The sequence below is a fragment of the Coregonus clupeaformis genome, chromosome 10, assembly GCF_020615455.1.
Source record: "Coregonus clupeaformis isolate EN_2021a chromosome 10, ASM2061545v1, whole genome shotgun sequence".
Lineage (NCBI taxonomy): Eukaryota > Metazoa > Chordata > Actinopteri > Salmoniformes > Salmonidae > Coregonus > Coregonus clupeaformis.
The window spans coordinates 50,781,955-50,891,344 of NC_059201.1; the positions used below are offsets into that span (position 1 = coordinate 50,781,955).

At 43.2% G+C, this 109,390-nt stretch overlaps 1 protein-coding gene and 1 non-coding gene across 4 annotated transcripts; one reads left to right on the plus strand and one right to left on the minus strand.

Moving 5' to 3' along the window:
* Positions 1 to 5,591: 5,591 nt before the first annotated feature.
* Positions 5,592 to 5,663, plus strand: trnaq-uug. The gene has a single exon. It is a non-coding gene; the product is annotated as a tRNA-Gln (tRNA).
* A 1,625-nt stretch (positions 5,664 to 7,288) lies between these two features.
* LOC121575538 (tensin-2-like) lies at positions 7,289 to 89,990 on the minus strand. 3 transcript variants are annotated; one of them, XM_041888700.2, is made up of 26 exons: positions 89,214 to 89,990; positions 71,586 to 71,664; positions 71,468 to 71,505; positions 43,963 to 44,012; positions 35,009 to 35,192; positions 32,068 to 32,118; positions 31,780 to 31,902; positions 31,592 to 31,656; positions 31,393 to 31,476; positions 31,114 to 31,229; positions 30,194 to 30,254; positions 29,868 to 29,943; positions 29,393 to 29,522; positions 23,673 to 23,738; positions 23,436 to 23,552; positions 21,788 to 23,266; positions 21,510 to 21,675; positions 18,084 to 19,198; positions 17,731 to 17,865; positions 17,296 to 17,388; positions 16,920 to 16,997; positions 16,587 to 16,664; positions 15,881 to 16,049; positions 11,840 to 11,908; positions 11,221 to 11,247; positions 7,289 to 9,466 (listed from the first exon to the last, which is right to left on the minus strand). In XM_041888700.2, exons 1-26 carry the CDS (start codon positions 89,322 to 89,324, stop codon positions 9,319 to 9,321), a joined length of 4,908 nt encoding a protein of 1,635 aa, XP_041744634.2. In that variant the 5' UTR covers positions 89,325 to 89,990; the 3' UTR covers positions 7,289 to 9,318. The 3 variants fall into 3 exon arrangements, with proteins under 3 accessions (XP_041744634.2, XP_045079012.1, XP_045079013.1); XM_045223077.1 differs by lacking the exon at positions 11,221 to 11,247; XM_045223078.1 differs by lacking the exons at positions 71,468 to 71,505; positions 71,586 to 71,664; positions 89,214 to 89,990 and adding an exon at positions 65,948 to 66,210.
* Between the last annotated feature and the right edge of the window lie 19,400 nt (positions 89,991 to 109,390).

Genomic DNA, 109,390 nt, shown 5'->3' on the forward strand with positions numbered 1-109,390 from the left:
TTACGGCCCCATACAATTTGTTGAGTGACAGGTGGTGTTGGCTTGTGGTGGGATGTAGACAGCAGTGATAATTACGGATGAGAACTACCTTGGTAGATAAAAAGGTCTACAGCTTACCATGAGGTATTTTATGTCAGGTGAGCAAAAGCTTGATATTTCCTTCTCACTGGAAGTAGCGCACCAGTTGTTGTTTCCAAAGAGGCACACCCCTCCCCCCTTTGGACTTGTCCGAAGCCGCCATCCGATCGTGATGCTGCATGGAGAAACCACTGAGTTGTATATCCATAGATTCAGTCAGCTAAGACTCTGTAAAGCATAGAATATTGCAGCTTTCAAGTCTCTTTGTTAGGAGACTCCCGAACGAAGCTCATCCATCTTATTCTCAAGTGACTGGACATTTGTCAATAAAACGGAGGGGAGTGCCAGTCAATTTTCTCTCCGTCACCAGGATGCCAGCCCGTCTTCTGCATCTACGACTATGGCGCGCTTAGGTATCCCAAACAATGGGGTAGGATCCGGTGTAAGTTTGTACTTCAGTAAGATCACAGGATGGACCACCGCCAGGTAGCGCTCCACACAGATACAGGACTGGAATACGGGTCAGTGTAGATGAGACGGGAAGAAAACGTAGTCATGTATCGAAGAACATGTCCCAGGACATATTGGTCCAGATAGTACAAGGCCGCTCAGAGACACTAGAGGATTTCAGACACGGACAGGTTGAGAGCGGAGAAGTCCTGAGGCCACCAGACCTTCCCCTCCGGTCACTATCAGCCACAGGAAATATACATTGTTTGGGACGCTTAGAATGATGTTGGCTACTGCAGGCACAAGGTAGAGCAAAGTGATTTCTGCAAAAGCAGGATCCAAAGGGACGGGTGAAAGCAGTAGTGAAGTTATTTGCAGTGGAAGTATTAATTTCCTTGATACCGTATGTCAGTGGTTTCAGTGGATATGATATGTCAGTGGTTTCAAAGAGACAAAATAAAAATAATAGTCAGGAACTTCCGTTGTAGAGGGAGCAGTTTGGGTACCGGATAACCAAAACCTAAAAATAAAATGTTTAGTTCATTTCCCAAAGTTACTGCATCAGACTGGAATTTACATCAACCCTTCATACCATACAAAAGAGACCATAATGTTTGAAATCCAAAAATTAGAAATGTCTCAAATACAAAGTTTTCAGTCTAAAAGAACACTTCATTACATCTGTGATGGTTGCTAACAATTGTTACAATTGTCTAACTTATAAAAAGCCATACCTTGGTTGAAGGAGTTCTGTTTGCATTCATGGGGTGGATGTTGTGTGTGAGTCTGAAGAATCAGTGCTTGATAAATCTAAACCTCTGCAAAATTTGTTTACGGAACAAACAAACACAGCCCATCATCTGGAGCACGGTATGCAAATGTAGAGGAAAATCAGCACTAATTGTTCCATCCCGGTTAAAGGCAGCGGATTATTTTGATCTTGGAAGGAACACGACAGTGTATAGGAGTGCATCACGAATAAGACGGCTTATTTTAACATTGAAAGAGGAGACAACATGGCTGTTCCCAGAGATCTCTCCATCTTCCCGCTCAAAGGGTAGCAGTATTATTACACAGGCCATCCACCAACGAGGACCGTCAATTAAGATGTTATTAACCAATAAGGAGGATGCATTATGTGATCGTGCACTGAACAAGTGCATGCACCTTTAAACAGATGCAACTTGTGCATAAAAACATTTTGCTGTCTATTCTGTCATTCAGAACACTCATGACCACTCTCATCAGTGCATTATGACATTTTACATTCTGTACACACTCAGGTTGTACATTGTCTAGCTCAGGACTCTCCAACCCTGTTCCTGGAGAGCTACCATCCTGTAGGTTTTCGCTCCAACCCTAATCTAGCGCACCTGATTCTAATAATTAGCTGACTGTATACAAAGGTGTTTAGCAGACAACTTTTTTCTGCTCACTGCATAGTCAGTTGCGTGAAAAAGGCTTGATTTATATCTCTTGCGATGCAATGCAACTGAGTTGCAGGCAATTTTTTGGGAGCGACATAAGGAGCAACCCAGATGCAACTTTGTTGCAAGCAACTGAAACTGCATCCAGATTGTTTCGTGTGACATCATCTTAAGGGCTGCTTCAATGTAGTCTTAAGTTCCTCCACAGACTTAAATTTGAGGAAAGTCTCTCTATTCCTGCTTTTATTACTTTTGATATTTATATTGCAGTAAAATGTATATGTTTCAGCAAAATGTGGTTGTAGTCATAGATTTATTACCGGTATGTCTTACAAGAGTGGGCTTTGCTTCTACCTTATAATCCTGTGCAGCTTCATCTATGGGACAGAACTTGTGGTTTGCTTGTTTTTGGTAAAAAGTTTGACACAACTCACAGGCTGTTTATCATTCGGGCAGTACAGTTTGAGATTTTCTCTGTGTAAAATGCAGAGCACCTCAGACCCTGCTGAAGCTCTCTGACTCCTCTCCTGTGAGAAAGCCTCATACAGGTTCTTTAAAATCAGATTACAAGGAGGTTGTCCTGTTGAAGACATTCTCCTACAAATGGGACTGTCCAGAATTCATTGAGACAGGCTTTACAGAAGCTATGGCTACACGACAGGAAGACAGGATCCATGAAGATGTCACAGCACACAGGACAGGATAAATCATTTTCTTGGAGAGAATGTTTGGATGACAAAATAATCCCTGTCACGGTCTTCTGTAAAGGCTACTTGAGTTTACTTTAGTCAGATGTGCTTTCAAATCTCATCATTGATGCCGTTTACTCCTGCTCTTCGGAGTTGATTTCATGTAGTCGTATAAAGTTGGAGTACGTTTGAGTCCTTTATCGTATTTTATGTCGAACATAGCAGGTAGATTACACCTGTAGCTGATACAAGATTAATGTTACAGTGTGAGCCGATGGACTTTACCCAGGACAGTTGTCACATTAGTCACAGTCACATGAATTGTTAAGTATTTTACAGTGCATTCGGAAAGTATTCAGACCCCTTGACTTTTTCCACATTTTGTTACGTTTCAGCCTTATTCTAAAATTTATTAAATCTTTTTTTCCCCCTCATCAATCTACACATAATACCCCATAATGACAAAGCAAAAACAGGTTTTTGCAAATTTATAATTTCTAAAAAAACTGAAACATCACGTTTACATAAGTATTCAGACCCTTTACTCAGTACTTTGTTGAATCACTTTTGGCAGCGATTACAGCCTTGAGTCTTCTTGGGTATGACACTACAAGCTTGGCACACCTGTATTTGGGGAGTTTCTCCCATTCTTCTCTGCAGATCCTCTCAAGCTCTGTCAGGTTGGATGGGGAGTGTCGCTGCACAGCTATTTTCAGGTCTCTCCAGAGATGTTCAATCGGGTTCATCCGGGCTCTAGCTGGGCCACTCAAGGACATTCAAAGACTTGTCCTGAAGCCACTCCTGCGTGTGCTTACGGTCGTTGTCCTATTGGAAGGTGAACCTTCGCCCCAGTCTGAGGTCATGAGCGCTCTGGAGCAGGTTTTCATCAAGGATCTCTCTGTACTTTGCTTCGTTCATCTTTCCCTCGATCCTGACTAGTTTCCCAGTCCCTGCCACTGAAAAACATCCCCACAGCATGGTGCTGCCACCACCATGCTTCACCGTAGGGATGGTGCCATGTTTACTCCAGACGTGACGCTTGGCATTCAGGCCAAAGAGTTCAATCTTGGTTTCATCAGTACAGAGAATCTTGTTTCTCATGGTCTGAGAGTCTTTAGGTGCCTTTTGCAAAACTCCAAGCGGGCTGTCATGTGCCTTTTATTGAGGAGTGGCTTCCGTCTGGCCACTCCAGCATAAAGGCCTGATTGGTGGAGTGCTGCAGAGATGGTTGTCCTTCTGGAAGGTTCTCCCATCTCCACAGAGGAACTCTGGAGCTCTGTCAGAGTGACCAACAGGTTCTTGGTCACCTCCCTGATCAAGGCCCTTCCCCCCCGATTGCTCAGTTTGGCCTGGCGGCCAGCTCTAGGAAGAGTCTTGGTGGTTCCAAACTTCTTCAATTTAAGAATGATGGAGGCCACTGCGTTCTTGGGGACCTTCAATGCTGCAGACATTTTTTGGTACCCTTCCCCAGATCTGTGCCTCGACACAATCCTGTCTTGGAGCTCTACGGACAATTCCTTCAACCTCATGGCTTGGTTTTTGCTCTGACATGCACTGTCAACTGTGGGACCTTCTTAGACAGGTGTGTGCCTTTCCAAATCATGTCCAATCAATTGAATTTACCCCAGGTGGACTCCAATCAAGTTGTAGAAACATCTCAAGGATGATTAATGGAAACAGGATGCATCTGAGCTCAATTTCGAGTCTCATAGCGAAGGGTCTGAATAATTATGTAAATAAGATCGTTTTTATAATTTTTTTAATTTGCAAGAATTTCTAAAAACCTGTTTTTGCTTTGTCAGTATGGGTTATTGTGTATAGATTGATGAGGATTAAAAAAAAATCAATTTTAGAGTAAGGCTGTAACGTAACAAAATGTGTAAAAAGTCAAGGGGTCTGAATACTTTCCGAATGCACTGTATGTCTTGATGACTTATCACTGGCCATAACCCTCCCCCAACTCTCTCTCTCTCTCTTACACACACACTTAAAGCATTAAAGCACACATATTATGGGACTTTCCAGTCAGAACATACTTTTCTGTCAATGTGAAAAGATGCAATTAACAAGTCTTTGTTTCTCACAATTCCCAGCTTTAACAAATCCATTCATACTGCCCATATAAAACAGAAGTATAGTTTGTGGGCCTAATTATACCCAAATATGTATTATTTACAGAATATTCCTCTCTGGTTGAGCATTATATTACTTGTGACCTAGGCCTGACCCTGGCTTGTGACTCTCTAGCCCCCTCTACAGGCTGTATACAACTTCAGCCGCAATATTATAGCCAGGGCCAAGAAAGCAATGCCATCATGTACATGCAGCAAAACCACACTTGCAGCAGAGCTAGCTAGCTAGCTAAGCTAATAGAACGAAAAGGACGGCGATTAGAACGTTATGCCTGCTATGTCATGTAGAAACCGAGATAGATTATTCTTCTGCATTTAGGAACCTTCTTGTGGGATTGCCTTTTTGGGTTAAATTTAGCTAACTAGCCAACAGCCAGCATTACTATGCTAGCGTTAGCTGGCTAGCTAGCTAGTAGCTAGCTAGTGACTTTTGCTTGTTAGGACAAATATCAACACCCTCAGCTCGCTGTTGAAAATAGAAGCGAGGACGACAAATAAATATCTATTATCGGTGTTAGTATTTGTAAGCAAGCTACGTAGGAAAAAACAACGAAGGGAAAAGCTAGCTGCCATGCTGCTCTGTTCAGCTAAGCTAGCTAATTAATTAGCGTGTTTGGTAGCTAGCAATGTCTCTTTCTTTTAGCTAGCATTTCGGCTTGCATGTTATTGCAATTCCACGTTGTAAATGTCGGTTGTCAAAGTTGCTACTGAATTGTATTACCGAAGCACGAGTAACTAGCCACATCTTTTAAGGGGTGTAATCGGCACGCGCTTGTACTGGATAAGAACTCTGGTTTTGCCTATTTCTTTTAAGTGGTCCTATGGTGTAATGGTTAGCACTCTGGACTTTGAATCCAGCGATCCGAGTTCAAATCTCGGTAGGACCTCGTCCTTTTGATTTAAAATATCCTTAGAATTTACAAATTGCCCATATTATTGACAGTAAAATTATCGGTAGTTATATCTCAGATATGCATAAATCAGCATGGATAAATGTGGATTTGTAGTCTCCTGTCAAAAGGTGAAATACAACAGGTGGTGAGGGCCTATCACCATAGATCAGGGTTCCCCAACTGGCCTGAGTGTGGTTTTATTTGGCCCCCCAAGTTTCCTGAGCAAAAAAACCTCCACATTTATTTTAATTGTTGGTCTGTAAAACACCAGGAAATCAGCTCCAATTGATTTTAATTTAAGAAATTTGTTCCCAAGTATTCCCACGCATAATAGAGAGACACGTGGTCGTATATAAACGTAAGCAAGGTTTGAAATGATTATATTTTAGTCAAACATATCTGTTTGGGCTTCTTGTGGTCAATTTGTAGTCTCTAAATTATTTGTAATTATGTTCCAGCCCCCGTCCATCCGCTCAAGAAAAAATAGGCCTGCGGCTGAATCTAGTTGATGATCCCTGCCATAGATACAGTGCCTTCAGAAAGTATTCATACCCATTTTAGTCATTTAGCAGACGCTCTGATCCAGAGCGACTTACAGTTAGTGAGTGCATACCCCTTGATTTATTCCACATTTTGTTGTGTTACAGCCTGGATTAAATTGATATTTTTTAAACACAATACCCCATCTACACACAATATCTCATAGTGATTAAAGTAAAAAAAAACACACATGTTTTAAGAAATCTTAGCAAATTTATTGAAAATGAAATACAGAAATATCTAATTTATGTAAATATTTTACACCCCTAGTCAATACATGTTAGAATCACCTTTGGCAGCGATTACAGCTGTGAGTCTATAAGAACTTTGCACATCTGGATTGTACAATATTTGCACATTATTATTCTTTTGTAATTCTTCAAGCTGTCAAGTTGATTGTTGATCATTGCTTGACAGCCATTTTCAAGTCTTGCCATACATTTTCAAGCTGATTTAAGTCAAAACTGTAACTAGGACACTCGGGAACATTCAATGTCATTTTGGTAAGCAATTCCAGTGTATATTTGGCCTTGTTTTAGGTTATTGTCCTGCTGAAAGGTTAATTTGTCTCTGTGTCTGTTGGAAAGCAGACTGAACCAGGTTTTCCTCTAGGATCTCGTCTGTGCTTAGCTCTATTCCGTAGTTTTATTATCCTAAAAAACTCCCTAGTATTGATACACCATCCAATAGGTGTCCTTCTTTGCAAGGCATTGGAAAACCTCTCTGGTCTTTGTGGTTGAATCTGTGTATGAAATTCATTGCTTGACTGAGGGGCCTTATAGATAATTGTATGTGTGGGGTACAGAGATGAGGTGTTCATTCAAAAATAATGTTAAACACTATTATTGCACACAGAGTGAGTCCATGCAACTTATTACGTGACCTGTTAAGCAAATATGTACTCCTGAACTTATTTAGGCTTTCCATAACAAAGGGGTTGAATACTAATTGACAAGACATTTCAGCTTTTCTTTTCATTTTTTTATAGATTTTGTAAAAATTCTGAAAAACTTAATTCCACTTTGACATTATGGGGTTTGTGTGTAGGCCAGTGACAAAAACATCTCAATTTAATCCATTTGAAATTCAGGCTGTAGCAACAAAATGTTGAAAAATTCCAGGGGTGTGAATACTTTCTGAAGGCACTGTAAATGGTCTACCACCACTAAACATAGGTGTATTATGCCTGGCATGTTTTTACTGGTTCTAAAGGCCTATTAGAATTAGGATGGATCCAATAAAATCCCTTGGAAATATCACAACATTTTTGGGAGGTAATTGCAATTAAGGCAGACAGAACACATTTTTCCCCAACCCTTTATTTACTAAATGTTCTGTTAAAAATATAAATGTTTTTATTACACTGCTTTGTTATAAACTTTTTCAGAGACTGAAAATATATTATTTCTGTCATAAACGCCATATGAAAAATACAAACAATAAGTAATTAATCTAAATACTGCACTGTTTTTGTCATATAAAACACTCAATAACAACAAAACAGCACAAAAGAGTATACAAGAATCAAGCCTCAATAATACAGTATTCCTTTACAAAACAAAATATGAGTGCTTGGTTGTCTTTGGCTTCAGTGGAATTTATGGCTATACAGCATGTTTGGTTTAATACAAAGCAAATTGCAGGCCCTGGAAATTGGAAAAAAAAGGAATTCGTACTCCTAAAGTGTTGATGGAAACCTTTTTTCTAATCTACTGTGATCTGACAATATAACCCAATAAAAATGAGATCATAAAACTCCTATTTTTTTTGCCCAAAGATAATCTCCAGTTCAATCTTTTCTGTCATGGTTTTCATTTATCTTGCTGTAGCCCATCCTTTGAAGGATGTTGAGCTATGACTCATTTTAAGTTACAGGGTTCACTCTCAGGTTGATTTCATTTACATACAGTATGAAATATATTTTGATATCATATGAAAAATACGTTTTAGGGGGAAAAACACGATTATTTTCTGATTCTCAATGCAAGACCCATATCACTTGGGACATGGTGAGCTACGCTCACAGTTATTAATTGGTACATTGAAGTGCATAACGTACATAAACATTGTGTAGGAAAGTTCTTATATGGTTTGGAAAATATGCTTTGGGATATTGTGTGTAAATTTAAACTGATTTCAAACGTCACAGTTCATCGTATCAATATAGCATTTAATCAACTCTTCAAATAGCTCTCCATGGGATCACTTGCTTTTACTCTCTTTGGCATGTCAGCCCAATGTAACCACCTCAGTACTGGCATGATAGAAAAAACAAAAAAAAGACCATGGTCATGTTCATTAGGGCACGCAAGGGAAAACATTTAAAAAAGGTTTCGCAACAGAAAATGAGCAAGTCCAGGTTATCCTTTGTTTCAGTACGTTTCGTACATAATGAACACGACCCAGGATATGCTGCCATTCCAGTTTAACTGTAAATGCAATAAAATGACTCCCAATCCGATTCCATTTCTGACATTCCATTACACTCACACATACATTTACTGTATAACCACCTTCTGTGCTGTTTTGTCCAACTCGTCAAAGAGGTTGACTATACAGAAATTGGGTAACATAATACTGACCAATAAAAAGTGATTTTCCATATCTGCTTGTGTGCAAACTGGGTAGTCATTGACATTGTATAGGCTTTTTATAAGGCTTGCCTATTTACAATTACACATACATAGTAATAAACAATATGATTAAATGAAAGGTGATGGCAAACAGTAACTGAATGGACAAAAAATATATAATAGAAATCTCACCCAGCAGAGGTGGTGTTAATTGACTCACTCAACCGTAGAGGAAAAGCTTAACGCTATCACCTCAAAATATGTTCTCTAACCTTTCTAATGTACCGTCCAGATGGACATAATTCCTGTTCAATCCGGTTCCTCTCTTGGATCAGCGGACAGCTATCTTCAAACATGCACACACACACACAAACCAATTTGCAGACCCACACCCACCACTTTGTACACACAAACACACCGACCAATTTGCAGACACACATACCCACCAATTATCGCCCACCCAAACCCACCAATTTTCACATTGTGACCCACACACTGTTATCCCCTGTTGTGGCCCTTGCTCTGGGGACCCTAGCTCATCTGCGTTGCTGCTGGGGCCCCAGCATGACCTTGTTGATAAAGTTGACGATGGCCACAGCTGGCTGCTCCGGGTCCATCTCAGCAAACAGGTGACACACGTTCTCCGATGTGCTGCCCGTCCGCCTGGCCACAAAACCAAACACCCTACAGGAGAGAGGGATGATGGGGGGGGGGGGGGTGAGAGGAGGTGATGAAGGGGACCAGCAAAAGGATGGAGTGGGAGATTAGATTAACAGACGGGTGAATCAAAGAGAATAGGTTTTGTGGTTGTTGTTTTTAGATCTATGAATGTAGAAAATAGTTCATTTTTCAGTGCGCTCAGTGTGTTCTTCTAATGAGAATCACAGATACAGTGCCTTGCAAAAGTATTCATCCCCCTTGGCGTTTTTCCTATTTTGTTGCATTACAACCTGTAATTTAAATGGATTTTTATTTGGATTTCATGTAATGGACATACACAAAATAGTCCAAATTGGTGAAGTGAAATGAAAAAAATTACTTGTTTAAAAAAATTACACAAAATAAATAACGGAAAAGTGGTGCGTGCATATGTATTCACCCCCTTTGCTATGAAGCCCCTAAATAAGATCTGGTGCAACCAATTACCTCCAGAAGTCACATAATTAGTTAAATAAAGTTGACATGTGTGCAATCTAAGTGTCACATGATCTCAGTATATATATATATACACCTGTTCTGAAAGGCCCCAGAGTCTGCAACACCACTAAGCAAGGGGCACCACCAAGCAAGCGGCACCATGAAGACCAAGGAGCTCTCCAAACAGGTCAGGGACAAAGTTGTGGAGAAGTACAGATCAGGGTTGGGTTATAAAAAAAATAAACATCCCACGGAGCACCATTAAATCCATTATAAAAAAATTGAAAGAATATGGCACCACAGCAAACCTGCCAAGAGAGGGCCGCCCACCAAAACTCACAGACCAGGCAAGAAGGGCATTAATCAGAGAGGCAACAAAGAGACCAAAGATAACCCTGAAGGAGCTGCAAAGCTCCACAGCAGAGATTGGAGTATCTGTCCATAGGACAACTTTAAGCCATACACTCCACAGAGCTGGGCTTTACGGAAGAGTGGCCAGAAAAAAAGCCATTGCTTAAAGAAAAAAATAAGCAAACACGTTTGGTCTTCACCAAAAGGCATGTGGGAGACTCCCAAAACATATGGAAGAAGGTACTCTGGTCAGATGAGACTAAAATTGAGCTTTTTGGCCATCAAGGAAAACGCTATGTCTGGCGCAAACCCAACACCTCCCATCACCCCGAGAACACCATCATCGGCAGGGACTGGGAAACCGGTCAGAATTCAAGGAATGATGGATGGCGCTAAATACAGGGAAATTCTTGAGGGAAACCTGTTTCAGTCTTCCAGAGATTTGAGACTGGGACAGAGGTTCACCTTCCAGCAGGACAATGACCCTAAGCATACTGCTAAAGCAACACTTGAGTGGTTTAAGGGGCTCTACAAAGTATTGACTTTGGGGGGGTGAATAGTTAAGCATGCTCAAGTTCTGTTTTTTTTGGTCTTATTTCTTGTTTGTTGTTTGTTTCACAAGAAAAAATATTTTGCATCTTCAAAGTGGTAGGCATGTTGTGTAAATCAAATGATACAACCCACCCCCCAAAAAATCTATTTTAATTCCAGGTTGTAAGGCAACAAAATAGGAAAATGCCAAGGGGGGTGAATACTTTCGCAAGCCACTGTATGAGAAGAAACATCACTTGACTTATATTAACTTATCTTTTAAGGATCATTAAATGTAAGAATCAATTTGATAAAAGTAATATTTTATAAAAGAGGAGTACAGTATGATAAATTGCCATGCACACACATAATGCTATCCACACACACAGACACAAGCAGAGACACACACAAGCACTTACTTGCTTGACTTATCAGAATTAGTCCACCTGAAGCAGACAGACAGGCAGACAGACAGGGACATAAAGACAAGGCTTAGAGAATCACATGAAGGATGAGACAGATAGAGCTTCTCAAATAGACCAAGAAGAGCAGTCATACAGTCACAGCTGTTGTACTATAGTTGCACACTACACAAAGAGGTTTATACTGTACCAGTATTTAGAAACATTCAACCTTCTAGCTGTAACAGTGTTCAGCCATAATAGTGCAATACAGGGTTAATACAGTTATTAACCCTACCACATTTAGCCACAACAGGGCTGGGATCAATTCGATTTGAAATAACATTGAACGAGATGAATTGACCCCAACCCTAAACCACAATGCAATATATGTGTACCAAATGAAGCAGTGTTTAGCAATGACAAAACACAAGGTCAACATCACTACATAGCTAAAGACCCTTATGGTCTGTATTTGCTCAACACATTATTTTTCACTGTTCATTCGGTGGTATTCACATAGAAACACGGTCTATGTGACAGTGGTTGCATATTGACATAAAGCCAGAGTGTCAGAACCTATCGTTCCATGTGTTGTCTAAAGGTTACTCTAACGTTTGCCTGACGTTGGGCCCACCTCTGGTCCTGAGGATCCACGCTGCTGAAGGTCACACTGTTGATGGGGTAGTGTCTCCTGAAAAAGAGTCTGAGGAAAAGATAGGAGAGGATGAAAGGTGGGTAAAAAGAGACGGGGAAAAAACTGTCAGAGGATGATAGTGTGTATACCTAAACAAAAAGATAGCTCTACTGAGGTTTAAGTTCCATTAAAAATAAAGAATATAAGAATTTGGTTAGTTATGAGAATAGGTGCCTCAATGATAAACATAAGTTATTCTGTAGACTCAAAGAATGATGAAATTTCATGTAAAAGTATATTGATACTGTATATTTAAAATCTCTTCAAATAGTTTTAAACTTTTACAAAGTTGGATAAGATTTGAAACACTGGAATCAAGACATCTATCTACATATGATAGCCATAGGACCTGGAATGGCGCTGGAGGGAATAGCGACCGTTTTACAGGCTCCTGACCAATTGTGCTATTTTGTGTATTTATTTTGTGCTGATCTGAACCTTTTTTTGTACATAATGTTTCCACCATCAAAACCACAAACCGATGCTGGCACTAAGACCGCACTCAATGAGCTGTATAGGGCCAGAAGCAAAGAAGAAAATGCTCACCCAGAGGTGGCGCTCCTCACAATCAAATGCCGACCGTATTATCTCCCAAGATAATTTTCTTCGGTTATAGCCACGGCCTTGTATATCCCCCCTCAAGCCGATACCCTGACGGCCCTCAAAGAACTTCACTGGACTTTATGCAAACTGGAAACCACATATCCTGAGGCTGCATTTATTGTAGCCGGGGATTTTAACAAACCAAATTTGAGGACTAGGCTGCCGAAGTTCATCAACATATTGACTGTTGTACTTGCGCTGCCAAAATCCTCGACCATTGCTATTCGAACTTCCGGGATGGTTATAAGGCCCTCCCCCGCCCTTCTTTCGGCAAATCTGACCAAGACTCCATTTTGCTCCTCCCTTCCTATAGGCAGTATATACCCGTGCTAAGGACTATTCAACGCTGTTCTGACCAATCGGAATCCACGCTTCAAGATTGTTTTGATCACACGGACTGGGATATGTTCCGGGTAGCTTCCGAAAATAATTTAGACGAATACACTGAAACGGTGACTGAGTTTATCAGGAAGTGTATAGGTGATGTTGTGCCCACTGTGACTTTTAAAACCTACCCTAACCAGAAACCGTGGATAGATGGCAGCATTCGCGCCAATCTGAAAGCGCGAACCACCACATTCAACCATGGCAAGGTGACTGGGAATATGGCAGAATACAAACAGTGTAGCTACTCACTCCGCAAGGCAATTAAACTGGCAAAACATCAGTATAGAGACAAAGTGGAGTCGCAATTCAACGGCTCAGACACGAGACGTATGTGGCAGGGTCTACAGACAATCACGGACTACAAAAGGAAAACCAGCCACGTCGCCGACACCGACGTCTCGCTTCCAGACAAGCTAAACATCTCTTTGTTCGCTTTGAGGATAACACAGTGCCACTGACGAGGCCCACTACCAAGGACTGTGGCCTCTCCTTCTCCGTGGCCGACGTGATTAAGACATTTAAGCATGTTAACCCCCGCAAGGCTGCCGGCCCAGACGGCGTCCCTAGCCGCGTCCTCAGAGCATGGGCAGACCAGCTGGCTGGTGTGTTTATGGACATATTCAATCTCTCCCTTTCCCAGTCTGCTGTTCCCACATGCTTCAAGATGGCCACCATTGTTCCTGTAGCCAAGAAAGCAAAGGTAACTGAACTAAATGACTATCGCCTTGTAGCACTCACCTCTGTCATCATGAAGTGCTTTGAGAGACTAGTCAAGGATCATATCACCTCTACCTTACCTGTCACCCTAGACCCACTTCAATTGGACTGGTTCACCTTCCAGCAGGACAATGACCCTAAGCATACTGCTAAAGCAACACTCGAGTGGTTTAAGGGGAAACATTTAAATGTCTTGGAATGGCCTAGTCAGAGCCCAGACCTCAATCCAATTGAGAATCTGTGGTATGACTTAAAGATTGCTGTACACCAGCGGAACCCATCCAACTTGAAGGAGCTGGAGCAGTTTTGCCTTGAAGAATGGGCAATAATCGCAGTGGCTAGATGTGCCAAGCTTATAGAGACATACCCCAAGAGACTTGCAGCTGTAATTGCTGCAAAAGGTGGCTCTACAAAGTATTGACTTTGGGGGGGTGAATAATTATCATTTCAGTAATTTAGCAGACACTCTTTTCCAGAGTGACTTACAGTTAGTGAGTGCATAAATTTTTTCATACTGGGCCCCCGTGGGAATCGAACCCACAACCCTGGCGTTGCAAGCGCCATGCTCTACCAACTGAGCTACACGGGACCACAATTAAGCACGCTCAAGTTCTGTTTTTTTGTCTTATTTCTTGTTTGTTTCGCAAAAAATATTTTGCATCTTCAAAGTGGTAGGCATGTTGTGTACATCAAATGATACAAACCCCCCAAAAAATCCATTTGAATTCCAGGTTGTAAGGCAACAAAATAGGAAAAATGCCAAGGGGGGTAAATACTTTCGCAAGCCACTGTATACACTATATTTACAAAAGTATGTGGACACCCCTTCAAATTAGTGGATTCGGCTATTTCAGCAACTCCAGTTGCTGTCAGGTGTATAAAATCGAGCACACAGCCATGCAATCTCCATAGACAAACATTGGCAGTAGAATAGCCTTACTGAAGAGCTCAGTGACTTTCAATGTGGTACCGTCATAGGATGCCACCTTTCCAACAAGTCAGTTAATCATATTTCTGCCCTGTTAGAGCTGCCCCGGTCAACGGTAAGTGCTGTTATTTTGAAGTGGAAATGTCTAGGAGCAACAACAACTCAGGTGCGAAGTGGTAGGCCACACAAGCTCATAGAACGGGACCGCCGAGTGTTGAAGCGCATAGCACGTAAAAATCGTCTGTCCTCGGTTGCAACACTCACTACCGAGTTCCAAACTGCCTCTGGAAATAACGTCAGCACAAGAACTGTTCTTCGGGAGCTTCATGAAATGGGTTTCCATGGCCGAGCAGCCACACACAAGCCTAAGATCACCATGCGCAATTCCAAGCATCGGCTGGAGTGGTGTAAAGCTCCCTGCCATTGGACTCTGGAGCAGTGGACACGCGTTCTCTGGCGTGATGAATCAAGCTTCACCATCTGGCAGTCGAACGGACGAATCTGGGTTTGGCGGATGCCAGGAGAACACTACCTGCCAGAATGCATAGTGCCAACTGTAAAGTTTGGTGGAGGAGGAATAATGGTCTGGGGCTGTTTTTCATGGTTCGTATTAGGCTCCTTAGTTCTAGTGAAGGGAGAACGCTACAGCGTACAGTGACATTCTAGATGATTCTGTGCTTCCAACTTTGTGGCAACAGTTTTGGGAAGGCCCTTTCCTGTTTCAGCATGACAGGTCCATACAGAAATGGTTTGTCGAGTTCGGTGTGGAAGAACTTGACTGTCCTGACCTCAACACCTTTGGGATGAATTGGAATGCCGCCTGCGAGCCAGGCCCAATTACCCAATATCATTGCCCAACCTCACTAATGCTGTTGTGGGTGAATGGAAGCAAGTCCCCGCAGCAATGTTCTAACATCTAGTGAAAAGCCTTCCCAGAAGAGTGGAGGCTGTTATAGCAGCAAAGAGGGGACCAACTCCATATTAATGCCCATGATTGTGGAATGAGATGTTTGACGAGCAAGTGTCCACATACTTCTGGTCATGTAGTGTATGTACATATCTACCTCAATTACTTCGTACCCCTGCACATGGACTCGGTACTGGTACACCGTGTATATAGCAAAGTTAGCGTTACTCATTGTGCATTTATTCCTTGTGTTATTCTTTTACTATTTTTCTATTATTTCAACAACAGGAAATCTCTGCATTGCTGGGTAAGTAAGCATTTCACTGTTATTCTACACTTTTTGTTTAGAAAGCATGTGACAAATAAAAGGTTATTTGATTTTGGATCTAAAACAGACTAGGTTAGGTGTAGGCCTAATCCTAACCCAGGTAGTACACACCTTCTCTGGCTGTCAGTCAGCGTGATGCCCTGAGTGGATACTTTGAAGTGGACCACAGAGGCGGTGGGCCGAGGACTCTGGGACAGAGTGCACCTGGTCGCCTTGGAGACAGCCTGAGGCCCCGTCAGTGACTCTGTCTCCACAGAGTTCAAGTAGAGTACATTACAGGCTGGAGGGAGGGAGGGATGGAGAGAGAGAGGGAGGGAGGGAGGGAGGGAGGGATGGAGAGAGAGAGGGAGGGATGGAGAGAGAGAGGGAGGGAGGGAGGGAGGGAGGGAGGGAGGGAGGGAGGGAGGGAGGGAGGGAGGGAGGGAGGGAGGGATGGAGAGAGAGAGGGAGGGATAGAGAGAAAGAGAGGGGGATCGAGAGAGAGATGGAGTGAGGGAGAGGTGGTCAGGGAGGGAGGGACGGAGGGAGGGAGATTTGGAATGATGGATTTCCATGGATTAACATGAGCAGTATTTAGAGATGGAATTGGGTCATGTCACACCTACACAAGGCAAACCTAACTTGAGATGATCTTGCCGAGCTTCATGCAATGATAGACAGTGAGTGTGGATTGATGTAAATGGGGTGACTATATTTGCTAAATCATGCTAGCATTCCACGATGTTTTCCTATCTCTCTGTGGTGATTCAGGTACCACTACTGGCCAAAGCCTGCATTGCAGCTGTATTTGACATTTCAAGTTTGAACTCTCTCTTACCTGCGCCCTGTTTGAGGAGGTCCGCTGCAGTACTGGTGTTGCTGGCACTATGAATCTCCTGCAGCTCTCCAACCAGATCTGGAACACAGTGACAACGTTAGGACAACATCTTCCCATGACTCACCTTTAAACCATGCAAACACTGTGTATATACACAACACAAACACACAACACACTCCCAATACACACTTCACATGCACCCCATACACTCTTTCTAATGTAAATATACATTGTATATTATGTAGTGCACATATATAGCCTATGCGCTATTGATACACACGTAGTATCTGCCGCATATTGTTCGATAAAAAGTAATGTATTTGAGGGATTTACCTTTCTCTGGGATGCACAGGGCACATGGCAGGGAGATGGGAGTGATGGAGTGCTGGTACACCAAGGCAGTTAAACTTCCTAAAACACAGACGCATATCAGATCAGCACAGGTGAAGGAGAGGAGGCGAGGAAGGGAAGTCACCATTTTCACACTACTGAGTCGAGTATAGTTGTACAGCGCTGGCCTGGTTACGCATCCACCATAGTTGCTGGAATTGTGCTGTGAAGACAATGTCAACTGAAAAATATCTGAGCCAGCACAGTAGGTCTACGGTTTGGGTCTGCGGTGTACGATAGCGTGAAAAGGGTATTAGAGCGATGATAGACGTAAATGTGAGGCCAACAGCGACATCTGCAGGATGGAAATAGGACTCACCGAAATAGGACTCGTTCTGACAGCCCTTTATCTTGACCCCCCGCGAGCCCGTCTCTATGAGGAAATGTCTGACCAGCTGCTCCTGAGAATCCACTGAGACGGACAGAGAAAAGGAGAGAGGAAGGGAGAGAGAGAGAGAGAGAACGAGAAGAGGGAGAGAAGAGAGAGAGGTAGACCTCAATGAATGCTAGCTAGTTGTAGTTGCCATAGTATCAACAACAACTACGCTGGTCATAGTAGTGAACTGTTCATAAATAGTGCACAACAGGCATTGCCAAATAAGAACGCTCACCCTTTCTTTAGCTTAATCTTCCAACAAAAATGAAATTATGATAAAGCAAAACAGTACAAAGTTAGTAAACTGTTACATGAACCAAAACCATGGCCTTTGCCTTTTGGGAGCATAACTATTAATTGAATTGAATCTGTCGTTACCTTTACTACAAGCGTTGTTGACGTTGTTTGAAGGATGGCTGGCCACCTTGAGGGCCAGGCCGTAGGCCCCTTGGAAGGAGCTACTGTCCCGGATCAGGAAGGACCCCGGCTCCTTGTCCTTCAACACAGCGATGGCTACATGGAGGGAGAAGAAACACGTATCATGGAAGAAATGAGTTACTAAGACTTTCATTTAGAAAATATACACTACAACAGTGTTTCTCAACTCAAGATAATATAGTACCAGATGTTTGCATATAAACAAAGTTGCAGTTGACACTAGATCATATGTGGGGGACTATCCACATAAAGTGAGAACCCTTCAAAATCTCAGTAGAGGCCTGCACCCTTACCTTGGTCTCTTGAGATGCTAGGCTTGTACCAGAACTTGGAGCTGTCCTGGACAAACTTGGCATTGACCTTACTGCTCTCCACCACCTCCTCTCTGACACCAGGGGGCGCCAGTCCTTGTCTGATAGACGGGACCTGGAGGAGGCTGGACTGGGGAGAGAGACCCATAGGTCCTATGGCACCCAGGGAGGCCCTGAGAAGAGACTGGGAGCCGTACCCGTTGGGGGACCCTGGCATTGAGGACAGGTGCCTCTTTTCGGGGAGTGGGGGCTGGGTGGCGGGGATGGTGACGGCGCTGTAGCCTGAGTAGGGGACGTGGGGCACGTTGAGTAGAGGGTAGTAATAGGACGCCAGGGGAAAGGTGGGGGTGTTGTACCCATCTGGGACAGGCGACGGGGGTTTGTGGTCGCTGTCACTCACAGGGGTCAGTCTTCGCCCAGCTGGGTCCGTGTCCAATGGAGAGAGCTGAGGGGAGGGGCATCGCTCTGGGGAGCCAATGTAAAGGTGCAGAGAGGTAGGGGCGGAGCTGGGGCTGGAACAAGGGGTCAGGGATGTGCCACTGCCTTTTTCTGACTGGGGGGAGTCACTGGGAAGGGCGGTGCCATTGAGTTGCACTTGGACTGGGACGAATGAATGCCTTGGGTTCGGGACAGAGGCGGCCGGAGTGGACATCTCAGTTCCGCTAGACCCCTCTGTTACACTCTCTACGGCCTTCAATTCTCCATCTTCAGCTGTAGTTGGAGGTGGATGCACACTTACACTTACAGTGTGCACTTGGGTTGAGCCAGTAGGGTTTACGCGTTCATTCGGCATCTGTACGGTCTCTTCAGAAGAAGAGATGTCATCTTGGTTTTGTGTCTCCGCCAACTTTGGTGGTGTCGTGGAGTGTCCATTCGGCAGAGTCCATTCGGTTTCTGGCGTGCTACTGTTGCTGTTGGTGTTAGGCTCCCGCATGGTGGAGTGGGAGGGTGAGGCTTCAGACACTGGGGCCCCACTGAATGACTCTATCTGCTGGGGCCCTTGACTTGGCTCCTGGGGCTCCTGGGGGCCTGCTGGAGGACTCCAGGTGGAACCCTCGGTGGGGTCACACATCTTGTCTTCATCTGGCTTCTTCTCACTAGAGCAGATACATTAGAATGTTAGTTTCTACTCAGTGTACCAAAGACAACATAGAAGAGGTAGGTGATGACACAGTAGAGGGAACTGCCAACAATACAGGGAAACATAGTATTTGTAAATACAAAAATGTGTTTTGTGATACAGTGGCTTGCGAAAGTATTCACCCCCCTTGTCATTTTTCCTATTTTGTTGCCTTACAACCTGGAATTAAAATGGATTTTGGGGGGGGGGTTGTATCATTTGATTTACACAACATGCCTACCACTTTGAAGATGCAAAATATGTTCTATTGTGAAACAAACAAGAAATAAGACAAAAAAACAGAACTTGAGCGTGCATAACTATTCACCCCCCAAAAGTCATTATTTTGTAGAGCCACCTTTTGCAGCAATTACAGCTGCAAGTCTCTTGGGGTATGTCTCTATAAGCTTGGCACATCTAGCCACTGGGATGTTTGCCCATTCTTCAAGGCAAAACAGCAATCTTAAAGTCATACCACAGATTCTCAATTGGATTGAGGTCTGGGCTTTGACTAGGCCATTCCAAGACATTTAAATGTTTCCCCTTAAACCACTCGAGTGTTGCTTTAGCAGTGTGTTTAGGGTCATTGTCCTGCTGGAAGGTGAACCTCCGTCCCAGTCTCAAATCTCTGGAAGACTGAAACAGGTTTCCCTCAAGAATTTCCCTGTATTTAGCGCCATCCATCATTCCTTCAATTCTGACCAGTTTCCCAGTCCCTGCCGATGAAAAACATCCCCACAGCATGATGCTGCCACCACCATGCTCACTGTGGGGATGGTGTTTTCAGGGTGATGAGAGGTGTTGGGTTTGCGCCAGACATAACGTTTTCCTTAATGGCCAAAAAGCTCAATTTTAGTCTCATCTGACCAGAGTACCTTCTTCCATATGTTTGGGGAGTCTCCCACATGCCTTTGGTGAACAAAGCTTATTTTTTTCTTTAAGCAATGGCTTTTTTCTGGCCACTCTTCCGTAAAGCCCAGCTCTGTGAAGAATAAGGCTTAAAGTGGTCCTATGGACAGATACTCCAATCTCCGCTGTGGAGCTTTGCAGCTCCTTCAGGGTTATCCTTGGTCTCTTTGTTGTCTCTCTGATTAATGCCCTCCTTGCCTGGTCCGTGAGTTTTGGTGGGTGGCCGTCTCTTGGCAGGTTTGTTGTGGTGCCATATTCTTTCCAATTTTTAATAACGGATTTGAATGGTGCTCCGTGGGATGTTCAAAGTTTCTGATATTTTTGTATAACCCAACCCTGACCTGTTTGGAGTGCTCCTTGGTCTTCATGGTGCCGCTTGCTTGATGGTGCCCCTTGCTTAGTAGTGTTGCAGACTCTGGGGCCTTTCAGAACAGGTGTATATATACTGAGATCATGTGACAGATCATGTGACACTTAGATTGCACACAGGTGGACTTTATTTAACTAATTATGTGAGTTCTGAAGGTAATTGGTTTCACCAGATCTTATTTAGGGGCTTCATAGCAAAGGGGGTGAATACATATGCACGCACCACTTTTCCGTTATATATTTATCAGTTATTTTCTTTAGACAGCTGAAGCAAGCACACACATTTTCTTCAGGAAATGTACCTATTGTAGTTACATTTTTTACATTTGAGTCATTTAGCAGACGCTCTTATCCAGAGCGACTTACAGTTAGTGAGTGCATACATTTTTCATACTGCCCCCCCGTGGGAATCGAACCCACAACCCTGGCATTGCAAGCACCATGCTCTACCAACTGAGCTACAGGAGGCCTGTAGTTTAGTCATTCATCTTAGCTTAGATGTAAGTGTTCACTGCAGGCTGACTAGCATCTATTAACCCTCCCGTTGTCCTAGGGTCAAAATGACCCGCCACTGTGTTGAACCAACTTTATTTATTTTTTATATTTTTGGGATCATTTGTGAGAAGGAGGCAGTGAGACTTTAAAGAAAGTATCACTGCCTCCTTCTCACAAATGATCCAAAAAATATAAAAATTAAATAAAGTTGGTTCAACACAGTGGCGGGTCATTTTGACCCTAGGACAACGGGAGGGTTAAGTTGCAATGTCGAACAAATTAAATGCCCAAATCATCTTAAAGTATCTACAAAACATGTTTTTTTAAAGACTATATGTAAAATAAAATGTTTTGGTTGTTGATTTTTTGAGAAATGTGAAGCGGGGCATCCGTTATACAGTAAATCAAATGTGTATGGCCTTTGTAGGGAAAATGCAAAACTGACCCAAAATCAGCAACTAGAGGCAACTTCACCCAACACCTGGACACATAACAGGAGACTGAGGGTTACCCACCTGTCTTCACTGTGTGCAGGGCTGCTGGTGATAGCTGTGTAGTCTGGATCAGAGTCTGATAAGGGGGTGGGGCAAGCGGGCTGTCCATCAACCTCTGCTTGCCCCAATGACCCCTGGGAAGAAGAGTCCTCCATACCCACACTGTTCTGCACCACCTCTAACACACCTAGAGAGAGATAGAGAAAGAGAGAGGGAGAGTAAGAGAAAGAAGGTCCAGTTACATCTGATCCATCTAGTGTAAACATGTGCATAATACAGTACGAGATTGCGTCACTTACCATTGTGCCCATCAGTCTGTTGCTGCCGGTCGGTGAGTGGTTCAGAGGGGGAGGCACCAGTGTTTGGGCCACCAGGGGGCAGGGGCGAGGCAGACACGGACTGGTACCCCGAGGCGTACCCCCGGCTCCCGTGGCTCTCTGAGGGGGAGGCCTGCTGGTAGGGCTCGCAGGGGCAGGAGTGTAGGGGGGGTTGAGGGGTGTGGTACCCACTGCTACCACGGGGGTTGTCCAGGAGGGGGTGGGGGCTGGGGTACCCAGGCAGGTTAGGGCCCAGCAGGAAAACAGAAGGGTCGTGACCTTGATCCAGAGGGGACTGATAGCCTCTATAGGACGACATCCCTCCCACTGACCGCTGCCAAAACTCTGCCTTTCGCTCCGCATCCCACAGATTCTCCGCCTTCCAAAGTTGAGGAGGCCACTCTCTCCCCCGCCTCAGCCCCGCCTCCCTGTCCCATAGCTCAGAGTCCCGCCCTCGAGCCCAGTGTGGGCTCTCTGGTTGGTCCGGGCGCAGCGGGTGGAAGGCTCTGGCTGAAGCCGATTGGTGCTCTCGCCTGCAGGTGCAGTCCTGACATGGGCAGCCACCAGGAGGAGGAGCCGCCGGGCTGTAAAACATCTCCCTATATGGACTGGAGGGCAGCGATTGGTGGGAGAGACGAGGGGAAAGGGGGGCGTGGGCGGGGTAATGAAAGAGCTGACACTCCTCCCTGCCACAGAAGACCCTATTGGAGGCCGGGAGGGTGTGGGTGTGTGGGTGGACGTTTTCAGGGGCAAGGTAGGGGTAGCAGGGACGATGGAGACAGGGTAAAGGGGGCGGAGGGTGTTCCCACGGCAACTCGGGCAGGGGATGGGCGCTATGGCGATGGCACAAGTTCAGGTGGGGCGAGAGAGGGCGAGGAGACGCGGGCAGCTGGGAGGGTAAGGCGGGTAGCGTTCGGCTCTTTGGATTCCCCTTGGTTCTGTTACAGCGGTCCATATAATGTCCATTTGCAAGGCATGGCTCCCTCTCTCTCGCCCTCTCCCAACCCGGTGCCTCCCCACACCTCTGACATCTTGGACCATGGCCCGCTTGAATGCAACATGACCGCTGCTCCCGCTTCGACCCTCCGTCCGGCACAGACTCTCCGTCATCCAAAATGGCCGTCTCCCTGTCCCTCTCCCTCTGCCTCACCCTTTCCCTTCCTCCGCCCTCCCCCTCTACCCTCCTCAGAAGACCATCCATCTCTTCCTTCTCTTTCTCCAGACGGGACAGGGGGCGAGGAGGGGGGTCCTCCAGGTGTTCTGAGGGGGTGGAGGAGTGCCCCGAGTCGGAGCTGAGGGACAGGGGCTGGGTTTGAGGCTGGGCCTGGGGCTTGGCTGTGGGGCTGCTTGGGGGGCATCCATTGGGAGAGGCCCCAGAGGCACCGACACATGCTGGGCCCCGACGCTTCTTCACCTGGGCGTACAGGCTGCCATCCAGGGGGCCCCGCGTATGGGAGATGTCTGACAATTAGAGAGGGATACAGGGTTAGCTGTGAGTGTGTGTGTGTTCTCTCTGAGGTGTCCTGGTGGTATAGGTTTGTGTGTGTGTGTGTATGTGCATGCATGATATAGTGTGTATGGGTGTCTGTTTGTCTGTAAGTGTGTGTGTGCGCGTGTGTTTCACCCTTACCCTCAATGCTATCCTGGTGGTGAAGGTTGAAGTTCTCATAGGAGTCCCAGCGCACCACAGGGTCTGAAGTGTTGTAGTCCACTGTAACAGAGGGGTCGCTCTTACGGTACTCTCGCCCTGTGAAGAGAGAGAAGTAAGATATAACACACACTTCTGGACTGCACAGACGTATACACAGGCATACAGTATACAAACAATAACAAGTATGTTGCGTGCACACATGCATACAAACAGTACCTTTCATTTTCTCTGGGCCGTAGGAGAAGATAAACTCCACTGTAGCATCTGGAGGGAACCGGTCATCTACAGAGAGATAAACTAAACATCACAGAAAATTCTCTCTCTCTCTCTCTCTCTCTCTCTCTCTCTCTCTCTCTCTCTCTCTCTCTCTCTCTCTCTCTCTCTCTCTCTCTCTCTCTCTCTCTCTCTCTCTCTCTCTCTCTCTCTCTCTCTCTCTCTCTCTCTCTCTCTCTCTCTCTCTCTCTCTCTCTCTCTCTCTCTCTCTCTCTCTCTCTCTCTCTCTCTCTCTCTCTCTCTCTCTCTCTCTCTCTCTCTCTCTCTCAAAAAAATAACAGTAAACATTACACTCACAAAAGATTCAAAATACTTTTCAAATGTCATTATGTGCAAATGGTTAAAGTACAAAAGGGAAAATAAATAAACATATATATAAGTTGTATTTACAATGGTGTTTGTTCTTCACTGGTTGCCCTTTTCTTGTGGCAACAGGTCACAAATCTTGTTGCTGTGATGGCACACTGTGGTATTTCACCCGATAGATATGGGAGTTTATCAAAATTGGGTTTGTTTTCTAATTCTTTGTGGGTCTGTGTAATCTGAGGGAAATATGTGTCTCTAATATGGTCATACATTTGGCAGGAGGTTAGGAAGTGCAGCTCAGTTTCCACCTCATTTTGTGGGCAGAGTGCACATAGCCTGTCTTCTCTTGAGAGCCAGGTCTGCCTACGGCGGCCTTTCTCAATAGCAAGGAAAGGGAAAGGGGCATACCTAGTCAGTTGTACAACTGAATGTATTCAACTGAAATGTGTCTTCCTCATTTAACCCAACCCCTCTGAATCAGAGAGGTGCGGGGGGCTACCTTAATTGACATCCACGTCATCGGCGCCCGGGGAAAGGCTATGCTCACTGAGTCTGTACATAGTCAAAGCTTTCCTTATGTTTGGGTCAGTCACAGTGGTCAGGTATTCTGCCACTGTGTACTCTCTGTTTAGGGCCAAATAGCTCTGTTTTTTTGTTAATTCTTTCCAATGTGTCAAGTAATTATATTTTTGTTTTCTCATGATTTGGTTAGGTCTAATTGCTGTCCTGGGGTCTGTGGGGTCTGTTTGTGTTTGTGAACAGAGCCCTAGGACCAGCTTGCTTAGGGGACTCTTCTCCAAGCTCATCTCTCTGTAGGTGATGGCTTTGTTATGGAAGGTTTGGGAATCGCTTCCTTTTCGGTGGTTGTAGAAATTAACGGCTCTTTTCTGGATTTTGATAATTAGCGGGTTTTGCAGAATTCTGCATGCAAAGTCTCAATTTGGTGTTTGTCCCATTTTGTGACTTCTTAGATGGTGAGCGGAACCCAGACCTCACAACCATAAAGGGCAATGGGTTCTATAACTGATTCAATTATTTTTTTGCCAGATCCTAATTGGTATGTCAAATTTTATGTTCCTTTTGATGGCACAGAAGGCACTTCTTGCCTTGTCTCTCAGATCGTTCACAGCTTTGTGGAAGTTACCTGTGGCGCTGATGTTTAGGCCGAGGTATGTATAGTTTTTTGTGTGCTCTAGGGCAACGGTGTCTAGATGGAATTTGTATTTGTGGTCTTGGCAACTGGAAGGAACACCATAATTTTTTTGTCTTACTGAGATTTACTGTCAGGGCCCAGGTCTCACAGAATCTGTGCAGAAGATCTAGGTGCTGCTGTAGGCCCTCCTTGGTTGGGGACAGATGCACCAGATCATCAGCAAACAGTAGACATTTGACTTCAGATTCTAGTAGGGTGAGGCCGGGTGCTGTAGACTGTTCTAGTGCCCTCGCCAATTCGTTGATATATATGTTGAAGAGGGTGGGGCTTAAGCTGCATCCCTGTCTCACCCCAAGGCCCTGTGGAAAGAAATGTGTGTTTTTTGCCAATTTTAACCGCACACTTGTTGTTTGTGTACATGGATTTTATAATATTGTATGCTTTTACCCCAACACCACTATCCTTCAATTTGTATAGCAAAATGTGGGTCATGCCAAATTGAGTCAAAAGCTTTTTTGAAATCAACAAAGAATGAGAAGACTTTGCCTTTGTTTTGGTTTGTTTGTTTGATCAATTAGGGTGTGCAGGGTGAGTACGTGGTCTGTCGTACGGTAAAATGCCAATTTGACATTTGGAAATGTACGAGTCTGCTGTTAATGATAATGCAGAGGATTTTCCCAAGGTTGCTGTTGACGCATATCCCACGGTAGTTATTGGGGTCAAATATATCCCCACTTTTGTGGATTGGGGTGATCAGTCCTTGGTTCCAAATATTGGGGAAGATGCCAGAGCTAAGGATGATGTTAAAGAGTTTAAGTATAGCCAATTGGAATTTGTGGTCTGTATATTTTATCATTTAATTTAGGATACCATCAACACCACAGGCCTTTTTGGATTGGAGGGTTTGTATTTTGTCCTGTAGTTAATTCAATGTAATTGGAGAATACAGTGGGTTCTGGTAGTCTTTAATAGTTGATTCTAAGATTTGTATTTGATCATGTACATGTTTTTGCTGTTTGTTCTTTGATAAGAGCCAAAAAGATTGGAGAAGTGGTTTATCCATACATCTCCGTTTTGGACAGATAACTCTTTGTGTTGTTGTTTGTTTAGTGTTTTCCAATTTTCCCATAAGTGGTTAGAGTCTATGGATTCTTCAATTACATTGAGCTGATTTCTGATGTGCTGTTCCTTCTTTTTCCATAGTGTATTTCTGTTTTGTTTTAGTGATTCACCATTGTGAAGGCATAGGCTCAGGTTTTCTGGGTCTCTGTTTTTGGTTGGATAGGTTTCTTAATTTCTTTCTTAGGTTCTTACATTCTTCATCAAACCATTGTTGTTAATTTTCTTAGGTTTTCTGCTTGACATTTTTAGATTTGATAGGAAAGCTGAGAGGTCAAAAATACTGTTTAGGTTTTCTACTGCCAAGTTTACACCTTCACTATTACAGTGAAACGTTTTGTCCAGGAAGTTGTCTAAAAAGGGATTGAATTTGTTGTTGCCTAATTGTTTTTTGGTAGGTTTCCACACTACTTTCCTTCCATCTATAGCATTTCTTAATATTATTCAGTTCCTTTGGCTTTGATGCCTCATGACTGAGTATTGCTCTGTTCAAGTAGACTGTGATTTTGCTGTGATCTGATAGGGGTGACAGTGGGCTGACTGTGAACGCCCCTTGAGACTCTGGGTTGAGGTCAGTGAGAAAGTAGTCTACAGTACTACTGCCAAGAGATGAGCTATAGGTGTACCTACCATAGGAGTCCCATCGAAGCCTACCATTGACTATGTACATACCCAGCTTGCGACAGAGCTGCAGGAGTTGTGACCCGTTTTTGTTGTCGTAGTTGTGCCTAGAGGGGCATATGGAGGAGGGAATGCTGTCACTTCCAGGTAGGTGTTTGTCCCCGTGTGCTGAGGGTGTCAGATTCTTGTCCAGTTCTGGCATTTAGGTTGCCACAGATTAGTACATGTCCCTGGGCATGGAAATGATTGATTTCCCCCTCCAGGATGGAGAAGCTGTCTTCATTAAAGTATGGGGATTCTAGTGGGGGGATGTACAGTTGAACCATTTCAAGGAAACAGATTCTGGCAGAACGCAGATGTTTTAGTTTAGTTTTTTAGAACAAGTCATTTTATTTGTTTCAAGATATATATATATTCTTTGTTGCCGTATGTACTCTTGAATTATATTTAAAATATGGTAACTTGAAAACAAAACAAATCTGTAATAGCAGCTCAAGCCATTCTATTTTGATTTGAAACATTCTATTTCACTGCCATGGCAATTTTGATTCAAACAATACTAATTGCATTTGAATATGATGATATCACAATCAAGCATATCAAATGTTTTAGAATTGAGAATGTTTGGTTGGTAGGGGACAATGTTTGTTTGGAATTCAGTTTTGGTGGCAACAGCCCCAAGCCTAGACGTGAGACTTGTAGGGCCCTATACAATCTATTATTATTTCAGTTTTTCCCAGTTTTCACTCTTAAAATCTCACTTTTTTAATATAAAATGTTAATGTTTAGCAATGTTACTGTATGAAAAGCCTTTCCATCTCTACCAGAAGGTTATCATTAGCATCATCGCTAACGGCTACACAAATTGTAGACATACGCGCACACACACACAGACAGGAGCATTCCTGGATTCTGTAATTCCGCAACGCAGATTTTATAGGACCCTAGACTTGTCTCTGCTATCGAAGATCATATAAAATGTGCCGAATTCAGCATCTTCCTTGGACACCATCCTTGGTGCGGTCCCTTTGGACAGAGTGGACAGAGGAGGAGGATGACGATGTCATATACATGGGGACGATTCACCCGCCTGCTGCCTCAGATGTTGAGGAAGTCTCAGCCCTACAGACATTCAGTCTCACTTCTAGCCCCAGCCGAGTCCAGTCCAGTCAGTCTCTGCTGCAGGGGAGGGAGACTGGTGTACAACTCAGCCCGTGTTCACCAGCTCTGTAAGTGCCTCCATCTACCTCGCCCTTGCTCTATTCTGTACCAGTGCAGGCAGCCGCCACCAGTCTCCCAGAGTTTTACATGGAACAGGACTTCTGGTACACATTCATGTCCACATACTCCAGTACAACATGCTCCAGTACAACATCCAGTGCTTTTACGAGTGCTTTTGACAGCTTCAAGCCTTCTACTACAGAGAGCTGATGCAGAGGGCTGACTTTGAGAGAGACGCCCACATGCACCCAGTGACACAGAAGAGACAGGCCTGGTCTGACTCTGTGGACACTGAGGACGAAGAAGTAGTGGAACCTCCACAGCAGAGGCAACATGGGAGCTCTGACGTGCAGTGGCTCTTTTCTGATGAGGAGATGGAGGCCATACCAGGGGTGTTGGAGTTGGCAGTGAAGATGGGCTTCCTCTTTGCATCTGAGGTATTAGTTAGGCTATTGGTAGGTGTACGTTTGCTAATACATTGTTTATTTGTACATCAATATACTATTTGAAAAGATTTGTTAAATAATGTCATCATTTTGTTTCTTGTATTTTCGGAGTCAGATATCTGTGTATGTGAGTGAGCGTGCGTGCGAGCCAGTGAGAGTGTGTGCTTGAGCGTCTGTCTGACTGCTTCAAATAATAAGCGATTGCACTTCATCCTGAAACACAATCATTCCCTTCTCCCTCCTCCCCTCTCCCTCCTTCCTAAACTCCCCGACGTTCCCCTCTATTTTCTTTACTTTTATTTTATTTAAATCTTATTTTACCACGTAAGTTGACTGAGAACACATTCTCATTTACAGCAACGGCCTGGGGAATAGTTACAGGGGAGATGAGGGGGGATGAATGAGCCAATTGGAAGCTGGGGATGATTAGGTGACTATGATGGTATGAGGGCCAGATTGGGAATTTAACCAGGACACCGGGGTTAACATCCCTACTCTTACGATAAGTGCCATGGGATCTTTAGTGACCACAGAGAGTCAGGACACCCGTTTAACGTCCCATCAGAAAGACGGCACCCTACACAGGGCAATGTCCCCAATCACTGCTCTGGGGCATTGGGCTATTTTTTTAGACCAGAGGAAAGAGTGCCTCCTACTGGCCACCCAACACCACTCCCAGAAGCATCTGGTCTTCCATCCAGGGACTGACCAGGACCAACCCTGCTTACCTTCAGAGGAAAGCCAGCAGTGGGATTCTGGGTGGTATACTGCTGGCCAATCAGACCCCTGGTACCTACCTGCACAGGCCAAGTCCAGCTCTCCTTTGCCGAACCACAGCTGAGCTCCATGGACCGTACAGGTGTGGAACTGCAGCCTGAACACCGCCTCCCTCTCTGAGCCATGTGGCCGCCGGTGGTAGCATTTCACCTGGGGAGAGAGACAAGAAAGAGAGAAAGAGAAACACAGAGAGAGATTATGTGGCCACACTATTATTTACACAAGCACTGTGTTTGAGACTTAGGATAACTAATAGGGGCCATGTTAGATGCAAAAGCTCCAAGACAATTACATTCTAGTTCAAATTACAATGTTATTGTCATGGAATATTTGGTGGCAACATGGAGGATAATTTGCCTGAATGTGGATCCATGGCTGGAGCTTTACAGATATGAGCTGTTGAAAGGGTCAAAGAGAAAAGGAGAGGGGACTGGTAGATAAAGATGGAGAGGAGTGATGACTAGTTCCTGTGTGTCCATTTTGTTTAACACTCACCATGACGTCCCCCTTCAGCAGTAGCGCCGGCTCAAGTGTCACACACAGCTTTCTCGCCCTGGAGCCCTGGGGGTCGCTACACAGAGACAGACGTAAACATAGTCAAAACACATTCGAACATCTGTAAAACACACCTCAACATAAAACACAGGCAAACAATGTTCAGTTGGAATAAACACACACCAGCACACATGTAAACACAGGCGGTAGCACATATAAACAAAATCCCAACAAAGGTACCCAAGTACCTACCGTGTCTGAAGGTGGAAAGGGAACAGAGTGAAAAATGTACTGATCATATAGTATTAACAACATAATTAACTCACTAAATGCCTGATGTGTAGACCAGCTGTAGAGACTGGTAGATCTTCAGGAAAGGATAATAACCTGCACAGAAAGCGAGTGAGTGTAGGAATGAAGGAGTGGAGAGACAGCAGGGGGAGAAAGATGGTGTTGATGTGAGGTCATTAAAGAAGAAGAGGAGGCAATATATCCCCCCAAAGTTGTTTGAAGTGAAAGAAATTCTAGATGCAAATTCAAAAAAATACTCATATTAATACTCCTAAAGGCGTCCACATGCTTCCAAGCCGAAACAGTTCGGAATACTTAGTGCATATATTATGACGACACAACATTTTGTGAGGTTTTTGTTTGTTCTGGACTTTTTTCAGCTGTTCGGGCACACAAAAAGTTTTCTCAAGGCAAGCCGAAGTCGGTAGCCGAAGTCTACGCCCCTTCTTCGGTTATTTGTTTAACAGTAGGGATTCTTCAATAAAGTCTTTGATGTCATTCAATGAGAGACGACTTGTTCTCATGCATATTTTTTAATTGAGAAATACTGCACCCAACATCTTAGATCACCTCGGCAAAAAGGTCAAAATTAATGACAGATTAATTCTGAGTATTTTGAGGAAGTGTATACTGGCTACGGCGTCTCAAAATGGACAAACAGTACTATTGCCGCTTCTTTCTCGTTTTTCAAGCGAAGGTCTTTTAAGGAAGTATGAAAGCACACTCGTTCGGTTCACACCGAGCTCGGCTAGGCGCCAACTGAACTGAAGAATGCTGACGCCTTAACAGTACTAAACTAACAAGTTCCAACTCATTTGATAGCCACACATGGACCTCCTCATTTGCATCTTAAAAAGAAGAGGAAGGCATTGTGGTAAGTTATCTTTTCAAGTTGAAACAACTCCGATTTGACAGTACTGCATCACATTGTACAGGAGGACAGTGGGACACTGACCTCCTCCTGCTGCCTGGAAGTTCGGCAGGCTGGGGATGAGGACCTGGTGCAGGAACAGAGGACTGCTATTCATCCTGATCGACCCCGACAGCAGACCACCAAAGTAGTAGATATACCTGGGGAAGAGAAGAAAGAGAGGTGGGAGAAAGATTGGGGCGTTTAGAATTAGGAGGGATGTGCAGACTCAAATAGGTGACAACCTAGCTACAATATACAAGGAGGAGAAAAGTTGGAAAGATGGAGGGAAAGTGGCAAGACATAAAAGAGAGATGCTCTTGCCTGTTTTGAGAGGGCTGTAGCGAGGAGGAAACTTTATCTTCACAGAACTTCCTCATGGCCAGAGTGTTCAGGGCCTGGTCCACCCTGCACACACACAAACACAGTATCAATAACTCTCTGTACAAGTGTACCCACGTACGGCGTCAATAAGACTTTGACAGTACGTACACATTCACGCACACACACAGTCATCACATACCCTGCAGATATCTTGCTGTAGTGCATGTAGGCAGCCACAATGACCCCCGTCTTCCCCTTGTTTCCCTGTGATAGAGAAAAGGAAAGAAAAAGAGAGAGAGACATGTAGGCTAACTGGACATATTTGAACAGAACAAACAACACAATACAAACAATGCAACAACACAACAGTAGAGCATCTCCCCTGACCTTGCAGTGCAGGACTACCACGTTGCCGGGGTCAGAGGTGAGCCAGGTCTCCATGGCCTTACACATGGCACAGATCTTGTCCAGGGGAGGGGCATGCAGGTCTGGCCAACCAAAGTCTTCAACCTGAGTTTGGCACACACAGTGAAGTTATCCATCTCTGGATAAACCTTCTATGGGAAGCAGTCCATCGGAACCAGAATTTGAGAGCACTGTACTAGTAGCACTCTGGAGTGCGGTCCTCACACACTCAATTACAGGTATATTGCATCACTATGGTGGTCATCCTACCTTGGGGTGGAGTCTGGTGATGTCATGACGCTTCTCAGACAGGTTTAAGAGCTGGGAGAGGCAGACATTGAGACAAAGAGAAGAGGAAATCAACAATGTCATACCCAGTAACCACACAACAACCACACAACGTTGTCTCAACATTGACTACAAATTGTCTGACATAATATGCACAAAACGTTACATTGAAGTGCTGGGTGGAGCAAAACAATTACCTTCTGTTACAAAAGAACAATATACTGATTGTATTGCTTCTTTATAACACCACACAGTAACATAGTTAATATACCCAACCGGGCCCTAAGAATGAGCAATCGTCACTTGCTAACTAAACTCGGCAAAAAAAGAAACGTCCCTTTTTCAGGACCCTGTCTTTCAAAGATAATTCATAAAAATCCAAATAACTTCACAGATCTTAATTGTAAAGGGTTTAAACACTGTTTCCCATGCTTGTTCAATTAACCATATACAATTAATGAACATGCAGCTGTGGAACGGTCGTTAAGACACTAACAGCTTACAGATGGTAGGCAATTAAGGTCAAAGTTATGAAAACCTAGGACACTAAAGAGGCCTTTCTACTGACTCTGAAAAACACCAAAAGAAAGATGCCCAGGGTCCCTGCTCATCTGCGTGAATGTGCCTTAGGCATGCTGCAAGAAGGCATGAGGACTGCAGATGTGGCCAGGGCAATAAATTGCAATGTCCGTACTGTGAGACGCTTAAGACAGCGCTACAGGGAGACAGGACGGACAGCTGATCATCCTCGCAGTGGCAGATCACGTGTAACAACACCTGCCAGGATCAGTACATCCGAACATCACACCTGCGGCACAGGTACAGGATGGCAACAACAACTGCCCGAGTTACACCAGGAACGCACAATCCCTCCATCAGTGCTCAGACTGTCCGCAATAGGCTGAGAGAGGCTGGACTGAGGGCTTGTAGGCCTGTTGTAAGGCAGGTCCTCACCAGACATCACCGGCAACAACGTCGCCTATGGGCACAAACCCACCGTCGCTGGACCAGACAGGACTGGCAAAAAGTGCTCTTCACTGATGAGTCGCAGTTTTGTCTCACCAGGGGCAATGGTCGGATTCGCATTTATCATCGAAGGAATGAGCGTTACACCGAGGCCTGTACTCTGGAGCGGGATCGATTTGGAGGTGGAGGGTCTGTCATGGTCTGGGGCGGTGTGTCACAGCATCATCGGACTGAGCTTGTTGTCATTGCAGGCAATCTCAACGCTGTGCGTTACAGGGAAGAGATCCTCCTCCCTCATGTGGTACCCATCCTGACATGACCCTCCAGCATGACAATGCCACCAGCCATACTGCTCGTTCTGTGCGTGATTTCCTGTAAGACAGGAATGTCAGTGTTCTGCCATGGCCAGCGAAGAGCACGGATCTCAATCCCATTGAGCATGTCTGGGACCTGTTGGATCGGAGGGTGAGGGCTAGGGGGGTCAGTATGAAAAATGTATACACTCACTAATTGTAAGTCGCTCTGGATAAGAGCGTCTGCTAAATCACTAAAATGTCACTAAAAAATCACTAAAAAATACAACTGGGCCCCGTGTATCTCAGTTGGTAGAGCATGGCGCTTGCAACGCCAGGGTTGTGGGTTCGATTCCCACGGGGGGCCAGTATGAAAAAAATAAAATAAATGTATGCACTCTGGATTAGAGCGTCTGCTAAAAAAAAGGTTAAATTCCCCCCAGAAATGTCCGGGAACTTGCAGGTGCCTTGGTGGAAGAGTGGGGTAACATCTCACAGCAATAACTGGCAAATCTGGTGCAGTCCATGAGGAGGAGATGCATCTGGTGGTGCATCTGGTGGCCACACCAGATTCTGAGTGTTACTTTTGATTTTGACCCCCCCTTTGTTCAGGGACACATTATTCAATTTATGTTAGTCACATGTCTGTGGAACTTGTTCAGTTTATGTCTCAGTTGTTAAAATTTGTTATATTCGTACAAATATTTACACATTAAGTTTGCTGAAAATAAACGCAGTTTGCTGAGTTTATATAAAAGAGTAATGGAAGAAGATGGCGCAAGCTCAGTGGTTCGTAATCATTCACAGATTGTGATAGAAAACACTGTTGTTCACGGACCACGAACAAACACATCTTTGTTTCGGTTTTTATAAAAATGTAGGGGAGAAACAAGCATTGGCAACACATTGTCTCAAATGTTTACTAACTTTATGAGATGGCAGACTGAGTATACTGTTGTGTAATACACTGCATCATTCAACAAATTGTGTCCTTTCATCTTCATTCAGACCAGGGCCCATACTCAGATTAGTGAGTGCTGATCTAGGATCAGTTTTGCCTTTTGGATCATAATGAATAAGATTACATGGACAGGGGGGCCCGGATCCCAGATCAGCACTCCTACTCTGAGACACTCTGTGAATATGTGCCCAGATGTGGGCAACCTTACCTTGCGAGGCCAATGAAGGTGCAGGCTTTTGCTCCAGCCCAGCAGTAACCTAATTTTAAAACTCAAAGCCTCGATTGAGGACTATGATTAGTTGATAAGTTGAATTAGGTGTGTTACTGCTTGGCTGGAGCAAAAGCCTGCACCTACATCGACCCTCTCAGGTTGTCGACCCACCCCTGGCTGACATAGACAATGAATCAACTTTTGGGAGTATGCAGGCCTCTTGTTAGTCATATGTATCGATTGATGTACCCAGCACCAAAGTCATGTACATTAGCACACGCACTGGAAAAAGTACATTAGCACACGCAATAGAAAACGTTTTTTTAAATGTTTCATAACGGAAAATAAAAATGAATGTTTCTCATTGGACAAATCCCCAGGTAGTCCTTACCTGTTTCGGTCTACTTTGTTATGTTTGGGGCCTGAACGTTCACATTTTGGATGTGTGAATTGCCTTTTTCCAAGTACGTTACTCATTCCCCCCCAACTCACCAGGAACTTGTCTTGGTGTTTGGACTTGAGCATGGCGGCCACTTCCTGTAAGTTGCCACAGTAACGTTGTTCTTCCAGATCGGGCAGGAAGAAAACAGAGATGATCCTCTCAGTGATGTAGGTGAGGTCAAAGTCATAGTGCCTTGCCATCACTCTCTCCATCACACACTCCACACTCTTACTCCTGGAGGAGAGGAGAGAGATGAGAGAGAGAGAGAGAGAGAGAGAGAGAGAGAGAGAGAGAGAGGCAGTCAGTTCATCTCTTTCATTTATTATATCCTGGGGTTATACCCATGGGCGGCGCACAATTGGTCCAGCGTCGTCTAAGGTAGGGGAGGGTTTGGCCGGAAGGGATGTGGGTTCGTTTCCCACGGGGGGCCAGTATGAAAAAAAACAATGAAAAAAAACATGTATGCATTCACTAACTGTAAGTCGCTCTGGATAAGAGTGTCTGCTAAATGACTAAAATGTAAATGTAAATGTTAAAGCAAAAAAAATCCCATGACTTCTTAAAACAATCTCAGATCGATTGTCTGGGGCCAAGTTAACCTCCCCTTTCACGTAAAAAAAAATCATGACCATCATGCTTTTAGGGAATGAGGATCATTTTGTAAATGTATTAAACTGCGAATTTGACCAATTCCAGTCCCCTTTCTTAGTGGGTCCGGGGTCCTCCCCCGGAATAATTTCTATGTAGGACTGGGAAACTCAGTTCTGGTGCCTTTTACTCCAAAATGAAAGAAAATACAATTATGCTGACACCATCTAAAATATAATTTCCACCTTTCCAAAATAAGCCTAATATTATACTGGTAAAAATTACGTTACCATTATTTTAACATATTGGACCATGCATATAGCCTATGCATGGTCTGTATTATCAGATGTGCCATTAGCAATAAGCATCATCACCTGTAGCCCAACTGATGCAGCATAGTGGCTATAAATACATAGGTTGAAGCAATTCTTCCATCTGCATTTACCCCATTACCTCCATTGGACATCCTGATTGTTATAATTAATTATTATTATAAAAAATTGTTATTAATAATGATTATATTACAAAGTATGTCATTGCCCTTTTAAGATGCCATTGAACCTTTAAGAGCTCTGTTGCGCAGCTGCGCCTAAACTCCGGTTGTGTGGTTGTAACTGCATTTTTAAAACGATGCCACGCAAGCAATTGTAGGAGTAGAGAAATAAACATGTTAGCAATGGAAAGCTGGGATCCCCTCTTTTTTTAACAACGGCCAAAACACAAAAGTGTTTTCACTGTGATTTCATTAAGAATTGTTGTGCATTGACTGCTTGCATAGGCGGCGCATAAGTTTCAAGTTAGGGGAAGCAAAAATATTTATTAACAAAAATAATAATAAAAAAAATGCTGTTTAAGATGAGGGAGGACGATTTTTTTAAATGAGCATGGCCTTATTTCTATTAAAGCATATTGGATGACTCTCATTCATATTCCATTCACCCAGTTCAATTTAACAGCGACAGGTTTGGGCTACTACATGATACTCAATTTTCCCTACACCCATCATGAGGTTGCTACAACCTAGCCTATGAATTAAAGTTTACAATGTAGGTGCACACAGGTCGAGAGACAAATTTGAGGTGACACATGGACAGACAGTGACATTTAATACCGCCTTGCACAGTCTTGCCTGCGTCTAGCTGATATAGGGTGTAATCATTCGTCTATAACAGTTGCAAGCTAGAGTTTCTATTGGACAAATTCAGGTATGTTTATCCTTGTTTGTTCCGTTTGCTTCCGTTTAAGAAACGCTTTTCAACAGAATCGGCGTAATGAATACACCCCTGATCACGCGTAAATACAGTTAACTTTCATAGCAGCCACATTGTATTCCTCCTCCGGAAGTTGTCATAATTACTGTGTAAGTCTATAGAAGGGGGTGAGAACCATGAGCCTCCTAGGGTTTGTATTGAAGTTAATGTTCCCAGAGGAGGACGGAAGCTAGCTGTCCTCCAGCTACACCATGGTGCTACCCTACAGAGTGCTGTTGAGGCTACTGTAGACCTTCTTTGCAAAATAGTGTGTTTTAATCAATTATTTGGTGACATCATTATATTTAGTATAGTTTTATCTAAAAAGGATAAAAAGGATATGTATTATTTTTATGAAATTCACTGATGAGGATGGTCCTCCCCTTCCTCCTCTGAGGAGCCTCCACTGTATTTGGTTGAGACGTTGATCAATGAGATAAAAACCTATATACACCCACTCAAAAAGACACCCAAAAGTTGGTTTAATTTCAAATGTCTATCACTGCACTTTCAACCATTTAAAAGCACAGCAAAGTTCAAATGGGAATACAATGTCAGATATTTTGTTTATTTATACAACAGATTAATGTATTATCACTGTGCTTCATCTAATAGCAGAACCAAATGACCTGGATTGCAGTTGAAATTACAGTGCTTTCAGAAAGTATTCACACCCCTCGACTTCTTCCACATTTTGTTGTCTTTAAAATGGATTAAGTTTAGATTTATTTTGTCACTGGCCTACACACAAAACCCCATAATGTCAAAGTGGAATGTTTAAAAAATATATATTTAATTAATTAAATTATGAAACGCTGAAATGTCTTGATTCAATAAGTATCCAACCCCTTGTTTTGGCATGCCTGAATAAGTTCAGGAGTAAACCTTTGCTTAACAAGTCACATAATACATTCCATGGACTCACTCTGTGTGCAATAATAGTGTTTTGAATGACTACCTGATCTCTGTAACCCACACATACAATTATCTGTAAGGTCCTTCAGTTGAGCAGTGAATTTCAAACACAGATTCAACCACAAAGACCAGGGAGGTTTTCCAATGCCTAGCAAAGAAGGGTAGATGGGTAAAAAAAAAAGCAGACATTGACAATCCTTTTGAGCATAGTGAAGTTATTAATTACACTTTGGATGGTGTATCAATACATCCAGTCACTACAAAGATAGAGGCGTCCTTCCTAACTCAGTTGCCAGAGAGGAAGAAAACTTCTCAGGGATTTCACCATGAGGCCAATGGTGACTTTGAAACAGTTACAGAGTTTGATGGCTGTGATAGGGGAAAACTGAGGATTGATAAACAACATTGTAGTTACTCCACAATGCTAACTTAATTGACAGAGCAAAAAGAAGAAAGCCTGTACAGAAAAAATATATTCCAAAATATGTATCCTGTTTGCAACAAGGCCCTAAAGTAATACTGATGTGGCAAAGCAATTCACTTTTTGCCCTGAATATAAAGTGTTATATATTTGGGGCAAATCCAATTCAACACATTAATGAGTACCACTCTCCAGACTGTCAAGCACAGTGGTGGGTGCATCATGTTATGGGTATGCTTGTAATCGTTAAGGACTGGGGAGATTTTCAGGATAAAAAAGACATGGAATGAAGCTAAGCACAGGCAAAATCCTAGAGGAAAACCTGGTGCAGTCTGCTTTCCACCAGACACTGGGAGATTAATTCACCTTTCAGCAGGGCAATAACCTAAAACACAAGGCCAAATCTACACTGGAGTTGCTTACCAAGAAGACAGTAAATGTTCCTGAGTGGCCGAGTTACAGTTTTGACTTAAATCTACTTTAAAATCTATGGCAAGACCTGAACATGGTTGTCTAGCAATGAACAACAAACCATTTGCAAGAGCTTGAAGAATTTTGAAAAGAATAATGAGCAAATGTTGCACAATCCAGGTGTGGAAAGCTCTTAGAGACTTGCCCAGAAAGACTCACAGCTGTAATCGCTGCCATAGGTGCTTCTACAAAGTACTGACTCAGAGGTGTAGATACTTATGTAAATGAGATATTTCATTAGGAATACGTCAAGTGGTATGAATACTTTCTGAAGGCACTGGCTTAATTCCATTCTTTAACTTTTATTGTTGGTTGAGTTGGAGACGTGAATTCAACATATTACTAATTACTAATTTGTAGACTAACTGGAATTAAAGCCAGACTAAATCAGTGGCACAGATGGAACTATCCAAGCCGAAGATACATTTCCTTCAAATGTTGATATTTTGTTGCTTTGACAACCAAACACAATTCAATATCACTAAATATCATTACACTTGAAATCAACCAGAGCTTGAAACCCTAGGCCTATTGTACTCTATTTTTAGTTTAATTCTGTGTTGAATTGAAACAATAGCTGTTGATGACTGCAAATCATATCTAGGCCTAAATGGAATTATTGATGATACGAGTGTATGGTCACATTTAATTTGCTCTGTTAAATGTACCCTTTGGAATGACTTCGATACAGTGAATCTATTTCGTTTTTAAGTGGAGATCTCTCAACAATCAGTCTCATGATAGCACATTGGTAATAGTCAGTGACAAATATCATAGCTAAGCATGGCTGGGCTTTGGTTAAAACCCTGGATGGGAGACCAAAGGGTAGCTATAGATAGACCAATTCTCCAGTAGGAGGTGCTGCCCAGCCTAGTTTTTATTTCTGACATTGGATATAACGTTGAAGATCTGACGTTGTTTTAAAGGTACAAATTCAATATATTTCGTACAAGGTTTGTCTATGTTGAAATTTGGTTACCATGATGTGGTTGAAATTTCACCATCAAAACAACGGCAGGTAGCTTAGTGGTTAAGAGCGTTGTGCCAGTAACTGAAAGGTCGCTGGTTCTAATCCCCGAGCCGACTAGGTGAAAAATCTGTCGATGTGCCCTTGAGCAAGGCACTTAACCCTAATTGCTCCTGTAAGTCGCTCTGGATAAGAGCGTCTGCTAAATGACCAATTATTTATTTATTTTATTTAACAACAGTTTACGTTAATGACTTTTTTTCCAAATCCAATGTATTTTGCACGTAGATTTCACGTCACAATACGCTGACAAATTACATGGAAACAACCTTGATTCAACCAGTTGTGCCCAGTGGGAACTGACTCACTGTTAGCAAAAAAAGACCGTTCTGATTTTCTTTTCCTTTCTGTTCTTTGCACACATCCAGAGCTCAGCCCCAGCTAGAGGGAGATGTTTTAGGAGGACCCGAGAGAAATCTGAGAAAAAATGTGGCCTTTTATATACATATTTCACGCAATTCTATGACACTTTTCCTCTCCATGATTGGAGACAATAGCAGCATCTTAAATACCAAAAAAATGAAGGGTAGGCTACTCTGCTGACACTGGCAAACTGAGATCAATAAAAAAACGACCTTGTCTTTGAATGCAACCATCTAATCAAGGCCTATGAAAAGGGGAGACATATTGTAGACTATGACGTCCATCTACCCTGGAGGAGGAAATTATTGTCCCCAAAAAACTTTCCAGGAGCATGGACTCACCCAATGATAAAGACAGTGAATATGCGCACTCACCGGGGATATGGCCAATGCTATAGTGCCAGTAAGATAGGATACTGTTCGCTCAATAGCCTATTGCGAGTTCAGGATTTTGATAGCCTAACTAAAGACATGTCCGTTTCTTCTTTGTCTCCTCTCTTTTTTTTCCCAGCCACCGTATTCTGAAATATTGCGATAGGCCTAGGCCTATTTTAGATGCTTTTCACTAACAGCCGCAAATCAACAATCAGCTATTTGATATGTTGTGAGTGCTGCCCAAATTGTGTGCATCCCAACTGTAGGTTATACCCTGGCGATTTAAAACAATCCACAGCAAAACATGGATTTTATGTATTTTTGTATAAACAGAAGTAATTATATGGCAAGTTCAATTCCATTTAGCCTATGGGACACGACACCTATGACTGCTTGTCACTCAGAATACATGTTTCCCTTCCTATGCAGAGTGGTGACAGAAAAATAACCTCTCCCTCAACAAAACAAAGGAGCTGATCGTGGACTTCAGGAGACAGCAGAGGGAGCCGCATCCACATCAACGGGGCCGCAGTGGAGAAGATGAAAAGCTTGAAGTTTCTCTGCGTACATATCACTGACAATCTGAAATGGTCCACCCACACAGACAGTGTGGTGAAGAAGGCGCAACAGCACCTCTTCAACCTCAGGAGGCTGAAGAAATTCAGCTTGGCCCCAAAGACCCTCAGAAACGTTTACAGATGCACCATTTAGAGCATCCTGTCGGGCTGTATCACCGCCTGGTACGGCAACTGCACCGTCCGCAACCGCAGGGCTCTCCAGAGGGTGGTGCGGTCTGCCCAATGCATCAATAGGGGAACACTGCCCTCCAGGACATCTACAGCACCTGGTGTCACACGAAGGCCATGAAGATCATCAACGACCTCAGCCACCCGAGCCACGGCCTGTTCACCCCACTACCATCTAGAAGGCGAGGTTAGTACAGGTGAATCAAAGCTTGGAATGAGTGACTGAAAAACTTCTATCTCAAGGCCATCAGACTGTTAAATAGTCACCACTAGCCGGCCTCCGCCCAGTACCCTGCCCTGAACTTTAGTCACCGTCACTAGCCGGCTACTCTAACATGCACCTTAGAGGCTGCTAACCTATGTACATAGTCATTGAACACTGGTCACTTTAATAATGTTTACATACCATTTTACCCACTTCATATGTATATACTGTATTCTAGTCAATGCCTATTCTATTTAACCATTGCTGTACATATACTATTCTTCAGATATACTACATATTCTATCCATATACTGTCCATATTGTCTATACATCCCATCACACACATATATACATAGCATTCGGAAAAGTATTCAGACCCCTTCACTTTTTCCACATTTTTGTTAAGTTACAGCCTTATTCTGAAACGGATTAAATTGTTTCCCCCCCCCCTCATCAATCTACACACAATACCCCATAATGACAAAGCAAAAACAAGTTTGTACATTTTTGCAAATGTATAAAAATAAAAAACTTAAATATCACATTTACATAAGTATTCAGACCCTTTACTCAATACTTTGTTGAAGCACGTTTGTCAGCGATTACAGCCTCGAGTCTTCTTGGGTATGACGCTACAAGCTTGGCACACCTGTACTTGGAGAGTTTCTCCCATTCTTCTCTGCAGATCCTCTCAAACTCTGTCAGGTTGGATGGGGAGTGTCGCTGCACAGCAGCATTTCAGGTCTCTCCAGAGATGTTCGATGGGTTCAAGTCCGGGCTCTGGCTGGGCCACTCAAGGACATTCAGAGACTTGTCCCGAAGCAACTCCTGCGTTGTCTTGGCTGTGTGCTTAAGGTCATTGTCCTGTTGGAAGGTGAACCTTCGGCCCAGTCTAAGGTCCTGAGCGCTCTGGAGCAGGTGTACTTTGCTCTGTTCATCTTTGCCTCGATCCTGACTAGTCTACCAGTCCCTGCCGCTGAAAAACATCCCCACAGCATGATGCTGCCACCACCACGCTTCACCGTAGGGAATGCTTGGCATTCAGGCCAAAGAGTTCAATCTTGGTTTCATCAGACCAGAGAATGTTGTTTCTCATGATCTGAGAGTCTTTAGGTGCCTTTTGGCAAACTCCAAGCGGGCTGTCATGTGCCTTTTACTGAGGAGTGGCTTCCATCTGGCCACTCTACCATAAAGGCCTGATTGGTAGAGTGCTGCAGAGATGGTTGTCCTTCTGGAAGGTTCTCCCATCTCCACAGAGGAACTCTGGAGCTCTATCAGAGTGACCATCGGGTTCTTAGTCACCTCCCTGACCAAGGCCCTTCTCCCCTGATTGCTCAGTTTGGACGGGAGGTCAGCTCTAGGAAGTGTCTTGGTGGTTCCAAACTTCTTCCATTTAAGAATGATGGAGACCACTGTGTTCTTGGGGACCTTCAATGCTGCAGAAATGTGTTGGTACCCTTCCCAGATCTGTGCCTCGACACAATCCTGTCTCGGAGCTCTACGGACAATTTCTTCAACCTCATGGCTTGGTTTTTGCTCTGACATGCACTGTCAACAGTGGGACCTTATATAGACAGGTGGGTGCCCATCAAAATCATGTCCAATCAATTGAATTTACCACAGGTGGACTCCAATCAAGTTGTAGAAACATCTCAAGGATGATCAATGGAAACAGGATGCACCTGATCTCAATTTCGAGTCTCATAGCAAAGGGTCTGAATATTTATGTAAATAAGGTATTTCTGTTTTCAAGTGGTAATACATTTGCAAACATTTCTAAAAACCTGTTTTTGCTTCGTCATTATGGGGTATTGTGTGTGGATGAATGAGGAAAATAATTAATTGAATCAATTTTAGAATATGGCTGTAACGTAAGAAAATGTGGAAAAGGTCAAGGGGTCTGAATAGTTTCCGAATGTACTTTATATAATCCGACATTGCTCTGCCTAATAGTTCTATATTTCTTAATTCCATCCTTTACCTTTTTAGATTTGTGTGTATTGTTAGATATTCCTGCACTGTTGGAGCTAGGAACACAAGCATTTCGCTACACCCGCAATAACATCTGCTAAATATGTGTATGCGACCAATAAAATTGTATTTGATTTGATGGCTCTTGCAAATTGAATGCGCCTTGAGATGAATATTTATCTCGCATAGAACACACAACAACAGGCTGACTAGGGAAATAGGTAAACTATTCCATTACGGGGTTGTCTGATTTTGTAGCCTTGGAAAGTTACATCCTAACTGATAAAGTGTAGGATTTGAATTACTTTGCCAGCAGCTACAGTAGGCTACACTGCTGTTTGAGTTGAGGGCCCTGGTGGAGCGCATTATAGACTTATCTTATTCCCTTCAAGGGAAGTGTCAGAAAAAATCATGCAAGTCTGTGCCGTACATACAATGTAACATATGTTTTTTTGTTGTTGTTGAGAATACATTTATTTGGGAATGTATTTCGTAGAACAGACATACTTCTGTATTAGGCTGTCATCTCCAAAACGTCCATATGACGGAAATCTGTCGGAGTGACGGAGGACTTTAACCCCTGATTGTATCACTGGCTTCATTTATCACTATTTGCTATTGATTGAATCCCGTTCCAAGTCCTTTACTACAAAGTATAAAAAGTGTTTGGTACCTGGGAAGGGAGCTCCTCTTCTTATGGGACAGGGACTTAGTGGACCCTTGCTGAGAAAGAGGCATAAAAAGAGAGAACACATTACTAACGCTGTACAGAGTTCAAACCATAGAAGTAAGAATGATACTGAATAAAAAGAAGAAGAAACTACACTATGAAACAAAGATAAATGACATCAAGAATGATAGTAAAAAGCTTTGGAGCACCTTAAATGACATTTTGGGAAATAGGCAAACTCAGCTCCATCATTCATTGAATCCGATGGCTCATTCATCACAAAACCAACTGATATTGCCAACTACTTTAATGATTTTTTTCATTGGCAAGATTAGCAAACCTAGGCATAACATGCCAACAACAATTGCTGACACTACACATACAAGTATATCTGACCAAATTATGAAAGACAAGCATTGTAAATCTGAATTCTGTAAAGTGAGTGTGGAAGATGTGAAAAAAGGATTGTTATCTATCAACAATGACAAGCCACCGGGGTCTGACAACTTGGATGGAAAATTACTGAGGATAATAGCGGAGGATATTGCCACTCCTATTTGCCATATTTTCAATTTAAGCCTACTAGAATGTGTGTGCCCCCAGGCTTGGAGGGAAGCAAAAGTCATTCCGCTACCTAAAAATAGTAAAGCCCCCTTTACTGGCTCAAATAGCCAACCAATTAGCCGGTTACCAACCCTTAGTAAACTATTGGAAAAAATGGTGTTTGACCAGATACAATGCTATTTTACAGTAAACAAATTGACAACAAACTTTCAGCATGCTTATAGAGAAGGACATTCAACAACAAGCACAGCACTTACACAAATGACTGATGATTGGCTGAGAGAAATTGATGATAAAAAGATTGTGGGGGCTGTTTTGTTAGACTTCAGTGCGGCTTTTGACATTATCGATCATAGTGTGCTGCTGGAAAAACGTATGTGTTGTGGCTTTACTCCACCTGCTATTTTGTGGATACAGAGTTACCCGTCTAACAGAACACAGAGTGTGTTCTTTAATGGAAGCCTCTCCAACATAATTCAGGTAGAATCAAGAATTCCCCAGGGCAGCTGTCTAGGCCCATTATTTGTTTTAATCTTTACTAATGACATGCCACTGGCTTTGAGTAAAGCCAGAGTGTCTATGTATGCGGATGACTCAACACTATACATGTCAGCTACTACAGCAACTGAAATGACTGCAACACTTAACAAAGAGTTGCAGTTAGTTTCAGAGTAGGTGGCAAGGAATAAGTTAGTCCTAAATATTTCTAAAACTAAAAGCATTGTATTTGAGACAAATCATTCACTAAACCCTAAAACTCAACTAAATCTTGTAATAAATAATGTTGAAATTAAGCAAGTTGAGGTGACTAAACTGCTTGGAGTAACCCTGGATTGTAAACTGTCATGGTCAAAACATATTGATACAACAGTAGCTAAGATGGGGAGAAGTATGTCCATAATAAAGCGCTGCTCTACCTTCTTAACAGCACTATCAACAAGGCAGGTCCTACAGGCCCTAGTTTTGTCACACTTGGACTACTGTTCAGTCGTGTGGTCAGTTGCCACAAAAAAAGGACTTAGGAAAATTGCAATTGGCTCAGAACAGGGCAGCACGGCTGGCCCTTGGATGTACACAGAGAGCTAATATTAATAATATGCATGTCGATCTCTCCTGGCTCAAAGTGGAGGAGAGATTGACTTCATCACTACTTGTGTTTATGAGACGTGTTGACATGTTGGATGCACCGAGCTGTCTGTTTGAGCTACTTGCGCACAGCTCGGTCACCCATGCATACCCCACAAGACATGCCACCAGAGGTCTCTTCACAGTCACCAAGTCCAGAACAGACAATGGGAGGCGCACAGTACTACATAGAGCCATGACTACATGGAACTCTATTCCACATCAAGTAACTGATGCAAGTAGTAAAATTTGATTTAAAAAACTGATTAAAAAAAGCACCTTATGGAACAGCGGGGACTGTGAAGCAACACAAACATAGGCGCAGACACCTGAATACACACACACTATACACACGGATTTCTGTACTGTAGATATGTGGTAGTGGTGGAGTAGGGGCCTGAGAGCACACAGTGTGTTGTGAAATTTGTGAATGTATTGTAATGTTTTTTAAATTGTATGAACTGCCTTAATTTTGCTGGACCCAAGGAAGAGTAGCTGCTGCCTTGGCAGCAGCTAATGGGGATCCATAATAAATACAAATGATACAGTGCATTCAGAAAGTATTCAGACCCCTTCACTTTTTCCACATTCTGTTACAGTACAGCCTTATTCTAAAATGGATGAAATTGTCCCCCAAAAAAAAAAAAAAAAAAAATCTACACACAATACCCCACAATGACAAAACAAAAACATGTTCAGAAATGTTTCCCCCAAAAATATCACATTTACATAAGTATTCAGACCCTTTACTCAGTACCTTGGCAGCGATTACAGCCTTGAGTCTTCTTGGGTATGACGCTACAAGCTTGGCACACCTGTATTTGGGGAGTTTCTCCCATTCTCTGCAGATCCTCTCAAGCTCTGTCAGGTTGGATGGGGAGCTTTGGTACACAGCTATTTTCAGGTCTCTCCAGAGATGTTCGATCGGGTTCAAGTCCGGGCTCTGGCTGGGCCACTCAAGGACATTCAGAGACTTGTCCCGAAGCCACTCCTGCATTCTCTTGGCTGTGTGCTTAGGGTCGTTGTACTGTTGGAAGGTGAACCTTCGCCCCAGTCTGAGTTCCTGAGTGCTCTGGAGCAGGTTTTCATCAAGGATCTCTCTGTACTTTGCTCCGTTCATCTTTCCCTCGATCCTGACTAGTCTCTCAGTACCTGCTGCTGAAAAACATCCCCACAGCATGATGCTGCCACCACCATGCTTCACCTTAGGGATGGTGTCAGGTTTCCTCAGGCCAAAGAGTTCAATCTTGGTTTTATCAGACCAGATAATCTGGTTTCTCATGGTCTGAGTCCTTTAGGTGCCTTTTTGCAAACTCCAAGCGGGCTGTCATGTGCCTTTTACTGAGGAGTGGCTTCCGTATGGCCACTCTACCATAAAGGCCTAATTGGTGGAGTGCTGCAGAGATGGTTGTCCTTCTGGAAGGTTCTCCCATATCCACAGAGGAACTCTGGAGCTCTGTCAGATTGACCATCGGGTTCTTGGTCACCTCCCTGACCAAGGCCCTTCTCCCCCGATTGCTCAGTTTGGCCAGGCGGCCAGGTCTAGGAAGAGTCTTGGTGGTTCCAAACTTCTTCCATTTAAGAATGATGGAGGCCACTGCGTTCTTGGGGACTTTCAATGATGCAGACAATTTTTTGTACCCTTCCCCAGATCTGTGCCTCGACACAATCCTGTCTCGGAGCTCAGTTCCTTCGACGTCATGGCTTGGTTTTTGTTCTGTATTGTACTGTCAACCGTGGGACCTTATATAGACAGGTGTGTGCCTTTCCAAATCATGTCCAATCAATTGAATTTACCACAGCTGGACTCCAATGAAGTTGTAGAAACATCAAGGATGATCAATGGAAACATGATGCACCTGAGCTCAATTTCGAGTCTCATAGCAAAGGGTCTGAATTAGGTTTCTGTTTATTATTTTTAATAAATGTGAATTTTTTTCTAAAAACCTGTTTTCACTTTGTAATTATAGGGTATTGTGTGTAGATTGCTGAGAAAAAATATATTTCATACATTTTAGAATAAGGCTGTAACTTAACAAAATGTGGGAAAAGTGAAGGGGTCTGAATACTTTCTGAATGCACTGTATATGAAATAATTCTATGGCTCAAACCAACCAAAAGAAGGGATAAGTACAGAGTAAAAACTGAGTAAAATGAATCCCCACCAGTTCTGGGGCTTGGACGCAGGTGGATGTCACCTGAGATACAGTACCAAATCTACACTCCAATACAAACACAGTTTTTGAATATAGTGTACTGTACTTCATTTGGATTCACAATGCAATATTGGAGTATAAAGGACCAAAAGATAATGCTTTCATAATGACGGAAACTAAATTATCTCTCTCTCTCTCTCTCGTCAATATTGCCAAAGCAACAATCGATACAATATACATTGTAATAAAATAATTTATTATAATAACATAGTGATATAAAAAAAGTACTTATAAAAACAATAAAATGGTAACAGTGAATAGTAATACTACACGTACCACTACTATTTGGAGTAATAATCACGACAATAATAATAATAATAATAATAATAATAATAATAATAATAATAATAATAATAACAATAATAACAATAATAACAATAATACTAATAACAAGTAAGTTACTACTTACTATGCAGATATTATTATTGTGTCCCCCAAAGGCTATGGCAGGCAAATACATCTTTGGCTGCAAGAAGAGCGATCCTTCGTCCATTAGTATTTTTTTATTTGGTTTAATAGGACAATTTCTAACCAAGAGGTTAATCTGCAAAAAATGAATCTCTTGGTGAGGAATATTTCTCACAGTAGAGGAAAAAGTGCATCTCTGTCTCTACCTCCCCTGTCGTGCAGTGACCACATACACGCTCCTTTTTGGGTAGCCATGTCTTTTTATGTCTGCCGGTTTCTTTTGCAATTGGTGGTCACTCAGCCTGTACTTGGTAAGGATCTGTCTCTGCGTCGTAGCTCTGATCTCGGCCAATTCATATTCTCTGTTTAGGGCCAGATAGCAATTTAGTTTGCTTTGAGATTTTATTTCCTTTTTCCAATGTTGTAAATATGAGTCCTTTGATTCATGATTCATGATTTTGTTTATTTTTATTCCTTGTTTTGAAGCAGTAATGGTGTCAGCTTGGTTGGTTAGGTCCAACACCAGCTGACAAGGGCTCGTTTCTGGGCTCAACTCTTGAGTTTGAAGTGCTTTAAATGGGAGGCTTGAATTTGGACTTCAATTTAGGTGTAGCCAACATTTTAATTATATTTTTTGTATTTTCCTTAACAATTACCTAATTCACCCCTACATGCATTAGTTGGTGTATTTCATTGGACTTGTAGAATTTACTGACAGAATTCTGCAGATAGCGCTTCAATTGGATGTTTGTCCCACATTTTAAAGTTCAGTTAATTGAGTGGCCTCTAAACCTCACTTCCGTAAAGAGCTATTGGTAGGATTACACTGTCAAATATTTTGGTCCATTGAATAATTCAATTTTTATTGTATACAATGCTCTGCAATAAAAATCATCAGCATATAGCAGGTATTTTACCTCTGTCAAATAGCGTGAGTACTGGGGCAGCAGAAGTGTCCAACATGTCTGCTATTTCATTTATATAAATGTTGAATAGGTTTGGACTAAAACTTCAGCCTTGTCTCACACCTCGACCAATAATGATGTTTTTTGGTTTTAGATTTTTATTGCACACTTGTTTTCTGTGTACATACATTTTATTAACACATTCACCAACTTTGGAGAATCATTCTATTTGGTGTGCTTTTTAATTGTCATGTGTAAGGTGTATATTTGGTCAGTAGTACGATGATTAGGGAGAAAGCCAATTTGACATTTACTTATACATTTTCTTGAAGGTTTGGATTCTTAAATTCAAAATGCTACAGAAAACATTTCAAGTTGCTGCTTACATAGATTCCCCTGTCATTATTGGGGTATGATTTGTCTCCACTTTTTTGGATAGGGGAGATGAGCCCCTGGTTCCAGACATCAAGAAAGCAGCCAGAAGTAAGTACCATGTTGAACAATTTAAGCACAGCATTTTGCAACTCAGGTGTGCTTGTTCACATCTCATTTCTGATGTTATCTAGACCCCAAACCTTCTTTGGTTTTTACAGATTTTTGATTTTAATTTAGTTATTGTTGGGTTATTGGGTAATCTAATGGATTTGGGATGCTTTTAATAACTGATTCAAGGATGTTCGATTTTTCTTGAATTTCTAATTGGTTATGTTGTAAGTCTTTTTGTGTGATATTTTTATATAGACGATCAAAATACGTTTTCAAATTCCTCCATCTTATATGGGTAATTCTTGTGGTTTTGTTGTGCTTCAATTGTTCCACATATACCAGAAATGATTTTGGTGTCTTAATGGTGAAATAAAATGTATTACATTTCAGTGTATGTTTATACTGTTTCAGAGTTTCAAAATATTCATAGTGGAGTGCTGGGTTGTTTTGCTGCTTATGTTTTCATTTGACATTTTGCTTAAGTGTTTTCTAATTGTTATCAACATTTATTTCAGAAATGTTTAGTTTTTTGTTTCTGATGTTGCATTTCTTTGGTTTTCTCAGATTTGCTTTAAATGCTGCTTTTTGGAATATGAAACTGATGTCTTTAGTAGCCTAATTGACACCTTTATTGTTTTGGTATTGTGTGTTATTGAAGACCTGAATAATTTGATTTGAGTTTAATGTTTCAATTAATTTCTCTGCACTGTTTGGAGTCCATTTGTATGATTGGTTCAGGTTGTACAGCTTACTGGGCTGCTTTTTCTAATCAGTCTTGCTGGTAAAAAACAAAAATCAGAAACACGTTGATCTGACTGGGATCTGACAATGGTGTCTGTGGTCTGAAAGTGAATGCACTAATGGAGGAGAGGTCCATGTCAATGATGGCATTATCGACTACACTTGTCCCAAGAGCTGAGCAGTAAGTCAACCGAGGTTTTCTGTCTGTAATAAAGCCCTTTTGTGGGGAAAAACACATTCTGATTTGCTGGGCCTGGCTCCCCAGTGGTTGGGCCTGGCTGCCAAGTGTGTGGGCCTATGCCCTCCAAGGCCCACCCATTGTTGCATCCCTGCCCAGTCAGTCGGCAAGACAGAACAGCTGCCTCCGGTAAGACAATGGGTGGCAGTCTGTGTCTATTTGTCAATAACAGCTGGTGAGCAAAATCAAATATTAAGGAAGTCTCTAGGTTTTGCTCGCCTGAGGTAGAGTATCTCATGATAAGCTGTAGACCACACTATTTACCAAGAGAGTTTTCATCTATATTTTTCGTAGCTGTCTCTTTACCACCACAAACCGATGCTGGCACTAAGACCGCACTCAACGAGCTGTATAAAGCCATAAGCAAACAAGAAAATACTAATTAATGCAGGGAAACGTAAATCCGTTTGACCTAATTTCTACCAGTATGTTACATGTGCAACAAGAGGAAAATACATTCTAGACCACCTTTACTCCACACACAGATACGCATACAAAGCTCTCCCTCGCCCTCCATTTGGCAAATCTGACCATAATTCTATGCTCCTGATTCCTGCTTACAACTAAAGCAGGAAGTACCAGTGACTCGCTTAATACGGAAGTGGTCAGATGACGTGGATGCTACGCTACAGGACCGTTTTGCTATCACAGACTGTAATATGATCCGGGACTCATCCGATGGCATTGAGGAGTACACCACATCAGTCACTGGCTTCATCAATAAGTGCATCGATGACGTTGTCCCCACAGTGACCGTACGTACATACCCCAACCAGAAGCCATGGATTACATGCAACATACGCACTGAGCTAAATGGTAGAGCTGCCACTTTCAAGGAGCGGGACTCTAAGCTGGACGCTTATAAGAAATCCCGCTATGCCCTCAGACGAACCATCAAACAGGCAAAGTGTAAATACAGGACTAAGATTGAATCCTACTACACCGGCTCCGACGCTTGTCGGATGTGGCAGGGCTTGCAAACTATTACGGACTACAAAGGGAAGCCCAGCCGCGAGCTGCCCAGTGACACAAGCCTACCAGACGAGCTAAATTACTTCTATGCACGCTTCGAGGCAAGCAACACTGAAGCATGCATGAGAGCACCAACTGTTCCGGACGACAATGTGATCACGCTCGCTGTAGCTGATGTGAGCAAGACCTGTAAACAGGTCAACATTCACAAGGCCGTAGGGCCAGATGGATTACCAGGACATGTACTCCGAGCATGCGCTGACCAAGTGTCTTCACTGACATTTTCAACCTGTCCCTGGCCGAGTCTTTAATACCTACATGTTTCAAGCAGTCCACTATATTGCACTCAACACTGCCCTTTCCCACCTGGACAAAAGGAACACCTATGTGAGAATGCTGTTCATTGACTACAGCTCAGCGTTCAACACCATAGTGCCCCCAAAGCTCATCACTAATCTGGGACTAAACACCTGCCTCTGCAACTAGATCCTGGACTTCCTGACGGTTCGCCCCCAGGTGGTAAGGGTAGGCAACAACACATCTGCCACGTTGATCCTCAATACGGGGGCCCCTCAGGGGTGCCTGCTTAGTCCCCTCCTGTACTCCCTGTTCATCCATGACTGCATGGCCAAGCACCACTCCAACACCATCATTAAGTTTGCCGACGACAACGTGGTAGGCCTGATCACCGATAACAATGAGACAGCCTACAGGGAGGATGTCAGAGACCTGGCAGTGTGGTGCCAGGACAACAACCTCTCCCTCAATGTGATCAAGACAAAGGAGATGATCATGGACTACAGGAAAAGGAGGGCTGAGTATTCTCATCGACGGGACTGTAGTGGAGCAGGTTGAGAGCTTCAAGTTCCTTGGTATCCACATCACCAACAAACTAACATGGTCCAAACACACCAGGATAGTCGTGAAAAGGGCATGACAATGCCTATTCCCCCTCAGGAGACTGAAAAGATTTGGCATGGTCCTCAGATCCTCAAAAAGTTATACAGCTGTACCATCAAGAGCATCCTGACTGGTTGCATCACCGCCTGGTATGGCAACTGCTCGGCCTCCGACCTCAAGGCGCTCCAGAGGGTAGTGCATACGGCCCAGTACATCACTGGGGCCAAGCTTCCCGACATCCAAGACCTCTATACCAGGCGGTGTCAGAGGAAGGCCCTAAAAATTGCCAAAGACTCGAGCCACCCTAGTCATAGACTGTTCTCTCTACTACCGCACGGCAAGCGGTACCGGAGCGCCAAGTCTAGGTCCAAAATCCTTAACAGCTTCTATCCCCAAGCCATAAGATTGCTGAACAGCTAATCAAATGGCTACCCGGACTATTTGCATTGAGCAATAGATGCTCTGCTCTCCATCTTGAACTGTTGAATCAATTAAAGCTTGTTCTCTCTGTGCTCTCTGCTTCGACTAGAGAGAGGGTGTTGAGGAAACGTTGTATAGCAGGTGTTCTTGGTGTTGTAGGCATGTTTCTTGGTTGTGTCTACTGCAGGTGAGGTAGGTAGGGGGACATTGAGGGCTTCTTGCTGGGTCACAGAGGCTGTTGGGGGTGTTGGGCCTGCTCTTCTCTATCATCTCCCTCCTTTACTCTTTCCTCAGCTTCTGAGATGAGCTCAGCTTCTACTTTTAGGGTAGCAAACACATTCTCAAAAGCCTGGAGGCTTGAATAATTGCCTTGCATCAATACAGTTCCACTATTGTATAGGTTGACTGTTTGATATGTGTTGTTCTGGTTAGCTTTTTTAAAAATTCTGATCTGACAGCCTTGGCTGATGCCTCTCTTTTTTTGTGAAATGGAAATGGTTGCAAATAACCCTTTTCCATATGTGCCCTCATTTGATGTTAAATATAACATTTGCTCTGCTTTTGCAGCTGGTAAAATCTGCAAACATGGTTGTGTCCATTATCAAAACTTTGAAACTTTTCTTAGCTTTCTCCATCTGGTGTCTGGTAGGTAAACAATTTCCATAGCAACACTGGAGACGTTGGCTACAATGTTGCAACAGAAGCCTACATTTTCCAATAGAAGCCTACCTTTTCTTGTATTTTTTGTCTCTAGTGTCTTTAGAGAACTGTTTTACTTTGATGTCCTTTGTCCTTATTTTGTATTTTATATTGTGTGGTTAACTAGCTATTTTGGAGTTAGCTAGATAGCTTATTTTAGGAGAGTCCCTAGCAAATGTTTAGCAATGGGTAAACAATCCAACTAGCCAAGCTAGCTGCACAATTTTATAAAAATAGAGTTGCATATTTTCTTCTTTTGTTGCTTTTTTTTGTCTCCCATTCAGTCTTGCAGTTTTCCTTCATTTAAAAAAAATGTAAAACATGTACATTTCAATATTTATAGGAGCACATTTTTTCAGCTGCTGCTGCTCAATTTTGGAACTCTCTCTCACCCTTTTCAGACATGCGGAATGTGTCGCCTTGAAAGGGCCTCGGCTACGGCATGTTTGTCCGTAAGGGTACACTACGGCTTTTTAAATGCAGACACAAAACCTTCTCTGCCACTGAAGAAGCATTTTACTTGTCTGTAAAGGAATGCCGCTTCTGACTAATGTCCATCACTAACATAAAAAAAACAGCATCAAAACAACACAGCACTGCAGCAACATTTAACGTCGTCAGGGAAACAATACAGAACATTCTATGCCAGAGCAGAATTCTACTGTCTGAAAAGGTACAGACGCGGCACAAAATTGTCTGAAGGTTATCAATTGTCGCTATCGACACGTTACTATAGTGGCTTTCTATGTCTGTAAAGCAGGGGTCACCAACCGGTCGATCATCAAACATTTCTGTAAAAAAAAACAACGATAAAGCCTTGCGTTCCTATTTTTGTATTTGTTTCACGCTGTTAGCGGTAGGTGCAGTTGATTCAGCAATCCTAGCGCAGGGAAGGCAACGTGTTCCCATTTTTAACCATTTCATGTGTCTGAAGGTAGAACTCCGCCTACCCGGCAGGCCCAGAGAGCAAATCAAGTGCACCTATAGGTCTACCGCTGGTCAATCAGATCACCGTGTCTGCACAGTTTCCTCGAGCCATAGACTGTAAAAAGAAGCCTGGAGGGCACAGCAAAGTCGATACTGTGAGATTTCAAAACTTTTAAAACCATGACTAGAGAGAGACTCAACGAATAGAGCAAAGAGCTGCTGTTTTTATGAGTTCATGTTTAAGTTGTTTCAGCACTGTCAACACTTTGTTCAACACTTTTATAAGCCATCAAATGCGCATTCTCCCTACTTCCTCTCACGCCATCAGCCGGAAGACTGCCCCCTTTTCTCAGAGGAGGGAGAACGGAGGGACATTGAGTCGGGTGCAGAGCATGTGAGCAGAGTTGAGCGATTGGAAATCCCGCTCATCGCTCATGGAGCGGTGAGTCCTTTCCTACCGCTCTTCTAAAAACCTTTCCGCACTCACAGGGGAAAAAACTGCCTTCACTCCATTCATTAAAATCACAATTCAACCAACACCAATATATTTGTGTGACTACCTGGACCTACCAATTAGTTTTTAAGTATTGAAACCAAACCATATGGATTTGAATGAAATGTATTTGAATAAACATGAAAAGGTGAATGTAAGAAGCAAACCTTATTTCAAATAGGCTACATGTCATTTTAAAAAGCATATAAACACTCTAAATAGGTCAGGAGCCAGACAGGGAGCCTAAGAAGGGAAAATTAATTATTTAAGCTATATTATTTCAAAGAAATACATTGTGAAGCATTTGCGAGTGCGACACAATAGGCTGGTAGGGACATAAAACATTTAATTGTTTAAATCATTATAGTCTATAAATTGTGCATATACGATGTGACTTACTTAGAATTCAATACAAATTAAACTAAAAATGACTTATTAGTATCTTTAAATTAATTTTTAGAATTCATTTTTAGAAACACGAGTTTGGCCAGTCTGTGGCTTCAGGCTCATGCGATGGTGCCTGGAGAGCAGGCCAGCAGCGCACTTCCAGAGCCACTGGGGATGCTAAACACCCTTTTGGCCACACATGACAGGCTGGGCAGAGATGCAGAGTTGTTTTTTAAAACTTTTCTATAGGTAGGCCTAAAGGATTTTAGGCAAAATAACCGAATCAAAATGGAAAACTCCTTGAATGTGGGAACATGCCAGGCCTATTGGGCCAAAATCAATTAAGGCCTATTGTATAGATAATAGAACGAAAATGAACGAAACGTTTAAGAGATCTGATTTTTTGTTTATAAATACTTTTCTACAATGACACACTTTGTTATCTACCCACCTCATTCCTTTCTTTTAACATGTGCACGTAGTAAGTACACCATCATGCTTTTGGGATACGTGTCTTTTATGATTCTTTAGTTGTGGACACTACATCACCGCACTCCCTCTCTTGCTCTTGGTCCTCATCTTTGTAAGTCATGTTGATTTAGCACCTGTGTGTTTTATCGGTTTCTTTATGAAAATATTTAGCGAACTCCATGACAGTAGCTAAAGCAAGGGGCTATAGCAGCACACAAGTAGACTACAAATGCATGCTGGGGCGGGCATGCCCTGAGATCGTGAAGTAAGCCCTACTGGAGCGGGCGAGAAGGCCGACGCTCCAGCCTTTGGGAATCTCGCTCCACACTCCAGTCAAATTGGGCACTCTCTGCTCCTCGCTCCGCTCCAGCTCCGCTCACTCTGGTCGGATATAATAATAATATACCATTTAGCAGACGCTTTTATCCAAAGCGACTTACAGTCATGCGTGCATACATTTGTGTATGGGTGGTCCCGGGGATCAAACCCACTACCTTGGCGTTACAAGCGCCATGCTCTACCAGCTGAGCTACAGAGGCAGACACCGCTAGCTTTGATGCAACCAAGACAGTTTTTAAACAGCACAATGTAAAAACTCTGTAACAACGCTTGGTTGCATCAAAGCTACCTCACCGCTGTTCTTTCCCTTTTTTAAATGATCTAAGAAGAACAACGTTGACAGGGCAATTCAAGCATAGCTAATTTGCAGTGATAATGTATTGGGCCTATAGCCTACTGCACAAACCTCACGCTACGTAACTGTTAATGCCTTACGTTTTTTAAGTCAGGTTTAAAAATAAATCTGAGAGGTAAATCTCGGCTTGCATTTTGACTCAGGTTGGTGACCACTTCTGTAAAGGGCATCTCTCTCAACAGCTGCAGTCATGCTGTCATCACAGATTTCCCCTTCCACATGACAGACCAGTGGAGCATGACGGCAGACTGTCACACACACACGTATGCACTGCACAGATATAGAAACTGGAGAGAGGCAGAAATGAATGTCTAAACTGCTCTGTAGTCCTACACTGAAATGTGCCATATACTATACTTCACAACATGTGATAATACAGAAAGATATGTAGTCATCAATGTTCAATGAATGAGGCACAGTAAGTGAGCAAGTGCGCACTGCACACAATGGAGAGAATGACAGCCCTTATATCATAGGGGATTCTGTTTGGTATTTCACACTTGTTTAGCCTGTTTGTCTTTTTTTATTTAACTAGGCAAGTCAGTTAAGAACAAATTATTTTTAAAATGACAGCCTACCCCGGCCAAACCCGGACAACGCTTGGCCAATAGTGCGCCGCCCTATGGGACTCCCAATCACGGCCCGGATTGTGAAATAGCCTGGAATCGAACCAGGGTCTGAAGTGACACCTCTAGCATTGAGATGCAGTGCCTTAGACCGCTGCGCCACTCGTCTAACAATCTATTAACATAATTCAATCTGCTTATTGTTTATTGTCACACTATCCCTCCTTATCTGAGAAAGGGAGGAGAGGAAGGGGAGTACAGAGTAGGGACAAAATAAACACACACCAGATTACATCTCCCTCCCTAGCTGGCAATTAGACAGGCGTTTCCTGAATGCACAAAGGCCTCCACTTCATTCCACAAACGTATGAACAAATGTGAAGTTAGAAAACAAACAAGCCAATATACATTTACGAAAGCACGCAAGCACAAAATGCACACTGTCCCACACAGACACACAATAACACTATTTATTAGGCCATTTTATTAGGTACACCCATCTAGTACCGGGTTGGACCCCCCTTTGCCTCCAGAACAGCCTGAATTCTTCACGGCATGAATTCTACAAGGTGTGGCCTTCAAACGCTGCTCAATTGGTATCAAGGGACCTAACGTGTACCAGGAAAACATTCCCCACACCATTACACCACCAGCCTGTCCCGTTGACACCAGGCAGGATGGGGCCATGGACTCATGCTGCTTACGCCAAATCCTGACTCTGCCATCAGCATGACACAACATGAACTGGGAATTGTTGGACCAGGCGATGCTTTTCCACTCCTCAGTTGTCCAGTGTTGGTGATCGCGTGCCCACTGGAGCCGCTTCTTCTTGTTTTTAGCTGATAAGAGTACCGATGAGTTGTGTGTTCCGAGATGCCGTTCTGCACACCACTGTTGTACTGCGCTGTAATTTGACTGTTTGTGGCCCGCTTGTTAGCTAGCACGATTCTTGCCATTCTCCGTTGACCTCTCATCAACAAGCTGTTTTCGCCCACAGCATTGCCGCTGACTAGATGTTTTTTGTTTGTCGCATCATTCTCGGTAAACCCTAGACACTGTCGTGTGTGAAAAGCCCAGTAGGCCGGCCGTTTCTGAGATACTGGAATCGGCCCACCTAGTACCGACGATCATACCCCACTCAAAGTCGCTTAGGTCACTCGTTTTGCCCATTCTAACGTTCAATCGAACAGTAACTGAATGCCTCGATGCCTGTCTGCCTGCTTTATATAGCAAGCCACGGCCACGTGACTCACTGTCTGTAGGAGCGAACCATTTCCGTGAACGGGGTGGTGTACCTAATCAACTGGCAACAGAGTGAATGTCTGTGTGTGTACAGTATGTCTTCTTCTATGCATCGTCGTGTGTGTGTTTTCTTCTATGTGTGTGTCCTTGTGTGAGTCTGGAATGAAGAGGAGGCCTCAGTCACACGCACACAAGCTGTGTACCAGTTTTAAGAAATCAATACCATATGGATAAGTGCTGTTGTTTTATAGACTACTGCACACGTGTCAATATCAGTGGACCACATTGTACAGTACAAAGCAGCCACAGTAACATATGACCCTGACTGAGCACAGAGGAATGATATTATACCCATGTTACCATGTAAACTCACATCTGCCATTTTGTGATGAATTTAACTAAATCTAATCTTTGTTTCAGACACAATGCAGATGACTGGACTGAAAACATGTCAGGGAAAAATGTGAAGATGTGAAACTAAACTGGGAGTCAGGGAGAGAAGACCAGAAACAAGAGCAGAGAGGGGGACAGGGAGTGAGGAATGGAGGGGAAGAGAGAGAGAGAGAACGCAAGAGAGAGGAGATGGAGATATAGAGAGATTTATACAGTGCATTCGGAAAGTATTCAGACCCCTTGACCTTTTTCACATTTTCATACGTTACAGCCCTCATCAATCTACACACAATACCCCATAATGACAAAGTGAAAACAGGTTTGTAGAAACTTTTGCAAATTTATAAAAAAATAAAAAACAGAAATACCTTATTTACATAAGTATTCAGACCCTTCAGACAGTGCATGTCAGAGCAAAAACCAAGCCATGAGGTCGAAGGAATTGTCCGTAGAGCGCCGAGACAGGATTATGTCGAGGTACAGCTCTGGGTACCATACATTTTTCCCAGAGGGAATTTTAGAAACACTTAAAATAAGGATGTTTTGATAACCATGTAAATCTCTCTCGGGCAAGGTGACTTTTATCAGTATATTCGGCTCCATTTACTTTCAGATCCGAAAATACTAATTAGCATCAAAGTAGATATCATGCAAGACTACAAATCCCTGCAAGATCCTGCACGTCATCTCTAGCTGACACCAATGCTAACAGGTATTGTGTGAATTAAAAACTTGCACAAGACAGTTCACAGAATTGTCCATTTAAAATAAATGTAGCCAATTTATTAATGACTAAATTTAGCTAACATTAGATAGTTAATCCAGAGATTCTTTGCCTCTATTCGGCAGTTTCATCCAGATCATCATGGCATTTGTAGTTCTTTATGATAGCCACAAATACAGACAAATATATTGATAAAAGTCAACTTGTCCTAGAGACATTTACACGGTTATCAAAACGTCATGCCAGGGTAAGCCTACGCGAAACACAGCCAATATTTTAAGTGTTTCTAAAAGCCCCTATGGGAAAAATGAACGGTGGAAAAACGATTGGAGTCATTTCATTGTTTGACCGCTAGGTATTAAGTGTATTATGACTCATACCGTGGTACTCTATTAATTGATGATAGGTCCTGCTTTACTGAAGTTGCCAGACATTGCAAGCCAAGAAATTGCGACATACAGCATTCCATTGCGAGATACAGCTCTTGATTGCCGATAGATATGCCTAGTGCACGGTTCTGACTGTCTGCCCGGTGGCCGACCTGCCTATACTGTGCCCCTCCCCTCTCTCTCCGTCCTTCGCTCGTTATGAAAGATGCGAGTGTTTGTGTTCTCGGAAGTACGGCAACTAATCAGTATCCTCTGTTCCAAAAGTACTGAATCTTAGGAGTCGATTCTTAGCGGAATCGAATCTTGACACTCAGAAATGGGAGTCGACTCTCCACCACTACGTCATCATCGTTAACAGTTGGAAAAATGGCAGAGAAAGGCAAGCGACAGCAGCGAAGTCCTGTATGGCAATACTTCGAGAAGTTAAATGAGAAGGAAATGCTAACTTTGTGAGGTGGAATTGAGGTACAGTAATGGTAGTACAGGTGCAATGCTTAACCATCTGAAAGGGACGCACCATGAGACCCAAACCGTTGCTGGCAGCAGAACAGCTGCAATGTGAATTCACGTGTAATTTTATGAATGTTTAACGGAAAACCGATAAAAAAATGTCAGTTTAAATGTTAAGAAAACTGTCAATTTTTCACATCCCTAGTAGAGATGCAGCAGAAGTTTGTGTGTACACGTGTGTGTGTGTTTTACGTAAAAGGAAGTGATGACATCATGACTACATGAACTGTTTACCAGGGTCACGTTCAAAACGTTGCCACCTTCTCAATGTTTCAGATAGAAACGTCTCGCATAGAGCTGACAAGATTCCCTATCCTACATGACAGAGAAGCATGTCTGTTCCATTTGGTCTATTTCTATCTGAATGTTCTCCAACATTGCATCCCAGTAAACGTGACCCAGACGAGAAAGAGCACAATAAATAAGTAATACTTTGGAAGTGCAGTGTGCAGTCAGTTCTAGGCTGCGTCACAAAAGGCACCCTATCCTAGGACTGGTCAAAAGTAGTCCTTTAAATAGGGAATATGGTACCTTTTGGGACCAAAGGTTTACCCATGGGGGGAGGGAAGGTACTGTTAATGGGTTGTAATAATGGTGGTTAGCTGGATGAAATAGTGGAGTAAGCCACAGGAACAAAAGGATGCCGACACACACGGACTGAAGCCCCCCAAGATTGAGGTTGAACTCAGTAGTAAAGTCGCATATACTGTATATACACACACACACACACACACACACAAAGTCAACAGGATGCAATTTGCAACAGGACACCGTTGGTCGCTCAACCTTACATACACGTGGACGTCCGCACACACGCTCGTGCTGTACACTAGCTAACATGCATTTGGCGCATTCATGTGTGTAGCCTATTTACACTAATATTGTAAATGCACGTACGCATGTTGACATGGACGGACACAAACGCACTCACGCACACACACACTGAGGGCCTGACAGTCTTTATTAGTTCATTTAGCCAGTGTGCTGCTAGGGCCATCTGGATACATTTGCCTTGTTCGTCAGCTAGACTAGCTACTACTTACAGAGGTGCCTGCCAGTCCCCTATCTAACCCTGGGACTACTGCCCATGTGTCCCTACCTACAGCCAGCATGAGACAGAGAAATAATAGACATAAAGAAGAATTAGACAAAAGGACCTCAGTGCAGTTATAGCCTACAGACCTATTAGTACTATAACATCACTATGGTAGAAAGATGACTGGATTCCAATTAATGGAAATGCCACATGACTTCAAAATACCACTTCAAGATGTTGTCAATGGCATCATGGCACAATTTGGATGGATTCCAATGAACGGCACATACAGCGCATTCGGAAAGTATTCAGACCCCTTCCCCTTTTCCACATTTTGTTATGTTACAGCATTATTTTAAAAATGATTAAATAAATAAAAACCTTCAAAAAAATACACCATAATGACAAAGCAAAAAAAGGTTTTTAGAAATGTTAGCAAATTTATTAAAACTTATTTACATAAGTATTCAGACCCTTTGCTATGAGACTCGAAATTGAGCTCAGGTGCATCCTTGTGTACATTGATCATCCTTGAGAGGATTCTACAACTTGATTGGAGTTCACCTGTGGTAAATTCAATTGATTGGACATGATTTGGAAAGGCACAGGATCGATATAACGTCCCACAGTTGAAAGTGAATGTCAGAGCAAAAACCAAGCCATGAGGTCGAAGGAATTGTCCGTAGTGTTTCGAGACAGGATTGTGTCGAGGCACAGATCTGGGGAAGGGTAACAAAACATTTCAGCAGCATTGAAGCTCCCCAAGAACACAGTGGCCTCCATCATTCTTAAATGGAAGAAGTTTGGAACCACCAAGACTCTTCCTAGAGCTGGCCGCCCGGCCAAACTGAGCAATCGTGGGAGAAGGGCCTTGGTCAGGGAGGTGACCAAGAACCCGATGGTCACTCTGACAGAGCTCCAGAGTTTCTCTGTGGAGATGGGAGAACCTTCCAGAAGGACAACCATCTCTGCAGCACTCCACCAATCAGGCCTTTATTGTAGAGTGGCCAGACGGAAGCCACTCCTCAGTAAAAGGCACATGACAGCCCGCTAGGAGTTTGCCAAAAGGCACCTAAAGGACTCTCAGACCATGAGAAACAAGATTCTCTGGTCTGATGAAACCAAGATTGAACTCTTTGGCCTGAATGCCAAGCGTCACGTCTGGAGGAAACCTGGCACCATCCCTACAGTGAAGCATGGTGGTGGCAGCATCGTGCTGTGGGGATGTTTTTCAGCGGCAGGGACTGGAAGACTAGTCAGGTTCGAGGGAAAGATGAACGGAGCAAAGTACAGAGAGTTCCTTGATGAAAACCTACTCCAGAGCGCTCAGGACCTCAGACTAGGGCGAAGGTTCACCTTCCAACAGGACAACGACCCTAAGCACACAGCCAAGACAACGTAGCCAGAGGCCGGACTTAAACCCCGATCTAACATCTCTGGAGAGACCTGAAAATAGCTGTGCAGCAGCGCTCCCCATCCAACCTGACAGAGCTTGAGAGGATCTGCAGAGAATAATGGGACAAACTCCCCAAATACAGGTGTGCCAATCTTGTAGCATCATACCCAAGAAGACTCTAGGCTGTAATCGCTGCCAAAGGTGATTCAACAATGTACGGAGTAAAGGGTCTGAATACTTATGTAAATGTGATATTTGCAAAAATTTCTACAAACCTGTTTTTGCTTTGTCATTATGGGGTATTGTGTGTAGATTGATGAGGGGGAAAAAACTATTTAATCAATTTTAGAATAAGGCTGTAAAGTAACAAAATGTGAAAAAAGTCAAGGGGTCTGAATACTTTCCGAATGCACTGTAAGCCTGCAAACATTTTCAGAATGTTTCCATGTTGCTCAAATTGACACCAAGTAACAGACTAACTAGATGTAGCGGATGGCAAATTGCAACTGCCTTCCTGAGCTCTAGAGGTACTGTTATCCCAGATCCAGATGCCTTGGCTGTCAGGGCGGAATTTCCACTCTGTCACATTTGAGTGACCCTTTTTTTTGGTAAAAAGGGAAGAGAAGAAGGAGAGAGGAGGAAGAAGTGAGTAACCAACCAAACCCTGAGAATATTGAACTGAGAATATTCTTTATGACAGCAGTTCAGAACAATGACACTTGGTAACCCTCTCAAGCATCTTCACCTCTCCTCCTAACCACTGTCTAATTGAGTTAAAGAGACTTTCGTTTCAGACAGCGCCAACATTTCATCAAGAACACAGGCTAGATTTAGGAGCCGTGTTTCTGTGGCTAAGTAAGTATTCATCTCCGTCTGTCCGTCTGTTTCTGTCTGCCTGTCTGTCTGCCTGCCTGTCCCATAGGATCTTATGTCCAGGGGCTACAGTAAAATTTAGACTAACCACAGTCATGCCCGCCATGGGACACAAGCATGGACCCCAACCCCCACAACCCTTGCCCCAAATAAACACTACTATAACGAGATGTCAAAACACACAGAGATTAAGATAATGCACGAGAGGTCGGGGGGAGTAAGAGGCATGGGGGAGGAGAGAGATTGGAGAGAGGGAACTGGGCACACAGAGCTCAGAGGGAGAGAAAGCTTGGGGGAGAAGGCGAGAGAGCAAGATTGGGTGAAAGTAAAGGGGAGACCTTGGGGTCTAGCCAGAGAGAAATAATGAGGGAGAAAATGAGAGGGGGAGAGAGAGTAAGAGCGAGACAGGGAGTGAGCTAGTGAGTGAGTGCTTGGGGGGGAGAGAGATCAACAGCTGAAAATGCCTTCCAACCATCGAGAGCAGACAGAGATTTTCGGGAGCTAATTTGACAGACCTCCTTATTTTAGATCCTGCTCTGCTCTGAGCGCTCATCAGGTCATTTGTTTGTTTGTCCATCCGTCAACTCAGATCTCTACTTGCCTTTCTTGTAACGGCTATGACGAAGTGTACAGACCCTGCTATGGAACCATGTTTCTTGACACGCAAATACCCAAGTACATCAAACATGTCATGTCCGTTACACACAAACGCGTCGCTCTTTAACTCTTTTATGCTTCTGGATATTCCTATAACTAGTGTCGTCAACTTTATAGGCAAAAGCTACTATATATATGATTCATGAAAATGAATGAAACCCTACAAAACCCTATAAGCCTCAGTAGTACCAGAGGACAGAAAATAGAAACCCTATAATCCCTGTAACATTAGATGAGACCTATCATCGTCTGTATCTTCCAGCTCAGCTACACAGGAAATTAAAAAACACTGGGTAAATATAAACACACATACTTGTGTGTTTGTGTGCGTGTGTGTATGCACGCATTCTCCCTTTATTGCTTCCGTACTCAGCCGGTAGAGAGCTTAAGTCATTAACGCACTATGGTGGTGCATGCAGCATCCACTACAGTGTATACCCCAAGGTTAACATACAGAGGCTGCAGCTGGAATGGTGACAGAGATGACAGTGACAATTCTGTGATGGTGATGACTCCACACTGTTACCAATAAGCTCAACACCGTCACATTTGTCCAGGCCATTGCCTTGACACTAAGATCTAAGGCTGCATGTCCTTTCTAATAAACAATCCACTTTACCTCCTCTGCTATTGACCTCTAGCACTAGAGCGCTCTATCTGTATTGACAGAACTATTTCTGTCTTGTAATCAATATAACCTTAATACACTTAGAGCTTGCAATCAAGGGACAGGATGTCTCGCTTGTAACTGGTTGCGATAACATCAAATCTTGTTTGTGTCTTTGACATGCTGCCCAAGGTATTCCACATGAGCGAATTTCACCCCAACCAAGACACTCTGCTACTACTTGTATGTTGCCATGGTATTTTTCTTAAATAATACATTAAATCTATTGTATAATACATGTAGAAAGCAGGTCATTGCACAGTGCAATCCGCATTCATAGTCCACAAAGTACTTAAGTACTTATGTTTTTGACACTTCTATAAACCAAAAAATCCATCCATCCATTATCACATAATAGCGTAACATATCACTGTAATCTCTACCTCAATTAATTTGTCAACAGAGCAGTGCATTATTTGAACAGCTGACAAAGTGAATACATCATGATCATTTCTAGCTTACACGACCAGAAGCGGTTGATTCACAGATGTTGTTAGGACAGCTGACCGTTTCCCGACCATTCTGTTTCTTCTGTGTCCTCTCAAACAGAACCTTCCACACACACACACACACACACACACACACACACACCCGAGGTACGCTTCTCTAGGTCTTTCTCCCGTTCCCAGTTTTGCTGTGTGATGTACAGTAATACTCAATCTATATACTCAATATTCTCAATAGTCCATACTCTCTTCTAGTCATGTCTGCCAGCCTTCATATCAAATAGATAAGGGTTCAATATCAATCTATTGCTCGATCAAAAACAAACACAGAACACAAAGCAGTGCACAAGAGGGGAAGACTCAGAGTATAATATTTCCCTTCAGTGCCCACTATAAACTCCAGACTACCCAATATCATGAAGGAACCACTGAGCGAGTTTTACCTTTCATCAAGCTGCTTCAGTTCCCCCTTGCTCTTTCTCTTCAACCTCTGTCACCGACAAGCCTCTCTGTAGAGAGATAGTGATACAGTCCCGCTTTCTCTCTATTCCTCTCTCTGACTGCAACACACGCGACACAGTACTGTTCTACCGCCCTCTTTCGCACGCACATACACACACAGTGCAGCTGTGCCAGTGCACGCACACACACACAGACACACACACAGACACACCCTGGGCACCACTCCAGAGTCAAAGGGCTCTGGTTTCTGACGCCCTCTTCACTGCCCTGGGATGAGACACTGATAGAGGGAGGGAGAGGGAGATGAAGAGGCAGAGTTGATGAGAGAGAGAGAGAGAGAGAGAGAGAGAGACAGAGAGAGAGAGAGAGAGAGAGAGAGAGAGAGAGAGAGGAGAGAGAGAGCTTTAGGGAGAGCTTAATGCCTCACAAAAGAAAAACATCCCCATTCGAAAAGGCAACATCTGGAAAAACTACTTTGAAAACGATATGAAAATCCAGAATGTCCGAACTTTAACGAGACTCAGACCAAATTAGTTGATCAATTAAACAATGTAGAAAAAATTAAAGACCAACAAAACCCATTAGATATACCCATCACAATAACAGAGCTGAAAGAGAAAATCAAAGCCCTCAAGTGCGGTAAAGCCTGTGGGCCAGACACTATCTGCAATAAGATGATGAAGAAAAGCAGCACTAAGCTGCAGGAAGCCAGACTCAAGCTCTTCAACCTAGTGAAACAAGTATTTGATCCCCTGCTGATTTTGTACGTTTGCCCACAGACAAAAAATGGTCAGTCTATAATTTTAATGGTAGGTTTATTTGAATAGTGAGAGACAGAATAACAACAAAAAAATCCAGAAAAACGCATGTCAAAAATGTTATAAAACCATTTGCATTTTAATGAGGGAAATAAGTATTTGACCCCTCTGCAAAACATGACTTAGTACATGGTGGCAAAACCCTTGTTGGCAATCACAGAGGTCAGACGTTTCTTGTAGTTGGCCACCAGGTTTGCACACATCTCAGGAGGGATTTTGTTCCACTCCTCTTTGCAGATCTTCTCCAAGTCATTAAGGTTTTGAGGCTGACGTTTGGCAACTCGAACCTTCAGCTCCCTCCACAGATTTTCTATGGGATTAAGGTCTGGAGACTGGCTAGGCCACTCCAGGACCTAAATGTGCTTCTTCTTGAGCCACTCCTTTGTTGCCTTGGCCGTGTGTTTTGGGTCATTGTCATGCTGGAATTGCAATCCACGACCCATTTTCAATGCCCTGGCTGAGGGAAGGAGGTTCTCACCCAAGATTTGATGGTACATGGCCCCGTCCATCGTCCCTTTGATGCGGTGAAGTTGTCCTGTCCCCTTAGCAGAAAAACACCCACAAAGCATAGTTTTTCCACCTCCATGTTTGACGGTGGGGATGGTGTTCTTGGGGTCATAGGCAGCATTCCTCCTCCTCCAAACACGGCGAGTTGAGTTGATGCCAAAGAGCTCGATTTTGGTCTCATCTGACCACAACACTTTCACCCAGTTCTCCTCTGAATCATTCAGATGTTCATTGGCAAACTTAAGACGGCGCTGTATATGTGCTTTCTTGAGCAGGGGGACCTTGCGGGCGCTGCAGGATTTCAGTCCTTCACGGCGTAGTGTGTTACCAATTGTTTTCTTGGTGACTATGGTCCCAGCTGCCATGAGATCATTGACAAGATCCTCCCGTGTAGTTCTGGGCTGATTCCTAACCGTTCTCATGATCATTGCAACTCCACGAGGTAAGATCTTGCATGGAGCCCCAGGCCGAGGGAGATTGACAGTTATTTTGTGTTTCTTCCATTTGCGAATAATCACACCAACTGTTGTCACCTTCTCACCAAGCTGCTTGGCGATGGTCTTGTAGCCCATTCCAGCCTTGTGTAGGTCTACAATCTTGTCCCTGACATCATTGGAGAGCTCTTTGGTCTTGGCCATGGTGGAGAGTTTGGAATCTGATTGATTGATTGCTTCTGTGGACAGGTGTCTTTTATACAGGTAACAAACTGAGATAGGAGCACTCCCTTTAAGAGTGTGCTCCTAATCTCAGCTCGTTACCTGTATAAAAGACACCTGGGAGCCAGAAATCTTTCTGATTGAGAGGGGGTCAAATACTTATTTCCCTCATTAAAATGCAAATCAATTTATAACATTTTTGACATGCGTTTTTCTGGATTTTTTTGTTGTTATTCTGTCTCTCACTGTTCAAATAAACCTACCACTAAAATTATAGACTGATCATTTCTTTGTCAGTTGGCAAACGTACAAAATCAGCAGGGGATCAAATACATTTTTCCCTCACTGTAGGATACTTTCCAGAAATATGGAATAAAGCCATAACACCCATACTGAAAAGTGGAGACAAATTCCACCCTAATAATTATCGCAGTACCTGCGTGACCAGTAATCTAGGGAAGGTTTTCTGCAGCATAATAAATATGGGAATCCAAACCTTCCTCAACGAAAAGTGTTTTAAGTGCATGTTAAATTGGCTTCTTACCGAAACAAAGAACATCTGACCACATCTACACCCTCCACACCCTTATTAAAAAACATGTTTATCAGTCTACCAAGGGTTAAATATTTGCCTGCTTTTTTTACTTCAAAAAAGCATTCGATTCCATCCAGCATAAAGGACTCTTCCTCAAGCTCATCCAAAGTGGAGTTGGAGGAAGAACCTGTGACGTTATTAAATCAATGAACATTGAAAATAAATGTTATGTTAAAAAAATATATATATTTAACCAGGGGTGAGGGGGTCACCAGGGGCAGCAATCTGAGCCCAGCACTATTTAATATCTACAGTGGGGTCTGGAATTATTGGATCCCTTGATAAAGATGAGCAAAAAAGACTGTAAGTGTTTCCCTATATGCATTTAGCTGCTAAATCGTGGCCGCCACAACATTATTATACATATATTTTTTTAATAATCTTTGTGATGGTAAAACGTTTTCAGTGCAAACTTAAACGACTAAAACCAGATATAAAGTATGTATAAAAGATAATGGCACAATATATTTTTTTAATAAGATCATCTTTGAGAACAAGCACCAAAATAAAAACTAGACAGTCAGGGAGAATTTAAAATGTCAAAAATAGACATGAAAATAGAGCTCTTTGGCCACGCATAACCCCATACCTACTGTAAAATATGGTGGTGGATCTTTGATGTTATCGGGCATTTTGCTTCCACTGGTGTTGATATAGATAATTTTTGTTGCTCAAACATATTGTTAATTTATGCAATACTTCACATACATCTCTTTGGCAACAGTGGCAATCACCCATTCATGCCAATAAAGCATTTATTGAATTGAGAGAGTTAATAATGGAAAACATATTGACAGGCACAGAGAGCAATGGTGAGAGAGGAGAGCGAGAGGAGGGAGAGTGAAAGAGAGAAGAGCAGAGAGATAGCATGCTGTGAAGCTTTTAAATAACATTTGTAACCTTGTCTCGTGTCCCTCATGTATTTATGATTACTCCCAGATGGGAGCTGTCTAATCATTCTCTCTCACCCTCTGTCTCCAGCTGCCATACACTTATTTGCGCCCGCCTTCAATCGCTCCCTCACCGGCATCCCGAAAACGCCCATTATTTCCTAGTATCCTTTTTATATTGATCATTACTCAATGTGGTGCGCACTCCGCTCCGTGTCACGAGCCTCTCTGTTGTTTTTGGTCATGCTACCATAACTATAATACCACAGAGGAGGAGTACCAAAATATATAATCCTCTTTTAATGCATGGTGAGCTAGACACAACAGCTGGTGCGGAGTCACACACCATTATGTTTTGAGTGTGTGTGTGTGTGGAGGGGCACACCATTATGTTTGAGTGTGTGTGTGTCTGTCTCCGTCTGTGTGCGTGTGTGACAGAGAGACTGAAATGTGGTGGTATGTGGTAGCATGTCAAATACAAGGTTGCAAGACAACAGAATGGGATTTGATGCTTTAGTAGAGTAGAGGCATTTTCACAACAACGTGGCATAAGCTGGGGACACAGGGGACAGGGGATAAGACAATGAGGGACACACACACACACACACACAACTGTTCTCTCTAGCATGGTCATCTTGCTGCTTAGTGTCCTTCTCGTCTCTCAATGTCATACCAAGCCATGTTGGACTTGCTTAATGACCATTCCAGAATGAACAAAACATGTGAAATATATTTGTTCTTCATTTAGGGTTATGGTTAGAGTTAGTGGTTAAAGGTAGACTCCACAATATTACATCATCATACAAAGCAGGGCAACATCCTGCGTACACTAATGCTCATCCCACTTTGCACTCCTCCTCCCAGCTTGAGGCTTGCCTACACTGTAAAAAGCCAATAGAGGCAGTCTTGGCCGATCTGAATTCTCAATTGTATTCAGGGCACTTTTGCAACGGAAAACTCTGTTTCTTGTTGGACAAGTTCCGGTAGTACTCCCTGTTTTAGTCAATTTTTTCCCATTTGCCAAATGAACACAATCCTGTTGATGATTTCTGTAAACAGGAAGTGGCCCGGGTATGTGTGATAATGGCATCATGCGGAGTGTAACTTTAAAATCCCATGTGGTTAGAAATCATAGCGTCCTTTCTGGCATTGGACTACCTGGTAATCCCAACCAGCCCCCTAGTGAGCTACTACTAAGCCCAAAGAGACACAGGCTATAAAGTTGTCTCATTAAAGAGCGGAAGCCAGCAGTAATTTGTCCTTCCTGTGCTTTCTTGTCCTATCTAACCCCTGACTGTTGCCCAGTGAACCTGAACGCTTGTGTTGACTGTCTGCCTACCCAGTCAGTCCACAACTCACCGCTGCCCCTCTCTGATGTTTTAGTTCTGACTGCTGTGTGTGTAAGTGTGTGTGTACGAAGTCTGTGTACCAAGCTTTACACATAAGCAGCACATAAAGTACACACACATTTACATTTTTAGTCATTTAGCAGACGCTCTTAGCCAGAGCGACTTACAGTTAGTGAGTGCGTACATTTTTCATACTGGCCCCCCGTGGGAATCGAACCCACAACCCTGGCGTTGCAAGCGCCATGCTCTACCAACTGAGCAACACACACCTCAGACGATTAAATCCTCAATAAATGTGTCGGGAGGAATTGTTGGCACAACATAGCCCATAATCCGATGTCATTTTGGGCCACTTGGCATGTAATACAGTAGTCAGTGCCAAGAGGTAATAACATTTCTTGGCATCCTTCAAAAACATAGCCAGTATTTTTTTAACAGCTTCCCTCTTATAGATACATCTAGACCACTGCTAGCCTAGTCATAGGTTTGTCTAGTTCTTGCCAATTTCTATGGTGATAATAACCATAGTAGATGGCGAGACAGCACAAACAGATCTAGGACCAGGCTAGAATTCCCTTCACAATGTTAACATTTTAGAGGTTTCTATGGTGAACCTTGTAGACCACACAAAACAGATTTACTCTAGACAAGCAATTTTCTTTTTTTAAAGATGGCTCAAGACCTACCTTGGCTTCACATTCGTTATGAACGGCTGTCTTGCACTCTGCAATGAGAGAGAAAAGAGACCGTGTGAGAGTTGGTTGTGTGTGTGTGTGAATTGTGTGTGTAACACTCTGTACTCACCCCCGGGGATGTCGATGGCCTGTCGTTTCATCCTACAGCTCTTCTCTGTGAACGCATGGGACACGGCTCCTTTACCAAGCTGTAACAGAACACATCACAATGTGAGGGATAGAGACTGTGATTGAGAGTGTTTAATGGTCACATGTACAGGGTTGCAGGTGTGATTGCAGGCTACAGTGAAAATCTTAGGCTTCGAGCTCCAACATAGAGGACAAAGTGAAACTGGTCATATAAAACAATAGAAATAGAACTATATGCATCATAACAACTGTAGCAGTGATTAATAAATAAATGTCCATTGGGGTGGAGGCAGAGTAAAGGCTGCTGAGAGGGTGGGGGGGGGATGACCATAGGGGGAGCAGCAGCATGACCATTGAGGGGATGTGGGGCTCAAGTAAAATAAAAACAATAAACATAAAAATAAAAATAAAAATAATAATAATATACATATTAACAACTGCAATAGTGATGAATGTCGTTGGGGGGAATGTCAATAGGGGGAGTAGTAGGGGGGAGGGGGGAGTAGGTAGCTGACTAGTGGTGGCTATTCAGCAGCCTGATGGTCTGGGGTTAGAAACTATTGGCCAGTCTTTCGGTTTTTGCCATGATGCTCCTGTACTGCCCACGTCTGAGCGGGGAGAACAGGGCATGGCTTGGGTGGCTGGGGTCCCTGATGATCTCCTTGAATGAGTAGGTGTGTCCACACTTTTGACTGGTAGTGTATGTCTATATGTCCATGTCTTCACTCTTTGTGTTACAGGTTGAAGGGATGGAAGGATTCAGACTAGAGAGAGAGGCACCACTACTATTTTCCTTACAACAGGGAGAGAGGTGATGTTTGCACAGCTGCCTAGACTGGCACAGTGCAGTACAGGCACCCTTTCAGTGGAAACCTAGGCTAGACAGTGGGCACTGTACTGTGCACTGCCAACAGGCACCAGTGACTAAAACTAGAACCCCCAAAAATTAAACTCAAATTATTATCTAATCTGTTTAAAAAATGGTGGCTCAAAACCCACTGTTTGTGGCTAAAGCTTAGTAGTTACTGGCTAGAAATATTGCTTTGTTAATTTGTGGGTCGCAATATATCTTGAAAAGCTTTATCTGAATCACATCGCAAAGAAGTTTGGGAGCCACTGAGTAAAGCTGAGAGGAGAGGCAGAGAGAAGAGAAGTAGAGACAAGAAGGGCTTGGTTCGATGAGAGAACATCATCTGTCAGAAAACTAAAATGGGAATGGATTTAGAGTTTCATTCCATTGCTGCTGCTCATTTTACAAGTGGACATTTGCTCAGACAGTCTTGACATTGGGAAATGGATGTGCTAATTCAATAAGCAAGATCAAAACATACAGGAACATTGAATGGACTACATAAAAACAGCTGGTTATGCATGCACACACACATACACACACGGGATTCAGACTCACCTGCCTACAAGATACAACACTTATTTTAAGCAACACAGTTACATTCATACACATATTTAAACATAGAAATCAAAACAACTACATTCATACACACACATACACACACACACACACACACACACACACAGTCCCTGTGAGGGTGTACAGTGCCTTGCAAAAGTATTCATCCCCTTTAAAAGTATTCATCCCCTTTCCTATTTTGTTGCCTTACAACCTGTAATTAAAATGGATTTTTATTTGGATTTCATGTAATGGACATACACAAAATAGTGCAAATTGGTGAAGTGAAATGAAAAAATAACTTGTTTCAAAAAATTCTACAAAATAAATAACGGAAAAGTGGTGCGTGCATATGTATTCACCCCCTTTGCTATGAAGCCCCTAAATAAGATCTGGTGAAACCAGTAGAAGGATTACTTTATCCTATCCCAGGTATTCCTGAAAGAGGTGGGGTTTCAAAAGTCTCCGGAAGGTGGTGAGTGACTCCGCTGTCCTGGCGTTATAAAAAAATATCTGAAACATTGAACATCCCACGGAGCACCATTAAATCCATTATTAAAAAATGGAAAGATGGCACCACAACAAACCTGCCAAGACTCACAGACCAGGCAAGGAGGGCATTTATCAGAGGCAACAAAGAGACCAAAGATAACCCTGAAGGAGCTGCAAAGCTCCACAGCGGAGATTGGAGTATCTGTCCATAGGACCACTTTAAGCCGTACACTCCAAAGAGCTGGGCTTTACAGAAGAGAGGCCAGAAAAAAGCCATTGCTTAAAGAAAAAAAATAAGCAAACACGTTTGGTGTTCACCAAAAGGTATGTGGGAGACTCTCCAAACATATGGAAGAAGGTACTCTGGTCAGATGAGACTAAAATTGAGCTTTTTGGCCATCAAGGAAAACGCTATAATAATAATAATTGGTCATTTAGCAGACGCTCTTATCCAGAGCGACTTACAGGAGCAATTAGGGTTAAGTGCCTTGCTCAAGGGCACATCGACAGATTTTTCACCTAGTGGGCTCGGGGATTAGAACCAGCGACCTTTCGGTTACTGGCACAACGCTCTTAACCACTAAGCTACCTGCCGCCCATGTCTGGCACAAACCCAACACCTCGCATCACCCTGAGAACACCATGTTTTTCCATCGGCAGGGACTAGGAAACTGGTCAGAATTGAAAGAATGATGGATGCCGCTAAATAAAGGGAAATTCTTGAGGGAAACCTGTTTCAGGCTTCCATTGATTTGAGACTGGGACGGAGGTTTACCTTCCAGCAGGACAATGACCCTAAGCATACTGCTAAAGCAACACGCGAGTGGTTTAAGAGGAAACATTTAAATGTCTTGGAATGGCCTAGTCAAAGTCCAGACAAACGTCTGAGGACGTCCTAAAGCGGTGTCATCTGATTGCATGTGAAGTACATTAAGTCATTAATCTATCCTCCCCAGAAGGGAGGAGGAGAGTGTGGTCTAACTAACACAAACTCCAGTGACAAACACATGTATTTATTCACTCACTCCATCACAAGGCCATCACAAGGCTCTCCATTGGCCGCCCCTCCCTCCTTCTCTCCCTCCATCCCACATTCTAAGAGGAGGCATAATCACACACTTTGTAGCTTTGTTGTGATTTAAAAGGTTGCTTTAAAGTCTCTGTGTGTGTGTTCTATCAAGATCAATAGAGTTTATGTAGACCACTGAAGTTGCCCCTGGCTTGTTTTTAACATGCATGGATGTTAAAATAGCATGTTCAATAGCATAGTGGTCATCATACAGACTCTAAGATTGCCAGAGCACAGTGTGAAAATACATACAATGATGTATTGATATGTGTCCAGACTGTTCAATTTGTGGTCACTTTGCATGTTTACTAAACTGCTACTGGACTCATCAGAATGGATGGATGGATGGATCTGTCATTATAACTGTGTGTGTTTGTTACCACTAGCATGGGAAGTGGGAGAGATGACTAATCTGTAAATTTCAATCTCTGTCTTTTTGTCACTCGCTATCTACCCATTTCTGTCTTTCTCTGTCGCTCGTTAGATACTAGGCATAAATCTTTTATTAGATCCATCAGCTGGTATACTGTTATATAACTCATGATTAGGGCTGTCTCCTAGAATCAATTTGAGTTATGCAATTCAGTGTCCATCCTTTAAAAAAAGAATGGTCAAGGGCAAGGGAAATGAGCTGATGAATCTGGAAAGATAAACACTGAAGAAACAAAACTTGCGTGGCGTACACACTATGTGAACTCGCCTACACCCCTGGAAAAGACCAGTGACTTAACTTGTTTAATTTGAAACTAATACTTTCCATCCATGGAAAATTAGACTTCTTACATAAGACATTCAGGAAGCAATCCAGGAATCTCAAGTGACACAAGCTCAAATGAAATTAACTGTTGGGTAAAACTGGACATAAAGTTAAGTGGGATGATACAAGCATAGCATATACTGGTAGTATAGTATTCTACAATTCATATTGTAGTATGATAGCCTATTGTTTAGTCTAGTTTAGTGGATTATAGTATGGTATAGTAGAAATGTTGAATGGAGTCGAGGTTCGTGGTTGTTAAAGAGTGTATTAGGTTAACCGTTAAGAGTACAATAATTAGGAAATCCGGTAGAAATTGGAGTCATGCTGTTTTCACTCGCTTTTGTCAGCAGATAATAAGAAACTGAAAAATGACAGAAGTACCCACATACAGTTGAAGTCGGAAGTTTACATACACTTAGGTTGGAGTCAATGAAACTCGTTTTTCAACCACTCCACAAATTTCTTTTTAACAAACTATAGTTTTGGCAAGTCAGTTAGGACATCTACTTTGTGCATGACACAAGTAATTTTTCCAACAATTGTTTACAGACAGATTATTTCACTTATAATTCACTGTATCACAATTCCAGTGGGTCAGAAGTTTACATACACTAAGTTGACTGTGCCTTTAAACAGCTTGGAATATTCCAGAAAATGATGTCATGGCTTTAGAAGCTTCTGATAGGCTAATTTACATAATTTGAGTCAATTGGAGGTGTACCTGTAGATGTGTTTCAAGGCCTACTTTCAAACAGTGCCTCTTTGCTTGACATCATGGGAAAATCAAAAGAAATCAGCCAAGACCTCGGAAATAAAATGGTAGACCTCCACAAGTCTGGTTCATCCTTGGGAGCAATTTCCAAACACCTGAAGGTACTACGTTCATCTGTACAAACAATAGTACGCAAGTATAAACACCATGGGGCCACACAGCCGTCATACCGCTCAGGAAGGAGACGCGTTCTGTCTCCTAGAGATTAACGTACTTAGTTTGGTGCGAAAAATGCAAATCAATCCCAGAACAACAGCAAAGGACCTTGTGACGATGCTGGAGGAAACAGGTACAAAAGTATCTATATCCACAGTAAAACGAGTCCTATATCGACATAACCTGAAAGGCTGCTCAGCATGGAAGAAGCCACTGCTCCAAAACCGCCATAAAAAAGCCAGACTACGGTTTGCAACTGCACATGGGGACAAAGATCGTACTTTTTGGAGAAATGTCCTCTGGTCTGATTAAACAAAAATAGAACTGTTTGGCCATAATGACCATCGTTATGTTTGGAGGAAATAGGGGGGGCTTGCAAGCCGAAGAACACCATCGCAACCGTGAAGCACGGGGGTGTGGGGGTGCTTTGCTGCAGGAGGGACTGGTGCACTTCACAAAATAGATGGCATCATGAGGAAGGAAAATGATGTGGATATATTGAAGCAACATCTCAAGACATCAGTCAGGAAGTTAAAGCTTGGTCGCAAATGGGTCTTCCAAATGGACAATGACCCCAAGCATACTTCCAAAATTGTGACAAAATGGCTTAAGGACAACAAAGTGAAGGTATTGGAGTGGCCATCACAAAGCCCTGACCTCAATCCTATAGAAAATGTGTGGGCAGAACTGAAAAAGTGTGTGCGAGCAAGGAGGCCTACAAACTTGACTCAGTTACACCAGCTCTGTCAGGAGGAATGGGCCAAAATTCACACAACTTATTGTGGGAAGCTTGTGGAAGGTTACCCAAAACGTTTGACCTAAGTTAAACAATTTAAAGGCAATGCTACCAAATACTAATTGAGTGTATGTAAACTTCTGACCCACTGGGAATGTGATGAATTAAATAAAAGCTGAAATAAATCATTCTCTCTACTATTATTGTGATATTTCACATTCTTAAAATAAAGTGGTGATGCTAATTGACCTAAGACAGGGTATTTTTTACTAGGATTCAATGTCAGGAATTGTGAAAAAACGAGTTTAAATGTATTTGGCTAAGGTGTATGTAAACTTCCGACTTCAACTGTAAATTATCCATAATAATCTAACACAGAAGTGTTACTAGTGACGTGTGAGCTGCAGACATCCACACCCAAGTACACGTTTTTCAAATAAATTGTCGAGATATTGATTAATAAGAATTGGCTATGGTGATTACAATACAAGTCCTCTTACCTTACTCATCTCGGGATTTGGTCACCTTTTAAAACCTGTGCACATTATTCATATCATTAATGACGTCAAATATACTTCTTACCATTACGCATCCTCTGGGGTCTTTCAGATCTTTTACCGACGTAGGCGGAGTCAAAGCCACAACAAAACCCCAGAGGATTTTTTATTTTACAGACTTGAGTGAATCTATTGGCCAGAGTGGCCAAAAACTCTTGCTTGATCGGTTCAGATAAACCTACATCTATATCTACATGCTGAAGTAGTTTAATGTGAATAATGTTACCACATTCATTAGGTGTAAATATTAAAAACATAAAAAATACGATAAATTCTTCACACTATCACCTTTGCACGTCATGTCACTGTTCTTCACGTCTACGAGTACAAAATATTAGACAATAGCCGCACCTAGTGGTGAGAAAGGAGAAGAGCAGCTCAGTCTCCAACATGAGAACCATAAAAGCCACATTGCATACCAAACAAATGTAGAGAATACTCCTTTCTCTCTCATAGTATTCATATTTTTCAATTATCTTGATTAATTTCACTATTTGCATGAGGAAGATGTCTTGAATCCCCCGCAAAGGAGTACGATTATGGGCCTTTAGTAAAGGTGGTTCAAATCAAATCGTATTTGTCACATGCGCCGAATACAACTGGTGTAGACTTTACAGTGAAATGCTTGCCTACGAGCCCTTCGCAACAATGCAGAGTTTAAAAATAAAATAGTAACACAAGAGGAATCAAATAAAATACACAAGATTGGAGCTATATACAGGGAGCACCAGTACCAGATCAATGTGCAGAGGTACGAGGTATTTGAGGTAGATATGTACTGTACATGAAGGCAGAGTAAAGTGACTAGGCATCAGGATCGATAATAATCAGAGTAAAATAAAGAACACAGCACTAGTAGCAATGTGGAGTGTAAACGTGTGTGTATATATGTATGTTTGTATTGTGTCGGTCTGTATGTAGTGTGTAGTGTGAATATGTGAGGGTTTTGTGTGGTAGTGTCAATGAAGTGCGTTTGAATATTTATGCAATCAAGATATTAGTGTTTATTTTTCCACTTTTACAGAGTATTTTGTGTAGGTCGTTGACATAAAAAGACAAATCAATTTTAAGCCCACCTTGTAACACAACAAAATGTGGAAAAAGTGAAGGGGTGTGAATACTTTATATAGGAACTCTACACCCCAGTTGTCCCGGTAGACTTGCATGACTATTTGTGAAATTACTGGATTTGAGCACCCCACCCCTTTTGTCATGCTCCAGCCAAAGGCTAGCTCATTCCCAAGGAATCTCCAACCATTACAGCCCCAAAGCACTCAGCCTCTAATATGGAGATGGGAGAGGAGCAGCCAGTGCCAGTGATTCATACATAGTGGATTTCATTATTACCTTCTGGTAGATGTGCTTTTTTGGTGTGTGAACGGTAAGCCAGCATCCTCCTCTAACTCTCTCCCTCCTCTAACTCTCTCCCTCCTCTAACTCTCTCCCTCCTCTAACTCTCTCCCTCCTCCAACTCTCTCCCTCCTCTAACTCTCTCCCTCCTAACTCTCTCCCTCCAACTCTCTCCCTCTAACTCTCTCCCTCTAACTCTCTCCCTCCAACTCTCTCCCTCCAACTCTCTCCCTCCTCTAACTCTCTCCCTCCTCTAACTCTCTCCCTCCTCTAACTCTCTCCCTCCTATAACTCTCTCCCTCCTATAACTCTCTCCCTCTAACTCTCTCCCTCCAACTCTCTCCCTCTAACTCTCTTCCTCTAACTCTCTCCCTCCAACTCTCTCCCTCCAACTCTCTCCCTCCAACTCTCTCCCTCTAACTCTCTCCCTCCAACTCTCTCCCTCTAACTCTCTCCCTCCTCTAACTCTCTCCCTCCTATAACTCTCTCCCTCTAACTCTCTCCCTCCAACTCTCTCCCTCTAACTCTCTTCCTCTAACTCTCTCCCTCCAACTCTCTCCCTCCAACTCTCTCCCTCCAACTCTCTCCCTCCAACTCTCTCCCTCTAACTCTCTCCCTCCAACTCTCTCCCTCTAACTCTCTCCCTCCTCTAACTCTCTCCCTCCTATAACTCTCTCCCTCCTCTAACTCTCTCCCTCCTATAACTCTCTCCCTCCTATAACTCTCTCCCTCCTATAACTCTCTCCCTCCTATAACTCTCTCCCTCCTATAACTCTCTCCCTCCTCTAACTCTCTCCCTCCTCTAACTCTCTCCCTCCTCTAACTCTCTCCCTCCTATAACTCTCTCCCTCCTATAACTCTCTCCCTCCTATAACTCTCTCCCTCCTATAACTCTCTCCCTCCTATAACTCTCTCCCTCCAACTCTCTCCCTCCAACTCTCTCCCTCCAACTCTCTCCCTCCAACTCTCTCCCTCTAACTCTCTCCCTCCTCTAACTCTCTCCCTCCTCTAACTCTCTCCCTCCTCTAACTCTCTCCCTCCTATAACTCTCTCCTCCAACTCTCTCCTCCAACTCTCTCCCTCCAACTCTCTCTCCCTCTAACTCTCTCCCTCTAACTCTCTCCCTCCTCTAACTCTCTCCCTCCTCTAACTCTCTCCCTCCTCTAACTCTCTCCCTCCTATAACTCTCTCCCTCCAACTCTCTCCCTCCAACTCTCTCCCTCCAACTCTCTCCCTCCAACTCTCTCCCTCCAACTCTCTCCCTCCTATAACTCTCTCCCTCCTATAACTCTCTCCCTCCTATAACTCTCTCCCTCCAACTCTCTCCCTCTAACTCTCTCCCTCCTCTAACTCTCTCCCTCCTCTAACTCTCTCCCTCCTCCAACTCTCTCCCTCCTCTAACTCTCTCCCTCCTAACTCTCTCCCTCCAACTCTCTCCCTCTAACTCTCTCCCTCCAACTCTCTCCCTCTAACTCTCTTCCTCTAACTCTCTCCCTCCATCTCTCTCCCTCTAACTCTCTCCCTCCTCTAACTCTCTCCCTCCTCTAACTCTCTCCCTCCTCTAACTCTCTCCCTCCTCTAACTCTCTCCCTCCTATAACTCTCTCCCTCCTATAACTCTCTCCCTCCTATAACTCTCTCCCTCCTATAACTCTCTCCCTCTAACTCTCTCCCTCCAACTCTCTCCCTCTAACTCTCTTCCTCCAACTCTCTCCCTCCAACTCTCTCCCTCCAACTCTCTCCCTCCAACTCTCTCCCTCTAACTCTCTCCCTCCAACTCTCTCCCTCCAACTCTCTCCCTCCAACTCTCTCCCTCCAACTCTCTCCCTCTAACTCTCTCCCTCTAACTCTCTCCCTCCTATAACTCTCTCCCTCCTATAACTCTCTCCCTCCTATAACTCTCTCCCTCCTATAACTCTCTCCCTCCAACTCTCTCCCTCCAACTCTCTCCCTCCAACTCTCTCCCTCTAACTCTCTCCCTCTAACTCTCTCCCTCCTCTAACTCTCTCCCTCCTCTAACTCTCTCCCTCCTATAACTCTCTCCCTCCTATAACTCTCTCCCTCCTATAACTCTCTCCCTCCTATAACTCTCTCCCTCCAACTCTCTCCCTCCAACTCTCTCCCTCCAACTCTCTCCCTCCAACTCTCTCCCTCCAACTCTCTCCCTCTAACTCTCTCCCTCTAACTCTCTCCCTCCTATAACTCTCTCCCTCCTATAACTCTCTCCCTCCTATAACTCTCTCCCTCCTATAACTCTCTCCCTCCTATAACTCTCTCCCTCCTATAACTCTCTCCCTCCTATAACTCTCTCCCTCCTCTAACTCTCTCCCTCCTCTAACTCTCTCCCTCCTCTAACTCTCTCCCTCCTCTAACTCTCTCCCTCCTCTAACTCTCTCCCTCCTCTAACTCTCTCCCTCCTCTAACTCTCTCCCTCCTCTAACTCTCTCCCTCCTATAACTCTCTCCCTCCTATAACTCTCTCCCTCCTATAACTCTCTCCCTCCTATAACTCTCTCCCTCCTATAACTCTCTCCCTCCAACTCTCTCCCTCCAACTCTCTCCCTCCAACTCTCTCCCTCCAACTCTCTCCCTCTAACTCTCTCCCTCTAACTCTCTCCCTCCTCTAACTCTCTCCCTCCTATAACTCTCTCCCTCCTATAACTCTCTCCCTCCTCCAACTCTCTCCCTCCTCTAACTCTCTCCCTCCTCTAACTCTCTCCCTCCTATAACTCTCTCCCTCTAACTCTCTCCCTCCTCTAACTCTCTCCCTCCTATAACTCTCTCCCTCCAACACTCTCCCTCCAACTCTCTCCCTCCAACTCTCTCCCTCCAACTCTCTCCCTCTAACTCTCTCCCTCTAACTCTCTCCCTCTAACTCTCTCCCTCCAACTCTCTCCCTCCAACTCTCTCCCTCCTATAACTCTCTCCCTCCTCTAACTCTCTCCCTCCTCTAACTCTCTCCCTCCTCTAACTCTCTCCCTCCTCTAACTCTCTCCCTCTAACTATCTCCCTCTAACTCTCTCCCTCTAACTCTCTCCCTCTAACTCTCTCCCTATAACTCTCTCCCTCCTATAACTCTCTCCCTCCTATAACTCTCTCCCTCCTATAACTCTCTCCCTCCTATAACTCTCTCCCTCCAACTCTCTCCCTCCAACTCTCTCCCTCCAACTCTCTCCCTCTAACTCTCTCCCTCTAACTCTCTCCCTCTAACTCTCTCCCTCTAACTCTCTCCCTCTAACTCTCTCCCTCTAACTCTCTCCCTCCTATAACTCTCTCCCTCCTATAACTCTCTCCCTCCTATAACTCTCTCCCTCCTATAACTCTCTCCCTCTAACTCTCTCCCTCTAACTCTCTCCCTCTAACTCTCTCCCTCCTCTAACTCTCTCCCTCCTATAACTCTCTCCCTCCTCTAACTCTCTCCCTCCAACTCTCTCCCTCCTCTAACTCTCTCCCTCCTATAACTCTCTCCCTCCTCTAACTCTCTCCCTCCTCTAACTCTCTCCCTCCTCTAACTCTCTCCCTCCTCTAACTCTCTCCCTCCTCTAACTCTCTCCCTCCTCTAACTCTCTCCCTCTAACTATCTCCCTCTAACTCTCTCCCTCTAACTCTCTCCCTCCTATAACTCTCTCCCTCCTCTAACTCTCTCCCTCTAACTATCTCCCTCTAACTATCTCCCTCTAACTCTCTCCCTCTAACTCTCTCCCTCTAACTCTCTCCCTCTAACTCTCTCCCTCTAACTCTCTCCCTCTAACTCTCTCCCTCTAACTCTCTCCCCTCTAACTCTCTCCCTCCTATAACTCTCTCCCTCTAACTCTCTCCCTCCAACTCTCTCCCTCCAACTCTCTCCCTCCAACTCTCTCCCTCTAACACATGCACTTGGATATTTATTCTTGCATGCACACACACACTGCAGCACACATACTACGCTACACTGTAGTCACACACCACTTGCACACATAGACCTACATAAACCTCTCCAAATACACTACCACAGAGACACCCCTTTCCACAAAGTGTGTGTGTGTTCTCAGTGACAGCCTGTTGCTGACGACATGCTGAAGTATGGGTCTTGGCTTTGGGTAACACACTCACACACACAGAAGGGACGGGAGCAGGTGGGAAACCCGAGGTATGCTCCACGATGTGTATTTATATCCCCACATTCCATGAGCAGAAGAGTGTCACCTCTAAAAGAGCCATGAAACTCCCAGAATAGGTACAGGAACACATGCGCGTGTGAATCGACCTAGTCAACAAGCACCCTATTTTTGGCTTGGGTTAAATACGCATGGCACCCAAAAAAAATGGCAATGGCATTCAAGAGAGCAATGTGCATTGGACACAATGCAATACCTGGGGTTTGGAGTAATGCAATGTCAACTTTGCCCAACAAAATTACACATTATACGACATACAAACACAACAAATGCATTGCATGCCAATGTTTCTTTCTCTAGGGCAGGGGTAATCAAATCCTACCCTAAGAGGTCCGGAGTACTGCTGTTTTTCTGTTCTACCTGATAATTAACTGTACCCACATGGTGTCCCAAGTCTAAATCAGTCCCTGATTAGAGGGGAAGAATAAATATAAAAAAACAGTTGAACTGGCATCGAGGTCCAGATTTGAATGTGAGGGCTGTAGAGCATCGGCCAGGTATTGATACAAGTATTAACAGCACACAGTTGAGCTCGTCAACTGTCACAGCCATACCCTCATACCATAGTAGTTTCACTGTACTGCTATCTCAAAAACCAAAACAATATAACAGCACTCACACACGATCAAATTCAATGATTAAATTATGATTTATGACATAGGCCTTGATCATGTCAAGCCCTCCCCGGCGTGAAATCGTACATACATGCAGTTCACATTTTTGGAACAGACTAGTAAAGACCCACTGGAGCCATGTTGCAATGTGGCCGCTCCTAAATATGGCTATATCAGACACGCAGACCACGCGACGCATAGGAGAGTAACGGACACCAATTCCTCTTAAACTTTGACCACCGGGGAACAGACTAGAACAGACATGATTAACACCCTTCGATCCCCTCCAACTACCATCCCCCGCTCTCTCTCTCTTCACTTGACCTCTTTAATCCTGACCAGTATATGACCCCTTCTCGCCTTCTGACAGTGAACTAAATGGGACTAGTGACATTGTGTGCGGCGAATGCCGGGGATACTTGAATACCTTTGACTAAACACGGCAGGGCTAACATTTTCCCCTGGTGGCACTGGTGCCACTAACTTTTTCAGTTGGTGGCACCAGCCCATGATTTGGTGGCAATCCCCCCAAAAATGTGCACAGCGTCACACAATAGAAACAATTAGAGTAGGCCTAATCATCTTATAAAGTAATTACAATGCTTTATTAAGAAGTGTAATAGACTACTGACATGGTATTCAATAAATACATTTTTACATCTAACATGTCCAAGCAGAAATGCATGAATCACATATATTTTGATATGCAACCTAATCTAGGGTTGTCATGAATTTTGGGTTGACAATTAGGCAATTTTAGTTATATTTTACTGTCATAACAGGGCTACATAAATGTTCAGATGTATTTTGTTCAATTGAGATTAATTTGCCTTAATCTTTATGTGCAATATGATATATATACAGTGGGGAAAAAATGTATTTAGTCAGAAACCAATTGTGCAAGTTCTCCCACTTAAAAAGATGAGAGAGGCCTGTAATTTTCATCATAGGTACACGTCAACTATGACAGACAAATTGAGAAAAAAAAATCCAGAAAATCACATTGTAGGATTTTTAATGAATTTATTTGCAAATTATGGTGGAAAATAAGTATTTGGTCACCTACAAACAAGCAAGATTTCTGGCTCTCACAGACCTGTAACTTCTTCTTTAAGAGGCTCCTCTGTCCTCCACTCGTTACCTGTATTAATGGCACTTGTTTGAACTTGTTATCAGTATAAAAGACACCTGTCCACAACCTCAAACAGTCACACTCCAAACTCCACTATGGCCAAGACCAAAGAGCTGTCAAAGGACACCAGAAACAAAATTGTAGACCTGCACCAGGCTGGGAAGACTGAATCTGCAATAGGTAAGCAGCTTGGTTTGAAGAAATCAACTGTGGGAGCAATTATTAGGAAATGGAAGACATACAAGACCACTGATAATCTCCCTCGATCTGGGGCTCCACGCAAGATCTCACCCCCATGGGGTCAAATTGATCACAAGAATGGTGAGCAAAAATCCCAGAACCACACAGGGGGACCTAGTGAATGACCTGCAGAGAGCTGGGACCAAAGTAACAAAGCCTACCATCAGTAACACACTACGCCGCCAGGGACTCAAATCCTGCAGTGCAAGACGTGTCCCCCCTGCTTAAGCCAGTACATGTCCAGGCCCGTCTGAAGTTTGCTAGAGTGCATTTGGATGATCCAGAAGAGGATTGGGAGAATGTCATATGGTCAGATGAAACCAAAATATAACTTTTTTGGTAAAAACTCAACTCGTCGTGTTTGGAGGACAAAGAATGCTGAGTTGCATCCAAAGAACACCATACCTACTTTGAAGCATGGGGGGTTGAAACATCATGCTTTGGGGCTGTTTTTCTGCAAAGGGACCAGGACGACTGATCCGTGTAAAGGAAAGAATGAATGGGGCCATGTATCGTGAGATTTTGAGTGAAAACCTCCTTCCATCAGCAAGGGCATTGAAGATGAAACGTGGCTGGGTCTTTCAGCATGACAATGATCCCAAACACACCGCCCGGGCAACGAAGGAGTGGCTTCGTAAGAAGCATTTCAAGGTCCTGGAGTGGCCTAGCCAGTCTCCAGATCTCAACCCCATAGAAAATCTTTGGAGGGAGTTGAAAGTCCGTGTTGCCCAGCGACAGCCCCAAAACATCACTGCTCTAGAGGAGATCTGCATGGAGGAATGGGCCAAAATACCAGCAACAGTGTGTGAAAACCTTGTGAAGACTTACAGAAAACGTTTGACCTGTGTCATTGCCAACAAAGGGTATATAACAAAGTATTGACAAAACTTTTGTTATTGACCAAATACTTATTTTCCACCATAATTTGCAAATAAATTCATTAAAAATCCTATAATGTGATTTTCTGGATTTTTTTTTCTCATTTTGTCTTTCATAGTTGACGTGTACCTATGATGAAAATTAAAGGCCTCTCTCATCTTTTTAAGTGGGAGAACTTGCACAATTGGTGGCTGACTAAATATTTTTTTGCCCCACTGTATATATATAGGCCTAATTAAATTGGTGCTAATTCACTACCTGAGGAAGTGGAAAATCAAAAAACATTAGCTAGATCGCTAACTCTAAATACAACACATACTGCTAGTAGCCATGTATAAATTTAACAGTAAATGTAATGTCTTTTTAAAAAATTGCAATGAGGCCTAGTGCACTCTCAATGGCCGATGCGCATTTTCGCGCTCCGTATTTCAAAGCAATATCAAATATCTTGATTGTAAAACAGTGTGCTTTGAGCTTATTGATCGTTGAGAAATAAAGATTATACCTACAGAAAGCTGAGACCATCCTCTCTTTAATATGGACAAGTAGTTGCTTCCAAAGTTGTAATCTTTCCCCGCAATTGCATTTTAAAATGTTGTACAATCACGAGGGGCGCAAGAGGGTGGCGAGAGAGTGTGAGAGGTTCGCTCATTACAGCAGCAGGCCCCAGCGAAACAGGCAGGCACAGTGGCAGGGCAGACACTTTTATTACAGGATTCATAAGGATAATGCAATTTACTGTCTGACAAATCCATGGTTTTATCCACCAAAAAATAGGATGTTTTGACTGAGGTAATCTAACTACCAGGCGTAAAAGAAACGCCTGAAACTATATCCCCTACATACTGGTCTTGACGAGAAGGAAAAAAAAACTGTCGGGGGAGGTTCTCTTCTGCACTGTTCAACCAATCCAGTAAATGTGGAGGAATTAAGATGGAGTGTCGCCATTGTTAATGTCCAAAAGCGGAAGTCACGTCACAGGCTCTCTTTCCATTTCCCCTGAAAACTGGAACATCCGGTTGTTCGGGACTTGGCAGAGGCTATGATTGAGGTGACCAGGTAGAATGTGCAGCTCGCACCAGACCTCTGCCAAACTAGGATCATAGTGTCTACTGTGTAGAACTGGTTTTTGTTAGGCCAACAGGCGTGTGTACATTCGGAAAGTATTCAGACCCCTTCACTTTTTCCACATTTTGTTACGTTACAGCCTTATTCTAAAATGGATTAAATCGTTTTTTCCCCCTTATCAATCTACACACAATATCACATTTACATAACTATTCTGACCCTTTACTCAGTACTTTCAAGCACCTTTGGCAGCGATTACAGCCTTGAGTCTTCTTGGGTATGACGCTACAAGCTTGGCACACCTGTATTTGGGGAGTTTCTCCCATTATTCTCTGCAGATCCTCTCAAGCTCTGTCAGGTTGGATGGGGAGTGTCGCTGCACAGCTATTGTCAGGTTTCTACAGAGATGTTTGATCGGGTTCAAGACCGGGCTCTGAATGGGCCACTCAAGGACATTCAGAGATTTGTCCCGAAGCCACTCCTGCGTTGTATTGGCTGTGTGCTTAGGGTCGTTGACCTGTTGGAAGGTGAACCTTCGCCCAAGTCTGAGGTCCTGAGCGCTATGGAGCAGGTTTTCATCAAGGATCTCTGTACTTTGCTCCGTTCATCTTTCCCTCGATCCTGACTAGTCTCCCAGTCCCTGCCGCTGAAAAACATCCCCACAGCATGATGCTGCCACCACCATGCTTCACTGTAGGGATGGTATTGGCCAGGTGATGAGCAGTGCCTGGTTTCCTCCAGACGTGACGCTTGGCATTAAAGCCAAAGAGTTCAATCTTGGTTTCATCAGACCAGATAATCTTGTTTCTCATGGTCTGAGAGTCCTTTAGGTGCCTTTTGGCAAACTCCAAGCGGGCTTCCGTCTGGCCACTCTACCATAAAGGCCTGATTGGTGGAGTGCTGCAGAGAAGGTTGTCCTTCTGGAAGGTTCTCCCATCTCCACAGAGGAACTCTGGAGCTCTGTCAGAGTGACCATCGGGTTCTTGATCACCTCCCTGACCAAGGCCCTTCTCCCCCGATTGCTCAGTTTGGCCGGGTGGCCAGCTCTAGGAAGAGTCTTGGAGTTTCCAAACTTCTTCCATTTAAGAATGATGGAGGCCATTGTGTTCTTGGGGATCTTCAATGCTGCAGACATTTTTTGGTACCCTTCCCCAGATCTGTGCCTCGACACAATGCTGTCTCGGAGCTCTACGGACAATTCCTTCAACCTTATGGCTTGGGTTCTGCTCTGACATGCACTGTCAACTGTGGGAACTTAGACGTGTGTTTCTTTCCAAATCATGTCCAATCAACTGAATTTACCACAGGTGGACTCCAATCAAGTTGTAGAAACATCTCAAGGATGATCAATGGAAACAGGATGCACCTGAGCTCAATTTCGAGTCTCATAGCAAAGGGTCTGAATACTTATGTAAATAAGGTATTTGTTTTTAATTGTAATACATTAGTAAACATTTCTAAAAACCTGTTTTCGTTTTGTCATTATGGGGTATTGTGTGTAGATTGATGAGGATTTTTATTTATTTAATCCATTTTAGAAATAGGCTGTAACGTAGCAAAATTTTGAAAAAGTGAAGGGGTCTGAATACTTGCACTGTATGCTTTTGTTCCAGCCCAGCACTAATACTATCAGATTCAACTAATCAGGGTGTTGATTGAGGACCATGATAAGTTAGATCAAGTGTGGTATCCATGGGCTGGAACAAACAAATGATTGCACACACACCTAGCCTCCAGGAGCTGATTTTGAGACCAATGATTTGAATTTCAATCCAAACTGTTTGAGAGTGTGTTGCTGTTATACCTCACATCATGACACTATCCATAAACATGCCCCATTTCCATAGGGTAGGTTGCAGTTGACACCTCATGGGCTGAGACTTGGGGCCCTGGCTAAACATATTGGTGTGATGGGTCACAAGACAACTCCAAAAAGCAGTAGGCGAGTCACTCACAGCACAATCAATCGAGAACATGAAGTTTGACCATGATTCTGTACTTTTTATTCATACCCCAAATATTGTCTGCTGAGGTGATATAATTAGCAGCCGCCTAAAGCAACTAACAGTAGTGCATGCATACATCTTTGGATGGGTGGCCCCAGCGTGAATTGAAGCCACAACCCTGACGTTGTATGTGCCATGCTCTACCAACTGAGCCGCAGAAGGGTTACACTTTTAGAGTGTTGCAGACAGAGATTTCAACAAGTGCGTTGCCTACCTCAGCCAGCTGTAGAATTTCAACGGGGATATGGTGGACTTTTGGGGATCCCTCAGGTTCCGGAGTGCGTCTCTTTCCGCTACAACGCTGGGTACTGTGAATGCACCCCATAGATCCTGTGGTTCTCTCTTCTTCTCCTTTTTCAGATTTTATCCACAAGTTAGTTATCCGGTTATCCCAAGGACCTGCTTTCCTTCTCTTACTCCTCAGGCTCCACTCGTCTTTTCAAAAGGGACCCACTCTCCTTTCCTCCTCCTTTTCACTCTGATACAGTGAAGCTAGGTCCTTCCTTTGCTTCTTTGACACCCCAAAACCCCTCTCCCTTTTCTCCCTGTGAGCCCTCTCACACCCCTGTCCAAGCTGATCTTTCTCACTCTCTACTCAGCCAGGAGTGGAACCCTCTCAACCTTAACTCAGTCCACCCCTCTTTCTGTCTCCACACGTCTCTCCCTCTTCTTTCAGCAAGCACAGGGCCCGCTCTCTCGCACCCTTCTGCCGTCTCTCTTGCCGTTTTTGCACTCTTCTTTCTTCGGTCAGCCTGTACACACAAACGTCCACTCTTCCGCACTCCTTTTACTTCAACACCGTTCTCTCTCCCTCGCTAGCTGTTGTCCCTTCCCTCCCAGCATGCACAGACCCTCCACTCTCTCCTCTTACTCTTCTCTGGTTGCCCTCTTTCTCCCCTTTCGGCCTTCAATGAAACACCCTTCTCTCTCTCATTCCCCCTCTCCTCTTACAACCCTCTCACTAGCTGTTCCCCCTCTGTCAGCCTGCTGCACAAACCCTACACTCTTCCCCTCTCATTCCCCCACTCCCTCTCTCTCCCCCTCTCCCCACAGCTGTTTAGGTCAGACTGACTTCAGGCCCTTCCCTTTTTCTTGCTGTGTTCAGCCTCTCTCTCCCTCTTTTCCTCCATCGTTCCCCCTGAGATTAGATGGCGCCGCTCAGTCCGACACCCCTGTCGACCCTCCGGACTCTGCAACTTTGCGTGTGAGGGGAGGGCATACACAGTGCAACGGTTCCATCGTCCTATTTTTCCTCTCCTTCCTTCCCCTCATGTCATGGGGGAGCGACTAGATAGTACCCTGCCCACCCAGCCCCTGCATGGGGAGAGAAGACACACACAGGACATCTGGACTGTGGTTCTCGACACAATTTCATATCTTCTCCCTCCCTCGCTAATACTTCCCTTTAACATAACTCTCAACTGAAAACAATAATAGGCTCTGTTCCTTTAGATCTTTGTAGACCTCCTCGGAGAGCCAGCTGGTATTCCGCCAAACCATCAGGATTAACACCCCACAGCAGAGCAGGAGGTGGGGAACAAACACAGTTAACACACTATCAGCCCCCCCCCCCCCACACACACACACACACTGACTGGCATCTGCTGCAGTAGAGAACTACTCAAACTGTGAGATACACAAACAGACTAGTCTCAAATTAGCCCAATAAACCCCACATACATATACACACACAACCACGCAGGGTATGGAGCAACAAGAGGCTGAAATACAAATTATTGCATCTGACTGCAGGAGAACCCAAAAAACACACACCTCCCCCTCTGGAGTGATGATACACACAACATATTGCCTGTCAGCATTCCTGCGATAAAACATCAACACGCTGATGGCTGTTTTTAGCAGAGGGGTCTGGGATCCCCCTGTCACTGTCGAGACAGGCCAGAGGGAAGGGGACGGGGACACAGCAGGACCCTCCACACCTGCCACCATGAGTCCTGTAACCAGCAGGGGGTGAAAAGTGCTCTCCTCAAGAGAAACATCAAACTGACGTTTATGTTCAGGACCACCCCTGATGGGTAGCCAGCTAATTTTGATACACAACCAGAGGGGTATTCTACGAATCATGTTTAAGGAGTTAGCGAGGTAACTTTGGTCAACACTGAGTTCAACTCAAGATAACCAGTCATACAAATGTGGTTCACTTTTTAGTCAGGTACATTTCTATGGCAACAAATTCTTCAGAACTAACCTGCTCCCGAGCAGGCTAAGTCAGCGCTAACTCCATTAATTCTGAATGAAGTGTCTGACCCGCAAGTTGAGAAAACAAATGAAATCAGATTCCCTCCCTCTTGCAAAGATTGCATCACTATCCCCTTCATTTGAGGAAGACTGATTCAATATTTTATTAATCAAATGTTTTTTTGTTGTTGTTGAAATGTTTAAAATACCTATCACATGATTTAGTAATGACAGAATGCATTTGAAACTTCACACACATAACACAACCCTATTCTCTAGGAGCAGTAGTGTCTGGGATAGAATCTATTGTAGGTTCGCTAAAGGAGAATCTGACACAGGCACAAGGGTTGTTTTAAAAGAAGAAGAAAAAAAACAGCACATTTATTACATAGACTCAAATTCATTAATACACACACAGTATAAAAACACAGTAAAAATGGTCTCAGTCCCAAATTGAAAGTATCAGTGTATCTGTTCAGTTTCTAGACCTACTACCCGGGTAGTGTGCATGTGCACGTTGAAGCTCTTATCTGTACCCAAGATTGATCCAATTAATAAGTGTGAATCCAATTAATTGAAGAAGCAAATACATGCTAGCTCAATGGCTTTTCTCAGTTGCCATGCTACTGTAGTAGAAAACAAGCTACGTAACTCACCAGTTTCCACATGGATTTTGAAAAAAATTAATCTTGAAACACTGTTCTTGACAAACACACCGTCTTGAAACAAAACCATCTTGAAAACTTGAAAAGAAATATCACTCAAAACACTATATAATTAAACTCTGTGGTAAATCTCCCTTGCTAGCTCGTGATGGTATCTGACTGGCGTGGTTTCTATGATCATATACAATACTATAGTGCCCTCTAGGGGAATTACAATGTATTGACTAAGGAAAAACCCAAATTCTACATTGGTGTAAATTGTGTGGGTTAAATATTTTCAGAATCTGCATACGTCCCTTCATGTACTACTCGTCTTAAGTCGTAGGAGTCAACTGGCTTATGTTGGGGGGGATGAGTAAACTCAAGGGCTTGGGAGAAAGCTTCATCTAAACCATTTAGAATAGAATGCATAACTAAGAGTATGGGGTTGCCTAGGGATTTGTAAGTCAGCTCTTCGACAGGATTCATCTCAGCGTGGTCATCTTCTGGAGTAGGATTGACTCTTGCTCAAAGGATTTCATGGACAATGATGATTGTCGGGTAGCTCATCTCTTTCTGAGCAGACTGAGGGTTGTAGTACTCCACCTCTTCATCATTTCCACCTTGTTGTTCCGTCTAATCTTCCTCTTCAGATACTGGACTTTGCTGAGGAGTTGTTAGTTTGGATCTCTGTTCCCGGTCTTGGTCCTCTTCAACTTGAGCAGATGGGGCAAGGAATCCACAGGGCAAGAGAAGATCTCAGTGTAGCTTCCTCTCTGGACAGTCAGAGGTTTCCGGTAGAGGACTGATTTATTCATCCTGCTCCCGCCCACAGCTTTTCATATCACACCCGCTGGCTTTCTGTCCGGCTCCTACGCGCAAAAACTGGTCCCGAACCCAACTGCAGTCCCGCAATGTTATTTTAGGGCGTATGTGATGCAGCTCACTTGCCAGCCACGGTACCGGTACCGAGTCAATGTGTGGGGGTACAGGTTAGTCGAGGTCATTTGTACATGTAGGTAGGGGTAAAGTGACTATGCATAGATAATAAACAGTGAGTAGCAGCAGTGTAAAAACAAAGGGGGAGGGGGTGTCAATGTAAATAGTCCGGGTGGCCATTTCATTAATTGTTCAGCAGTCTTATGGCTTGGGGGTAGAAGCTGTTAAGGAACCTTTTGAACCTAGACTTGGCGCTCCGGTACCGCTTGCCGTGCGGTAGCAGAGAAAACAGTCTATGACTTGGGTGACTGGAGTCTTTGAAAAAATGTTGGGCCTTCCTCTGACACTGCCTAGTATATAGGTCCTGGATGGCATGAAGCTTGGCCCCAGTGATGTACTGGGCCGTAAGCACTACCCTCTGTAGAGCCTTACGGTTGGATGCCGAGCAGTTGCCATACCAGGTGGTGATGCAACCGGTCAGGATGCTCTCGATGATGCAGCTGTAGAACTTTTGGAGGATCTGGGGACCCATGCCAAATCTTTTCAGTCTCCTGAGGGGGAAAATTGTTGTCGTGCCCTCTTCACGGCTGTCTTGGTGTGTAATCATATCTATAGCCATACATAGGCTATAGCCTACTCTATTTAATTGAGACCACATGCGCACCTGATCTCGCACATATGGCAACAACTTGAAGCAGCAAGAATGATGAGAGCGGACACTTGCACTTTCTCTTGAGCTACGTTTTGCATATAGGATATAGCCTATCTTTTAGGAGGACGATTTGCAGGCAGAAACAAATAAATGGGTAATCAATATTTATTGAAAATGAAAAGGTAAAACGTTCGCTCATCATGGTAGCATATGCGCACATCGCAAATCTTTCTTTTCAATGATGATCACATTTTTTTATGCACCTCGACTCACACCTCCACCTCGTTCCATTATCAATATTCATTTAGGAACACTGTAGTCAACTATAGTCTAATCATATTTAATTACATTTCCTTGGAAAGTTAACTGCCACGTGATTCTCCACCCATGCATTGGCTGCCTACATTATTTCATTGAGACCACACATATACTAGGCACACTTGAACTTGCACGCCCAACTAGGAGAGGTAGACTACTTAACTTGAAGCAGCTAATTCTGAAAGTGTGTGAATAATGCGACAAAGATATGCTTTTAATACAATATGTAGGCTAACGCATACAAAGCAGAAATACTACCGTTTCCAAATAATCTGCGGGACAACAAAAATATTTTCATCCCAAAGTTGTCTATCTGACCGACTGCTCCCAACTGCAGCATGAAAAATGCAGACCGCGCCGCAATGATCTCTGTCGGGACCCTCTAGTTTCCGGTGCTACGACGTAGACTGGGTCGTCGCCGATGTGCTTCACCACCTTGTACAAGGTCTGGCTCCATCTGCCATCTATCTTGTGTTTCCCTCGTATTCTGACATTTGATGAAAAACCTGTCTCCTGCCTCAAGGATGGACTCTTACTTTCAGGTCATACCTCTGCTTGTTTCGCTGTGCAGTCTTCTCGCTGTGTTCGATGGCGATCTTGTAGCTCTCTTGGAGACTTTCCCTCAACTTCTTGATGTACTCAGTGTGAATAACTGTCCTTTGACCTTCTGGGCAGAGTCCAAACGGCACGTCGATGGGAAGGCTGTCTTCCGAACACCAACTGGTATGGGGAGTGCCCAGTTGTATCATTCTTGGTGCAGTTGTAGGCATGAACCAAGGGTTGCACAAAGTCACACCACTTCAATTTGTCTTCCTCTTGATGTGTTCCCTGTATTTCAAGGAGTGTGCAATTAAAATGTTCCACGGGATTGCCATTTGGATGGTAGAGCGTAGTTCTTGTCTTCTTTATCCCGAGCAGCTGACAGAGATATTTTATGGAAGTCGCAGCCTTGGAGGCACTCAAGTTGTTCCACAATGTCTTGGCAACAGTCTTAGCTTTCTGGTCTGCTGTAGGAATGGCAACAGCATACTTAGTGAAGTGGTCGGTGATGACCAAGATGTTCTTCGTGCATCTGCCATCAGGTTCTAGGGAGAGGTAGTCCATGCACACAAGCTCAAGAGGTCGACTGGTCTTGATGTTTACGAGAGGAGCGTTCTTCTCTGCCTTTGCCTTCTGTCTGATGAATATTTCACAGGTCTTGATCTTGTTGTCGACATCCATGGACATCCTCAGCCAATAGAATCTTGTGTGGACGAGATCCATTGTCCTGTTGATTCCCATGTGACCAACTGCATTGTTGAGACCTTCGAGAGCCATTTTTCTGTACTTCTTTGGGAGAATGAGATAGTAGAATGCTTCCCCTCTGTTGATCAGTTTCCTGTAATGACTCCATTGTTGAGTACGAGCTGATCCATGATTGAGCATGAGCTGTACTGCTTTTTCTTCCTGCTGCCTAACGCGATAGGACAGACATTTCCCAGTGGTGACTATGGTAATCACTCTGCTGATGGTGGGATCATTCCTCTGCTCTGCAGCCCAATCTTGCGGTGACATCTTGGGAAGAGTGCTTGAACCAGGGAGTAGATTAGCGTGGAAGAACTCAGCTGGTATGGCACCCACATCCATGGCGAGGCACTGGACAGCGACAGGTGAGTCAGTACTGCCATCTTCTGCGCTTTAAGATCTGTAGAGTTTGTCTCTCTGAACCACAGCTTTCACAGCTTCTCTTGGGAACAGAGTTCACTGTCTTCCTTCATGAATCGCACAATGAACTGCTGGACTCTGTAGTCTTCAGCTTTGGAGCGGAGGTCAGTCTCGGCTTGGTCGTGTGGACGTCTGGACAGACCGTCTGCATCTTGATTCCTCTTGCCAGCTCTCTACTAGATGTTGAAGTTGGACTGATCGGCAAGCCACCGTTGTCCCACAGCGTCAAGCTTGGCAGACGTTAGCACATCAGTGGGTTGTTGTCAGTAATGACGGTAAATTCAGCTCCGTAGGGGTAGTCAAATTAATTGTCAGTGACAGCCCACTTGAGAGCTAGAAACTCAAGCTTGTGAGTGGGGTATCTTCTCTCAGTTTGACAGCTCTCAGCTGGCATAAGCGACGACTCATTCGTCCCTGTTGTTCTTGGTACAGAGCTGCGCCGAGTCCAAGCAAACTGCCATCAGTGTTGAAGATGTAGGGTTGCTTGGGGTTTGCAAACCCTTGGAATGGAACAGTGGTCAGATTCTCAATGAGTGATCTGAATGCACTTTCACATGTTTCAGTCCACTTCTCATTGAATGGTTTCTTAAAATCTGTGCTGGAGAAGGACTTGGGACCTTTTGTTTTCCTCTATGGTGGGAGATAACCAGCAGTCAGGTTGTTCAGAGGCTTTGTGAATTTGGAGTAATCCTTGACAAACCTGTAGTATACAGTGAAGCCTAGGAAGGATTTCAGCTGTTGTTTAGCCTTGACACATGGTCAGACCAGTGATCTTGTCAGGGTCGGTTTCCATTCCCGGAAACGATATGGCCCAAGTATCAGACTGACTTCCTGAAGAAGTGGCACTTTTCAGGTGACAGCTTGAGACCGAACTCACTCTCAGCCTGTTCATGACACGCATCAGCCGTTCTTCATGTTCTTTGAGCATGTCTGAGAACACAATGAGGTTGTCAAGGAACACAAGGACTTCGTTCAGGTTCACGCTGCCCATATATACACTGAACAACAATATAAACACAACATGCAACAATTAACAATTTTACTGAGATACAGTTCATATAAGGAAATCCGTCAATTGAAATAAATAAATTAGGCCCTATTCTATGGATTTCACATGACTGGGCAGGGGCGTAGCCATTGGTGGAGATAGGCTTACCCACTTGGGAGCCAGGCCCAGCCAATCAGAATGAGTTTTTCCCCACAAAAGGGCTTTATTATAGACAGAAATACGGTTTCATCAGCTGTCCGGGGGGCTGGTCTCAGACGATCCCGCAGGTGAAGAAGCCGGATGTGGAGGTCCTGGGCTGGCGTGGTTACACGTGGTTTGCGGTTGTGAGGCCGGTTGGACGTACTACCAAATTCTCTAAAATTATGTTTGAGGTGGCTTATGGTAATGAAATGAACATAAAATTATCTGGCAACAGCTCTGGTGGACATTCCTGCAGTCAGCATGCCAATTGCATGATCCCTCAAAACATGAGACATCTGTGGCATTGTGGTGTGACAAAACAGCACATTTTAGAGTGGTCTTTTATTGTCCCCAGCACAAGGTGCACCTGTGTAATGATCATGCAGTTATCTTGGCAAAGGAGAAACGCTCAATAACAGGGATGTAAACTAATTTGTACATACAATTAGAGAGAAATAAGCTTTTTGTGCATGTGGAAAATGTCTGGGATATTTTATTTCAGCTCATGAAGCATGGGACCAACACTTTACATTGCGTTTATTGCGTTTATATTTATTTTCAGTATACTTCTCCATGACATGCTGAAAAGTGCTGGGTGCATTGGTGACTCCTTTTGGCATCTGGTTGAACCCCAGAATCGCATGGATGTGACAAAAGCAGTCTTCTGTTTGTCTTCCTCCTCCATTTCAACTTGATAGTATCCCGACTGCAAGTCCATGACAGAGAATCACTTCGAGCCTTTTAGAAATGATAAGGTTTCCTCTATGTTTGGTAAGGTTTATACGTCTGATGGTCTGGTTGTTCAACCTGTAGTCGATGCATAGCCGGATGGCACCCCTCTTCTTCACAAAGACTATCGCTAAGACGAAGGGACTGTCAGACTCTTGAATGATGTTGGCGTCACAGAGCTCTTTCAGGTGAAGTCGTACAGCTTGGTAGTCAGATGGATGGATCTGGCTCTCTGCTTGAAAGGAGTAGGATCAGAGAGACCAATGCGGTGCTTGACTGCAGTTGTGTGACCATAGTCAAGGTCACTCATGGAAAACACTTCAAGGATGGAGCTCAGCTTGCTTGTCGAAAGTAATGGTGTTTTCAGGGCCTGTCAGACTCAGTGTTGCACTCAGCAGTGGGGATGGGAGAGTGTGACACTGTTCTTGAACTTTGCTTCTGGATGTTGGCAGTGAGGGGAGCGACGAGGGGATGGAGAGTTCTGCAATGTTGCGGTTTGCTGGCACTGTGATGTCATGAGCAGTCTCGTTCTTGAGTAGGATTGGTACTTTAAACAATTACGTTCTTGGACTTGACAGGATGTAGCTACAGAAGAGCAGACCACCTGGTACACTGGCATGAGTGGGATGCTCCACCAGCAGTGGGACTCCAGCAGCAGTGGGTACTTTTCTTGTGTAGCCATTCAACACCATCTTCTGTGCTGCTGGAACAGTGACACCCTTCTTGCATTGCAACTTGACTTTCTCCACTTTGCTAGGAGCTCTGCTGTCTTTGTCGGCTGTACATGCCTTGTACAGGATGTTGAGGATGACTAGGGCTAGTGTTCACAGTCTCGTTTTTTCCAGCGATGTTCTCGGGAAAGAGGACGTTGACCTCGACGAAGCCTAGGTAGGGCACAGCTTGACCTCCAGCACCTTCAACCTCTGATGTTATTCAGGGGGGGAATAGGCAGGGATGGAAGGTATTCATCATGGAAGAACTTAGAGATTGTTGTCACTTGTAAGCCTGAGTCGAGATGGGAATTGCACTGGTTTCCTTCGATGATGACGACAGCAGTGCATCTTGGTCCTACTAAGCCTGGTTCTAACAGTAGACCTATAAGCTTGCAGCCAGCTTTTACCAAACTGTTGGAAAAAATTGTGTTTGACCAAGTACAATGCTATTTCTCTGTAAACAAATTAACAACATACTTTCAACATGCTTATAGGGAAGGGCGCTCAACATGTACTGCACTAACACAAATGACTGATGATTGGTTGAAAGAAATTGATAATAAGAAGATTGTGGGAGCTGTACTGTTAGATTTCAGTGCAGCCTTTGATATTATTAACCATAACCTGTTGTTGAAAAAAAACGTATGTGTTATGGCTTTTCAACCTCTGCCATATCGTGGATTCAGAGCTATCTATGTAATAGAACTCAAAGAGTTTTCTTTAATGGAAGCTTCTCTAAATGTCAAACATGTAAAGTGTGGTGTACCACAGGGCAGCTCTCTAGGCCCTCTACTCTTTTCTATTTTTACCAAAAGTATGTGTGATCATGTATGCTGATGATTCAGCCATATACCATCAGCAACCACAGCTAAAGAAGTCACCGAAACCCTTAACAAAGAGTTGCTGTCTGTTTTGGAATGTGTGGCCACTAATAAACTGGTCCTGAACATCTCTAAAACTAAGAGCATTGTATTTGGTACAAATCATTCCCTAAGTTCTAGACCTCAGCTGAATCTGGTGATGAATGGTGTGGCTCTTGAACAAGTTGAGGAGACTAAATTACTTGCCGTTACCTTAGATTGTAAACGATCATGGTCAAAACATATAGATTCAATGGTTGTAAAGATGGGGAGAGGTTTGTCCGTAATAAAGAGATGCTCTGCTTTTTTGACACCACACTCCAAAAAGCAAGTTCTGCAGGCTCTAGTTTTGTCTAATCTGATTATTGTCCAGTCGTGTGGTCCAGTGCTGCAAGGAAAGACCTAGTTAACCTGCAGCTGGCCCAAAACAGAGCGGTACGTCTTGCTCTTCATTGTAATCAGAGGGCTGATATAAATACTATGCATGCCAGTCTCTCTTGGCTAAGAGTTGAGGAGAGACTGACTGCATCACTTCTTTTTATAAGAAACATTGTGTTGAAAATCCCAAATTGTTTGCATAGTCAACTTACAGACAGCTCTGACACACACACTTACCCCACCAGACATGCCACCAGGGGTCTTTTCACAGTCCCCAAATCCAGAACAAATTCAAGAAAGCCTACAGTATTATATAGAGCCATTATTGCATGGAACTCCGTTCCATCTCATATTGCTCAAATAAACAGCAAACCTGGTTTCAAAAAACAGATAAAGCAACACCTCCGCTTCCACTTCGTCTTGGGACTTTCGTCAGTGTTGTCGGCCTCAGTATGTCCCTCTACGAAAACCTTGTCCCGTTTAAAGCTTAGCTCGTAGCTCCTTGTACATCTCAACAATAGCAGCATGGTTGACGGGGTTGTCACGTCTTGGCTACTTGAAGCAGAACCATGCTTTTGGCTGGGGCATTATGTGGTGTGCCTCAGTCTCTGCTCTTGGCTTTTGTGCTGATCTACGGATGAAGACTGAGCTGGAATGTGACGCTAACTGAAGCTGGTAAGCTTTAGAAAACCCTGAATAGATCTAGCTGTCTTCATAGGATGCCCCTCAGAAATAATACATTTTCTGGTTAATAAAAAAAATAAGCTAAACTTAGATGTGTTTTTCGTTTGTTGAATCAATTAGACCATGCCCATTTCAACCTTATCTTTCTAAAAAATAAGTTATATCCAAATATTTAGGCACGTTAGCTGGTCCTGCTTTGTAGTATACACCTCTGGGGTGAAACATTTACAATGTTTGAGATGGAAATATAGTCAACACAATTCCCTACATTCTGCATGACAATCATATCTGTTCTACATAATTAATTCCTATCGTTTTAACTGTAGCACAATGTAAACTGTGACATCTGATTATTGTTGATTAATGACAATGTCGTAGCGCAGTTTTGCGGCCCTTCACAAGGTCCGAGCAAAGGGCCACCCAACCCCCAAAAATTATAAATAAATCTATCTTTAAACAAATGTTGTGCCATGGGGCAGTTTTAAAGCTAATGTCAAGCTATTTTATACATTTTGCCATGAAGCTGAGAGAAAATGTTGCCGTTTTAGAGTTCAGGGATTCTTGATAGACAACCTCAACTTTTTCCCCCAATAATACTTGTCTTAAAATTAACAACATTTGAAATATATATTTTAGATAGATAGACCAAAGTATCAGCAATCACACCATGTAAAGGAATATCCTAATTTGTTTTCCATAAAACGCATTTCATTTTTACAATTGTCCAACAACTGTTTAAAAGGCCTTGATTGTTTAATTCTAACATTAGGTTATTCAAATATGTAATACAAATCTCCAAATGTATTTTTCTTTTGGTTTTATAGCACTAATGCTCCAAGGCTAATTTCGTTAGTATTTTGGCATGTTTTTCTAGATTTAGAACATTAAATATTTATAAAGCAAACATAATCCCCTAGCACAGCAAATACTTAAATTATTTAAGAGTATGTTGCAGAACAGTGTTTACAATATTTTTTCAGAATAGTGACCCCCCCCAAAAAAAAAAGATCTTAAGGGGGTTAGCAATCAGTGACGGAGTTGACAGATATGGAACAGACATTTTTTCCTCAAAAAATAAAAGTTCAATACAAACAATTATTAATTTGAAAATAATAAAAACTCCATTCTATCAGATCTTTCAGCACTCTGACGGAGTTGACAAAAACTCTGACAGAGTTAATGTTTTACAGAGTTGACACATTTCTTGATTCAAGTTGTATACACAGTAGCAATGTTGTTTTTCCTCAGTTACTTTACGACTAAAACCTAATTAAATGTAACATATTTTAACCAAAATTAATATTCTATCTTAATCCATCAGGCAGATGGAGTTGACAGTTTATGGTTGTTACCATGGAGATTTCAATATTGTTTGTTTAAATCTATCAAAAGTACTTTACAGACCATGAGTGGTCTTGTTGCACTACATCTAATAAGGACATGAACAAGGGGTCCTTATGGTATACAGTGCCTTCAGAAAGTATTCACACCCCTTGACTTTTTCTACATTGTGTTACAGCCCGAATTTAAAATGGATTAAAATCTAGATTTTTTTGGTCACTGGCCTACACACAACACCCCATAATGTCAAAGTGGAATTATGTTTTTTGAAATCTTTACAAATTAATTAAAAAAGAAAAGCTGAAATGTCTTAAGTCAGTAAGTGTTCAACTCCTTTGGTATGGCATGAGTAAAACATTTGCTAAACAACTCACATAAGTTGCATGGACTCACTTTGTGCAATAATAGTGTTTAACATAATTTTTTAATCACTACCTCATCTCTATAACCCACCCATTAATATAATTGTAAGTTCCCTCAGTCGAGCAGTGAATTTCAAACAAAGATTCAACCACAAAGACCAGGGAGGTTTTCCAATGCCTCGCAAAGTCCTTAACGATTACAAGCATACCCATAACATGATGCAGCCACCACTATGCTTTAAAATATGGAGAGTGGATAATTACATTTAAGCCATTTAGCAGACGCTCTTATCCAGAGCGACTTACAGGAGTAATTAGGGTTAAGTGCCTTGCTCAAGGGCACTTCGACAGATTTTTTCACCTAGTCGGCTCGGGGATTAGAACCAGCGACCTTTCGGTTACTGGCACAACGCTCTTAACCACTAAGCTACCTGCCGCCCTTTAATTAGTCATGTGTTGTATTGGATTTTCCCCAAACATAACACTTTGTATTCAGGACAAAAAGTTATTTGCTTTGCCACATGTTTTGCAGCATTACTTTTGTGACTTGTTGCAAACAGGATACATGTTTTGGAATATTTTTTAGTCTGTACAGGCTTCTTTCTTTTCACTCTGTCAGTTAGGTTAGTATTATGGAGTAACTACAAAGTTCTTGATCCATCCTCAGCTTTCTCCCATCACAGCCATTAAACTCTAACTGTTTTAAAGTCACCATTGGCCTCATGGCGAAATCTCTGAGCAGTTTCCTTCATCTCCGGCAACAGAGTTAGGAGGGCCGCTTGCATCTTTGTTGTGACTGGGTGTATTGATACACCATCCAAAGTTGAAATAACTTCACCATGCTCAAAGGGATATTCAATGTCTGCTTTTTTTTACCCATGTACCTATAGGTGCCCTTCTTTGCGAGGCATTGGAAAACTTCCCTGGTCTTTGTGATTGAATCTGTGTTTGAAATTCACTGCTCGACTGAGGGACCTTACAGATAATTGTATGTGTGGGGTACAGAGATGAGGTAGTCATTCAAAAATAATCTTAAACACTATTATTGCACACAGAGTCCATGCAACTTCTTATGTGACTTGTTAATCACATTTATACTCCTGAACTTAGGCATGCCATGACAAAGGGGTTCAATACATATTGACAAAATTCAAAAAAACATAACTCCACTTTGACATTATGGGGTATTGTGTGTAGGCCAGTGACCAAAAAAATCTACATTTAAGCCATTTTAAATTCAGGCTGTAACAACAAAATGTGGAAAAAGTCAAGGGGTGTGAATACTTTCTGAAGGCACTATACACATCAATGATTTTTCTCCTTGCTTTATGAGTCTATCCTGCACTGCTACTCCCTAGATTAACTGGCCCTGTCCCATTCCCCATAATATTTTACTATAAAATGTTTTATTAAACGTTTTAGGTTAAAATAATTTATCTTCAAATGATTTTTGAAACACGCTGTAGCCTCCGTGCAGTCCACGCCTGTACCGTGGGTCTCCCATCCTCCTATATTTTTCAAGTTACCAGACTTCACTGACACGCACACACACACAAATGTGTTTTGTGAACTCAAATCTGAACCTATACATGTGCTGTCTTACTTTCAGGCGGAGTATGAATGTAAAGCACGAGGGAATGTTTGGCTGTGAATGCTGTCTTACAGGCCTTATTACACACATACACACGCACAACATATGTAGGCATACAAACAAGAGAGAGAGCGAGAGAGATTATCTTGATAGAGAGTGTGGTGTCATCTACAGTGGGGAAAAAAAGTATTTAGTCAGCCACCAATTGTGCAAGTTCTCCCACTTAAAAAGATGAGAGAGGCCTGTAATTTTCATCATAGGTACACGTCAACTATGACGGACAAAATGAGATTTTTTTTTACAGAAAATCACATTGTAGGATTTTTAATGAATTTCTTTGCAAATTACGGTGGAAAATAAATATTTGGTCAATAACAAAAGTTTCTCAATACTTTGTTATATACCCTTTGTTGGCAATGACACAGGTCAAACGTTTTCTGTAAGTCTTCACAAGGTTTTCACACACCGTTGCTGGTATTTTGGCCCATTCCTCCATGCAGATCTCCTCTAGAGCAGTGATGTTTTGGGGCTGTCGCTGGGCAACACAGACTTTCAACTCCCTCCAAAGATTTTCTATGGGGTTGAGATCTGGAGACTGGCTAGGCCACTCCAGGACCTTGAAATGCTTCTTACGAAGCCACTCCTTCGTTGCCCGGGCGGTGTGTTTGGGATCATTGTCATGCTGAAAGACCCAGCCACGTTTCATCTTCAATGCCCTTGCTGATGGAAGGAGGTTTTCACTCAAAATCTCACGATACATGGCCCCATTCATTCTTTCCTTTACACAGATCAGTCGTCCTGGTCCCTTTGCAGAAAAACAGCCCCAAAGCATGATGTTTCCACCCCCATGCTTCACAGTAGGTATGGTGTTCTTTGGATGCAACTCAGCATTCTTTGTCCTCCAAACACGACGAGTTGAGTTTTTACCAAAAAGTTCTATTTTGGTTTCATCTGACATTCTCCCAATCCTCTTCTGGATTATCCAAATGCACTCTAGCAAACTTCAGACGGGCCTGGACATGTACTGGCTTAAGCAGGGGGACACGTCTGGCACTGCAGGATTTGAGTCCCTGGCGGCGTAGTGTGTTACTGATGGTAGGCTTTGTTACTTTGGTCCCAGCTCTCTGCAGGTCATTCACTAGGTCCCCCTGTGTGGTTCTGGGATTTTTGCTCACCGTTCTTGTGATCATTTTGACCCCACGGGGTGAGATCTTGCGTGGAGCCACAGATCGAGGGAGATTATCAGTGGTCTTGTATGTCTTCCATTTCCTAATAATTGCTCCCACTGTTGATTTCTTCAAACCAAGCTGCTTACCTATTGCAGATTCAGTCTTCCCAGCCTGGTGCAGGTCTACAATTTTGTTTCTTTGACAGCTCTTTGGTCTTGGCCATAGTGGAGTTTGGAGTGTGACTGTTTGAGGTTGTGGACAGGTGTCTTTTATACTGATAACAAGTTCAAACAGGTGCCATTAATACAGGTAACGAGTGGAGGACAGAGGAGCCTCTTAAAGAAGAAGTTACAGGTCTGTGAGAGCCAGAAATCTTGCTTGTTTGTAGGTGACCAAATACTTATTTTCCACCATAATTTGCAAATAAATTCATTAAAAATCCTACAATGTGATTTTCTGGAAAAACAGTTCTCAGTTTGTCTGTCATAGTTGACGTGTACCTATGATGAAAATTACAGGCCTCTTTCATCTTTTTAAGTGGGAGAACTTGCACAATTGGTGGCTGACTAAATATTTTTTCCCCCACTGTATTTGATACATGCAGATATACAGATCAAATACATTTTGTACTCCTTTGAAAAATGTATCTATTTCTTGAAGAACTTCCCCCCTTAAATCCTGTACAGGCCCATCTCATTATGTGGCTATGTTTGAACAATTCTTATTCTTACCAAAGTTTCACATTCTTACAACCCCAAGCTCATCGTTAACTCTTCTCATAATCTTCAATTCACATTGGGTACGTGTACATGCACACAATAATACGATTATTGTGAATAGTCAGATTAATATAACAGTTTGATAAAAACTTTGACATGCTCGAAGAACGTTTTCCCTAATAATCCTGTTTACATGGACACATCTGAAATCAGGCTACCCAATGGGACTTTGATGAATGCAGAAAATTGTCAATCGAAAAACAAACGTTCTACCACAGCGACCATGTCATTTTTGGGAAGCCTATTTGATTATAAAGTTTGTATATGAAAACAATTTCTAAGATACATACTTTCCGTTTTTCCAAACTCTCTTCACTGACACAAAAGAGGGAGGCTCGCTGGGCTGGTGCTAGTACATGTACAGATCAAATACACCGCTGGAACTCGGATTAAGGTGTTTAAATGTCCAAATAACTTGAAAGATTGCTCAGAAATCCAGGTGTTTTTAATCGGTGTATGCTTACTTCGATTATGACCTTAAGCAGAGTAAGGTGTTTACATGACTAATGCCATACTCGGCCTACTTCCATAATCAGTTGAATATCAAATTATTAGTGTGCATGTAAATGTACACATTGACATGCTTGATAATCTAAAATCAATACATAAACCATTGTACTGGGTTTGGCTCTTGCGTTTGTGTTCACCAAGACTCTATTATTGCTAACCCTAACCATTAGCTTGTGACCCATGTTCTGTCTATCAAGCCGTTAATTCTGCTAGCTAAACCGCTAACCATTGCAAAAACAAAGCTTTTTTGAAAAACTGTATGTAGTTCGAGGCAGTGGAAAACCTCAATGTTTTTTTTTTTTTTTTTAATTCACTTCTCAACAGAGGGATCTTACAGATAGATAATTGTGTGTGGGGTACAGAGATGAGCAACTTTTTACTCCTGAATTTATTTAGGCTTGTCATAAAAGGGTTGAATACTTAATTTGTGATTCATTTGTAAACATTTACACTGACATTATGGGGTAGTGTGTGTAGGCCAGTGACCAAAAAAAGGTAATCAAATTTAAATTCAGGCTGTAACAAAATGTGGAAAAAGTCAAGGGGTGTGAATACTTTGAAGGCACTCTACACAACAGATCATTTTCCCATTAATATCCATTATTGCCAGTTTTTAGAATTTAGAAAGTTTTTTTGAGAGTTTCAATTCGGAAAGTATTCAGACCCCTTGACTTTTTCCACATTTTGTTACTTTACAGCCTTATTCTAAATGGATAAAAATATTGTTTTTCCTCAATCTACACACAGCAACCCATTATGACAAAGCAAAAACAGGTTTAGACATTTTGGCAAATGTATTAAAAATTTAAAACAGAAATACCTTATTTACATAAGTATTCAGACCCTTTGCTATGAGACTCGAAATTGACCTCAGGTGCATCCTGTTTCCATTGATCATCCTTGAGATGTTCCTACAACTTGATTGGAGTCCACCTGTGGTAAATTCAATTGCTTGGACATGATTCAGAAAGGCACACACCTGTCTATATAAGGTCCCACAGATGACAGTGCATGTCAGAGCAAAAACCAAGCCATGAGGTTGAAGGAATTGTCCGTAGAGCGCCGAGACAGGATTGTGTCGAGGCACAGATCTGGGGAAGGGTACCAAAAAATTTCTGCAGCTTTGAAGGTCCCCAAGAACACAGTGACCTCCATCATTCTTAAATATAAGTTTGGAACCACCAAGACTCTTCCTAGAGCTGGCCTCCTGGCCAAACTGAGCATTCAGGGGAGTAGGGCCTTGGACAGGGAGGTGACCAAGAACTCAATGGTCACTGACAGAGCTCAATAGTTACCCTGTGGAGATGGGATAACCTTCCAGAAGGATAACCATCTTTACAACACTCCACCAAATCAGGCCTTTATGGTAGAGTGGCCAGACCGAAGCCATTCCTCATTAAAAGGCACGTCAGCCCGCTTGGAGTTTGCCAAAAGGCACCTAAAGACTCTCAGACCATGAAAAACAACATTATCTGGTCTGATGAAACCAAGATTGAACTCTTTGACCTGAATGCCAAATGTCACATCTGGAGGAAACCTGGCACCATCCCTACAGTGGAGCATGATGGTGGCAGCATCATGCTGTGGGGATGTTTTTCAGCAGCAGGGACTGTGAGACTAGTCAGGATCGAGGGAAAGATGAACGGAGCAGAGAGATCCTTGATGAAAACTGCTCCAGAGCGCTCAGGACCTCACACTGGGGCGAAGGTTCACCTTCCAACAGGACAACGACCCTAAGCACACAGCCAAGACAATGCAGGAGTGGCTTCGGGACAAGTCTCAATGTCCGTGAGTGGCCCAGCCAGAGCCCGGACTTGAACACGATCTAACATCTCTGGAGAGACCTGTGCAAAGCTGTCATCAAGGCAAAGTGTGGCTATTTGAAGAATCTCAAATATATTTTGATTTGTTTAACACTTTTTTGGTTACTATATGATTGTATGTGTTATTTCATAATTTTGATGTCTTCACTATTATTCTACAATGTAGGAAATAGTACAAATAAAGAAAAACCCTTGAATGAGTAGGTGTTCTAAAACTTTTGACCGGTAGTGTATGTACTGTTATGCACAGGCACAATTGATCCATTACTTCAAAATTAGAAAATGTAATCTCAGAGGAATCCTTACATCCTGTCTTGAGTGGCTCAAACATTTTGCCAAATGTTGATATTTTCATAGAATGTGTGAATCACTGCAACAGCTGGAGAAAATATGTGCTTAACTTGATGGCTTTTAATTGTTGTCATTATTGCGTCACTCAGTGTTGAGAAATTGAAACATCTGCACTGTGATTCGGGATAATGGTGACGAGATTTAGTTTGGTTTAGTGAGTCTGTGGGGAGGCATTGTTGCCGTTGGCTGCCAAATTCTGTCAGGATTAAGACCCACCTAAAGTTCCCTGTTGAATAAGTGATGTGCAAGCAACTTCACAGCTTTGATGAGGTACATGGAAACGTATCCAAATATGGGAGAAATATTAATTTATTTGATTATCGGGAATTAGAATGGAGTTATCTGAAAACCTTGTCTCACCATATCAACTCTGGTATAATAAAAAGCTCAAATAACATTGTCAGGGAATTTATTATATAAAACAGTTCAGTTTAAAAAGGCTCAATCATGATCGCAAGTTAAGTTTGCCACTACACTGTGAAGAAAAGACTGAATAATTCATTGTAATTCCTCATGGACAGTCAATATGGGGCTTTTCCCCAAAGTGATTAAAAAGTATTCTCCCCAAAGCCTATGCATCTAACCTCAGAAATCAAAACCCCTTTATGAATAAGAAATACCAAGCTACTTCTGAAAAAACTGCCACGAAACACCTTTCCAATACATCTCAATAGATCAGTAGCATTGCTTGCTAGCTAAAGTTAGCTATCCTACACTTGTAGTATCATCCTTTGACTTCAAATTTCTCCAGTGGAATGGTAGATTTTCATTGGGGACACTTGTTTTGCGGGGGACGCCTAGTTATTGCCTGGGTGGGCAGAATTGGCACTAGATTTGCAATTTAGGAGCCTGGTGGCGAATGCCCCACTCCAAACAGACGAGGCTAGCTATGAGGGGTGGAGTCAAAAACAAAACAACAAAATGCAAGTGGTGGAGAACTTCTGATCATTGATTAACAAACAAATTAGAGGAAAATGGAAGTGTCACGGTGCCATCTGAAAAACGATTCTTCCTTTTTTGATCTGTCTGAATTTCTCCTCATCTGTCGTGATTTACTTAGTGATGACATTCGCAGACCCCTGTCTCTACAGTACTCGGATAGAATGGCAAACTCCTCCTTCGCCGCTTTTGTAGTTCACCGTCCGCTAGCTGTGCATAACGAGCACACCTATTGAGAACCATGTCATCGTTATTGTTGGATGGCCCAATCAGCGTACTCTGTGAGAATATTCAGAAAGTATTCAGACCCCTTGATTTTTTCCACATTTTGTTACATTACAGCCTTATTCTAAAATGTATTTACAAAAAAAAATCAATCTACCCTATAATGACAAAGCAAAAACAGGTTTTTAGAAATGTTTGCAAAATAAAAACGTATATATCACATTTACATAAGTATTCAGACCCTTTACTCAGTACTTATGACGCTACAAGATTGGCACACCTGTATTTGGGG

Bases quoted from the DNA above. Each gene is read 5' to 3' on its own strand.
- LOC121575538 (XM_041888700.2), bottom strand. From the start codon at position 89,324: ATGGGGTGCATTCACAGTACCCAGCGTTGTAGCGGAAAGAGACGCACT. The intron at 17,389-17,730 runs GTAACGACAGAT...TGTCCGTCTCAG, and splicing joins CAACAACGCTTGTAGTAAAG to TGGATTCTCAGGAGCAGCTG. The intron at 16,050-16,586 runs GTAAGAGAGAGT...CCCTCCCTCCAG, and splicing joins CCTCCTCAAACAGGGCGCAG to CCTGTAATGTACTCTACTTG.